At 45.6% G+C, this 144179-nt stretch overlaps 1 protein-coding gene across 3 annotated transcripts; it reads right to left on the bottom strand.

The window, feature by feature from the left end:
* Positions 1-53486: 53486 nt before the first annotated feature.
* EN1 (engrailed homeobox 1) lies at positions 53487-137559 on the bottom strand. 3 transcript variants are annotated; one of them, XR_005237036.2, is made up of 5 exons: positions 136108-137559; positions 132430-133077; positions 56201-56311; positions 55485-55671; positions 53487-53763 (listed from the first exon to the last, which is right to left on the bottom strand). XR_005237036.2 is itself a non-coding variant. In XM_007964738.3 (2 exons), the coding sequence occupies exons 1-2, from the start codon at positions 136976-136978 to the stop codon at positions 132761-132763; spliced, it is 1188 nt and encodes a 395-aa protein (XP_007962929.2). In that variant the 5' UTR covers positions 136979-137559; the 3' UTR covers positions 131977-132760. The 3 variants fall into 3 exon arrangements, 1 of the variants encoding a protein (XP_007962929.2); XR_012094170.1 differs by lacking the exons at positions 53487-53763; positions 55485-55671; positions 56201-56311 and adding an exon at positions 77263-77339; XM_007964738.3 differs by lacking the exons at positions 53487-53763; positions 55485-55671; positions 56201-56311 and having other exon boundaries at positions 131977-133077.
* Between the last annotated feature and the right edge of the window lie 6620 nt (positions 137560-144179).

Below are 144179 nucleotides of genomic sequence, written 5' to 3'. Positions count from 1 at the left end.
GTACAGAAAATAAAATCCGTGGTGAATACACACATGAAGGCTACACCTGCTACTGTCTAGTGGGCCCTGGTGTGGCCTACGCTGCCCAGTTCAGGAATGCCCTCTACCACAACCCTGAGAGGCAGCCCCCACTCTTTTCTCCAACTCCTCCAGTGAGGGACTACTTCCTACTCTGTCTCCCTGTCCAGCCCTGCTCAGAGAAGGGCTGTTCCTACCCACCCTGAGGATATGACATTTCCATGAATGCAGTCCTGCCACCCCCTGCTGCTGCTGCAGTCATAACAAAGATAAGAATGGAAGGGAAGCCCTTCTCTTAAGAAACTCAATGGCATGTGACAAGAAGCTTTCTAAACATCATCTCATGTGGCCAACGCTTCAAAACCCCCAGCCCTCCCCCAAATCACCCTGGCCCTTGATCCAGTTTTAAATGAGCCTTTTGGTGCCAGGAGCTTGTTAGACATCTGGTTCCACTTGACTTTGCAGGGGGGTTGCTAAGGGTGGGAATGCAGCTACCTCAACTCAAACCAAATTCTCCAATTTAGAAGCACACATCAACTCAGATCCCACAGAACTGCATTTCAAAGCAGTAAGGGAAGGCCAGACAATGGAGATAGAGAGAGATAAACACCAAGGCAGACCCACCTCCATAGAGCCTAGCAATGGTGGGCACTTGGCCCTGCTCTCAGCCAGACCAACCCACCCACTGTATCAGGAGGTGCCCAGACCAGAAGCCCTGGAGTCAGCCAAGCCCCCACCCCCCGACCCCACAAACCTCCTCTTCTCCCTGCCAACAATCATCAAGTCTTGGTTCTTCTACAACTTGCCCCTCTGGCATCCATTTATTCTTGACATATCCACCACCCCCAGCCTAGCCCAAGCTGCTTTTGTCTCCCTCTGAACCCCAGCAGAGCCCTCCTGACTGGCCTCTTTGCATCTACACTTGCCCCTTCTACTGTGTTTCCAACAAAACAGCTAGGGAGACTGTTTCACAACACAGATCTGATCAATACCATCCAATGGTCTTAGGATAAAGACCAAAGTCATTAGTGGAGCTTACAGGACCTGCATGTCTGGACACCATCTGCTGCTCCAGCTTCTCATACAAGATGTCTCCTCTGGGCTCTGGGCTGCAGCTCCCAGTCTCTTGCCCACAGTGGCCAGCTCTCTGCTCCTCCTCATGAGGCGCCTTCACCTTGCTCAGTGCTACCCATCCTCTAGTCTTAGCTAAGTTCCCAGAGCTCACTCCTTCATAATCTAGCTCACCCACTCACTCACAAAGCAGATGCCTTTGTTCCAGGCTCTGACAGAGCTGTGGGCCTTCTCTGGTAGCCGTATCCCCCACACTTTTTGGAGATGGTTATGTGTCTAATGCTTGTCTTCCCTACAAGATGGAAAGCTTTGTAAGAGCAAAGAGTGTGGCTGCTATTGTCACTGCCTAACATAGTACTGGGACATGCTAGGCTTTCAACTTGTTGAATGAAAAAAGTGAAAATGAATAACAAATAAATGAAAATTCCTTACAGGTGTCCATGCGGTAAACGGTACATACCCACTGGCACCCTCTGTGTCCCCATTTTGGCTCAGTGATAGATGTGGGCGGTCACAAGATGTTCGTTTTATTCAATATGCAGCCTCTGGTGATTTTACTGTCAGAGGACATAAATATGGGTCTTGTACATTTGGTAGGATCAGTATGCTGCAACTTTTTGTTTTCTGTGATATTCCTAGAACTTTGATGTGGGGGGAAATACCATAGAGATAAGAAAGGAAAACAAGAGAAGAGGAGAGGAGAGGAAAGGAGAGAAGAGAAGAGAAGAGGAGGGGAGGGGAGGGGAGGGCAGGAAGGAGGGATAAAGGGAAGGAGAGAGAGAAAGAAAAAAACACACGTATAATTATGAAGTATTTTTAAATAGTGAAAATGAATACTTTATATCAAAACAGAATCCAAAACAAAGTTGCCCTCAAAGGTTAATGCATTGAATTGAAAAGAACGGAGAAGTCACTTTGGGAAGTTATGAAAACAACAAAATACAACCCTAAGGATAGCGGAAGGAGAAAACTACTATAAGAGGGGAAGGGAGAATTTAATAAATTTTAAAATGGAGATTTGGTCATGAAACAAACTGTGTCTCCACCATGAATGACTGCCAATGGTGCAATACCCTCAGGGAGTTGGAGGTGCTTCCAGCCCCCAGATGCCCACTCCCTTCTCCCCACATCCTCCTGCCATCAACAGGTGCCCCGTATCTTCTGGGTCCGCTGTCTTAGGCCCTTAGAAAGGACTTAATAACACTCATGCCAAGGAATGAGTGACTGGTGGCATTCTACAATGTTACCCAAAAGAAAGGACATTGAGATGGGAGACAAACTAGAGACATGTATTAAGATAAAAAGTCAAACTTCCTGTGCTAAAATGTCAGGCTCCACCAAGCAGGCAGAAGAGATTCTGGAAAAGGACCAAGAACCTGGATGCACAAGGTCACAGCCTCTGTGTTGTGAGTTGTTGGGTAATTCCCAATGGATAAAGGAGTTGGCAAGTGGGTTAGCTGAGTGAGTTCTGCAAAGGGAAAGGGAAAGAGAAGCTAACATTTACTAAGCAGCTGTTCTGTCGAGCACAGTGCTAGGAAGGATGCATACATGTAATTAATCTGCAGCCTAACCCTAAGAAGAAGGAAGGGTTATTACCATTTTACAAGTGAGGAAAACAAGCCTCCTCAAGCTCAGGCAGCTAGTCCAGGATCACACAGTTCTAAGTGCGGGTGACAGACCTGGGACACAAGTCTTTGGGAAAACTGCTATTTTTCTCCTTGACTCCTCACTGAAGATTCAAAGAAGGGATTGAGAGATGGCCAGAGAAAAATAAATTGAGACAGGTAAAGACAGCAAGGTGGCAGAAGGAACTCCAGCACCAGACTCTCTGGTAAGGTTTGGTCTCCAGAATCCACCCCAAGAGGACACTGCTTCCTTTCTCTGTGCCAATATTTACCACGTACCAAACAGAAAAATGCATTTTACTGGCTTTAAGCCCTGCTTTTTTCCCCCACAATGTGATCCGTCTAAAATCAGGATGCATCTTACCTGCCATTCATCTCAGAGTGGCTCAACCGGGCAGCAGTCCTGGCTCAGCCTGAGCATACACTCAAAGGGCCCAGAAGTTCAAGTTGCCGTCGCATCCCCTGTGTTGTGTGCACCCTGGGTTCCTTGCACACGGAGTTTCATTGCTGTTTATAATGTCCTCCTAATATTACACTTTGAATCAACATTGAAACAAAAACTTCACGGTCACACAGAAATGCACGGAAACACAGCTTGGGTAAAATTCTGGCATCAGTGAAGCAAACATGAGTTCTTGAGCAATGACTGGCTCTTGCAAAACAAAGGAGCTCGGGTGCCTGGTGAAACAATTCAAGAGACTACCCACCCCTGGGCTTCTTTTATGTAAGAAATTAATCCCCAAATGAGTCTCTCTTGTCACCAGTACCAAATGCTCCAAACGGGGCTGCAAAGTGGTGGTCTGAGGGTAAGGTCCAGCCCCCTACGCTGGGAGTGGACCTGGACCACGCATTGTAATTCACTATTGTTATTCAATCAGTCGCCAATATTTGAAAACTAAGAGATTGGAAATAACAGTCTTACTCTCTGGCTTCGTTTGGAAAATCAGATGTGCTGACTTGAGCCCCCATTCATGCAGTCTGAGGACCTGGAGAGGTGGCACCCTCCTCAGACAAGGTGGGTGCTCTCCAGATTCTGAAATCCGGAGCAGCACCTCCACACTCCCTTACAACACCTGCCCGATGCCTGGGGACACTTGAGTTTGTGACCCCGCCGTAGATAATCTTTACTATCCCTTCTAACTCCAAAAGACTAGCAAGGAAGGTCTGGAAAAGAGTTTAGAGCAGATTGCAAGATAGTTGGAGTAGAGTGTGTTTCCATTGTTTCCATTGTATCACAATAAGTTGTTTTTATTTGTTTCTTACCTCTCAGTAACCTTATTCAGAGAGCTAATTTTCTCTCTTTCCCCTGCAGCAAGCCCTCCAGTCTCAAATCCCAGGTATGCTAAAGGACTCTAGGTTTCAGAATTTCTGATTTCTCTGCATATATCCTGGTCTTTCCTATACCTGTTCCGTGTCTGATGGAATAAAGATCCTGCATCTCAGGTCATGCATGGAGATACTTGTGTTCATTCACTTAACCATTTCTAAAACACACAGTTTTCATTTCCTGCAGATGCACTAGTTGTTCCACCCCTACTCCATCTCCCATTCTAACATAGCAGCTCCATTTATTTATACCCTAGGCCAGGGCTTCTCAGTCTCAACCCTAGTAACATTATAGGTAGGTAACCTGGCGACGTGGGGGTGAGGGGGTGAGAGGGAGCTGTCCCGTGCATTATATGATGTTTGGCAGCATCCCTCGCCTCTACCCATTAGAAGCTAGTAGTACCTATCCCTGAGTTGTGGTACCCCAAAAATCTCTCCAGACATTGCCAAATGTCCTCTGGGACCAAAACCAGACTAGCTGAGAACATCTGCCCTATGCCACACTTCTCTTCCCATGAAAAATGAATGCACTCTCCCAAGAGGAAGACAGCCCCATTTTATGACAAAGTCGTTTTGGATACTAACAAAAGAGGCTGGGGAAGGGAATGTGGTGGACAAAATTCCAGGATGGCCTCCAAGATTCTCGCCCTCTCCTCAGCGGATACACCCTGCATAATCCTCTCCCCTTGGATGTGAGTGGGACCTGTGAATATGATGGATACCCCTCCCGTGATTATATTCTATTACATGGCAGACAAGGTTTTGCAAAGAAAATAAGACCCCCTAATCAGTTGACTTTGAGGTAATCAAAAGGGATATTATCCTTCATGGGCTTGACCTAATCAGTTGAGCCCTTAAAAGAGAATCAGAGTAATTCCAAGTGGGAGGGATTCTCCTGTTGACCTTAAAGAAATAAACTGCCTCATGGTGGAGAGAGTCATGGCTCAATGGGTGTCAGGCAGCCTCTGAAAGCTAAAAGCAGCCCCTAATTGACCACTAGCAAGAAAGCAGGGGTCTTAGTCCTACAACTTCAAGAAACTAAATTCTGCCAACTACCAGTGGGCTTGGAAGAGACCCCCCAGCCTCAGATGGGGCCACAGACACAGATGACACCTTGATTTCAGCCTGGAAAGATCCTAAGTAGAAAACCTAACTTTGTTGAACCCAGACTACTAACCTAAACAAACTGCGAAATAATAGATCCACTTAGTTTATGGTATACAGCAATAGAATACTAACACAGGAGGAAAAAGTTCCAGGGTCTTGAGTGCTCAGAACATTATTGTTAAATGAAAGAAGGAAGGAAATGAGAAAGGGAAAGAGGGATGCAGGGAGAAAGAAAGGGAAGAGGGAGGGAAGGTAGTAAGGGAGGGAGGGAGCAAGGGACGAATGGAGAAAAAAAGTCATGTAAGTGATTTAGATGATTAGATGACTAAATTAAAGGATAGAGATGTTGAGTAACTTCTTCAATGTGAGCCCCCTTAGTACAAGGTTATGCTTAGCGTCTAGTTTCTTGATATATAGTCTATTATTTTTTATTTTCTCCAGAACTCCTTTCCAATATTTCTTGAACACCTCACATCACTTAATCATATTTAAATACCTACTAGGTACTCAACGATAACAACAACCTGGAAAGAACAACCTGGAAACTACTTAAATTTGTAGCCTCTCTTCATGATCTATTTGCACCTCAGTGTATGAGTCATAATTCTTGAGTGAGTTAAAATCTTTACCCACGATGGTCCCTTAACTGAAAGTCATTGTTGTAGCAGAAAAGCCTGAACCTCATGCCTCTCGACTCTCAGTGGTTACACCACCTCTAGCTGACCCAAAAAGCTTTAGGGTCTCCCCATTCTCCCTCCCTTTCGTCTGTTTCTTCAGAAAGCCCTATTGGATAAAGTAGCTCTACAAAGGGCCCTTCAGAAGAGTTTCCATTTGATAGCCCAATCCAGCTATCTCTGGGCCCCAGCATGTTCTCTGGCCCCAAGGATATTAACTATAACCATGAAGAGGGGTGCTAATTAGCAGTGGGGAGCCCTGCAGCATCCAGCAGCCTCCAGAAAAGTGCTCCTCTGACAACCAATGAAAGGATGACCAGAAAAGTAATGGCGTGGCTCTTCATCCATTCAACAAATGTCAGCATCCAAGTGCCAGACTGTTCTAGGCACTCGGACAGTTGCAGTGTAAGTACAAACATAGACTTAATCACATGGCATTGTTGGATAACTGAGGAAGGCAACATCCCTCAGCTTTAGGGTGACAGAAGCCTTTCTGAGTAATTGATGCTGCAGGTATGGATCCTGTCGTGCAAATGATGTATTCCAGTTCTTAGCCTCTTTGCCTCTCTCTTTCTCTCTCTCTCTCTCTCTCTCTCTTCCCCCACCCCCTGCTTTCCCCCCTTCCCCCACCAATGCTCTGCTCTCCAGTGTATTGGCTTTACTTCAAACATGGTAGAAAAATATCACCATCAATTCAGACTTAAGTGACCCCTAATGCCCCAAATTCTCTCTTCACATATTCATGCAAATTCCCCCCCCCAAAAAATGATTCTGTTTGGTTAACCTGAGTTATTATGGAAGGCCATACAATAGAAAGCCTTCTACCAAGCCAGAGAGGACAGCCTCAAGAGGAAAGAAGAATTCTGCTACTAGAGGAGCAAGCAAGGGGAGCAAGCCAAAACTACAGACAGAGGCCCACAAGTCCCGCTCTGGGCCCCCACAGCCCAATCTATGGAGTCGCCTCTCTGGTTTTCAAAGCATCTCATGGAGCTCTTCTCATTTTGTTTGAGTCATCGTAGTCGCTGTTGATACCCTGCCCCGTAACCCCTCAACCACTACTGGCCGCTGTGGTACTCAGTTGCCCCTTCTCTTGACTCTGCCCCTTTTCTTCTCCCTCCTCCCCTAGGGCTTTCTCTGGCACCATAGAGTTTGCTCAGTTGCCTCAGGCATAACTCAAAAGAACAGGGGCCACACTTCACCTCTAAGGGATGGGGTTGGGGGGATAAATGCCTCGCCTTCCAATGTCCTCTGCATTCCCAGGCAAGATCCCCATGCTGCTAGGGGGTTACCCCATGGACTTGAGCCCCCATCACTAAAACATTGGTTTTCTCTTTTCCCTACTCACTTCTCCCACTTCCTCACTTAAGTTTCCTAAATAGCTACATACAACCAAGACGTTTTCCTTGGGCCTGCTGTTCAGGAAAACTGGTGAGACTAAGAACCTAGACAAATATTAAAATACAATAGGAACGTTCCATTCCAGACCACACTGATGCAGATCCCCTAAATGAAAGAGGGTTTCTTGAGGCATCAGGTGTGTGTCGCATTTCTCTTTAGTTGTTTCCAGTGCCCAAAAAAATAGACATTTAGCAAATATGCACTAAAGAGAATCAACTTGCCCAGTGTATGTGTGTCCAGGAGATGTGTCCTCTGGTCTGTGTAGCTATGCTCTGGGTGACAGGAGATAATTGCTCCTGTCAACAGGGAAAATATTAGAATATTTTTAACCAGGTATCTTAAAACAGAGACCAAGTTAGGAATGCTTCTCACCACAAGAAGAAAGATAAAAGAGTATTTAACAGTGATTCAGAGAACATGAGTGGTGGTACCCCACCCCTGCATTCTCCTGAACAAATTAGTGTGGTACCCTTACCACACCATGGGCCAGGTTCCTGTGGAGGTGGGGAGCCTAAACAATTAAGTGACCACCAATTTGCAAATATCAAATCAGTGCAAATCACACTGATTCTGAGGCCCGTGGGTGATCCATGGCACCATTTATTTAAGCTAAGAATTGTGAGACCATTGAGTTCTCTTGGTTGAGACATTACGAAGCTTAAAGGATTATAGCAAGGAATCTCAGCCTTTTAAGGCTGTGGTTTAGGTACCCCCTTTTCACAGAGGGAAGTGGAATCATATTGTTCTTATAGATTTCTCCATTTCCATCGGGTAAAAATGCCAGAGTACCAGCCAATAAGAGGAGAATGGTTGTTCCTAGACTTGTCACAGTACAGATTGATTATGTGAGGTATTGGGCTTTGGTGAATTCCAGACCCAGAACATTCATGAATCTTCCCTCCCAGTTGGAGGGGTTGTCTTCTCCCCTGAATTCAGAAGGAGAGGACTCCTGTAAGATAAATAGGTGCACGCCTCCACACAATATTTCATACAGGTACATGATTTGGAAAATTAGGTCAGAAGAGGGAGGGAAAATGATGATTCATTACCAGGGCTGGAGAGAGGCAGGATTACCTCATCAGAAATTCAAAGGTAATCAGTTTTTTCCCAATTGTCATGGTAATGAATCACCAATGTTAATAAATTGGGAAGTCAGTTACACCTTTGAGTAGCTGGATAAACCAGAGTTACCTGGCATCTGTCTTCATTAGAAAAGAACCAATGAAATGGAGAAGAAAAGGAGGGCACATATAACCCCGATTCCCTTCTTCCCCCCATGGTGAAGAAATTCAACTTTTTACTTAACATTACCATCATGCCCAAGTCACCACAAAGTTAAACTAACCCAAATAAGACTTTAAACCTCAACTCACCCATTCGAGATCTGTCAAAATCCTCTGATGAAAAATCAAAGCCAGCAGCAATTTATTTATTTAATGGAGAAACAATGGCAGGAAATAATCCCTGAGCATCACTCAGCACAGGAGGAGGTCTTTATTAGAATAGATTTTTTTTCTTTCCCAAGCAAATAGAAACCAGGAACGGAAAAAGAGCCAGTCCCCTCTCCTCCCCCACCTCTCTTAATCTTGAAGATTCAGCTGGTCACATCAGAAAATCCAAGCCCAATGATTCAAAGTGGTCAGGGGCAGAGCTCACTGTGACATTTTACGACTCAATGAGGCATCCATGGGGCCTCCAGCTCCAGGAGATAAATCAGCTCAAACTCCATCTGCCTTCAAGACAGACAAATCTTCAGTCATGGAGTTGTCAGTAATCCAAACATAACTTGGAATGCGGTTACAACTCTTTATTGCTTTTAGCCACCCCCCCCCCCCGCCCAAAAAAAAAAAAAAACTGAGACGAATTCTGATCTATATGATTTGATAATGGCTTTTGACAAGTTCTCATTTATTCGAAGGGTAGGGGCTAAAAAAATTTTTGTCTGATCATTTTGTCAAAATCCTGCAAGTCATTTTCATTTCTCTCTCTTGGGCAAGATTAAAAAGCAAACCCTCATGCGTTCTGTCATATGATCTTGGTGCTGAGAGTTCGAAACATTTCAACAGTAATTTAATATAGGGGATTTAAGGAGTGTGTATGAGAGACAGAGAGAGAGAGAGAGAATGAGCCCTGGGATGACTGAAAGGGTTACCTAATAGGAGATAAGATGAATAGCAAACCTGTTACTGCCAAGCAGCTCATTTCCACGGGGGAGAGGAGCTGTGTTTGACATCTTCCACAGCCTCACAAGAAAAATCTGCAGTAGGAGGCCAGACCTGGAAGAAGGGGCCCGAGCCCCTCCTTGCTCTAGCTATTCTGCTCCCCCTTCCCACAGGCATGCTGCACAGATAGGGCCTCAAGAGGCTCCTCTGTCCTGAGAGGCTCAAGGCAAATTCATCATTCACTCAAGTGCCAGCCCCGGGTTTAAGATCAAGAGGGGAGATACTGACTTCGGGCCTCCGTGGCAACTTTAATTCTAGCCCTCTCTGCTAACCTTTCCTCCAGGACACAGGCACCCATGTACACACACACACACACACACACACACACACACACACACACACACACATCTTCCTGCCGTACCCTTTCTCGCCCCACCATCCCTTCTACTTCTTTCCTGGGCTCTTCTTTTCTTTCTCCTACCCCAGACCCAAACCTGAGGATAGGTGAGAAGATTTGTAGGGTGATGGGCCATTCCAATTCCTTCCCTCCACCCTACAACAGCTCTTGTCAGAGCCCTGAGAGGTCCATGCAGGGTTTGTGGGCTTTGTTTCAGGAAGAAGAAACTGAGGGAAGGAGTAAGTGCCAGGCCATCGGGCAGCAAGAAGTCCAGCCCCAATAAAGATTATACTCTGGACCATGAGAGAAGGCATACACCTTTTTCAATTACCTAAGTCAAAAGAAAAAAAAAAAAAGAACTGATCCATGGCTCCTTTCTCTATCTCTAGGTCAGAAGGCATTCAAGCCAATTGAAAAATGCCTCCACCCTCACCATGTTTCTGAGGGTTAAACACATGGCCAGACACACATCAAGACATGTTTGCACACATCCACACACTCACACACAAGGCTCAGCTACCTGTTTTCTGTTTCTTTTAAGTCTTCACATCTGAAAACTATTCCTGTTGTCCAACCCCTTGCTAAGCATTATACCATTTCCCTTCATTTTGTCTCTAGCAAGAAAACAGTGATTATGCATTATGCAAAAATCTTTTAGCTCATGGGTAAGTATGGCTGGGATATGGGATCTTAGCATAGGAGATACTGATTCCCACTCAGAGAGATAGGGGCTCATGGCATGCCTGGGTCACTCTGCCCTATTGAGACACTAGAATCAACCTTTTCCAACTTATTTGTGAAAATTTCTATGTCTACCAAAATGGTCACCTTATCTTCCTTCGGTTTTCTCTTCTTCATGAGTTTCTCACAGATATTTAACCATTCAACTTACACAATATTTATCTAAAACTTCCAGGTATTGGTTTTGGCCTGCCAACACCTCTCTTCTCCTGCATACTTCTTATGTTTCCCCTCTTTTTCTCAAGGAATCACCCTGCCCAGGCTGGCAGTTTGGAATGTAATACCTACCCCAGTTTCCAGGAAAGGAGCACATGACCCAGACAGAAGCCAATCAGTGGATTCTGTTCCCTGGAGGTGGCAACTCATACAGGGATGGGACCAGTGCCCCTCCTGCTGGTCCCGAAGTTGAGAAGATGTGATGTCTGGGGCCCAGTCAGCTACCTCTGAAGCCGAGGGAGAGCCCAGCCTGGGTGGGAATGGAGTCGACAGGGATGAGAGGGGAACTGAGAGGTGGGGACAAGAAAGCCAGGTTCTGGCGACACTATTTGAGCTCCCATAGGCAGCAACTATAAGTGTTCTTTATACTTCAAGGATATGTGCCAGTACATTCCCTTTTGGCTTACACATCTCTGAGTCAGATCTTCTGTTCCTGACACAAACCCCTAAACCCACCTATTGCACATAGGTAAAAATGAGTCACCCTCACAGAGCCCCAACCTCCTCCCAAAGTTCCACCCTCTCCAGTATCTTTCTGTGAGGCCCCAGGGAAATCACCAATGTTCTGGTGTTTCTACTTTCATCCAGCCCGCTTCCTGGACCTCCACCACCAATCCCTCCAGGATACCAACTTGTACACTCCTGCAGGGCCCAGGCCCTCTGCTGCCCAACAGAGGCTCCCTGAGCTGGTGTCCTGATGTCTTGCTACCCCTTCCACTGCACTCACTTCTGTCCTGCAGGTGGAGAAATGCTTGCCCCTATCTGCCTTCTGTTTTTCTGGAAAAGTCCCTCAACAGAGTTCCATGAACCCCTGGTGCTTCTCAGTTGTACTTATCACCTTGTTCCTCTCACACTCCCTGACTGATATATAAGGTGCCAACTGTGGGTTCATGCCAAAACCACTTCCCAGACCCACAATGTGTCCCAAACGTAGGAAAGTACCAGGATCCCTCGAGGTTGCAGGGCTCTTGGCAAGATCTTGGGAAATACTGGCAGATTAAACGGAAGATAACTAAGTATAATTTTGTAATAACTTCGAAATCATTTGGGGTTAGAGCCTAGTTAGCCCAAATGGTGGTAGAGTCAATGTTTTAATAAACAGTCATGGCAGAAAGTCAAAGTGCTAAAAATTATAGTTATTTATTTAACTTTCTGCAAACTGAACCAAGGACAATTATGACTGGATGTCAACAATTCAGCATCTTGGTTCAACTTAAGAAAACCCAATGTCCTGCACAAGTATAGTTTGGAACTTCTGGCCTAGAATAAAGTGGGGGAGCTGAGGTCCATCAAAATACAAATTATACAACATGAAAAAATATAGTGAAAAAAGCAAGTTGCAAAGTGAAGCAGGGAATAATCCCAGGTCTACAGTGAAAAAAAAAATCTTTGTGTGTTTGCGTATGTATATGAGCTTTGAGAAAGATACAAAAGGATATATGCAAAAAGGTAACATTGCCTGCTTCAAAATAGTTGTTGAATTTTATTTTCATTTACTGTTTCTTTTATATTTACTCAAGTTTCTTTTGTGTGACCACATTCCATCATCATGTATTACTTTAAGTGTTTAGGAGAGCAATAAAATAGAAAAGTACAAAAATAAAGTATATCCTACAGTTTAAAACAACCCATCAAGCCTGTGAGTCAATGTTCCTTAAACAAGCAAACTTCTACAGTAATATGCAATAGCAGCGAGAAGGAGAAAAGGAGGACCCCAGGGAGCCAGGGAGACTACCTGTGCACTGAGGTGGGGTGTGGAGGTGCAGAGGAGACAACTGCAGGTCAGAAGCAACTAAGAGAGGACTACTTGATGTTCCAGAAAGGAGATGCCTTCCAGGGATAGTGGTCCATGAGGACTAGGGCAGCTGCCTGCTTATAGACAGCTAGGCTTAAAGCTGGGGTTGTTGACCTAGGACCAGAACAAAAAGAAGATAAAGAAATCATCCAGGAGAAAGGATGCCACCAAGCCTCTGCAGTGGCCAAGCCAACTCAGGATGGAGGGAGGGAGGCTCTTCGGGCAGCATGCCTGGAATTCATGCCAGCCAAGCCATTCTGTGGCAGGAATTAGAATAAGGAATTTAAGTTTGCCGAAGTCAGTCATTTTGTGCTGCTATGATTTCTTTGTTTGTTTCCTTTTTGTTTCGCTATAGCATCTTAGTAAAGCTTCTTTTGGACAATTCCAGCATTCCTCAGAGCTAAGCTGTGAAGCAATGGATTTATATTCATACAAAGCCGAGTAGCCAGAGATAGAACAAGGGGTCTTATTTGAGACCGCCAGATTTGGAGACTAGCAGCGGTAAGAAAGAACAAAGCATCTAAAATCAAGCCAGGGAAAGCAAGTTCAATGTTCAGAGTCAGAGGGCTAGGACCCAGGTACAGTTGGCATCATGCAGAGGCAGGTTCATCCAGATGGAAAGGGATGGAGCTGGGGGAATGTCTGGGGTTGCCTCTAGTGGCCACCAGGCTTGTGGTTTGTCAGGCGTATAAGAACCTTAAAGAAATATAGTGGGGAAAAATGCCAGAGAAAAGGAAGTAATTTCCCTTACAGACCAGTGCAGGGCCCTCACACACATCCAGCCTGGGTGTCCCCCAGCCCCGCCCTCCTGCTCACACTTCCTTGGATGGCCTAGCATAGTGCCAAGTGCACAGTCCTGTCTGGAGAATGCAGAGTCCTGTGTTCACTATGGCAGTGACTGCAAAGGACTCTGTTGAGGCCTAAAGGTCCGTGAACCTCATCAGGGCCTGCTGTTTGGAAGAGGGCAGAGTAGGAAGGAAGTAGGAACAGGCCACACTCCAGGTCCTCAGCTCACTCCCGCCAGAGTGAACTCTCGTATTTTTCCGTTTCACATGCTGAGCTTTCATGTCAGCTTCCATTTGGATAAAGGTCTCTGGGTAAAATACATTTGAAAACCTCTGACCTTTGGCTGTGATCTGGACTGTTGGCCCTCTGGGGCTGAGAAGGGACATCAGACCTAGGCTTTACCCCAATGTGGAAGTGGCAGTGAAGGAGCCAGGAGGAGGAAAGCAAGATGTCAGGAAGGCATGTCAAGCTGAAAGCAGGACGCTTGAGCTAGGAGAGGGAACAGGAACCTTCATAAATTTGGAGAGGCCCAGAAGAAAGTGAGCAGAGACCAATATAAGGAGCCCATGAATTGAAGGCTGAATGATCAGCAATCGAGCATGGGAATCTAGCCCTGGTTCCTTTTTGCATGCTGTCATGTGCATGGTTGAACCTGCAACATACTCTCTGTGAGATGAGCATCAGGGGACTTAGGTTCAAATCCCGATTCTGCCATGTACTGGCTATGCTACCTTAGACAAGTCACAACCTCTCTGAACCTCTATTACCATCTGTGAAAATAGACACAATAAGAGCAATCATGCAGAGCTATTGTGAAGACAAAACAGTGTACAAGGAACTGCTGAGAGGAGTGCTCCGTCAATAAATGTTAGTTCTCTTTTCTTCCCCTCCCATTTTTATGATGTAGACAAGAAATCAGTCCACCGGGCCGTCTCTGACTTCAGTAGATCATTGAGTTCTTCTGTTCAGAATCTCATCTTGGAAAACCGAGAAGTGTCCTGGCATTATATCAGATTTTATCAGAACAGATCCCAAACACAGGACTGAGGGCTAGAACACAGGATACCGGGGTCTCCAGGAAGCGGGGATCAGGCTAGGGAAAGCCACCCTGGCCCAGCCTCTCCAGCAGTCCCTTCGGAGAGACCTCCCCTTCAAGAGCAGGAAACCCAGAGCTGGGATCTGGACTCAACCCCTGAACCCCAGGGACACCTATACACAACCAGGCAGCTCAGCCCCATCTGAAATCTGCTTGCTTTTCAGTGTCATGCTTCCCATTCATCCTCATAAAAGACTCCAAACAGCTTCCGGTGGCTGGGTCCAAAGCAGCCCAGGTGTTCCATGAACATCTAATCAAGTTCACCATCTTTCCAAGATAACACTGGGACTTTCATGTTGGAGTCTCCATCTGTGATCTTCTCTAGGTGTTGGGATTATGAGCGAGGTTTTGTTTTCTTCTTTAGTTATGTCTGCACGTTGTTGTTGTTGTTGCTGTTGTTAATAAGTGAGTGCCTTTTGAGACTGGTAGCAGGGGTGGCAGGGAGAGTTTAAAAAAATTGGACTTATCCTTAAGATTCTCTTGAGAGGTCTTCATCCTCTGGCTCACCTCTCTCACCTGACTATTTCTCCAGGCTCTAGGTCCTCAATGGCAGTAACTGTGTCTTTTCAGTCACCAATCATTTAGTGAGCAACAACCATGTACCAGGAATTCTGAGTTCAGCTCAAATATGAAGAAACACTGGGCATTCCAATAGCCCACCATGGTTTCCCTGTGGCCAGGCCCTGTAAGCTCCTCGACGTAAGAGTTTGCATCTAATACATCTCTGAGCCCCAGGTAGTACACAGAGCACCTGGTGAACAGTGAACCATCTATAAACTTCACCGAATGAATGGGTGAGTGAGTGGATAAACAAACGGATTACAAATACACTGAAATCCCCCACAATATCAAGGGCGCTTACACAGTGGGGAAAAATTAAGAACTTGAATATTTATTGGGAAAGGGCTTTTTTTTTTTTCTATACATTATCTGGAAAGGATTTTGCATACCGTTCTTCTCTTTTCTTATCCTAGTCATTCACCTCCTGGTGAAACCAAGTAACAGAAGAGCTTGTCCCAGCCACAGAGATTTCCCTAATTCTGAAAAGACTTTGGAATTCCGGGACAGCAGATGAGACCTGTATCCACAGAATATAAGGGCTGATGATGCTCTGATGGCATTGATATCCTTGCTGTGGCTGGTGGGCTGGGTTCACACTGACCCCACAGAGGCACTAAGGAAGCTGGTACTTTGCTTACTTTGACTCATATATGTCCTGAAGATTTTGCTGGTACTATGTCTACAATGAAGTAGACACAAAACCTGGACCAAGTATTATCTCAATAGTTCAACCTGACTTCTGACTCCACAGAGGTTAAAAAAAAAAAAAAGAGGGAAAGAGAGAGAGAAAGAGGGAGAGAGAGGGGAAGGAAAGAAGGAAGGAAATCATAGTCTGATTAATAAGATAATGATGGATGTCACTTCCATCTCCTGTAAGGCTGTTGGTAAGGTCAACAGGAGAAAGTAGAGTGTTGATAATTAGAAACAGGTTTTTCTCCATTTCTCCAGAAACCACAGAGAAAATGGTGTTGTCAGTTGATGCAATACAACAACAATAAAACCAAATGATGGGGGATCACTATGCTTAACCTCCAGATGAACCCCCTGGAATACAAGAAGGATCTTTGAACATGATAGAGAAAACCCAGCTTTCAGATAGTCTGTGATCAAATGAAGGGAATGCAATTTGAAAACGTGACAATCTAGAACACAATAAGTGAAAAAATGAATCCTCATGTCTTAGAAATTGAGCCATCTGGATTTGGGTCCTGGCCCTGACACATGCAAACTATAAAGTCTTGGGTAATTATGAAATCTCTCAAAGCCTCAGTGTTGTCTATGAAACATAGCTGAGGCAGTTCACTTTTCTTCTTATTCTTCCCCCTTGTTATCTCTTCCTTTCTTTTTCTGAATAATTCACTCCAAAAACCCTAAATAAGACTGAACAAGGCCTGTGGTAGGCTGAATAACAACTCCCACAAAGATGTTCACACCCTAATCCTCACACCAGTGAATATGTTACCTTACTACATGTACAATAGACTGTGCAGATGTGATCAAATTAAGGAACATGAAATGGAGAGATTATGGCGGATTATCTGGGTGGGCCCAGTGTAATCACAAAGGTCTTTATAAAAGGGAAGCAGAAGAATCAGATACACAGACAGAAGATGGGAGGACAGAAGTAGTGGTCAGTGGTCACAAAAGAGAGAAAGTGCCACACTACCAGCTCTGAAAATGGAGAAAGGAACCATGAACCAAGGAATGTATACAGCCTCCAGAAGCTAGAAAAGCAAATAAATGGGTTCTCACCTAGAACCTACAGAAGGACTGCAACCCTGCAGGTCCATTCTAGACTTCTGACTTCCAGGCTGTAGGATCATAAATGTGTCTTGTTTTAGCCCACTAAGCTTGTGGTAATTTGTTACAACAACCACAAGAAACTAATTTATTGTCCTTGAAGGAGGGGCCTGAGCTGTGTGAAGAAGACATTCTCATGAAGGGGAGGTGACTTCACTGGACCCATATGAAGTGTTGGAGTCTGAGAGGGTTGAGGATGACATCTATGCAGGGGTAGTGCACAGTGTAGAAGCCAGAGTTCAAGTGTGGTTGAGAGTGTCCATACTATGGGGTGGAAACATGGAAACAGCAATGACAGGAGATAGGTTGCATAGAGAAGGATGTATTTAATACTTTAAGGGTAACTGGAGAGAGATTTCCCACTGTCCAAGAAGGTGTTAAATTGAAATTGGAGGTGAACTCATGGTCTGAAAAAATAAATATACATACATTCTCAAAATTCTGTCCGCTTAGAGACCAGAAGAGCATAGTAATAATGAGCACACATAGGCCCTCAATCTTGGCTTCTAAATGCCATTCTCTGTTGAAAACAAGCAGTGGTCCTTAGAGAAATTATTGACTTCAGTACTGGGGCAGGGGAGAAAAAAGGAGCCTGGAACATCCCTTTCTGCCAGAAACCAAAAAATTGCTCAGAGACTGATGTGGTCTGCTATGATCTGAATGTGTCCCCCCAAAATTTATATGTTAAAACTTAATCCTCACTGTGATGGTATTAAGAGGTGAGGCATCTGGGGGGTGATTTGGGGGCCTTTGGGATCGGTAACCTTATAAAACAGGCCTGATGGAGCTTGTTTTCCCCTTCCACCTTGTGAGGGTACAGATAGAAGGTGCCATCTGAGAAGCCAACAGCAAGCTCTCACCAGACACCAAATCTGCTGGCACCTTGATCTTGGACTTCCCAACCTTTAGAACTGTGAGAAATAAATTTCTATTGTTTATAAACTATCCAGTCTAAAGTATTTTGTTACAGCAACCCTAACAGACCAAGACAGGTCATATCAAAGGACACAGAAGGTAGATTGAAGGTGTTCCCAATAGCCAAATTTAGGATAATTTGAGCATGGGGGAAAAAATGAAAGGAAACTATTCAATAAAATAAAAATGTGTGATTTATACTCTATAAATACATGAATGAATACATTAAAATTTTGATGAGAAATGGAATAAATATACACACTTAAAGAACGTCTCCACAAAATACATATTAACCACAAAAGGCAAAAATTTAAAGTGGAGAAATTTGGCAGATATTGTCTCAATCAAGTGATCAAAGTTAACATCACCAGTGATAGGATTATTTAATATTGTACCTCTCTGATAGGATGTCATGAAAATTATACAAGCAGGATTACTTCTGTGATATTCCTGCCAAAGTAGTATAACTAAAGCAGTATCCAGCAAGTCCAAATTGCAGGTCATTCTACAAAATAATGGACTGCACATTTCAAAAGGATCAAGACCATGAAAGTCAAGGGAAGACTGAGGAACTGTTCCAAATGGAAGGGAGCTAAAAAGACATGACAACTCAATGACACTGTGCTTTGGGGCTGAGTCCTTTTGCCATAAGACAACTGTCAAACTTAAATGGGGTTTGAGGATTCAATCAATGCAATAATGTGAATTCTTTCATTTGGATTGTTGTCTCACTGGACCAGGGCTGCCTTAATACCCCACCATGCACAGTCATTGACTGGGAGCAGCATGGCCTCTACAAAAACAGGATGGGAGATTCCAACGGGTAGCACTTAGGGCCTGTCCTCAATTATGTTCTCAGCAGCAGGAGAGTCAAGGGTACATTTTCAATGCCTTCACACACCAACATGAAAAAATTTTCCCCTTCCTCCCCCAAAACAACTGGAAGTTTAAATGATTATTTTAACATTATAAAATGTATGTTAAAATCTCAAGTCAAAACTACTTTTTAAGTAATGAGAGCTATATATGTCATTATATATGTGTGTGTATATACACACATATATACATATACGAAAGTTGTACAGATATCATCTAACTAGCACAACAATGCTAAGCATTTCTCCCAAAAGTTGGAGCCGTGAGTAAACCCAAGCATACCACCATTTATTGGAAAAATTAGAAAAAAGTTAAAATTTTAACTTCAGAAAATTAACTTTACCCTGTCTTCATCTCTTTTGCCTTTTCCTCTTGCATATTTGGGAAGCGTGATGTCACCTCCAGCTCTCACTGTTTCTGCTGGTGACATCAGATGTCTTTCCAGACTTGTCCTCAGAAGCAGGTTCTTCATCTTGAAAGAGATTTATTTACTCTGCAACCAAGACCATGTCCATTGCTCTGGCTTCTTTCCAAGGAGGCATCTGTACTGTCTGAGGGCTCCACTATCTCTCACCTTGAGTGTTGGTTGCATCAGCTTTCTAACTAGTCCTCTTAGCTCCAGTCTTACTTTCATTCCAATCTGTTCTCTACTTTACAGGTAGGCTAGTGCTCTGAAATGCAAGTCTAATCATGCCATTTTCCTTCTTAACACTTGTCGGTGACTCCCTATTGCCTAAGCAAGTGTTCTTAGCCTGGGCTTCAGAAGATAGGAGAGTCCCATCAGATTACAGTAATAATTTTGTGTGCATAAGGAAACGTAGTTTTCTTAAGAGAAGGTCCATAAATTTCATCAGATTTGAAGAGTCCATTGGGAAAAGGCTGAGAACTCCTGGCCTCTGGATTAAGTCCAAGCTCACCACTTACGTCTTCCTTGGAATTTTTTGCTCTAATAATTCCAAAGTACTTACAATCCCCTACTTCCACCGTGCTATTTCTAAATCTCCATGCCCCACTCTTCTTGTTCTTTCTGTCGGGAATGCCCTTCCCTCATTTCTTTTCCTGGTGATCTCTCAATCATCCTAAAGACTCTGGCAGGTAGCTTCTCCCCCAGAAAGTTCCCAGAACCCCCAGGCTGAGCTAAGTGCCTCTACTATGTTCCTCTCGAATACTCCATGCACGTCTTAGTGATATTAACCACATCTGTTCTAGCTATTCATTCAGGCATGTATCTCCCCACTGGGCCATGGGTCTCTTGAGGGCTGAGGTCACATGCTATTCATGACTGCATTTCCTGGACTTCATACAAGACCAAGCATAGGGTGATCCCTCAAGATACATTTATAAGACTCAGCAGAACAACAGGCAAACCTCTGGTACTGCTGTTTCATTCTCTAGCGTTTTATTTTCCTGGACCAACCATTCCGGGAGGCTTTTCTCTCTACCTGGTGTGAATAAAGGACCAAGGGTTGGTTTTCTCTGGGTCTCTGAAGGAAATAACCTGGTTCCAGTACTGACCTAATCACCTCACTCTTCCTGACCCTTCTTTTCTACTGTGTGAAAGGAAGCGAATAGTCCTGGCCTGCCCTGCCTCATCCTGGCAGTGCAGAAAGACAGGACAGTGGATCTGAAAAGTTTGGGGGAAGGAAAACTATGCCTAGGTGGAATGTGAGAAGAGAGGAGTATGTCTGAGTGAGTCCAAAGCTAGGCATTGCAGGGATAATGTCTCCTGGTTTTGGTGTTCACAGGGAACAAAAAAAGTCAATAAAATCTGAAACCAAAAGGTTCAGCTCTTTGGACCCCACCCTAACTTCCCCCAGTTGTCTTGACTAAGGTGGTGGGAGACAATGCAGGGACCATGTTTTGTCTTCTTGACCTAGCCTGGGGCAAAGAAGACTGAGAAGACTGGGCAGACGGAGGGAGTGCTTCTAATCAGCCTCCAGATCACAGCACAGCTGAATATGAATTTGACTTTCCACTGGCAGATTGCAGCAATGCCATCCTTTGGAATGCCCTTGGAGCTTCCAATTGCTGTCTTTTGGTTTAGATTAAACCTTGAGTTAGCTTGCCAAGTGTGAAACCCACCCGACCCTCACACAGTGTATGTTTTGAGCTCAACTTGAACTTTATGAGGTGCAAGTTAATTTGCATTTGGCAAAATGCAATTTCCTGTTTCTAAGAAAAAGGGACTTTAAAGATTTATTTAAGAGATGCAAATGGCTTCCTGGACATCAAATAGCTCTTACAAAGCAATAATTTAATCAGTTAAGTGTAAATGAATTAAAAACACATGAATCTGATTTCCCTTGAACTGCAGATGGGTTTAACAAATAGAGGAGGGAAATGGCTTGGCCCTGGAACTTGGGGGTTTTCTCCTTCCAAAATGTTTGGAAAAGTAGATCAAGATGTTAGACAAACCCCTTCACACACCAGGGTTCCCCAGCTCAGATTGTGTATCTCCAGAATTCATGCTCCATAAACAAAGGGAAGGTTCCAAATCAGCTCCACTGGGCAAGTTTCTCTTACCCACTCTGCTTTCTGCCTGGGCATTGCCAAATCTTCCCTTCTGCCTCTTTCTCCTCCCTCACTCAGAAATGCTGAGGCTATGGTTTCCTCCCACCCTCCCCAAAGCCTTGTGCTCCATTACTGAGACAACACAGGCACTGGAGTCAGGGGTCCAGCAGTGTGGTCCTCTTCTCCAGTCTCATTCTCTACTTTCTGAAGAACTCCTAGCCCAGGACTTCACTCCAACCTCAGAAACCATAAAAACACTCCCAGTCAACTGCCCTCCACACCACCTGAACAGCTTTTCTCTAGCCCATCGCTCTGGAAAACTGAAGCTTGCCAATCGACTTGAGGCTGACTGCAAGGATACAACTCCTCCGTTTCTACTGGCTGAGCCTACTTCTTAGGGGGTTGGTGGATTCTGTGGGGAAATGCTTATGCCATGCAGGCTGAAAAGACAGCTGCACATCAATGTATGGGAAGTGGTATATATCCTTTGGGTAGGGTTGGTGGAGGGCATTCACGGAATCACAGGAAAAGGCAGTGGTTCTGGGGTAGAAAACCTGGTAATAAAAATGGGCCCTAAGTGAGCAAGATTCAGGATGTAGGAATCAGCCCTTCTGTCTTGGCCTGGATGCCAAGGTGTCTAGGGCCTTGTGTGCGCTCACAGAGAGTGGGCAGAAATTCTAGGATTGATCACAAATTGCAGAACAGTGATATGCTTTGACTCAGAGAAAGAGGATGCGTGGTTCTCTATGTGATTGTTTCCTTGTTGCCATCCTCTAATACTTCGAACAGATTTGTTCAAATGTTCCATTGCGTCTCATCTAGGTTATGAGATACGGAGGGAAGACTGGCTGGCTCTTTCTTTGACCAGAATGACAATGGAGTAACAGTGCTCCCTGAGGTCTTCAGGATGTTGATTCCAAAACAAAACTAGAGCTGCAGGTTAGTTAGAGAGGTCACCTTGAAGGTGGTGAGGCATGATTTTCATAAGGAAGGTGGCACTTCCTCACAAGTAGGGGGAAAAAACAACCATTTTTAAGGATTCTAGAAGAGGCCATTGCCCTGTTTTCTTCAATACAATTTTGCTGGCCTTCAGTCACTATAGGACATCATGCTAGGCCCTGCTGGTGAGGAACTGCTATAGATTCAAGAAAAGAATAGGACCTAACCCCTGCTCTGGTGGACCTTATTTCTGACCAGGCATGTGCAGAATCAGGTCACCTCCAGAGTCATGGGTAGGACCAACAGCAAAGAAATAAACAGGAAAGTCACAAAAGGCTGAGATCAGAAGGCTGCCGCTCCCCAACAGAAGAGGTGCACAACTTTGGCCTTGGAAGAGACTACTTTTAGACTCCTCATTTTTTCTTGCAACCATCTCCTGTAGTCTCATTGGATTCATAAGTAAAGTCCATTACCCAAATCGTCATCTAGCCACGAAGTTATTCAAAAGTGCTGTGTGGTACGGAAGAAAGGGGGTTATTGGCACGCACAGGTCTGGGTTCCAACACCATCTCTCACTTTCTGTGACACACACTAGCTGTGTTATCATGGGGAAGTAAACTCCATGCCTCAGTTTCCTCATCTGGAAAATGGGGCTAGTAATAGACTAAATGAAGCTACTAAACAAAGAAATACATGTAAAGTGCTTCTGCAAAGAACTTGGCAGACAAATGAGATAACTGACCCATAAAATAAAAATAGCCCAATGTGAAATATAACATTAAAGAACTAGCTATGCATAACACACACACGTGTGCACACACACACACACTCTCTCTTTATAAACAAAAATCCTGTACATTCCTGTATTTGTTTCCTATTGTGGATAACAGGTTACCAGAAACTTGATGACATAAAACCTTCCCCATTGTCTAGCTCAGAGTTCTGTGGGTCGGAAGTTCAGCATCAGTGAACTTTCTGCTCAGGCCATCGCCAAGACTGAAATCAAGGTGTCAGCTGGATGAGTTCTCTCTGGAGGTTCTGGGGCTTGTTTCCAAGCTCATTCAAGTTATTCAAGTTCAAGTCATTGTGGTTGTAGGACTGCAGTCTGAATGTCTTTGCTGCCTGTCAACTGGGGGCTGCTGTCAGCTCCTCAAAGCTGTCCACATTCTTTACCACACAGCCTCTCCTTCACCGCATGACCCCTCTTTTGTCTTTAAACCAGCAATGTAGTACTTCCCTTGAGTCAAATTCCCTCTGTGCTTCAGATCTCTGACTGCCGCCATCTCAGACTTCTAGACCCAGATTCAAAGGGTCATATGACTAGGTCAGGCCCACCCAGATGATCTCCCTATTAGGGTAACTGATTTGAGATCTTAATTGTATTTGCAAAAATCTCTCCTCAGTAAGACCTAGATTAGTGTTTGGTTGAATAACTGAAAAATGATTTGCACCCAAAAGTCAGAAATTTTGAGTACTCTGTTAGAGTTCTATCTGCCAGAATCCTCAGAAAGAAGAAAAAAACTAGAAGAACAAAGGAAAGAAGGGAGGAAGGAAGGGAGGGTAGGAGAGGAGAATCTTGTAATTTTACTTAAGAGCTTTAAAAATATTCATACCCTCTGATCCAGTAATTCCACTGGAGAAGCTAAACCAAGGAATTAATATGAAATTCACGGGAAAATGTCTTATAAACAAAGATGTCCATTGTAGAGTTATTTATAGTAGTTAAAAAATAGAAATAACAAACGTTGAACAACAGAATATAGGTGAAAATATATAAGTGTTTTCATTTCTTTATAAATGTTTCACTTCTTTACAAAACGAAGTCATGATGGAATGAAAAGGAACCACTTTAAATTATGTTTACAAAGGTGTTTTTACTGACACTAGTAAATATTAAGCATAACAATGCTTTCTAAATATATAAAGTCATATATATAGTTAGTATGAGTTCAACTACATAAGATTGAAATATATACATAGAGATATATAAACATCTATCTATATAATTATCTAGCTAGATATGCATATAGATAGATGTAGAAAAGATGAGAAGGGAAAATATCACAATGTTGGTAGAGGTCATCTCCAGGTAGCGGAAAAACACAGGGCTTTGTTTGTTTGTTTGTTTGTTTGTTTGTTTTGCTTTTCTTAGAGACAGGGTCTCACTCTGTCATTCTGTTGCCCAGGCTGCAGTGCAGTGGTGTAATCATAGCTCACCGTAACCTCAAACTCCTGGGCTCAAGTGATCTTCCTGCCTCAGCCTCCTGAGTAGCTAGAACTACAGACTTTCACCACCACGCCTTGCTAATTTTTTTATTTGTTGTAGAGATGGGGTCTCACTATGTTGACCAGGCCACCAGTCTTAAACTCCTGGCCTCAAGGGATCCTCCTACCTTGGCCTCCCAAAGTACTGGGACTCCAGGCATGAGCCACTGTGCCTAACCAGGTGATTTTTATTGGCTTTAATTTTTTTTTTTTTGAATTGGGGTAACATATGCAAAACATAGAATGTACCATGTATTAGTCCATTCTTATGCTGCTATGAAGAAATATTCAAGACTGGGTAATTTGTAAAGAAAAGAGGTTTAATTGACTCATAGTTCTGCATGGCTGGGGAGGCCTCAGGAAACTTACAATAATGGAGAAAGGCCATCTTAATTTGCAGCCATCTCCTACATCTTCACAGGGCAGCAGAAGAGAGAATAAATGCAAGCGGGGAAAATGCCAGACTCGCATAAAACCATCAGATCTCTTGAGACTCACTCATTATCACAAGAACAGCAAGGGGGAAATCACTTCCATGATTCAATTACCTCTACCTGGTCCCACCTTTGAAACGTGGGAATTATGGGGATTACTATTCAAGGTGAGATGTGGGTGGGGACACAGAGCCAAAACATATCATACCACTTTGATCATTTTTAAATGTACAGTTCAGTGGCATTAAGTACATTCGCTTTGTACAATCATCACCACCATCCATCTCCAGAAATTTTTCATCTTCCCAAACTGAAACTCTGTACCCATTAAATACTAACGCTCCATTCTTCCCTTTTCCAAACCCTGGCAACCACCACTCTACTTTCTTTCTATAAATTTAACTACACTCCCTACTTCACATAAGTGGAATCATACAGTTTATGTCCTTTTGTGATTGGCTTTACTTCACTTAGCATAATGTTCTCAAAGTTATTCCATGTTGTAACTTGTGTCAAAATAATATTCCATCACGTCTATAACCCCAGCACTTTGGGAGGCCAAGGCAGGTGGATCACTTGAGCCTAGGAGTTCAAGACCAGCCTAGGCAACCGAGTGAGACCACGTCGCTACAGCAAAAACAGAAAAAATTAGCCAGGTGTGGTGGTGCGTTGAGATGGGATGATTGTTTGAGCCTTTGGGTAGGTCAAGCCTGCAGGGAGCCGTGATTACACCACTGCACTCCAGCCTGGGCAACAGAGCGAGGCCCTATCTCAAAAAAAAAAAAAAAATATTCCTATATATACGTATTATATTTTCTTTGTCCATTCTTCTGTTGACAAACATTTGGACTGCCTCCACTTTTTGGTTATTGTAAGTAATGCTACCATGAACATACATATGCAAATATCTCTTGAAGACTCTGCTTTCAGTTCTTTTAGATATGGACCCATAAATGGAATTCCTGGATAAGATGGTAATTCTATCTTTAAATGTCTTGAGGAACTGCCTTATAGTTTCCCACAGCAGCTATACCATTTTACACTCCCACTAGCTGTGCACAAAGGTTCTAATTTCTTCTATCCTCACCAACACTTGTAATTTTTTGCTTTTTGAATAATAGCCATCCTAATGAGTATGAAGCAGTATCTCATTGTGGTTTTATTTGCATTTCCCTAATAATCAGTGATACTGAGCATCTTTTTATGTACTTACTGGCCATTTATCTGTCTTCTTTGAAGAAATGCCTGTTCAGGTCTTCTGCCCATTTTTCTAAATGGATTGTTTTTTGTTGTTGAATTGTAGGAGTTCTTTCATATGTTCTGGATTTTAATCCCTTATTGGATATATGATTTCCAAATATTTTCTTCTATTCTGTGGGCTCTCTATTCACTCTGTTTGTAGTATCCTTTGGTCCATAAAATAATTTTTTTGCATACTTCAAAGTTTCCACAATAAACCTGTAGTACTTTCAAAATAGAGGTAAACATTTTTTAAACTCTGTGATGCTTATGGAGATGTTTTTATGATATGAAGATATACATATGTAATATAGTATTTTTAATTAAAACATGGGAAATTCAGTTATAAATGTAATCAGATAACAATGAAAAAAGATCAGAAAGAAAAACAATTTTGTTGTTTTCTCTTGGTGGTGAGATTATAAGTGAAAATTTTTACTCTGTCTACTTTTCTGTGTTTTCTAACTTCCTATAGTAAATGTGCATTGATTTCAAATGTAGAAGAGGAAAAACAAGATTTAAAGGGAGAAAAAGAAAACATCATGGGCATCTCTCTGTGCTCTCAAGCATCAAATAAATCTTTAAACATGCAAAGAAACACAAAGATATGTTTGGGCCCCTTACCCTGTCCTAAGGGTCTCACTGCCCCTACATTTTGGGAACAGCTCTCACTCAGGCCGGAGTGGGGCGTGGGGACCTTGTCAACACTCATCTCCTCAGAGGCCACCTCCTCAATACACTTTTCCAGCTTATGCATCTGGAAAGGCAGAACAAAGAACAAATTTTCACAAGGGACAAAAGTTTCTAGTTCTATTTCTGAAGACAATTTCAATTGAAAACTGCTACTGCTTTTATTTAAGAAAGAATTTTCAGATGATAAACATTTTCTTTTATTAAGCTTTGCATTCTCTCACTCAAGGTAGGAAACTCAGCAAACACTTTCATATGCTAATTTGCAGAATGAAAGAGCAGAGATAAATGACTCCTCTTATGAAAAGAACTGTAAACAAACAGGGTCTTAACTTATGGTTTCATTACCTCTGTTCAGTCTGTTCTGTGCAGCAGCCAACGTGCACGTGTCTACATATCCGAGGCGTGCATTCATGCATTCATGCACACTTTGCTGTGGGATTCATCACATGCTCTTCCTGGAGTCCTAAGCTGGCTCTAGGCTGTATTTGATGACCCGACTGCAGACTTCCTTGAAGGCAGGGAGCAGTATTTTTAAAACTGGATGGTACAGGTTACCATCTTGAGGCCAGAGCAGTACCACAGCTGGGCAGTCACCTGGTTGTGTGATACTGGGAAAATCATTTCATTTTTCTGTGGTATCGTTTTCAGAGAAAAGTCCAGAGAAGTCCTTTGTCCTCCACTGAAGGACCCAGCCATTCTCGTGCTTTGTTCAGGTCTCTCTGCTCAAAACCACCTTCTGTCTAGCAATATCTCTCTAGCTCCCATCTCCAGCCCAACTTCATTGTTCTTCATGACAACCATCACTTCCTGACATTATGGTACATAATTATGTGTTTCCTTATTTATGTTCTGTCTCTCCCATACATTGTATGGCTTTTGTCTTATTATCAACTTCTCAGCATCTAGCACAGCGCCTGGCACCTTGTAGGTGCTCAGTAAGTATTTTGGATGATGTAATACATGAATCAATCAATCAACAAATCCACTATTCACTGAAGGTAGCTGTTACCTCCCTCATGAGTTGATCTGAGAATAGCATGAGATTATTTTTGTGAACTTTTCAGATATTGTTCATCTTAGTATCTCCAGTGCCTAACTCAGTCCTTGCATATAGTTAGTGATTAGCAAATTTGGTGAATGGATGCATAAAATAATATATAATGTATTTATAGTCAGTCAACTTCCAGTCATCTTTATTAATAAATGGAAAGTGGGCAATGAATAATGTGAAACAGAAGCGAATCTAAAAATAATTTCTGTTGGCGGGAACATATACCATATTATTCATAACTTGATCTCCCAGTAGCCATCAGCCCAGTCTGTGAGCCAGGAGCTGCATACGAGTTCAGCATACCTGATGACTCACTCCAGACGCTTCAAGTCCTTTTGGACCTGTGTTCCAACAAATATATTCATTTCCTGCTGCCTTTTGAATCATGGCCTAGTCTGAGTTTCCTCCATCCCTTCCCTTCAGCTCTGATTTACATGGCCTTCTCTGAGAGCCAGAGGCATCCACAGGCAGCCAGGGTCATGTGCAGGCTCCGAGCACCAAGTCCTCTGGTGGAAAAGGTTGGAGCACCAGATGGGGGGAGACCTGGAGGGTGACTCCAGCACAGTATGTTCTCTTCAGCTTGAATGTGGCTTTACCCCAGGACCTCCAAGTCTCCTGCAGAGCAGAAAACTTCCTAGAACTCTTTGCTTTCTTCTCTTGTGACTTATTACAAGTACTGCCAACAGCCATCATTCATTTCTTGTGCTTGATTTTGCACTGTTCATGGATTATCTCATTTAAGGTTCAATGTGACCCTTTGAGGTCAGTCCATTTATTCTCCTCCTACAGATGAAAAAATGAGGTTCAGAGAGATAACGTTTTTGCCAGGATTGAACAGCCAGACATTGGCCCTGGATTGACCCACTTCACCATTCCTGACCCTCATTTATTCCCTCAAAAAGCAAATATTACCCTTAGGTGGGTGTTTCGCTCAAGTTCACTGGATTCTTACAGGAGGCTTTATTAGCACTTATGAGGATATTTTCAATGTTGTACTGAATAGGATTTAGTACACCAAAATCTGGAAAGAAGTTAAACAACAGACATACCTCTGATTACGTTTTGCTCAGAATAAAATTCATGTAAATTTGTGCATTCAGTCAATAAATATTGATTGATTGCCTGCTCTGTTTTAGGCACTGGGAATACAGCCATGGACAAAACTGATAAATTTCCACTGAAATGTATCTCATGTCCTAGTGGAGAGACACAAAAATAGAGGCAATAGTTAAGGAAGATGTTAGAAAAGATTAGTTGGCAATACAAAAAAGATAAAGCAGGGAGGGAGGATGGGAGCCCTACATTGGTGGGAGATATTCAAAGATGGCCTCACTGAGGCCTTCTCAAAAGTGGGATTTGAGGAAAGATCTGAAAGAAGTGAGGGAGGGAGCCACACAGATGCTGGCAGGAAGAGTAGTTTAGGTAGAGACAAGCACAGACTCAAAGGTCCTGGGGCAGAAACGTGCCTGTATTAATGGAGACATAGCATCAATGGCAGTGTGTCTTGAGGAGACTAGAAGATTAGGTGTAAGAGATAAGAGGGAAGGTTACACCATACTGGGAAGGGTCCCTGGAGAGCATGCAGGGGGCCCATGGACTGAGCTGGGAAAAGAATCACAACTGTATTTTCATATCCAGTATGACATGCATGTTGCCTTGCCCTGAACCACCCCATGGTTGAATGTTTTTGTTCAAACAAACAACTATAACTTTCACCCTAATTGGTCTTTTAAAATATACCTTAACACACTGATTTTTAACTATTTTAGTTGCATACTGCGTTAATAGCAAAATGCATATATTACTATATCCAACTTCTGTTTTTTAATAGCTTGATAACTATGTTCCAATATAATCAGTGCTATGGATGGAATGTTTGTGTCTCCCAAAATTTATATGTTGCAGCCCTAATCCACAGCACGGTGGTTTTTGGAGATGGGGTTTTTGAGAGGTAATTAAGACATGAAGGTGGGGCTCTCTTCCCAGGATTAGTGCCCTTTTAAGAGGAGGGAGAGAGTAGAGGCCATGAAAGAATACAGTAAGGCAGCTGTCTGCAAGCCAGGAAGAAAGCCCAAACCAGAACTTTGCCATACTGGCAGCCTGATCTCAGACTTCTAGCCTCCAGAAATGTGAGAAATAAATCTATTTTGTTTGTCACCCAGTCTGTGATATTTTGTTGAAGTGGTTCAAGCAGACTAAGATGGTTGGTTTCCTTTGAAATTCTGTGTATTTTATTTCGTGCATTTTAAAACATCCTGAGAAGGGAATACGTGGGCTTCATCAGACTTCCAGAGGGCTCCAGGGCACACCAAGTTTAAGAATCCCTCCTTATGGAATATTTTGAGTCATTCCAAGAACATAGACTTTTATTCAGATTGGGAAAGGAAGTGTTGGAGAGGTGAGCAGAGGCATCTTTTGAGCTGACTTAGGCCTGCTGATAGGATCATAGTAACTTCTGAGTTGAGAGTAGATTTTGGTCAAAGACAAGGAGACCTGTTAGCAAGCTACTGCAATAATCCAAGCAAGAGATCACAGTGGCTTTGATTAGGGTGGTATTTTTCTTTCCCCAAATCAAATACACTCTCTGAAGTGAGAGAACAAGACCAAGGATGAGAAATCACCAAGAGATTAATGTCTACAGAGGTAATTGAGAGGTGACTGCAGAGTGTAGCCAGGGAAGGAGACAGTGATTGTAGCTGAGTAGCTAAGTACTTCTTTTTGTAAATGGCAAATCTTTCATCGTAAAAACATGCAAAAAGCCATTTATGAGGTGGTCCAATGCAGACAAACAAGACAGTGGAATTACCAGCAATTAATCCCAATTAAGTTAATTCTGAGTACCTGGGCACACCCCTCTCTCAACTCCCTACTCCTTTCCTCTTCCTCCCTAAACCCCACCTATCAAGTGAGATCTGCCTTTTTCAAGAGTGAACTCCTTCAAAAACAGTTCAACAGGTACAGAATAGTGGCCCACTCAGCAAGGCACAGCTGGAGAATCAAAAATGGGGTCCCTGAGGCATACACTCACAACTGGCTACATAGCTCAAGCAAAGACATATTATGGGGGTAAACACGGAAAGCACTGTTAGGCAATGGGATCTGGGATACCTCACTGCCAGAGCAGGCTTTGCCTGGTTCTTGAGGAATGAACCATCTAGAAGCTTCCTTTAAGTAAGTGGGCATCTTGCTCAGCTTTGTGGCTCAGTGCTTGGCTTGCAGCTGCCACCCAATGCATGGAGCACCTGAAGGTGACATGTAAATGAATGGGCATGGCTATGACCCACATAGATCAAATCCAGCCTACTGCCTTTTGTATAGCCCACAAGCTAAGAAAGGGCCCTAGATTTTTTAAATGATTTTTTAAAAACAAAAGAAAATTTATCTCAACTGCTTCTAATTTAATTTATGAAATTCAAGTTTGATGTCCATAGTTTGTTTTAATGCTGTAGTTGTTTTGAGACAAGGTTTCGCTCTTTTGCTCAGGCTCCGGTGCAATGGCATGATCATGGCTCACTGCAGCCTTGAACTCCTGGGCTCAAGCAACCCTTCCATCCTTACCTTCCAAAATACTGGGATTACAGGCTTGAGTAACTACATCAGCCCCATAAATAAAATTTTATTGGAACATAGCCACACCCGTTTATTTACATAACATTTGCAACTGCTTTGGTGTTACCACAGAATTGAGTAGTTGTGACAGAGATCACCTGATCCACAAAGCCTAGAATATTTACAATCTGGCCCTTTACAAAAAAAAAAATTACTGCCACCTGATCTGTCTGAATGGCTCTCCGTGGGACTATGCAGTGCACAATTTATGCCACCAAACATGGCTGCTTTGGCCCAAGACCTTGGTCCTGGCTCCTGTTTGGTTTCCACATTGAGCACATCTTACCTGGGCTTAAACCATAAGCCCTTTTTTTCATTGGGGACTTTGCACACACTTCTCAGACTGTGAGGAACCCTCCTACTAGGTCTTCAAACAGCAGGGACTTACCCTTCAGCTCTCAGGACAGATACCCTCTCCTAAAAAAAGGTTTTCCTCACCGTTCTCCAGGTGCCATAATTTATTTTCTCCCTACTATTTATCATTATCTGAAATTATCTTGTCTGTGCATTTATAAACTTGCTCACATCTGTCTTCCCCCACTAGAATGCACACTCAGCAGATGAAGCACTTGGTCCCATCTCTGCTGTATCTCCAGCACCTGGAATAGTGCCTACCACATGGCAAGAGCCCAACAAATATTTCTCAAATGCACTGAAAAATTCTGTGCTAATAGAAACCTTTAAAAATACTCAGGGACATGAGATTTTACTATATTATTCTATTTTTATACATGTTCAAAATTTTTCATTAAAAAAATCGGCACACAGCCAGGTGTAAACTACCATTCGGTTATAAAAGCAAAATAAAAATATTTCAAACAGCCAGGCTCATGCCTGTAATCCCAGCACTTTGGGAGGCTGAGGCGGGCAGATCACAAGGTCAAGAGATTGAGACCATCTTGGCCAACATGGTGAAAACCCGTCTCCACTAAAAATACAAAAATTAGCTGGGTGTGGTGGCGCATGCCTGTAGTCCCAGCTACTCAGGAGGCTGAGGCAGGAGAATCACTTGAACCTGGGAGGTGGAGATTGAAGTGAACCGAGATCATGCCTCTGCACTCCAGCTTGGTGATAGAGCAAGACTCCATCTCAAAAAAAAAATTTTTTTTTCAAACAAAAAACAAACAAAAGTCATCCGTAGACTGAGGACAAATTACAGACTCATGCCTACAACTACTCTTCTGTATCTTCTGCCAAAACTTGGAGCTGGATATAAGAAATGAAGAGTGTCTCACAAAACAAACAAACAAACAAACAAAAAAACAGGGGAACAGAGAAGAAGACTCTTTCAACTGCAGGTGTCAAAGACTAAATTCAGACTTATTTAAGCAAAGTAAGACAAAACTGAAAAGTCCAAGGGGCATACTTGCTTCAGGCACAGTGGTACCTATATGTCAAAATGCTGTATTCAGGACTTGGCCTCTCTCAGAGTGCTTAGCTGGCCTGGCTTTTCTCTCAGAAAGGCTCTCTGTGCTGCTGCAACTCTCGTGGTACTAGAGAGAACCATTCTCATTCCTACCAGGACTGTCATAAAGCCCCAGGAGGACTCTGGCCTAGCTTGGGTCATGTGCTCTTTCCAAACCCATCACTAGGCCAAAAAGATGCAGTCCTTGGGCCAGCCTGGGCCATGGTTAGGGAGTGGGAAATAAGGGAGTGGTGGCCAGAGCCTACCCAACCCAAAACCCACCAACAGAACAGGAATATTGTGAAACAGTAGAAGAAGGGTGTATTAGTCTGTTCTCATGCTGCTGCTAATAAAGACATACTCAAGCCTGGGAAATTTATGACGGAAAGAGGTTTAATTGACTCACAGTTCCACATGGCTGGGGAGGCCTAACAATTATGGTGGAAGGTGAATGAGGAGAAAAGTCATGTCTTACATGGTAGAGGGCAAGAGAGTGTGTGCAGGGGAACCACCCCCCATAAAACAATCAGATCTCATGAGACTTAATCACTATCACAAGAATAACATGGGAAAGACCTATCCCCATGATTCAATTACCTCCCACCAGGTCCCTCCCATGACACATGGGAATTATGGGAGCTACCACACAAGATGAGATTTGGGTGGGGACACAGCCAAACCATATCATTCTGCCCTTGGCCCCTCCCAAATCTCATGTCCTCACATTTCAACACCAATCATGCCTGCCCAACAATCCCCCAAAGTCTTAACTCATTTCAACATTAACTCAAAAGTCCACAGACCGAAGTCTCATCTGAGACAAGGCAAGTCTCTTCTGCCTATGAGCCTGTAAAATCAAAAGCAAATCAGTTACTTTCTAGATAGTATGTGGGTAGAGGCATTGGGTAAACACCCCCTTTCCAAATGGGAGAAATTGACCAAAATGAAGTAGCTACAGGCCCCATGCAAGTCTGAAATCCAGTGGGGCAGTCAAATTTTAAAACTCCAAAATGTTCTCCTTTGACTCCATCTCTCACATCCAGGGTACTCTGATGAAAGAGGTGGTCTCCCATAACCTTGGGTGGCTCTGTCTCTGTGGCTTTGCAGGGTATAATGCCCCTCCCAGTTGCTTTCCTGGGCTGGCATTGAGTGTCTTCAGCTTTTCCAGGTGCATGGTCCAAGCTGTCAGTGGATCTACCACTCTGGAGTCTAGAGGACAGTGGCCATTTTCCCACAGCTCCATTAGGTGGTGCCCCAGCAGGAACTCTGTGTGGGATCTTGCACCCAACATTTCCCTTCTGCACTACCTTAGCAGAGGTTCTCCATGAGGGCCCTGTCCCTGCAGCAAACTTCTGCCTGTACATCCAAGCATTTCCATACATCCTCTGAAATCTAGAAGTTTCCAAACCTCAATTTTTTACTTCAGTGCACCTACAGGCTCAATACCATGTGAAAACTACCAAGGTTTGGGGCTTGCACCCTCTGAAACCATGGTCTGAGCTCTACCTTGGCCCCTTTTAGCCACAGCTGGAGCAGCTGGGACATGCAGGGTACCAAGTCCCTAATTTGCACACAGCAGGGGGGCCTAGCCCATGAAACCATTTGTTCCTCCTAGGCCTCCAGGCCTGTGATGGGAGGGGCTACCATGAAGGTCTCTGACAGCCCTGGAGACATTTTTCCCCTTGTCTTGGTGATTAATGTTCTATTCCTTGTTACTTATGCAAATTTCTGCAGCTGGCTTGAATTTCTCCCCAGAAAATGGGTTTTTCTTTTCTACCTCATGGTCAGAATGCAAATTTTCCAAACATTTATGCTCTGCTTGCTATTGAATGCTTTGCTGCTTAGAAATTTCTTCCACCAGATACCCCGAACCATCTCTCTAAAGATCAAAGTTCCACAGATCTCTAGTGCAGGGGCAAAAACCTACCGTGTCTTTGCTAAAGCACAGCAAGAATCACCTTTGCTCCAGTCCCCAAGTTCCTCATCTCCATCTAAGACCACGTCAGCCTAGACTTTATTGTCTATATGACTATCAACATTTTGGTCAAAGCCATTCAACAAGTCTCCAGGAAGTTTCAAACTTTCCTACATTTTCCTATCTTCTTCTGAGCCCTCCAAACTGTTCCAACCTCTGCCTGTTGCCCAGTTCCAACGTCAGTGCCACATTTTTTGGTATCTTAACCACAGCACCTCACTCTGCCAGTACCAATTTACTGTATTAGTCTGTTCTCGTGCTGCTGCTAATAAAGACATACTTGAGACTGGGTAATTTATAAAGGAAAGAGATTTCATTGACTCACAGTTCCACATGACTGGGGAGGCCTCACAATCATGGTGGAAAGTCAATGAGGATCAAAGTCATGTCTTAAATGGCAGAGAGCAAAAGAGTATGTGCAGGGGAACTCCCTTTATAAAACCATCAGATCTCATGAGACATATTCACTATCATGAGAACAACATGGGAAAGACCCACTCCCACGATTCAATTATCTCCCACTGGGTCCCTCTCATGACATGTGGGAATTATGGGAGATACAATTCAAGATGAGATTTGGGTGGGGACACAGCCAAATCATATCAAAGCATTTCCCCAAAGCAAGAGATGCTGGACTGCACACAGGACACAGGGAATGGGTCTTGCTGCAAGGTCTGACCTTCTGACTGTAGACCAGAGGAAGACAAAGTCAGGGAATTTGTTCTAGGGTAGAGACAGGTAGATGGGTTTCCAGTCAAAGAGTGTTTAGCTCAGAAACTGTCCTTGGGTCAATCCTGGATAGTATTAGGTGACTTGGGACAAGGAACAAGGCCACTTTGCCACTCAGAACCACAGTGGAGAGAACAAAGCAAAAAGTCAGTTATAAGAACAAAGTCAGCACCACGGGCATTTGTGGGAGAGGCCAGAACTTTGACTCAGTTTCAGTCCTAGTGCTCAGGAACTGTCTTTTGTGTCTACAGATCCAGGGCTGCATGGACACTAAAGGAAAGAAGAGATGAGGTGACCAATGTGAGTACCTTCTTACCTGTCCAGGTTCAGGACCTGAAAGTCAGCCATTGTGGGGCCTCTGTACATTCTACAATTTGTCCCTGGGGACAACTAAGGCAGGAGTTTGAGACAGATGTGCACAGTCAGAAAGGACATGCTGGAGGCCTTAGAAAACAAAGGAGAAAGAGAGAGAGAAATAGTTTTAAAAGGAAGGAAATTGGGGCTCATCTTGTTTCTCCTCTCCTGATTAGTTTTCTTTACAAGGGAGGAGGAGATGCCTTCCATACAAATAGGCCTGAGGTTTTCTCATCTATAGAAAAGAAAGAGTAACAACATGTGTCTTGTGGGGTTATTGTATGGAATGAAGGAGATAATTCATGTAAAGCAATGAGCACAATGCCTGGCATAGAGTAAGTATTTAATAAATGTTTATTTTTCAGGGGTTAGAGTAGTAGTGATACTAAATATGAACAGAGAATGAATGAATGAATGAGCAGATGAATTCATTCACAGGTAGCTCACGTGGCACCCTTCAAAATGACATATCCCTATTACTTACACAAAGCAGAGTTCCTCTTATTATTTTTCTAGTTAACCCAAAAAAAATCCAATTTGAGCAAACTCTCCATCAGCCTCTTGTTGCATCCTGTGCAAACGGCTTTCTTAATTAAAAGATCTTAATCACAGCACAGCTTTTCCCGCAGAGCCTTCCAGGAGGAGGCAGGATCTGCCTGGGCAGGTCTCGCAAAGCATGCAAGTGAGGGAGTCACCTACCTCTGCAGGCACCTCTGAAAATCCACAGCACAAAGCTCTCTCTTCCCCAAATCTGTTTCCCCCTTCCTTGCTAACATCATCACTCCCCTTCTCTTTCTTACAATCTCCATTCTCTTTGAGACTCACATTCTTTCCTCATCACCCCCCTGGCACCTCTGTCTTAGCCTCTTTCATTCTAACACTTGGACATCCCAACCTCTGTGTTTCCCTCCACCTCTTCCTCTTCCAGTGGTTCTAGGTGTCCAGGCTGGTGGCAGGTGCTGCTTCCACAGGCTTTGGAGTTGGTTTGTACGGAGGCTCCTTCATAAACCAACATGTTGCTTGGTGGGTGATTTCATCCTTGGATAACCCTTGGGCTTCTACCTGGGGGACTTTCTTCTAGTTCTTCATTACACTGTCTTCATACCTACACCTCTTCTGTCTCCTTCAAGACAGAGCATGATGATGCTGATGGTAAGGATGATAAAGATTGCTGGAAACCTCCTGAGCACAGTCACATTGAGCCCTAGCTGGCCCATGACTAGGCAGCAGTTCTCAGAGCCCCAGCACTGTGGATCTATTTGTATCTGCCTCCTCCCCGGAAGCAGGTGGGAAGAGCTGTGTGACCAAAACGGGGTTGGCATTCCATAAGGACATATTTGAACTGAATCTGTAGGGTGGCTTCATTCCACATACACTGGGCCGAAGGAGCGACATGACCACAGTGTATAAAAGGGCAGAGTTTGGTCCAGATGTCCAAGAGAAGGTAGAAGAAGAACAACTAGTTTGGGGAGCCTGAAACGAGGGTCAAGGTTGAAATCAGGGAGCTGATTGTTGAGCTCTGGGATCTGGCAGGTGGTAAGGACCCACAGCCATTTCCAGAAGGCCAGGGATGGGTCTTGAGGACCTTCCCCTGTACTGATATGACTGAGGATAGGCCACTAGGGAGTGTGAGTCAGGTGCAGGGGTGAAGGAGGGGACAATATTTTAAATATAAAAAACCCACGAAGTTGTCCTATTCCAGTGTGTTTCATACATTTTTGAGCCTCAGAACCTTCTTCAAACAAAATATTGTGCAAAAGTCCCAAACAGACGTTCTCTGACTTATTTCATTATTCAGTTCATAGAGGCCTTGCCTAGCTTATATAAATCATCATTTTGTAGGTCAAAAATGGTAGTAGGGTGGCAATTTTATTCTGTTGGACCTAATAGAAGTGCTTCAGAATACATTTCTATCGATTTCATATCAGCAGTAGCAGCCATACCACCACCACTTTTATCTCTTAAATCCAAGGAATCACAAAGTTTGCACGGAATACACTGTCCTTTTCCTTCCGTGAACATCGAACAAACTTCCAGTGCTGGCTTGGATGGTGGTTTACCAGCCATGACCAGAACATGATAAAAGGGTGAAACACAGGGTAGATGGAGGAAACATGAGCAGATCCTCTGAGAATTCACAGTGTCCCAGAGATCAACAGGGGAAAAGTGTGAATTTGTGTAGATGTTATTTCTTTCCTGCATGGAACTATTTTCATAAGGTGGAATTTGTGCAAGTGAATGCTTCATAATCTGGGACTGTCTTGCTATATAGAGAGATGAAAAACGGATGATGGAAAGACGAAAAGACAACAGAAGTGGAATAGGGAGGGTCATAGGAGGCCCTGCCCATTGCTCTAAGCCCAGACATCCCTCAGGCACTAGTGTGGCCCCTGGGGCTCACTGGAAGAAAACTGGGAACGCCAAACTCAGGCAGACAGAGTGAATATATTTTAGAATTTTTTTATTATTAAACATATCTTACATATATTACACAAGTAATAAAAATTTGTTGTATAATAGAGTAGAAAATACAGATTAAAAAGAAAGATACTTCCTGTAAAGAAAATGTGAACATTTAGATAAATAATATGCATATATTTTTAAACAAAATCAGGGTTATACATATTTCTTCACTATAACCCTTTTTTCATTCAATAACGTATTCTGACCATGTATTCATATCAATCAATAGGCCTTTACATCAATACTCTCAATTACTATGTGATGATTCATCATATGGAATAAATGGTCAATTATTTAACCACATGTCCACTGTTGAACGTGTAGGGGTTTTATTTCCTTTTCTATTATAAACACTGTGTTGATAAATATCCTTATATACACATTACTAATCATTTGCTGAATTATTTCCTCATAAAATTAGAATTGTGGGACCAAAATGGCACATACTGGGATGGACACTGTTTTTTAGCTGACCAAGCCACCATCCACAGCCCTATTCCAGGTAACATGGTGTGTTAATCACGTCTCTTATTTTCTGTATTCTGATGCTTTGATATCTGCGGACTTGCTGATCCTGGAGGGACAGCCCTCCAAGGGTTAGTCGATTCCTAGAGAGCATAAACAGTGCTCCTTCAAGTATATGTTTTAGATACACACCAACCAATCCAAAGCCACACCCCAGCAACCTCCTATCAGCTCTCACACCCTGGGTGACCATCCCCTGCCCCAGTCACCCCAGGGCCCAGTACCAGGCATCCAGGATGGCCCCTATGCTCCACAGCTGGTTGAATTATTCAAGCTAACCCATGCCAACCCTGCTTACCCTGTGTTGCCCATTACTTCTTGCAGGAACTACAGTAAAGGCCCTTACCCATGGATCTCACCTGCCCCTCAGCCTCCTGACCAACCCCCACATGGCCCTGTGTAGCATCCCATGCCCACTCCTCTTGGAAACTGTAACAAGCTGTCTTTTGAATGGCAGCAGTCTCCTAATCTGTTGGCTTTATCGCACCTGAACTCTTCTATTAACACACTATATTTTAAAACACATGATGGGGTCAAAACAGGTCTGTCCAACTCCATTTCCTTTGTGACTGGAATGGAGCCTGCAGACAGAAAACCTGTTGCTGTGCAGTGTGTTTGGGGGTGACTTTCCCTGAGGTAACAAGAGGAGGGCCTGAGCTGGAATTGGCAGTAACGGGACAGGCTCATCAATAGTTCTGTGCCCACAACCCTTCCCAGGTTGCATCTCCATCTGCCCCTCCCTCAAGTGGAGACTGTGGGACATCCTCTCCTGCCACATCTTGCCAGCTGGCCTCCCTTATGCAACATGGACTTCTCTCCCAACCCCCTCCAACAGGCAGACTTCTTGAACCTGCACCTTGTAGCAACAAAAGTATGACTTGAATACATGGGTATAAGCAGAAGTCAGAACATAAAGGGAGCAAAAACAATGCATTTGACCAGACAAGTTGGTGGTATTGGAAGTAGTGCAGAAACACGATGAAAACACGAGTGTTAGAGCTAGACAGCCTGAATCTAATCCAGCTCTGCTCCTGATCTTGTGAGCTTTGGAAAATTTCTTAGACTCATTGAGTGTTCCCTCATCTCTGAAATGAAAATGAAATCCTGTCTTATAAGGTTGTTACCAGAATTGAAAGAAATCACGCATGTAAAGCACTCTATTAGTCAAGATTTCTTCAGTTGCACAGGCCCAAATTAAGCCCCAAAGGAAATTTATTATATCACATAATCTGGAAGCCCAGAGTAAATTAGCTTCAGGCCATGCTGGATCCTAGGGATCTAGGGGCTAGAAGATGGGACTAGGATTTGGCCTAGTGGACTTGCCTTGCAGCCCTTTCAGGGAAGTTTTCTGCCAATAAGGCCCAATCTGCCGCTGGAAGCCTCAAACCCACATTTTCCCTATGGCTTGTGATGGTAGAGCAAGGGTGATTAATCTCGCAACGGACCCAGTAAAAGTTGTAGGAAGGTCTCTGACTGCTCTAGCTTAGCTCACATGCCCAGCCCTAAACCAATCATCTCTGTGGTCAGGACTGGCCTCGTGCCCACCTCTGGTGGGAAGGGAGGTGTACACCAACAAGAAGTCTGAGGCAGTTTCCTGAAGGTAGGGATGCTGAGAACAAAACCATTTGTTTGCTACAAGTTTCAGCAGAAACTGGAATAGAATTTACTAACTGGCACCCTTTGGGCAAACTCTGGCCTGCCGCCACTCTGTGTAGCTTACACACAGTGGTCAAAAATGGATACTAACCGTGTCCAGTAGTGCTGTGGGGAGGATAAATGATCACAGCTCTCATGAAGCGCAGTGTGGCAATAGCTATCTAAATTTAAAATGCATGTGCTTTTGACCCAGGAATTCCACTTCTAGGAATCTATCCTAAAACCCACTCACACGCACATAGTTCTGGGAAATAACTGCACAGATTGTTATTTATTGCAGCACGGTTTGCGGGAGCAAAAGACTGGAAACTACCTAAATACCCACCAATAGATGATGGGTTAAAGAAACTATGATACCCCAATTGAAAGGAAGCATAGAAGTGATAAGAAAAATAAAGTTAAAAAAAAAAAAAAACCTTTATGGACTGATATGGAGGGAGCAAAATGCAGTATAGGGCAAACAGCATGGCCCAGCTTGTCTAAAAGCTGGAGCAATCTGTATGTGGTGTGGTGCTGGCTTTCATGTGCCCAGAAGCATTCACAAGAAACTGGTAACCTTGGTTGTCTGTGGGTAAGAGAATGGGAGGGACAGCTCTGGGGTATATGGTGGAAGGTGGACTTCCTGCTGAATATTACCTTTGATTAGTTTATATTTACATTATATTTTGGGACTGTGTGAATATAGTAACCATTTAAAAACAAAATAAAAATTTTATTACCCCAAAAAAGGTAAAATAACAATTCATAGGGCTGAGGCTTTTATTTGGGATTCATACACAGCCTGGAGTCTCAAAGGAAAAATATCTCAAAATGTTGACCTCCTCAGTTCCTCCTTCTTGTGGCTAATTATCTGGTCCTTTAAGAAACACAGAGAAGACTGGGCACTGTGGCTCATGCCTGTAATCCCAGCACTTTGGGAGGCCGAGGGGGGTGGATCACCTGAGGTCAGGAGTTCAAGACCAGCCTGGCCAACATGGTGAAACCTTGTCTCTACCAAAAAATACAAAAATTAGCCAGGCATGGTGGCAGGCATCTGTAGTCCCACCTACTCAGGAGGCTGAGGCAGGAGAATCGCTGGAACCCGGGAGGCAGAGGTTGCAGTGAGCCAGAGATTGCACCACTGCATTCCAGCCTGGGAGACAGAGTGAAACTCTGTTTCAAAAACAAAAACAAAAAAAAACAAAAGAAAGAAAGAAAGAAAAGAAATACAGAGGAATGATTTCCACAGGATGAAGTGAACCGGGGATGCCTTTCTGATAGGAAATTCTGGCTGGTTCTTGAAGGATGAATAAGGGCCCAGCATGTGGAGGAGGAGGAGGAGGAGGAGGAGGAGGAGGAGGAGGAGGAGGAGGAGGAGCGTCCAGCCAAGGGGAACAGCATGTACCTAAAGCCTCAGTATCAGCAGAAGATATGTCAGAGGATGAGGCTAAATTCCAAGTAACTGGGAGTGGGGGCAGGGAGAGACAGGGAGAGTGGGCAAAGCTGGGGAGGTCAGCTGGGATCAGTTGCCAAGAGAAGGTATCTCAGGCTGCAGAGGTCAGGCTAAGAGGAGCTACAGGTAGTTCTGCGCTGGGCAGTGTCCTATGCTGTGCCCAGCAGGGTTTAAGGAAGCCAGGTCTGGCCAAACCACAGCCTGGGGGGCTAATGACAAAGGCCAACACCAGGAACCAAAACCACTCTCTCTTCGGAGGCTTTATCTTCTCCGGCCAGCGTTTGTGGCCTTCCAGTTATAGCCCGCTGCCTTAAAAAGGAAAGCTCCTGAGGAAGAAGCCAATTACCCTGCCCCCTCGGAGCCAGCTGCATTTATCCCTCCTCCTCCAAGCCCTGGTCTGCAGTGGGCGGTGGATGGTGCCACCCAGGGCAGGAGCCAGGCCTTTTCCCTTTTGCGGCCATGACATCTTCTGTTTCTGGAAGACACTAAATTGCGTGGCAAAGTTGGGAAGAAGCCCAGCCGTCCTCATGCCCGCCCCTCAGGCTCTGAGGCACTCTTTGCCCTGCTCTGCCTCCTCACAGACCCTTCTTCTCACATTATCTGTCTGCGCTTCCCATCATATCCTGTCCCAGACATGAATTACCCTGACCACAGGGGTGACTCGGGCAGCCAGATGACCCATAGGCCCTGTGTCCCACCAGGGGTAGTGACTAAAAACAGCAGTGAGAGGTGTTTCTCTCCCTGACAGAGCACCTGCCTGTCAGCCAGGAAAAGCGTGCTGAGCAGAGCATTGGGAAGCAGTGAGCAGTGATTCAGAAAGGGCCTGGGACCCCCAAAATCCCACTTCCCAAGCTAGCCCCAGCTCTGCCAGGAGGCAAGCCTGGCTGCCCTGCCACTGGGAGCTTTGATGTTCTAAAGGTTCAATTTAAAAGGACTTCACACAATAACATTGTATTGCTTTTTAAAAATTACATATGTACTCCATATTGACTATTTTTTAAAATGACAATATAGAAATAAGCAAAAGAGAAACAACCTAAAGCAACCGATAATCTGGCTATACTATAAAAATCGATGTTTATTATTTTGGTATATAGCCCTAAGTCTTTTTTTTTCTAAAATAGAATCATATGGCATATTTTATTTTGTAACCTGATTTTCCACTCACCCTATCATAACCATTTTTCTATGATATGAGATAATCTTCTGTGGCATTGCCTTTGATGAGCTAGACAGAATGCCTAGTTGAGATATACCATGGAGTATCTAGCCAGCAGCCTCCTCTCCCCACTATTATTAGTTCATTCCAATTTTTTTGCTGTTGTAAACAGTGCATCAAGGAACATCCTTATACAGATACTTTTCATGGTTGCCCAGTTACTTCCTGTATGATAAAATTCTAGAAGGAAATTTTCTGATCAAGGGGCATGTGCTATCGTAGGCATTTGAATGATGTAAATGATACAAAATGGATTTTCCTTACAGAACTAAATTCCACCCTAGCAGCTCATCAAAGTGCTATCTTCTCACCCTGAGAAGAGACCACTAACTACAGGTCAACCTTAGTAGCTCCCTCCTTGTCCACTACCTAACATTTCCCCAGGTTACAGGCATTAACACAGGTCACCCACAGCCAAAGAGCAAGATCACACGTAACCTTTCTTAGAACAGCTCTCCGAGAAAAGTTGGCTTGAGGGATTGGAATGCAAATTCAAACCATTCCCCGTGTGCAGCTGGGGTGGCAGAGAGTGCTGATGTTTGGGTCTCCTGAATCACGGGTATCCGTTGTGTGTCCAGAATATGCTGAGACTCTCACCAGAGACTGGAGCAGACAAAGAGAGGACCTGAAAGTCTAAGGCTTCCTTCCAGCAGAGGCCGGAAGACCTAAGCTTTGGGCTGCTCATCTCACCTATTACACGCAAATCAATGTCACATTTGATATAATTGGAACCAACTAAACAAAAATATGTGTCTACAAAGTCCGAGTCAACTTCTTCCTACCCTTCTGGTGCTTTGGAGTACATTAAGAATCTGACCTCCCATGTAGAACATATGTTCTATTGTTGAACAGTCGTTCCACCGGAGATGTAGCTTCCAAGCCAGCTCAGGCGGGAATCCATGTGCATACTTTGCCTAAGAGAAATATTCTTGTCACATAAGAACCCCCTATTAATCAAAAATCACATTATGGCTCCTGGAATGAAGTTTCCTTTACTACTCTTTAATAATAAGCTGAGATAAGATAAAATTGGTAATTGCACGTTCTCTTCTGATGGGAGATAATACAAAAGTGGTATAGAAATTTGACTTAAAAGAGTATATTCACTTGGCTAATAGGCTTTCATTATGCGGTCTTTACTTATTCATTCATTACAATTTTTGCCACATATGGAAAACTTTAATTGGAAGTTACTTATTACATTGTTCCTGAGTGTTAGCTGCAGAGGAAAGTTTTCGATAATCAAAGAAGGATGAATGCAATAGAAGCCCAGAATTTTACAGACAGTGAAGCCTCCTGAAGTAGACTACCTATACCAACCTCAGGAGAGGGCTTTTTCCTCTGTAGATGACCTTCAGATAAGAGATTAAGGGCTAATTTCACATTGACAAAGCTCAGTTTTCTCAGTGGAGGAAAGGGCAGTAAATGGATGCTAAGTAATATATTAATATGTGTATTTTATTTTATTTACAACCCACATTGCAAAAGGCAACTGACTCTGCAATGGGACTGCGCCCAAAGGCCAGGAGAACAACCAGCAGAAGCAAGGCTGTCCCTCCACTTACAGGCTAAATAACAATGTGCTTGTTTTGTGAGTTATTTCCAGCTAACAGGTTATGCCATAATTACTAGTCATTAATGCCTATTAATCAATTAAGTCATATTTACATTGCTGACATCAGCAAGTCAAACCCAAGCAGTACTTTCACAAGGGAATATTCCTGATCAAGATACCAAGGGTAACAAACACCTAACATAACTCATGTAATTGAAGTTGAAACTTATAGGATTCATTACACAGCTTCAGCGGTTCCGTGGTTCACCATATCCCTGGCTGGGGCTTGGTTCTTACCAGGGACATAACTCAGAAAGTATGAACTCGGCACCAAGGGGTGTCTGTGATCTAGAAAGAACAATGAGCAGCTTTGTGAATTGTGTTTCCACTGGCCCTTTCTTATATTGCAAAACAGAAGCATGTGAAACAAAATGATTTGCCCAAGTTCGTTCTTCAGCTTCCATTTTAACCACTAAAGTGAGAATGTGTTCATTTACACTTGAAAACTAAGTGTGAGCCTCACTCAATCTGTAGCAACTCTACAGGGAAGGCTGGCAGGGACCTCTCACCATTGCCATCCTAGAGATGCTGAAGCCCAGGGACTGGCTCAGCTAGTAAGTGGCAGCATGTGGCAGGTGTCCTGCCTTCCAACTCCTCCCACCCTGCTCCAGCGTGCCAACTTCACTCACTGCAGGAGAAACTCCACCCTAAACCAGCAAATGGCCCACTTTGAGCTGAACAGAAATGATTTGTTAATCAACTGTTCACTGCAGATTTGACTATCCTTATTCATAGAGCTCGAACCCTTCTTCAGAGAAGATATCTTGTGTAAAAGACTTTCCCTAGATAAGCTTGAATCTAAACTCTCCTTGCCCATAAAGTCCCTTTAATGAAACCTCAGGAGACTGATAAAATGAGATGCAGCCATGGCTGTGCAAACTACAGTGGTTCCTCTGTCTCTCTTTTCTCCTATATCACTACCTTTAATGAGGAGCACACTGAGAGTAGCACCTAGTCTTAGCACTGACTGGTAAAAACTGCACCAAAATAGAGAAACCATCCCACTGAGTCCACAGGAATGGTTCACAGGAGTGTGTGCTGGAAAATCCACTGCAGCTGAGGAGGGCCTACCACACTCAGCTAAAGCCGGGTCTTGAACGATGGGGAGAGGCTACCCAAATGGTCAAATGACAGAAAGGCATTACAGCAGTGGGCATAGCATGTGCAAATACACAGAGGTTGGAGAAACGTTCAGCAGTTATCAGGGAAGTGGAAGGGAACATTTAAAAACCCGCCTGCATTCTTCAAGAACAACTCGGTGAACCCACCTCCTGGTGGTGGACCACGCCAGGGCCCCATGCATGTTTACTGAATGCAACTAACCATCATCAGAGCGGTGGGCACCCAGTGCCTTTGCAGCTGTACCCTGGTCCAGGCTTAGATACCAGAGGAAGTCACTGTGAAACCCAGATCGGCCATTTTACACCAGAGGTCCCTGGAGAACTTTTTTAACTTCTTTCTTCCTCAGTTTTCTCATCTTGAAAATGAGATTAATATCACCTACTCTGAAAGGTTGTTCAGTTCTAAGCATTTAAAATGTCTATGAAATATCTGAAGCAAAGGCATCAGGAACTCCATAAGTGGCAGCTTCATTGCTGTTGCTGTTACTGGGGATTTGCTGGGTCTGGAATACCCTAGAGCTGCACAGACAACACCATCCATTGCACCCTTGCCTGTTGACTTTGAGTGCATGGCAGGGTCTGTTTGGTGGCAGCACAGTTAATGAAACTGGGAGTTATTAGTCACAAATAAAAAACATAATTTTTAGACTTCAAAGACTGCTGAAGCTGGGCTCTGCTCAACTTGAGGCATCACTCTCTTTCACTGTCCAGAGAATCTGGACCCATCTTTTCTCTTCTCTGCTCTTCTGTATGCATGGTTCCCTGTGCTTGAAGAATGCACTCTCCATTTATTACTAGTTGGAGCCAAAAGAGAATTACAGAGGTAAGTCTGTCAGAGGGAAGAATGATGTCACATTCCAAAGACAAATGGGAATATTGTTGAAGTGTTTGCTTTTTGGATTGACTATGCCACCCTTTTGCTGCTGTACAGAATGATTGAGAGTCTATAGTTCCTGTTCTCCTTCTCTCTATCTCTCTCGTGGACTTCCACTCTTACCAATCTCTTTCAATGGGTCTTTTGAAGTAGGAAAATGAACTTTCTTTACTGCAAGGATGACTATTGATGCCCACTTTCATTAACTCTCTACTGCCACTCAATAGACCCTGCCATGAACTCAAACTCAGCAGTGAAAGATCTGTATCCTGGGAAACCTCTGAGTCTCGGGCAAATCCAAACAGTTGGGCGGCCTTGCTTTGGTCCCAAGCAGAACTTACGAATCCCAACTCTACCACATACTGTGACCTTGGACAAGTTGCTTACACTTTCACAGCCCCCATTTCTTAGCTGTAAAATCATGAACATAATACCCATCACACTATTGTGAATGCTTGTTACATAGTAAGCACTCCATAAATAAATGACAGCTGTTTTCTGTGTTTAGCATCATTTTTCTCTCCCTTTCTGACTGCAGTGATGTCTTGCTGGTAAAATCTTTCACCATACCCCATGAAGAGTTCATGCGGATGCTGACTTCCAAGCATTTGTTGACTCCAGTCTCCCAGACAAGAACACCAGCCTTCTATGTTATGTCTCCACCAAACTATTGCAGTCCTCCTTCAAAACCTTGGGCAAGAGACACTGTCCTTCGGGAAGTCTCCCTCGATTCACTCTACCTGCTTTCACTCATACCCCTCATTCAGTCTCCTAGCAGGAAAAAGAAAGCACACTCAGATGGGATTCCAAAGAGACTTTAATAAAGAGACAATTCACAGAAGTGTGGCTAGGGCTCAAGGAACCACCACAGGAAATTGAGGCCCTAGGGATTAGCAATGGCAGGAAGCTAATCTTGGCCATTCTTGGCCTGAAGGGCGTAGTGTTCTCAGAACCTCATGAGGGTTGGAGGGCTGGATCCAGGCTGGAATTGGCCAAACCCAGACAGAAGCAAGAGAGCAAGAAAGCAGGGAGAGGCAGTGTATGTGTTAGCATACACTGTGTCCCTGGGATGATGGGCAGAAAAGGGCAGCGGATGCATCTAGGGGTGGATACATGAATGAAGAATAACAAGCACACCTCTGTTACCCAAGATCCAACATTAGGTTCTGTGAATGGGGTAACTGGGGAGAAATACGCTCTTTGAGATACATTCATTTGCCATTTGAGGATCTGTTGTGGTTGTTACGGTGCAGCACTCCACTATACTCACATGTTCCTCACGAATCTTAATCCATATCTTTTCCTTCCTCTGGATTTCCTTCTAGATTGCAGGACATTTATAATCATATTTTTTGAGGACCAATTATGTGCCATGCACTGTACCTGTGCACTCTCTCTCCCTCCTCATTTGATCCTCACAACAATCCTGCGAGGTCTCACAGTCTTCACTTGAAGATGAGGAAACTGAGGCTCAGAGAAGATAAGAATCTTGCCCAAGATTACTCAGCCAGGATCTGATTCTACCTCTGACTGTAAAGCCAACAATGTGGTGTCACAAGACAAAGTATTGCTGACTTTGCTCAGGTTTTTATTATCTGGTCTGTCTACAAGTTCATTATTGGGAAAACTACTCAGCATCCACCCACCCACAAACCTGAACCCAATATTAATGCAACAGAACACACTGACACTCTGGTATTATCTGTCCTATCATCACCTTCCCAAATCATGTGATTGGACCAAACCGCACAATACACATCCTTCACCTGAACTCTCCTTCTGTGGACCTGACACCAGAATAAAGTAGAGACAAACTTTGGCTACGGCATGAGGGCTCAGGGTCCTGCCCGCACAGGGAGGATGGATGGTGGAAAGGCAAGAACCAGACTTTCAGTCTCAGCCACGAGAGAAATTTTCTACCCCCAACTCTAATTTACAGGATGGCAAACTCTCACACAAAGGAAAGAGATTAAGAGATAGAGAAGTCAAATACATACAGCCTACCAAGACTGAACCATGAAGAAATCCAAAACCTGAAGAGACCAATCACATATAATGAGACTGAAGCCATAATAAAAAAAAATCTCTCAGCAAAGAAAAGCCTGGTACTCAATAGCCTCACTGCTGAATTTTACCAAACATTTAAAGAAGAACTAATACCAATTCTACTCAAACTATTCTGAAAAATAGAGGGGGATGAAATACTTCTAAACTCATTCTATGAGGCCAGTATTACCCTGATACCAAAACCAGACAAACACACATCAAAAAAAGAAAACAACAGGTCAATAGCCCTGATAAACATTGATGCACAAACTCTCAACAAAATACTAGCAAACTGAATTCAACAACACATTAACAAGATTATTCATCATGACTAAGTAGGATTTATCCCAGGGAAGCAAGGATGGTTCAACATACACAAATCAATTGATATGCTCCATCCTATCAACAGAACGAAGGACAAAAATCATATAATCATTTCAATTGATGCTAAAAAAAGCATTTAATAAACTTCAACATCCCGTCATGATAAAAACCCTCAAAAAACTTGGTGTAGAGGAAACATACTTCAATGCAATAAAAGCCATATATGACACACCCACAATTAGTATACTGAATGGGGAAAATGTAATGCCTTTCCACTAAGATCTGGAACAAGACAAGGATGCTCACTTTCACCACTGCTATTCAACATTGTACTGGGAGAGCAATCTGATTGCTAGAGCAATCAGAAAATAGAAAGAAAAAAAGCGCATCCACGTTAGGAAGGAAGAAGTCAAATTATCCTTGTTTATAGATGATATATCATCTTATATTTGGAAAAACCTAAAAACTCCACCAAAAAATCTATTAGAACTGATAAATTCAGTAAAGTTGCAGGATACAAAATCAACATACAAAAATCAGTATCATTACTATATGCCGACAGTGAACAACCTGAAAAAGAAAACAAGAAAGTAATATAATTTACAATAGCTACAAATAAAATAAAACACCTAGGAATTAATCAAATAAGTGAAAAATCCCTGCAATGAAAACTATTAAAAATTGATGCAAGAAATTGAAGAGGACACCAAAAAGGTGGAAAGATGTTCAAGGATTGGAAGAATCAATATTGCTAAAATGTTCATACTACTGAAAGCAATCTACAGATTCCATGCAATCCCTCTCAAAATACCAATGACATTCTTCCAAAAAAAAAAAAAAAAAGAAAGCAATCCTAAAATTTATATGAAACCACAAAAGACTAAGAATAGCCAAAGCCATCCTGAGCAAAAAGGACTAAACTGGAGAAATCAAACTACCTGATTTCAAGTTGTACTACAGAGGCATAGTAACCAAAGCAGCATGATACTGGCATAAAAATAATAATAACAACACGAATGGAACTATAGGACATTATGTTAAGTGAAATAAGCCAGGGACAGAAAGATAAACTTCACATGTTCTCATTCACTTGTGGGAGCTAGAAATTAAAACAATTGAACTCATGGAGATAGAAAGTAGAATGATGGTTACCAGAAGCTGTGGAGGGGAGTCGGAAGTGGAAAGTCAGGGGGAAGCAGAGATGGTTAAAGTGTGCAAAAATATAATTAGATAGAATGAATAAGATCCAGTATTTTATAGCACAACAGGGTAATTACAGTCAACAATAACGTACTGTACATTTTTAAATAACGAAAAGGTATGACTGGAATGTTTGTCACACAATGAAATTACAAATGCTTGAGGTGATGGATACCCCATTTGCCCTGATGTGATTATTATGCATTGTATGTCTGTACCAAAATATCTCATGTACCCCATAATTACACCTACTATTTATTCATAATTTTTTTTTCTTTTTTTTAAGGAATAGAGGCTGGGCACAGTGGCTCACGCCTATAATCCCAGCACTTTGGGAGGCTGAGGTGGGCAGATCACGAGGTCAGGAGATCAAGACCATCCTGGCCAACATGGTGAAACTCCATGTCTACTATAAATACAAAAATTAGCTGGGTGTGGTGGCACGTGCCTGTAATCCCAGTTACTCGGGAGGCTAAGGCAGGAGAATCACTTGAACCAGGGAATCGGAGATTTCAGTGAGCAGAGATCGTGCCACTGCACTCCAGCCTGACAACAGAGCAAGACTCTGTCTCAAGAAAAATTAAATTAAATTAAATTAAATTATAAAGGGATAGAGAAGCTTAAAAAAAAAAAATGTCCACTACCAGGTAATTCAAAGTATTTAAAAATAAGCAAGATTCTTGTGTCCATGGAAACTTTTGGGTATGGTTCTGTGTGAAGCTGGGAAGGAAGAGAAAATGAGTTACAAGGGTCCTCTCTGGCTTTAATTCTGTGAGTTCTGCAAATTTACCTCTTGCCAGCAGGCCCAGTGGCTGGGGGAAGAGGCAATGGCTTGCTATTTTCGACATGCCAACAAAAGAGAAAGTTTTGGGACACTTTCTGGGAAAGTAATATTGTCCATCTTCCCGCCTCTGAACGCAGCACATCGGTTTTGAAAGCCACTCACTGTCTTCCTGGCTTTCTCTGGAGGGCCTTGCCTGTCTCGCCATGCTTCTTTCTGTCTAACTGATGGCTCTCATGCTGTAGTGCAGGCGGCCCATTTTCTCTCTTCACAACCTCGTGGAGATGGAACACAGCTGGTCCCTGCTCCTCTGGGGAATAACTAAAACTTATTTAAGTAGAAACACCGGGGTCCTAAAGAATTTTCCCCTTTGTTTGAAGATGAATGACTTCCTCTTAGGGCTACTCTGAAGGGCTTCCACCTGAATTGTGGCAACTTCAAAGGCTCCCCACATTTCTGCTCCAGAGGCCAGAGGATGGCTGGGGCCTTCTCCCGTTGCTTCTGCCCAAGACTCAGCAGCCTCTGCCTTAAACTCACCCCTTGAGCATCTAGGGAAGGGCAGTGTGCTCATGTGCTATGCTGATGGGCATAGGTGTCTGCCTCTGCACAGATGCATACATTGGCTTGCATTCTGGAGTAGGTGTGTGTGTCCAAAACACATCACGCTCTTTACATTGTTAAGAATCAGCTTTGGAAAGCAAAGAAATGAGAGGGGGAAACAGCATTCAGCTAAGGTCTTATATCCTCAGTTTCAGTTTGTAATAAATATTTATGACCAAGTTACAACAAGTCCTGAAAAAAGAAGCATTTAATAGAAACACAGATACTTAACCCTTGTGTTAATTACAGGCTTCTGCTGGCTTATTCGAGATAGGCTTTATGTTCATTTTTAAACTCTTTGCAGTGATTCTTTTCTTCCTTTTCAAAAAACAGCCTTAGCAAGCAGCTGTTTTCTATATGCAGCTGGATCCTGCAACAGACAACTGTTTCTCTTTTAGCAACTTTGTCAAGCTTGATTTGAGACTAATCTGACTGCAGGTGTCAGGTAAGAATAGGACATTGGCAAGGACCAAGAACTCTATGAAAGAGGAGGGAAAGAGGCCCAGGAGCAAAGGGACATATTGTTCAGAATGCAAGGCAATCGAGGACCCATGGGCTGAACTGTGGATGGCATAGATACACGCCTGGTTGCTGGCTGGCACACGGTTTCCATCACGGACTCCCCACCTGGGTCCACAGAAAAAGATGCTTGCAGGCAGAATGGCAGAGTGTTTTCATTGCCATGTCCCCAGTAACATAAAATCTCACAAACAACCTCCATAAATCACACCATGACATCTACTGGGCTTGTCCAACGCTAAACATAAGTGGACTCTTAAGTCAAGTCTTAAGTTGTAGACAGCACCGTCACCCTTCAGCAAACATCTGTAGTTCATCTTATCGTTTGAAGAAATATATGAGTTTCACTGTCTTTTTTTTTTTAAGCCTTTTGCAGCTTCTGCTCCTTGATTTGTTTGAAGGCCATCTGCTATGTATAAAATTGGGGGTGGGGGCATGCTGTGGAAAAGGAACCATTTGGGAGATGTAGAGGCTGGGACAAAATGCAAACACAGTGAATGTTTTTGTCAGCTTTGGTGAACAGGCCACTTCCCTTTCTGAGCCCCCAGCCCCTCGGTGAGAGTTGGACTTGGGGCATCGCCATTGGCTGTGGCTGAAGCCTGTGCTGGTTTTGTCTTGTGGTTATTACTCTACCACTCAATATGTTAATCATTGTTCACCCCCAGTGAATACAAGAGTCCTAGCACTGGTGATTCTGAGATCTTTCAAAAGCTGAGAATACACATTTGAGTTGGCCTCCAAAGCTCTTCCAAAGATGCCCCTGGAACTGGGGGATTAAAGGGGGCAACCAGGAGCCGTGGGGGTGTTTCTCACAAGGATGGGAAGAACGTCCCAGTAGAGGGAGTGTATGTCATGGCATAAAGTTACCACAGGGTGGTAGAAGTTGTGCAGTTGCATGTTCTCATTCGGGCATTCTTCCCCAGGAAGCAGAGGGAAAACAAACAGAGGGCTCAGAGGCAAAGATCCGCAGCCCCGACTCCCTGCTTCTGCCTGAGCAGAGGTGTCCGAGCCAAAGCTGGCTTCAGGGAGGCACCAGATGTTTAAACACTTGACCCCTGAAATAACTGCCACTCGCTTCCACCCCTGACCATGCCCGCCAGTTTTCTTGGCCCTGATGTGGGTCAGGCAGTCCACATTGCTCAAGATCCAGGGAGCAGCACTTCACCGACTGGGAGATTAATTGAAAGGATGTGTTTAACAACCAGGGTGAGTGTTGATTTGCCATTAAAGCAGAGCTAAAACAGTGATGATGATGGAAATTTTATTATCACACCAGCTTCTCCTCTTCACCCTGGAAGACTCTGCCTTCCTTATAATGTTAACCAAGGAGTTTCTTATAAATCTCAAGGTTCCAACAACAAGCTTTATTCTCCCATCTGTCCCACAAGATTTAAAGTGCTTTAGTAAAACTGATTAAAGCATTTATCATTATCATCAGTATCAGCAGTATTTGTTTTATCACCATAATTTATAGAACAGTTGTGTTAAGTTCTAACATGGTCCTTTGTGGCATTCCTCCCATTTTTATTTCTCCCACAGCACTCCAGCCCGCAGATGCATAAAAATTTTCAAGCGATGCATCGGGCCACAGGTTTCTAAAGTACATTTGAGCCTCTGCCTCTGAAATGACAAATCAAAATATCATCAGTTTTGTTCTGAGTTGTAATGGAAGGCTGAGTACTCAGGGTTCCGGTTCTACAGGGCACCCCAGCCAGGTCTGACTTTGCCACGTGGCTTTACCCATCACAGGAAGGCAATTTGGGGACACACTGGCCCCCTTCATGTAACAAATGGCTATCGCTTCCCCCTCACCTGAACAACCAAACCAAGCATGGAGATTACTTTGAGCAACATCACAAATTTACCCAACCAAGTAAAGGCTACAGATTTGTGGGATAAAAAAAATTTTTACCCCAAAGGCGAAAAAAAGACCTTCTTGTCCATCATCTCCTGATTACAAGCCAAGAAAATAAACTTGCTTGCAATTGTTAGCCTCTTGGTGGAGAACTGTGGAAAAGTTGCTTAGAGGAGTGATTCAGCAATAAAAGTGGAGGGGGTTGGGGGTTACAGTAAGTTTTCCTCCCTGCCAGAGCACCGTTTTCTCCATAGATGCCTGTGAAACACTCGTGTTGTTCTGCAATTACAGCCATGATTTGTTGGTGCACTTTTATGTAGAAGTGTCTGCATCTGTTGAGGTCTGCAGCGCTACCTCTTTGACAGTTCCAGATGTTGCGAAGATGAAATACCTCCTGCTTGAGGAACTGTGCAACTAGGAGTTCCAAAAGGTGTTCTGAATACAGTTTTAAAAGGCATCTGTCTTAAAATAATTTCAACATCTCGCTCATCTATTTATAAGCTCTGTTGGGTGGGTTTTTGGGCCCTCCCAGACTATTTTGAGGGGCTCATTTTCACATCAAGATATTTTAACCATTGAAGTGACAAACCTCTGCCCTGTTTCTTTCTTTGCCCTGGGTTACCCATTCAACCTGCCTTCTAACACCTTGCAATCTTTTTGTATCAAGCATGAGACAGAAGGGCCTTTTCTTGGGACATGAAGTGGGGAGGAGGCTAAAACACATATGCATGTGTACCACTGGCCTGGGACAACTTAAGATTCACTGGAGAGGAATCAACAAAAGGCTTCTGGGCCAGACTCCACTCTTCCCTAAGACCTCGCAACTCACCACACTGTAAGTCTCTTAAAATAGGAATGCTGCTTGACCCTTACCAGGGCTTTGGAGGGGTGTCTGGGCTTGAGTTTCTACAGGTGAAAACCCATGCCCAAGACCACCCTTAAGAAGACCATTCTCGCGAGGCCTGGTGCAGACTAATGCTATTCTTGGGTCATTTAACTTCACTCTCAGAGAGGAGACAAGGATGGTGCTAAGTTGTAAATCACTCCCCTCTGGAATGGATTTGAGCCAGAACCGATTGGCCTGAGCATTCCTGCCTTGCTTGACCATGGTAAAGAGATTATGGTATGTAAAATTCGGCTAAACATAGCTTGTTTCGATTTCCTACTTTCCTGGTTGTCTGTCTCGCTATGAAAGGTTAAGACCTAGGAGGGGGAGAGACACCCACTCTGTGGAATCCCTCTTACTCCAGGGCAACATTTCCTACTCAGATGCTGTCCATACATAGCCACTGTGCGAGGTTCACACCAAGGGAAGTTGGTCCCATCAGAGAAATATTCATAAACGTGGCCTTTGGGTTGTTTTAATTGGTCAGTCTCACAAAGCAATAAAAACAGAAGGCGTCAAACACTGAAGCCTGCCTGTGGTGTGGTCTGAGCTTACAAATCCCTGCTCACATGTTTGCCATTTCACACAAAGGAAACTTACCTTCCCTTTTCCCTGATGTCATTTCCCTGGGTCCAGAAACAGCAGTGACATCCTCTTAGCAGATCTGGTTGCCCTACTTGGGACTCTTCCTGAAATCCTTCAACCCATGTGGAAATGGTGCCTCAAGTCAAAGTCTCTTGAGATTTTCTCTTGTGGTCCAAGTATCCAAGTTTTAAAAGGAAATTATCTAAGTTAAAAAAAAAAAAAAAAAAAAAAAGATTTCCTTACATCTTCTTGCCTGTTTGACCACATAGACCACATGTGCCCACCAGCCTGCTGAAAAAAGTGGGAGGTCCTAGAGATGAGAACGGTAATAATGCACACTGTCAGCATCACTGTCTTCAAATCATTGGAAGCCCTTTTGCTTTCTGGAATGTAAATTTGAAGCATGTGAAACAGTAACTTCCGGCAATGAATGAGGTTAATGGTGCTCGGGCTACGGAGGCAGGTCTGCAGATGAAAAGGCCATGGTGCCAGGACAGATGGGCCCATGCCCCACCCAGGTGCACAGAGTTGGGCGGGGGTGGCTGCCAATGTGGTCAGACAGATGTAAGCAAAGACATCTGCAAATTAAAGCAAATCCCTGCCTCTGGGGCCTTGTCATCCGAATTTGTCTTGCTGAGTAAGGTAGAACCAGAAAGTGATTTTGATTAGCATTTGTCCAAGCTATTTATCATAGGAAATTACACCACTGCGTTTAAGCCTGGGACTTTTACCAACTATTCCTGGTTGCATTGTTGTGATTTCACAGAAGGAGGCAGACGTGGCAGGCAGCAAGTCCCCTTTGCTTGACTTCTACTTCGTTGACAGTTCACGTAGAAGGGCTCCTGTAAGAAGATATTTTAAAATTATAAGCTCAAGAAAACAAATCAGAAGGGAGAGGGTCCTTCTTCTGTTTTTCACTCCATATTAAAGGTGTCAGCAGCAAAGTCTTCTCCTCTAACAGGGGAACAAATATACCAGCAAGTCCTAACTAAGAAAAAAAATCTCCTCTCGTGCAAGAAACGAAAGAAATACTTAAATCGAAAGGTTTACTAAGGTTGATGGAATTTTTATTAAGAATTATTTTCCATAAAAGGAAATAGCTCTGCATTAAGATGAATATTCTAAATGTGGCATTTTTATGAACTTATAAATCTGTGCATAAGCATCTTCATAGAAACCCATTCTTTTTTTTTTTTGCAGACAATTCATTTCTTCCTCTATTTGTTCTGCCACAGATATACTACTTGTCCAGTTATCTGGGGCAGTGATATTTGCAGCTTTGTGAATTTGCTGGAATATATAGGGGGGATAAGAAATGCCCAAAAGTTCTGTTGGAAGCAGGGAATGTACTTTTCAAAATAAGTGGTACCAAACCAACAAATTACTGGCAACTTCACCTCTTATCTGCCAACCTCAGAAGAAGAGTGCCCAGTGTTTAGCACTTCTACTTAAAACACTCAGAAATTGTCGTTTCTTTTCCTCTTCAGAACCTTCCCTTCACCTCTTTCCAGTGGAGGATAATGAGGGCAGGATGAAAACCAGAACTGGAAGAGCTGGTCAGACTCCTCATTCTCCAAAGAACTAGGCTCCCAGGACGCAGTGAGGACAGACAGCTTGATGCAACTAATGTAGCCAAAACACCGGCAGTTAAGCAAGTCAAAAAAAAATGTGTTTTGTATCATTTCAGCAATCCCAATTGGCTGCCTAAAGAGAAGATCCTACTCTAGGTTTTCAGAATACCTGTGCAGATAAGAGCTAAATCGGAGGTCTCAAAACCCTGCCATCTAGCTAAAATCTGAAAAATTCAGTTTGTAAGCTGCATGATTTCCCAATACTTCCAAATAATTCTTCTATTTGAAAATATCTAAGGATCCCACCATTTGCATGTAGATGTTTGACGTCATTCAGATGAAAAATCCAATTTTACTACACCTTAATATTGATTGGATAGATTACAAACTTGTGAAGAACAACATAATCTCCTTTGTCCACAGTCACCCTGGATATCTTTATGGCTGCAGCAACCTGGCCATCTTTGGAAACCTCTGAAAGCATGAAGCATTTGCCCTGCTTCTCCCAATATCTGGTGCAATAGATGCAGTGTCCAGCTACTCCTGCAGAAAGAAGACTCAGAATTCATTCCATACCTATGTTAGTATAAGAAAAAGAGTGCCCCGTAGGGCCTAGTCAGCACTGGGCCCACAATGAGCATTCAATAAATCCTTAGTGATTGAGTATTTACGGAAAATCTGTGTTTGCACATAGATAGTGGCTTCCCAAGGCCTGTGCTTAGGGCTTGATGTGCCCTGTTTGGTGGAAGCAGAGCAGCTGTCTCCTGCGTCTGGGGATTTCTCACTTGGGGGAGCAAATCCTCTAAGTATTTACAATCATTTAACAACTGCTGCCTATATCCTGACACTTACCTCCCAAATTTCTCTCCAATCCACCCACACCCCTGACCCATGCACTGCATTAGTCTCCCTTCCCTGCTTCCACCCTGGCCCTGTGGAGGTCCCTCCCCTACACACAGCCAGAATCATCTTTTTACAATGCTGATCTGCTTAAAAATCTGCAGTGGTTCCCAATGCATTCAGGGTCAAAATCAAAAACCCTACTGAGGCAGGGCACAGTGGCTCAAGTCTGTAATTCCAGTATTTTGGGAAGCCAAAGTGGGTGGATCACCTGAGGTCAGGAGTTTGAGACCAGCCTAGCCAACACTGTGAAATCCCATCTCTACTAATAATGCAAGAACATTTAGCTGGGCATGGTGGTACATGCCTGCAGCCCCAGCTACTTGGGAGGTTGAGACACAAGAATCGCTTGAACCCTGTAGGTGGAAGTTGCAGTGAGCTGAGATCGTGCCAGTGTACTCCAAAAAAAAAAAAAAAGGAAAAAGAAGCACTTGCCTCATTTCAGCCCCTGTCTCTGGGGCCCAGCTGCTTTCATGCATTTACTCAGGGACTTTGCATATCCTGTTCCCTTGTTTTAGGCATGTCCCCCTCCACCTGGACCTTACCCTGTGAGCTCCTGCTTGTCCTTCAGCTGTCAGCACCAATGCCATGTCCTCAGGAAGAACCTTCTTGACAGCCCCTGACTATCCCCCAACCCCTGCCACACACCTACATCCCTACAGCAACCCTATGGTGCCCTTCAAAACATTGATGAATTAATGAGATTATGTGATTATTAGGAGTTTCCTTTGCTAGATCGTAAGCTCCAGGAAGGACTAGCCAAGATGGGTTTGATCAACTTTTTTATCCCCAGGGTCTAGCACAGTGCCTGAGAACCTGATGTATAGTAGATACCTAATAAAAACAGGTTGAATCAAAGAATGACTGACAGATTGATAAGAGGAAGAAGGAACGGAAAGAAGGTTGGGGAGAAGACAAGAGGGAGAGAGGAAAAAAGAAAGGGAGAGAGAGAGGAAAGGAAGAAGCAGAGGGAAGGAGAGAAGAGAGGGAAAGAGGGAGGAAGGAAGAGAAAGAAGTAGGAAGAAAATGGAGGAAGGGAGGAAAGTTTCCTGGAGAGACAATAATAATAAACTCCAATACTATGTAAATTCTTCACCATTTCTAAATCCAAAAATCCCTGAATCTTATATACATGACCCCCTTGTCTCCCTGTGTTTTAAATGAATCAAGGGTGTAATGTTAACAACAATGAAGAAGAAATGAAAGGAACAGCTGGTTCTTCCATGATTACTGGTTCATTCATTCATTCTACAAATATTCCATGTGCCAGGCCATGCGGTCACTGCTAGGGAGAAGCATGTGACCTAGCAGATGTGCACATGGTGGATTTCAGCTGACTAGACCTTACCACGCAACCTTGGGCAAGTTGCCCACCTGGTCTGAGCCTGTTTCCTTCTCTGTAAGGTGTGGAGGTTGAATGATCCCTAATAACCATTCCAAAGCTAATCTTCTATTGCCTCCAAACTGGATAATAATAATAATAAACATTACTAACTGAGTATTTAGTCTGTACAAGGTCCTATGGTGTTTCTCTATATTATCTCAGTTGAGAATCAGGGCTTGATATGCCCTGTTTGGTAGAAGGTATATTTCTCTATATTATCTCAGTTGATTCTCAACTGAGATTTTCAACTGAGATAATATAGATACTATCAATAAATGTAATTGGAGGCAGGGAGTAGAAGTGTAGGAGTAATATAGTATCTATATTATCCATACTATTATCAACTGAGATAATAGATTCAGAATCAAATGTAATCAAATGAGGTATCATTTGATATCTCAGTTGGGATAGGTAGAATTACTAACAGCTATTTTATAAACAAAGAAAACTGAAGCAAAAGAGATTAGCTAACTTGTCAATGGTCAACAAGCTAGAAAATGATGACATTGAAATTTAAACAAATATTCCTCTGACCTCACTTTGCTACATAACCTCAGATTGTATCATGCCCTGTAACAATGCTGGAGGTGGCCAGGACATGGTGCCAAGTCTCAGGGGCATGACAGAAGAGGCAGAAGCACATTTGGTTCTTGTGTTTAAAGCAGGTGGTTTTCTCCAAGCTTCTCTGGACTTCAGGTGAACACCTTCCCTTGGTCCTCAGAACACCTCTTCCCCAGATGTATGACTGCTTAAGAAGACTTTGAGGTCACAGGTAGAAAAGCATGGCATCCAGAAACACAGCTTCTCCTGACCAAGGCTGTCAACAGTCACGAACATTGTCCATGAGCTGGTTTCCTTCAGGAGACAATTTCCTGGCCCAAACCTTCACTGGTTGTTTTCTGCCTCAGTCTACGTCATAACTGGGTGCTCTCAAGCCAGACATGGATGCAAATAAGTTATGTTTGACATGATAGCTTCTAAAAATTGGAATATATCACATAAAATCCCAGATATGGGACTTTGCTTCAGAAATTAGAAGGTCTGGCTACAGATGACCTACAATCCAATGACCACCTGAAGCTGAATAGGAACTGACCTTTCAAATACACATGACTAGCCATAGGCTCCACTGCTCCTTATTGCCACATATTGACCCCATAGGCATTTGAATTTGGAAAGCCCAGACCTCAGAACCAAATCCAAGGCCTGGCACTCAAAGTCCTTTGCTACCTGGACCCCAATCTCTTGTTCCAGTCAACCTAAAACCCTTGCTGTCCAGCCTTCTGGAGTGGGCCCACCTGAAGGGCTCCTTTTCATTATACCTCATCCAAGCGTCCTTCTTGTCTTCCTACACTTCTACTCCCTGCCTCCAGTTGCATTGGATTCTGCATCTTTTGGCTTCCTTTTCCTTCCCTGCCCAGCTGGGATCCACACAAAAGTGTGGAAACCCTGACTTTTTGAGATCTATGCATGGAAGAACTACTGAAGAAGAACCCATTGCCTGATTCCTTGCTGCTACTCAAAGTGTGGTCCAAGAACTAACTACCTTAGCAATGCCCGGGAGCTTGTCAGAAAGGCAAGATTCCAGACCTCCACTCTACACTATTAAAACCGAAGCTGAACTTTAATAAGATCTTCCAGGTGAATTGGATCACATTAAAGTTTTGGCAACCCTGACCTACTGCAAGAATTGCAAGTCAAAGCCAGGCTCAGCTACAGGCTCAGGTACTCCCTAGTTCTTCTAATCCCACTCCCTAGTTCTTCTCCAGGCCACTCAGCTTCTCCCACAGCACCAAGGTAGATCACAAAAGGCTCAGTAACAAATCCAGCAGGGTGGCCACTTTCTAATGAGGGCAGAATTAGGCAGATCAGGGTCCCAGGACTGAAGGCATACACCCACCTTTCACATGATGAGTGCCAGTCCCTGTGTGCCACATCAGATCAGCCTTCTGACCCCAAGCCATCCAAATATCCCTGCTCTACTGCAGAGGGAAGGAACTGAGCTAGACAAAATAGGAAATGTTCTGAAACTAAATGTGGTCATGAGCTCTGACCAACGTGCAGGAACAGTTGTAGATGCTGGAGATGGTCCAACACAAAGGATAGTGTGCATTACAGAGATGAAGTGGAAAGGCAAATGGGAATATAGGACCGCTGTTGCAATCATGAGATCATATGATTCCAATACTGCTTCTCCCAGTGGAGGTACAGGTTAGCTCCATTGTTCAATTTAGTACCTATTGATCAGAGAAAATGCTATGTGCCAGGCACTGTTTCTACGTGTGAGACAACAGACAAAAATCCATACCACCGGAAGCTTACAAACTAGTGCAGGGAGACAGACAGGAAATAAGAGAAAGAAGGACAGAAAGATGGGCAGTGTCTGTGTGTGCACATGTACCTGTGTGTTTTGAGGTGGAGGAAGCATTCTAATCATCTGAGCAGCTCAATGTGGTGATAAGAGCCTTGAAGTGGAAATGAGGAGAAACTGTTCTCCTTTTGCACGTGAACTCATTTGACCCTTGTGATAATCTATGAGCTACAGTGACAGACATCTAGGTGTCCCTGAGACCTGCTTAACGGTGTTCACACCCCTGTGCGTTCCCCTCCCCTTCAGTGCAAGCTGTACCTGGTGACTCGGTCTAACAAATAGAAAATGGCAGAAGTGATATGATGTCACATCTGAAATTAGACAGTAAAAAACTGACTCCTAAATCTCTCTCTCTCTCTCTCTCTCTCTCTCTCTCTCTCTCTCTCTCTCACTCTGGAAGAAGTCAGCTGTCAGTTGTGAGCGGCCCTAGAGGCCTATGTGGTGAGCATCTGATATCTCTGGCCAATAGCCAGCAAGGACCTGAGGCTACCAATGGCCTCATGAGTGAGCTTGAAAGCAGGTCCTTCCCCAGTCCAGCCCAGAGATGACCACAATTCCAGCACTTTAATTGCATCTTCCTGAGAGATCACCCATAAGCCACACCCATATCCTTGACCCATGGACACTGCAACTTTAGGAATGTTTGTTATTCTCAGCTACTAAGTTTGGGGTAATTTTTTATACAACAGGCAATACAGGTCAGGCACCGTGGCTCCTGCCTGTTATCCCAGTACTTTGCGAGGCCAAGGTGGGAATATCGCTTGAGCCCAGGAGTTTGAGGCTACATAGTGAGACCCCATTTCTACAAGAAATAAAAGTAAATTAGCTAGGTGTGGAGGCATATGCCAGTAGTCCCAGCTACTTGGGAGGCTGAGGCAGCAGGATTGCTTGGGCCCAGGAGGTCAAGGCTGCAGTGAGCTGTGATCACACTGCGGCACTCCAGCCTGGGCAACAGAGACAGACTCTGTCTCAAAAAAAAAAAAAAAAAAAAAAAAAAAAAAAAAAAAAAAAAAAAAAAGGGTGGGGTGAGCAATACAGTATATAGGCAGGTACTTTTATTACCTCCATTTTATAGAGGATAAAACAAGACACAAAGGAGTAAATTAACTTGTCCAGGACATAGAGCGAGTAATGCCAGGGCTGAGATTTGAACCCTAACAGTCGGACTTCTAGAGCCCATACAATTGAGCACCGCAGTTGCTGACATGTTCAAGTACGGGTTTGTGCATCTGCTCCTCTAATCAGACTGTGCTCTCCTTTTCAGGTCTGTGCACCTGACACTTGGTAATTGCCCAGCACTTAGGAAGTGCTCAGCAAGTGCTGGCTGAGGGAAGCCAGGAGGGTGGAAGTGAGCAGAGCTGTCCTCTTGACTCTAGCCCACCTTGCACCAGAGAAGGGAAAACAGAAGGGGTGCGGAGAAATGTCCTCCACGTCCCCATCAGCCCCTAGTCTCCTGCATGGAGCTGGAAGCTGCGTTTTTGTTTTGTTTTGCTGAGACATACACTATCCAAGGAAAGCATGTTAGACTTGGCCCCACGTTTAATATCCTCGATATGATCTCCTAATCTTTTTCAGGTGCATCTCACATTAGGAATCTTTATTTGGCTTCCAAACAGCAAGTTGTCTCTTGAACTAAAAAAATGTGACTTGTATCTGTTTATCTTTAGTAAACTCTGAAAGATATGTTTATAACTTTATAGGAATGTCCTACAAGCCTGTTAAACAACATCTGTTCTTGTTGCTTGTACACTTCTGGAGGTGGGACTTTGGGATTTTTTTTTTTTCCACCAAACATCTAGAAAGAATTTTTTTATTATGTTTTCATTGTTCTGGCGCAAAGTACACGTAAACTCACAGGTCCCAGCCACTCTGCTTTGCGGAGGGTACTGAAAAGCTTCAGTAGCAGACAGGGCCGGGAAAGGCGGGGCCGACAGCTGCCGCGGGGCGGGGCTTCCAGGGCCGGGAGGTGAAAGGCGGGGAGCTTCGAGAGCTCAGGCTTCGCACCCAGCGGAGCGCGCAGAGTGAAAAGTGGAACGCCGGCTTAGCGCCGGGCTGAATCCTCGCTCTGACTCCTATTGCGGTGGGACGTGGTCTCCGAGTCTCCGTTTACTGCTCTACGGAATGGAACTTACAGTGAACACCTAGGCAACACAAGCAGAGGTCTGCCTTGAGTAACTTCTCTGAAGGTGGCACCTTTTACCACTTTTTAGGTAACAAATTGACCTGACGGTGACTAAGCCCGAGATGAAAAGATGTTAAAGGGACCTGCATGGAAGAAAACCGGTGTGTGCGGCGCCGAGCATGGGGTGCTGGGGGCGTCTTTTTTTCTGTACTGGCGTCCCCCACCCTTGGCTTGCTGTCCTAGAGAAACCTGGCTCCTTCACTGCAGCTGGGTTGGGAAGCCCTTCCTGGAAGCCTGCAAGGTCCTTGATTCTGTGAAAGGAAGGCAAGAAAGGGAAACCGGCCCTGCCTGCGGTGCTGAGTCCATGCCCTCGTGTCTTGCAGTTCCAGGAGCACCGTCACATGCATCTTATTTTTTATCTAATTAATGTAATTTTTTGAGCAGTTTTAGGTTTACCAAAAAAAAAAAAAAATTGAGTGGAAAATACAAAGAGTTCTCATATACTCCTTTTCTCTTCTGACATCTTGTATTAGTGTAGTTGATTTGTTACGATTGATGAGCCAACGTTGATATATTATTATTAGCTAAAATCCATACTTTACATTAGCATTCACTCTTTGTGTTGTACAATCTATGGGTTTTGACAAATGCATAATGTCATGTGTCCATCATCACAGTAACTATACAGAACAGTTTCACTGTCCTAAAAATCCGCACTGCTCCACCTAGTCCTCCCTCCTTCCCCTCAAGCCCCTGGCAACCACTGTTCTTTGTACTGTCTCCATAGTTTTACCTTTCCCAGAATGTCATATACTGTAGCTGGAATCATACAGTAAGTAGCTTTTTCACATTGGCTTCTTGCAGTTAGCAATATGCATTTTATTAATAAGTTCCTCCATATCTATTTGTGGTCTGATAGCTCATTTCTTTTTATGACTGAATAATACTCTGTTATTGCAGGTAGCACATTTGTTTATCCACTCACCTGTTGAAGGACATCTTAGTAGCTTCTAGGTTTTGGCAATTATGAACAAAATTGATCTAAACATTCATGTGCAGATTTTTCTGTAGATGCAACCTTTCAACTCACTTGGGAAAATACCAAAGAGTGCAATTGCTGGGTCATATGGCAAGAGTATGTTTAGTTTTGTTTAAAAAAGAAAAAAAAAAAAAAGCTAGACTGTCTTTCAAAGAGGCTATACCATTTTGCAGCCATTTCCGCTAGTAATGAATGAGAATTCCTATAGAATTCCTATTGTTCTACATTCTTGTCAGCATTTGGTGTTGTCAGTGTTTTGGATTCTAGTCATTCAAATAGGTGTATAATGGTATCCCATTGTTGTTTGAATTTGCAATTCCCTAATGACATGTAATATTGAATATCACATGCATCATTTAAATAATGAAATAAAAAGAAATAAGCGAAAATGGAATTTGCCTACTCTAAAATGTATGCTATGCAATCATTGCTGTGTTTAGTGGACAAATATCACTGGGGATTATAGGAGATATAAGGTTTGCGCCTCTTGGCCAAGAAAGTGGGCTTCGCTTAAGGAACAACCTGCTCATTTTCATAATCAATCACTTGTTTTGGTTGCTTTTTGCTTTAGCTACCAGGAAGCTCAAAGAGGATCTCTAAAAATGACACGGGATTTATAGTAGATATTTCTGCACACCAATTTTACCCCTTACAATCCTACCCCTATTTTCCCTTCACTCTAATTTCCTCATTTATTGGAATCTGAGGAATAAGGGAGAGATGCTAGTAATATTTAGTTAATTTAGTATTAGTAATATACAGTTTTTGTTGTGTTGGACCGCATGTTGCACTGGCTTGGGCTGCAAGCCCCCTCCCTCAACCCAACCCAAAAGAGAGAGGTAGAAGATCCCAGAATCCATCACAGAAACGGTGGGAACTCCATGAAGAGACAGAAAGTGGTTGAGTCCCATTCTAAAAACAGAAAGATTGCCTATAGTGTCAGAAGTCTCTGTAGCCACTAATAGGTGATAGAAAATGAGAAATGATCATAAAAGAAATGAAGCAAATACATAAAATGAGACGAAATCTGGAAAAAAACTACGTTTGCCATGGCTTGCCATGAGTCACTCAACCCAATTTTGTGCACCTGAGTGCCAAATAAAAAAACAATTACAAAACTTACCAGGAAAAGATGCAATTGTGGTTAAGTAGAAAGCATTTTATGAGCATCAGGTGCTACTATGGAGTACTTATTTGATCCTTATTTGAAGCCTTGTAAGATAAGCAGGATAAGCATCATTATTGCCATTTTACTAATAAAAAAAATGAGACCCAGGATGTCTAATTTGAAGAGGTCACTTAAATCTACCTGAGGATTCAGGCTCGACTGCCTGACCCAGGGTCCAGCAGAACAAAGGAGGAAACTTCTGAGAGATCACCTCTTAATAGGGAGTCAGCCTCTAGGGGCCAAAGGTCAGCTGCTGTAAGAGTACGAGAGGATATGGCATGACTTTGAGACTTTCTCTGCAAGTTTTGCTTGTATTAATTGGTGTCATCAGTTGAACAGTGTCCCCCAGCAAAGATATTGGAGTCCCCAGTACCTCAGAATGTAATCTTATTTATTTCTCTCTTTTTTTTTTGTAAGTATATATTGAGAATATTTTATTAAAACATGTTTCTTTTTCCATTGAGGCCCGTGCAGCCAAATAGAGAAATGCAGCAATAAAAGGTGAATATCAGCATATATATATTGTTTGTCTGTTTGCTTGTTTTTGAGACAGAGTCTTGCTGTGTCGCCCAGCCTGGAGTGCAATGGCACAATCTCGGCTCACTGCAACCTCCACCTCCCAGGTTCAAGTGATTCTCCTGCCTCAGCTTTCTGAGTACCTGGGATTATAGGTGCACGCCACTATGCCTGGCTAATTTTTGTATTTTTAGTAGAGACAGGATTTCACCATGTTGGTCAGGCTGGTCTTGAACTCCTGAGCTCGTGATACACCCGCCTCGGCCTCCCAAAGTGCTAGGATTACAGGCATGAGCCACCATGCCCGGCCATCAGCATATATTCTTTTGTTTGTTTGTTTGTTTTGTTGTTTTTGAGATGGAGTCCCACTCTGTCGCCCAGACTGGAGTGCAGTGGCGTGATCTTGGCTCACTGCAAGCTCCGCCTCCTGGGTTCACACCATTCTCCTGCCTCAGCCTCCTGAGTAGCTGGGACTACAGGCACCCACCACCATGCCCGGCTAATGTTTTATATTTTTAGTGGAGACGTGTTTTCACTGTGTTAGCCAGAATGGTCTCAAACTCCTGACCTCGTGATCCACGTGCCTCAGCCTCCCAAAGTGCTGGGACTACAGGCATGAGTCACAGCGCCCGGCCCATCAGCATATATTCTTTAAGGTGTATCATAAACTGTTTTTTCAGTGAATTGAAGACTTTGACAGAAAAAAATCTTTGTACGTGCACACTGAGAATATGTTTTTAAAACATGTTCCTTTCTTCATTGGGCCTTATGAGGCCAGAATGTGACCTTATTTCAAAATAAGGTCACTGCAGATGTAATTAGTTAAATTAAGATTAGGTCATACTGGAGTAGGGCTGGCCCTTAATCCAATAGAATTGGTGTCCTTATAGAAAGGAGAAATTTGAACACAGAGACAGGCACGCAGGGAGAACACCACGTGACAGTGAAGGCAGAGATCGGGGTGATGTGTCTAGGAGCCAAGGAATGCCAAACATGGTCAGCAACTACCAGACTCTACAGGAGAGGCATGCAACAGACTGCCCTTACAACCTCAGAAGGAACAAACCCTACCAACATCTTGATTTTGGACTTCTCACCTTCAGAACTGTGACAGAACAAATTATTGTTATTTTAAGCCATTCAGTTTGTCATCTTTTGTTACAGCAGCCCTAGGAAACTAATACAGTCAGTGTATGCTGAACAGCTATAACCAACACACCCAAGATGTGTCATGGCTCCGACACAACCAAAGTTTACAGTAATAGTCCAAGGCCAAGTTCCATTGGTGGGCACTTCTACTGCACACAGTCATTTAGAGATCCAAGCTAACAGAGGGTTTGCCATCTTTAACAGTGGTTTCCCAAGACTGCCTTTGTCCTACCATTCCAGTCCATGGGAACAGAAAACACAAGATGTTTGATAAGCTGGCCAAAAATGGCTATATCCCTTCCGGTCACATTTTCTTGAAGAGAACTTAGTCATATGGCTCTATTCAGTTGCAATGGGGACATATGCAATATGGTGCAGCTGGAGGAGAGCTAGTGATTCTTCTGCAATGATGAAAGCTGCTATTTGAAAAGGGGGCAATGAGAGAGCTTATTTCCAGGAATGCAAAGCCAAGGAGTTAGAGAAACAGTGTCCAACTCTTCCACCAGTCTTGAGGATAATGCAATTTAAGAGATGGATCAGGTCAAGGCTTTTGCAAAAAAGAATAGAAAACTAGGGCAAAGCAAGGGCCCTAGGAAGATGGCAAGCATCCTGCAAGGTTTAGCTATTAGGAAATTCATGGGAATGCCCTATTATTATTATATCCAGATGTTCTAAGGAAATTTCAACCCAACTCTGCCCCAAGGCATGGGCTCCAGAAAGAATCATCCTGCTTATAGCACAAGGCCTCTGATTCAAAGAACTTGAGAGAGAATAAAATTAGCACAGAGTAGCCAGAACTGAAGTCCTATAAGGACCCCCATAAAGTAGACATCAGGACCCAAAAGATTTGTCAAAGGAGGCCCAGCTTGTTAACTGACTTACTTGCTTGTTTACTTGAATCTTTGGTTTCCTGGTAAACAGTCAAGAACCTGGGTTTGGTGGGTTCAAGAATCCGATAGAGCTGGGAATAAATCCTCCTTTATGGCTTTGAGCAACTTATGCATGTGTTAGGAATGAATGTGTCCCCCTAAAATTCGTATGTCAAAATCCTACCCCCCAGTGTGACGGTAGGAGGTAAAACTTTTGAGAAGTAATTAGTTAATAAGGATAGACACCTCAGGAATGGAATTCACACCTTTATAAGAAGAAAAATGAGAGATTATTTCTCTGGGTCACGTAAGGATACAACAAAAAGATAGCCATCTACAAATCTAGAAGAGTTCCTTCACTAGTTACTGGATCTGTTGGTGCCTTGATCTTGGACTTTCCAGCCTCCAGAACTGTAGAAAATAAAAAATGTGTTCTTTAAACTACTCAGTATTGTATTATGTTTTAGCAACCCAAACTAACTAGACAGCATCCTCTCAGAGCAATAGTTTTCTCCAGGGCATAAAAGTGACAATAACCAACTTGCAGGGTCACTGTGCAGGGTAAATGAAACAAAATCCATCTCAGTAGCTGTTCATTATCTTGTTTGTTCACGTCCCCTTCAATTTTGGGACAAGTGTAGTAGATCCCAGTATAGCTTTCTTATAACAAAGTGTATCTAAAAGTAGACAATAGAATCTGCAGTGAGATCAGGTTTGACAGCACATTTCAGACTTTCATGTGATAGAAATGTATGTCATTTCTCTACCCACACCCTGCACCCATTACAGCCTCTGTCCTCACTCTTTTCCACCCAACAAAATTCCTTCCATTCTCCAAGGCCAAAGTTACATCTACCTCTACTGTGAACGCTACTCAAATTTTCAAATAGAATTTGATGCTTCCAACCTTAATAAAAACTCCCTGAGGACAGGGATTTTGTCTTTTGTGTTCACTGCTATATCCTCACCAGCTGGGAAACTACCTGGTACATAGTAGGTGTGAATTTATATCTGTTAAATGAATTTATTAGTTAATTAGTTAAACTTTCTCCTCTCTGAGACCTATTCACACCACCACTATTCATTCATTCTCTCCCTCGATAACTATCATGTTCCCATTGTGCAAGGCATTGTGGCAATGTGAGAAAGGCCATGAAAACAGATCTGCCCCCAAGGAGTTTACAGTCAATGAGAGGACACCAGACACAAACTATAAGTATACATGTAATAAAAATAATGCCAGATAGGAGCACCAATATTGCACAGGTGTTGTTCAGATGAAGGAAAAGTTACCTTCACCTGGAGAAATGGGATGGCGGAAACATTACCAAATATGGGGCCCTGATATATATATATATACACATAGATATATATATATATATTTTTAGATAGGGTCTCACACTCTGTCACCCAGGTTGGAGTCCGTTGGCATGATCATAGCTTACTGCAGCCTCCATGTCCTGGGCCCTGGGTTCAAGAGATCCTCCTACCTCAGACTCCTGAGTAGTTGGGACTGTAGGTGTGCATCACTACATCTGACTAATTTTTAAAATTTTTAGTAGAAAGGGGATCTGGCTATGTTGCCCAGGCTGGTCTTGAACTCCTGAGCTCAAGCAGGCCTCCAGCCTCAACCTCCCAAAGTTCTGGGATTACTGGCACGAGCCACCTCGTTATGCCACGGGGCTCTGATTTTAACACATCTGTGCTGCACATCTTGTCATGTACTTTCTTGGAGACTCCTACACTGGACCACAACTCATTGGAAACAGCATCACCCCTTCATCTTTGGGGTCCTTCACCCGACTTCCTGTGCCTACCACAGAAAAGTTACTTGAACATAGGATGATTTAAAAATAAGGTTCTTGTGCCAGGCACGGTGGCTCATGCCTGTAATCCCAGCACTTTTGGAGGCTGAGGCAGGTGGATCACTTGAGGTCAGGAGTTCAAGACTAGCCTGGCCAACATGGTGAAACTCCATCTACCAAAAATGCAAAAATTAGCCAGGCACGGTGGCGCATGCCTGTAAGTCCCACTATTCGAGAGGCTGAGACAGGAGAATCGCTTGAACCTGGGACGTAGAGGTTGCAGTGAGCTGAGATCCGGCCACTGCACTCCAGCCTGGCCAACAGAGTGAGACTCCATCTCAAAAAAAAAAAAAAAAAAAAAGGAAAAATAAAGAAATAAATAAGGTTCTTGCTTGGCAGCACTGCTCTGTTAGAGCATGTCTGGGTTGCAGAAGGAAATGCATCAGAATGTGTCTCCCTTTTAGAAGGTGAGTAACTTGGGGAACAACACCAGCTCAGTGCAAGTCTTCATTTCCCGTTGAGTTTGGTTTGAGGGTTTTTGCTCCAGTTCTGCTCCAAGAGCCAAAGGCTGAATCTGGAGGCCTGATATTTGATTACTACAGGTATCATTTTCTAAGTTGCAGTAGAAATACAGATATTCTCACTTGTAACTTGGCTGGGAGTACATGTGTGGATGGGCATGGAAGTGAGTATGTGGAGTCTGGAGAGAACAGGCATTTATCCACAACCACTTGACTGTTACCTTCTTGTCAGGGGCAAATCATTTTGTAACATCTGGCCCATACCCTTGTTAAACCATCCCTTGCCCAAAATTCATCAGTGTTAATTGGGCCCTAATGAAGACAAAGGTCTCAGTTAAATAACATACCGTTATAGTAGGAATAAGACTTCACAACCAAAGAATCTCCAACAATTTTCTTGTCTCAAAAAACGCTAGCCTTCATAAACCCAGCAAGCACTGGTGCATATAAAAAAAGTAATGGACTAGAAGCTAGGAAACCTGAGCCAGGTCCAGGCCCAACTCAACTCCTGCTCAACCCCTACCTCTTCCATAATGTTGTTCTGACTTCTGTATCCTGCAACCATCTATCCTTTCTTGGAATTTTTATTTTGCTGACAACCTGTTTCAAATGATTTTCATAATGTGTTTAGCACATGCTTTGATACACAGTTGGCCCCAGTGGGTGTTTACTCCTACTATCATCATTATTACCACATAGCTCTCTATATATTCCTTCCTTAATTATGCAAATGTCATGTGTTACCATCTTACATTACCAAAAAAAATTCTCCATTGTTGAAAGAACTTAGATCTGTACCCCCGAGTATAGACCAAATGCTTCATGTTATTATGTTCTAATTTTGCTTTTAATTTTAATTCTAATTTTGCATACTAGCATATGCATGCGAGTATCTATGAGTATAAGAAGAAAATGTAGGAAAATCCTTTGTAACATCTAACATCAGTGGACCATATGGCAGACATGTCTGTAATCTTCAAAATTCTGTCCAACAAAGAAATGTGTTAAGCAGGATTCTTTAAATAAATAAAAGTAGCCAAGCTCAGAATAAAGGAATAATAGGTAAAGAAAATATGCAAACTAAGGACAAAAAAAAGGCAAAGGATCATAGTGGACCACAAGTATTTACAAGTATAATACAAAGGCTGTGGTTGATGATTTGTGTGACTTTTTTTAATGAAAGAAGTGACAGGGAAGTGGAGAGAAAGGTACATAGTACGCATGATCTGAGATAAAACAGACTCACATAATCAGAACTGCTTTGAACTATCGTAAGTCAATAATAATGTGGGAATGTGGAAAGGATTTGGAAGAAATTTGCAAACAGGATTTATGATGAAAGGTAAAACCCTCATGTGTATTGTTAGCCCAGAACTGGAGAAAAGAATAAAGGGTGATGTGGCAATTTTCATCTGTGGGCAGGTAGACAGAGAATGGTGGGCAGCTGTTCTCCCACTCCATTGAGTACCAAAATGAAGTAAATGGTCCACAGGAAGAATTTTGGTTCAATGTCAGGATTAATTTCCCGATCATGACAGTTGTTAAATGCTAAAGTGGTTGACCCACAGACAGTAGGCACTTTCCTTCATTGACACTCTTTAAAAGGGAAAAAGAATGAAAAAGACACTCCTGTCTGAAATAACTTAGGTGAAGTCTGCCTTGAAGCACAGGGATGCTCCATGTGACCACTGAAACCTCATATCCTCATCTATAAGTTACTAGACACACATACTTCTGTAAGTGAGACTATTCAAGAGATAACTACCACGCACTTGCAAATTATACTATGTCTTGGTGCATGCTACTCCCTGCAATTATCCTAGAAGGTAAACATGTGTCTGGCATCACCAATAACCATCACCACCAAAATATAAGCATCTTTAGGAACAAACTCCAGATTAACCAAGCCCAACAATCACCACAATGGTGTTCTGTAGTTGTCCATAGAGCTGGCAATAGCCTATTCAATTTAGCAAGTAGTGCAGGAAAAAGCTGAAACTGTCCCACCTAGGCTCAATCTGCCATGCCTGGCGACGTGGGCACAGTCTTCGGTGGTGAGTACACATTGAGTGCTTGCAGGTAGGAGACTCAGATCTTTGTTTTGTCTGATTCCAGTTTGCGATGAAGCATCGGAGATGCCTCTTTGCTCCTCTGACACGGTGTTGCCACTCATGAAATGCACTGTAAAAAAGGGACTGTTGTAAATTAGGAACAGATAGGATTCTGAAAAATAATAAAGCTCAAGACAATGTGTGGGATCATCACTGTTAAAAGTGGGTTTCACCAAGGGAGCACTCTGTTAGATAAGAAGGCACTGATTGAACTTGCTGGCAGTCACTGAAAGCAGTGTTAGGCCCGGCTAAAGGGAAGGCCAGGGTGAGTCCTCCATTTCACAAATGCAATTAGCTCCTTGTGGATGAGCCAAGAGCATGCTCTCTTTCAACTTTAGTAGCACACATTTTTTAGACAACAGGTCCACTTAAAGATCCTGCCCTGGTTAGCAATTGGCTGATCACTTTTCAAAGAAAATGATACCTGCATGGAAACTGAACAGAGAAAATAATGAGGAGAAGCATTAATGACCTGATTTTCCAGCAACTCAAAAAAAAATCTTTTCCTCACGAGAATGTGCAGCTGTGCTGGAGACCATGTGATGCTTTGCTTGATTTGTATTATGATGATAGTTTATGAAAACGCCCCCCCTCAGGGTCTTTTTGAGTCTTAGATCAGTAATACGTGGAAGTAGTCCTAGAGAAATACCCTTCTCCTTCTCCCTCAATCTTGCCTAAGTACACTATGCAGCCTTTCTGGTCCCCCAGACTTGGTAGCAGGAAGTCATAAGGGTGAAAATCAATTTGCCAAAATTGGACTTAAAAGGGTTTGGGGGGCCATCAGGGAAATACACTGTCGTTGAGGTGGAACCAGAACCATCACATGGGCAGAAATACAAGGCTGGTGCTCACTGCCAGGTGACAGCTGGCAGGTGGTGAGCAATTATTGCATCTTTTTACACTTCTTTTTTCAAACTGATGTAGATACAGCAGGATGGTTTGGTGCACAAAGCAAAGGATTTGGAGATAGGAAAACTGGGGTCTGCCACAAACAGACTGGGAGACCTCTTGGCAAGCTTTCCTTTCAGTTTCCCCAACTACAAATAAGAGAGATTAGACTAGATCAGTGAGGGCAAAGAGAGCTCCCCTCCCATGTCCGTCCGGTTGATGGACAGTGGCTGCTCAGGCATTACATTGAAAGGGATCCTGAGGCTGCATCCAGCTCACTAGGAAAGAGTGCCATGATCGATTCATGATACCTGCCATGGGTGCAGATAACAGTGGTAGACACGACGCTGTGGATTTACTATCTTTGAAGTGGACCAGTCCAGGGCCTCCCAGCATTGCATTCCAGTGGCGTGAGTCTGTGAAACCTTTGTAGCGTTCATCAGAGCTCAAAAACAAATAATCAACCCCCTTCCTTATGTAGATCTACCTGTAGGTTCTGCTAGTTTTAACTGCCCCCACCTCCAAATTGCTTGCTCTGAAATGCCTTCACAGGCCATGTCCTGATTGGTTCCCATTCCCTGCACACACTTCACTCAGTCATAACCTCACCCTGTCATTTCACGCGGTCTGAGTGACACCCACCAAAGAGATGAACAGGGGTTAATTTTTTTCATGAAACACTGAGTAACAAAGCTACATCACATGACTAAAGGTACTTAATGTGTTATAAACAGACATGAGTTCTGGAATCAGGAGTCCTGGACTGTAGCCCCAAACTTGCCATAAACTTGAAGCCTCTCTCTATCCTCCACTGGACCTTGGGCAATTTCCTCACTCTAGATAGTGGCTTCCTCATCTGAAAAGTGACAGAGAGCTAAGGTCACTGGTCTCAGAAGCCTCTGGAAGGTTATGTTTGAGACGTCTCCCTAAGTCCTGAGAGTGGCATTGGGAAAGCCCATACCCAGCCCCACTAACTCTTGGGGTCCTAATGGAATAGGAATTCAAGGCTAAAGGACCACAGACCCAAGCCTGAATCCACACAGGAAGCACATGATGTCATGCCACAGCCCATCTGAAGGACTCCAAATCCTCACTTTTCCAACCCTAGTGGGTAACCTCCCAAACCTCTCCCGTGAGGGACATGCTTGGCTTCCCTGCTTTCTCCCCACCCCCAGCCCAGACTTCCTCCTTACTCAGCATGCCCCAAGGGGACTGAGTGGGGTTCTTCTCTAGCCTGCCTTTGGCCTTCACAGCCCAAGGTGCTGCCTCTCAGCTCTCCTTTCTGTCGTGCTGTCTCCACAGAGGAGGCTCCCTGAAAGCCTGAGTAAGCATGTTTCCAGTCAAAAGGAGCAAGTTCAGGGAGACATGACCCCCAGGAGAAACACAGGCTTCAGTTCGCAGATGCTTGGAAAGGATGTAGACAATCCCAGGGCTGGTTGTGTTGCGGTGAGGGGTCAAGGCTGGCAGTGCCATAGGCCTCCCACAGCTCCCCACCTGCCACAGTTTCCCTAGCCAGAGCAGCTCCTGAAAGAGCACTCTGTCATCCTTACAGAAGAGGAAAAGGCGGGCCAGGTGCGGTGGCTCACACCTGTAATCCCAGCACTTTGGGAGGCCAAGGCAGGTGGATCATGAGGTCAGGAGATCAAGACCACGGTGAAATCCCGTTTCATACAAAAAATTAGCCAGGCGTGGTGGCAGGCACCTGTAGTCCCGGCTACTCGGGAGACTGACACAGGAGAATGGCTTGAACCCGGGAGGCGGAGCTCACAGTGAGCTGAGATCATGCCACTGCACTCCAGCCTGGGCAACAGAGCGAGACGCCGTCTCAAAAAAAAAAAAAAAAAAAAAAAAAAACAGAAGAGGAAAAGGCAAGGAAGAGTGAGTGACATGCAGGTGGCTGCTGCATGCCAGGTGCTGAAGTTCATGTGCATCATCAAAATCATGATAATCCAGCCAAATGGATACTGCCAGCCCCATTTCACAGATGAGAAGACTGGGGCTCAGAGGTAAAGTGACTTCCCCGAGCATCTCCCCAGAGGACAAAGGAATCCTAGCGCAATACACTATGTTCAACTATGTCCAAGGATGGGAATGATATGGGCGGGAGGAAATGGTCAAGCAATTTGGCATGACAGAATGATGCCCTTTCCAAATGGGCAGAGGGAGCCGTCCCTGCTGGGCTTCTCTCTCCCTGCCCTCCACATCAGCATTGCCCTGGCTGGAGATGCAGACGCAATTGAGAAGATTATCTTAGCAAAGGATGCTCTGAAGAGAGCTTCTGATCCCAGGGCCTCATGACAAGAGAAATAAATGGGCTGCAGCAACCGACCCTTTTAAAGGAGGGGCAGCCAAAAGGCCAGCCAGGACAGGGAGGAGGTGAACTCAGACCCTATGCTGTGGCCAGGAGCTGTGTGCAGCCGCCCCGGGGCTAACTGCCGCGTGCCTAAGCGAAGTTAATAAAGTTGCATCCTAATAGTTTCCGAGGTCTCCTGGGTTTCCATTCCCAAAGGGGCCAGGCATCAGGAATGTACTTTGTTCATTTATTTTGGCAAGTTTAGCTCTGTATGCTCCTCACTGTGCTTCCTAGTCTGTTTTGCAAGCTTAATAAAGTCTTCGTAATGAGGCTCCCCTTCAGTGAGGCTGTGCAGAAGCCACTGAGAAATGGGGCAAAAGTGACAGATCTTTTCTTTTTTTTTAATTTAAAGAATTGTTGTGTTTGCAAGAGAGAGAAGGACTAATGAGCCTCTATTCCATTTAGAGGCTATATTTCTCATTTCCTTAGTGCATATCTCCCAGGGGCAGCCTATTTCTATTTGATGATTTCCAAGTTGAGTTTTTACCTGGCCACTCTCAGGAAATGAGGTTCAGGGAGAAAAGAGACATTTCCAAAGGCTGGCAAAGGCTCATCCACTCAGGGGTGGCCACATCTCCACGTGGCTCCTTCTGTGTGGCTAGCTCTGTGCTAGGTGCTGAGGGAAGCCACAAAAGGAAGTGACAAGCAGACAGAGGTGGAGGCACTACCACGGCCTTCCCAGGGATGGGATGGGGTAGGTGAGGTTTATGCATACAAAACAATTAGGCAACAGCACACGCAGTCTAAACCCAAGGGCTGGATTGAGTAGTACATTCGGGAAAAGCAGCTGCAACTCACTGCAGAGAAGTGACTGTGGGACTAAAGTTCCTCAGAGAAAGCTCCCTGGAAGAGGGTCTTGACTCTGGTCTTGAAGGAAAAACGAAAGGAATGAGAATGACTATTTGCTGAACATCATGTTAGATACATTATGTAATCCACCCACCCTATGCTGTGAGTATTGAAATTATCCCTATTTTTATAGATAGGGAAATTAAGACCCAGAGAGGTTAAGCAACTTACCCACAGTCCCATAGCAGAGTCAGGATTTAAACCCCAAGTGTCCAGCTCCAAAGCCCATGGGTTTCCACGCTTCCTTAAGATTTCTGGAAAGTATAGGGCTTGGATTAGCAGGAGAGATTTAGGAAGTTCTCAGACAGAGGAGAAAAATAAAATAAAATAAAAAATGATGAATGCTCAATCTCTAAAGATCAAGGTCGAGGTGTCTGCAAACCAACTGTAAATTTTAGAAGGACCCAATTGAAGCTTGAAGAAATGTTGTCCATCAAGGAGAGCTCTATTTTACCTGTTGTATTATTTTCCTTGAGCTGCCATGACAAATGACCACAACTGGATGGTTAAAACTATAGAAATGTATCTCCTCACAGCTTTGGAGGCCAGAGGCTGAAATCAAGGTGTGACAGGACCATCCTCCCTCTGAAGACACTAAAGGAGAACCCTTCCTTGTCTTTCCCAGCTCTTGGTCCCTCCTGTTGTTCCAGAGTTTTTGGCAGCATCACTCCCGTCTCTGCCCAGTCCCCACATGATCTTCTTCCCAGTGTCACTCTGTGTGTTTTTCTCTTTTGTCTCCTTTTTCTTTTTTTTTTTTTTTTTTTTTTTTTTTTTTTTTTTTTTTTTTGAGACGGAGTCTCGCTGTGTGGCCAGGCTGGAGTGCAGTGGCGCAATCTCGGCTCACTGCAACCTCTGCCTCCCGGGTTCGAGCGATTCTCCTGCCTCAGCCTCCCAAGTAGCTGGGATTACAGGCATGTGCCACCACGCCCAGCTAATCTTTGTATTTTTAGTAAAGACAGGGTTTTACCGTGTTGGCCACGATGGTCTCAATCTCTTGACCTCATAATCCACCCACCTCAGCCTCCCAAACTGCTGGGATTACAGGCATGAGCCGCCGCGCCCGCCCTCTTTTGTCTCTTATAAGAGCACTGGTCATTGGATTTAACTCTCCCACCTCCAACCCAGAATGATCTCATCTTGAGATCTTTACCTTGATTATGCCTACAAAGACCCTGTTTACAAATAAGGTCACATTCACAAGCACTGGCAGTTAATACTTGGACACATCAGGCCTGTAATCCCAGCACTTTGGGAGGCCAAGGCAGGTGGATCACTTCAGGCCAGGAGTTTGAGACCAGCCTGGCCAACATGGCAAAAACCCTGTCTCTACTAAAAATTAAAAAATTAGCTGGGTGTGGTGGCACACACCTGTAATTCCTGCTACTTGGAAGGCTGAGGCAGGCAGAGGTTGCAGTGAGCTGAGGTTGTGCCACTGCACTCCAGCCTGGGCAACAGAGTGAGAGTGTCAAAAAAAAAAAAAAAAAAAAGACTTGGACACGTCTTTTTGTGGGGGTACAATTCAACCCACTACACACGCCATGTTGAAAAGGTCACTGAATCCATTTTGAATCCCAAGTGACTGTACAGCAACCAGACATATGAAGCAGTTTAAGAAGAGATCAGGGACCTCCCAGTGGAGGGCAGGACATGCGGGGCAACTCCTGTGGTCTCTCCCCTGCAGCCCTCGGGGTGCTGTGACTGGTCTCACTCATGGGTGCTGCACGTTCTTTGCCTTCCGTCTTTCGTGATGTGTCTTGGACGCGTATTTTCAAGGCAGCATCGTAGAAGAGAAAGGAAGGAGCTTCGGAGTCAGGCGACCTGAATTCAAATCTGTGACTTTCAAAGAGTCATTTACCTGCCCTAGCCTCAGTTTCTCCAACTATAACATGGGGAAATCATAGTCCTTCTCTCATCAGGGTGTCACAAGGATTGAGAAGATGACTCATGCAAACTCAGCAGAGGGCCCGGTGTATAGTGAGTGCTTATTAAATGTGAGATCTTTATTTTATGTATCCCTGTGGCTCTAGCACCTAGACCTGCATTCAGCCTGCCTTGAGCATTAGCAGATGACGGCTGAATGACTGTACATATAAATAGAAGCAGCTGGAGCTCTAGAATCATGGAAGGTGGTGGATGCCATGGATTGGTTTGCTCAACCACCTTTGCTCTCTACTTCTCAGGTAACTTCCTATACTGCAGAGGACAGAAAGCCAGAAACATCACATGGGCCAGAGTCCTTTTCAGCTGGTGTATTGGATACAGTTTTGTGTTCTGGCAATAAGACTTAGAAGGCAGAAATGAAATGAAGGCCCTTTAGGTGTTTTTATTTTCTTCCTTCCCTCCTTCTCCCCTTTTCATCCCAACCGCCTCCAACCCTGGTTAACAAAGAAAATCATGGAAATTAAGAAATGTCTACAGCAGCATTTTTGAGTCCCTATTTCAGCTTCTTGGGTATCCAGGGACAGATAAAGCAGTGGAGGCAGCTTATTGATTCCAGTTTCCTGATACCTGAACTATGGCAGGTTCATGGTAGCCCCAGAGGCAGACGCTTCCCTGTCGAGGGTGTTTTATAGTGCTGCACTCAGGACCCATTCCTGGAGGCCCAGTCTGGAGCCTATTCCTCCAGCCCTTCCAGTGTTTGTATAAACATCTGTCATGGACTGAATATGTGTGTCTCCCTGACAGAATTCTTATGTTAAAGTTCTAACTTCCAATGTGATGGAGTTCAGAGGTGAGACCTTTGGAAGGTGGTTAGGTCATGAAGGTAGAGCCCTCACAAAGGAGATTAGTGTCCTTCTAAGCTGGCCTCAGAGAGCTGTCTTGCCCCTTCGTCCACACCAGGACACAGTGAGAAGGCAGCCTCTATGACCCTCATCAGACACGGAATCTGCTGGCACTTCGATCTCAGACTTTCCAGCCTCCAGAACTGCGAGAAACAGATGTGTATTATTTACAAGCCACCCAGTCTATGGTATTTGTTGCAGCACCCCAAAAGCATTGAGATAGACTCAAATTCTCTCTATTTAGATTTCCTTCTGCTCAAATCATTGATATATCTATCTTTGGGCTGATGATACACTGTCTCCATCACTATAACACTATAGTAAATCTTGAAATAAGGTTCTGTTGAGTCTGCTTTGTTCTTATTTTACAAAATTGTTTTAGCTAGCATAGATCCTTTGCTATTCCACATAAATTTCAGGATCAGTATGTCGAGTTCTACAAAAAGCTTGCTGGAATTTTGATTGGGGTTTTGTTGCATGTTGCTGAAAATATCCTGAGTGGTTTTTATTTCATGCCCTCCCCTACTGACTAACTAACTTGCCCCTTACTTCCGGGCTGTCCTCTCAGTTAAGTTAGTCTATGGGTCACAAGTCAAACTAACAACGAAGATAAGAGCTGGTGTAACCTCTTTCCAAGTCCTGAGCCATTGGGTCCAATGGACAGCTACTGAAATACACTTCCCAGCTTATTCTTGGTGATTCATGCCTCATTCCCCATTCCCCTCTCCCTTTGCCTGACACTCCATTTTTCTTCGCTCACCTGGCATCCCCACCTCCCCATAGCCCCTTCAGCCACCCACCACCTCAGCTTAAAGCTAAAGGACCTTTAAATCCACATGGAGAATTTTTTTTTTTTTCCCACAAGAAAGTCAGCTCTAAACATTTTCCTCTCCCTGCAAAACTCCCTGCCCACCCACTGCACCACCCCAACTCCCCGTCCCAATCCACAAAGCCACAAACACTCGCCCCCAGCCCTAGAAAAAGAGATGGCCAAATCCTTCCTATTCCCGGCCTCTGAATTGCCAGCTTCTCCAGATGGGGAAATATAAGGTGTGAGACTCCAGAAAGTTCATAAACTTTTATGCAGATTGGTTTTAGTCTGGTTTAAATTAGGCAACAAAATAGAATTTCCAGATGTTCTATTTGGAATTAACTTGGCTACAGAGAAAAGGCTACTAGGAGGAAGAGTTGGTAATAGGGTTATTTTTACATTCCAGAAAGAGAGTCACAGAAAGCATATGGAATTGATTAGAAGAGAGGAACCTGCTGGTGGGCACATTAAGAATGCTGTTCTCATTTATTCTGGTTGAGGACATGCAAAGGTGCAATGCAACAGTCTCAAGCCACTGGGGGAAGAAAAAGGCCCACTGTAGTGGTGGTTTGTCCCAACAGTCAGCTCAAAGCAGCAAAGGTTTTTGTCTGACATAAGAAACTCTTTGAATATTAGGCCAGTGTTTCTCAAACTTTAATGTGTGTGTGAATCCCCAGGGTATTTGTTAAAATGCAGTTTCTGCTGAGAGGGTGATACCAGTGCTGCTGGGCCACAAGATACACCTGTGGAGCAAGGCACTGGGATGCTCAAACAAACAGAGCTGGGTAAGAAGGTTCATTCAGACCTACCATGGGCCAGGCACATCTCCAAGGGCTTCAGGGGCCCAAAGAGTCAAAGAAGCAAAACAGGAGAGTTAGGCATCAGCTCACACTTTAGGAGTAAAGTATAGACAGACAACTGAAGCAAAAGGCGATAAACAAAGGATTGTAAAAATATGACTAAAAGTTCTATGGAAACCCTAGGAGTGAGGGGCTAATTCCAAGAGGTATCAAGTAAGCCAGCTCTTGAGGACAATGACTTGTCAGAGAGGAAGGGGAAAGGCATACCTTGTAAAAGGAACAGCACGAACAAAATCACAGGAGGCGTGAAGGAGCCACAGCATATTTGGGAAACAGATGTGAGTGGAGCACATGGTGGATGAGAGAAGGGGTTAGAAAGGAAGCCAGACAGGAAAACTCCTGGGAGGCATGTTAGGGAGCGTGAGGTAAGAGCAAAAGAATCATTGGGCATGTTAGCAAAAAAGAGCAAGGATGGTTTGGATTTAGGTTGAGGGTGATTATTGCAGGGGAGCGAAGGGGATGCCTTCTTCCTTGCTGAAGATAAGATGAGAGGACTACAGCCTAGGTGGCAGGGACACTAGCCAACATGAAGACAAGGAGTTAGACCTAGTCCACTGCCTCTGCCTCCTCCTTTCCTGCTGAGTTTAGGCCACTCAGTCTGATTGGTTCATGGGTAGACTCAGGGCTTCAGAAATACAACAGATAGGCAGGTGTCTGGGATCCAGAAAGATGACCGAGAAGGGAAAAAAAGAAGGGATTTCAGGGTCAGGGGAAAGGGCTGGACACTTTCATTCGTTCAACTGTGCTGGTCACTTGGATGGGGTTCATGGTCTACTCTGGGAAGTTGTTCATGTAAGGATGAGTACAGTGTAGCAAAATTAGTGCCTCTGGAGATGTAGCCCATGTGTTGGGAAGCTGCAAGGGTAGTGCCTATGCCAGCTGGGGTGGACAGGAAGAGAAGGGAGTTAGGAGAAAGGCCTAACGGAAGTGAAGTCCTGGTTGAAGTTTGAAGGGCAGGTAGGAGTTAGCCAGGGCAGGAGAAGGAAGAACACTTTAGGCAACTAGAACAGGTAGAAAAATAGGAAGCACAGGACCCTGGAGCCCCATTCAGCATGAGCAACAGGGCTGGGTATGGGTTGGGCTTGGTGGATAATGAACGTCAGACAGAGGCTAGATCTTCAAGGGTCTGGGGTCAGAGCATTAACACTGGAGACTAGCCTACAGTCCCAGCAGGTAGAAATTGGGCATAACAGCAGTAATTCCAAAAAGAGGAGCCAGAAGCTTGTGCCAAGGCCACCTGAACCAATCTGCACAAACACGGCCAGGGTTACAGTGGCCTCATGAGACAGGGCCAGGATCCCTCCAAGAGCACTCTTTGGTGAATGCTTTTGGTAGGGGAGTGATGTCAGGGCCTGGTCACAGGGGTCCATGGTATCATGCTTCGAGAATCATGCCTGCTTCCACTGGAACTCCAAGATCATCAAGGGAGTACAAACAGAGGTGATGGGTTCTGGTGAGGATCCTTGAGCCTAAATCTGTTTCAATCAGACAGATATCACCAGTATCATCAGTTGATGAAGAGGTTTAAGATTTCTGAAACTTCAGCTTGGTTGAACATCAACAGGCAGGTGGACCATCCTGATGCATTACCAGTCTGAAGGGACCAGGAAGAGTGAAAATGACTAGGAATTACCACAGTGAAATGGAGGTTGGAGCAACCTAGCATGAAGATCCCATGAAGAACAGAGTGAGGTAGAGCACAGGGCAACTTGGAAGGAAGCAGTCACAGCTAGCAAAGGGAGACTGTGTTTTTGTTAGGGGAGGGAGGGGCCTCTGGAGGCCTCAACCTGGTGAAGACAGTGAGAACTAGAGGAGCAAAGGGAGAAATGGACCCTGGTGGTAGAAGAAAAAAGCTGCCAACTGCTGACGATCCCAGCCGGAAGGAAACCCAGAGTGGATGCTGGAAGAGTGAGCCTGAAGTTTGCTCCCTGTGCCTGCACAACTGTAGGGAAGCTTCGTCAGATGAGATGGTTCCATAGCTGAAGGAGGATCTGCCCGACACAACATGTGTCCAGTCCACGGGTCCCTGGAGTCAGGGGTCCTTCAGAGGGAGACAAAGGCTGCCTGGAACATGAGGTGTCCTCACTCTAGGAAGGAACATGACGGGGGAGTCAGTGCTTGAAAAGTATGCAGGTCATGCAATCACATGGGACATGCTAACAGAGTGTGTGGGCAACTTGGTCCATTCTGCATGGAGTACCAATGCCTCCAGCAGTCCTGTCCAGCCTCAGACAAACCAGCCCAGCCAACGTAACCTCTTCTCAAATCTTCCCCACGCCTCAGATGCACTGAACTCCCGAGGGAACCAGAATCAGCACCCCAGGCTCTCCCTTTAGTTTTCTGCCACTGCATACATGGTGTCCACTCTGCAATGGCAGGTATCAAACACAAGATAAGTAAAGGATCTGAATCCTAGCAGTCTGATGTGGAAATGCACCAAAAGTGTCCTTGGAACTCTGATAATCCAACCTCGTCATGTTAAACTGAGGCATTAGTGGCGAAGAATGGGACAGTGACCTGTCCCGCCAGTGAGAGACAAAGGCAAGCTAGAATTAGGGTGTGCTGATGAGCCCAGGCTTGCTGAAAGCTCCCACTTACTGAGCATCCACTCCATGCCAGGCACCTCCACTAGGCACTTTAATAAAAATAATAACAATAGCAACTACCATGGACTGAACATTTACTCTGTGCCCAGCACTTGGCAAACCTTATCACATTGGATCCCTACAATGACCTTAAGAGACAATGATTTCTACCACTGTCACACAACTGGGATTCGCTCCCAGGTCTGCCCAACTGTACACTCTCAGCCCCTTTTATAAATATCGTAAACTTCAGCTCTCACAACAGCTCTACAAGTTAGTATTTTTATCCCCACTTTTTCCTGATGACAAAACAGAGGCTCATTGAGATAAAATAGCCAGCCCAAATTTACAAAGCTAACGTATGACAGAACAAGACTGTGCTCTTCCTCCTGCATGGGTGTGGCTGGTGCCCTGAGTCCTCTGCCTCCCTGGGAACAAAAAGGAGGGGACACTCAGAAACAGACATTAGGGAAGGGCTCTAAGTCATTGCACACCATCTTGGCGGTCCAAGATACCAGCAGGCAGGCCCAGCACCACCTTCTGGAGGTCCCAAGTCTGTGACTCAGAAGGAATCCTCACTCAAGGCCAGAAGTGCACCTTTTGAATTTGGCATTTGTATAGTGTTGACCGAAGCCACCAAGGTATGCCTAGCCATTTTATGTGTGCCAGGGTCATTAACGGAGGTCAGAATGGCATTGAGAAGGGCTCGACAGAACATCCCTAGCAATTGTGAGATACTAGAGTGCAGACAGGGATGCAGAAGCCAAATGGCATCATTGAACTCTATCCCTGAGTAAGGTCCACTCTCTGTCTATACCACTGCCCTCCTAGGGCACTGCTCAGAACCTCCTCTGCTTCCCATCTGCCTGCAAACAACATCAAAATGCTTTGCCACAACACTCCTGCCGCCCAACACATGCACACACACAGGCACATATGCACACACACATACACATACACATATGTACACACACACGCATATATGTACACACACACACGCGCACACATCTGATGCTCCACCATCTATTTGGTTGAACACTATTGACACTTCACTTCCCAGTTTTCCACTGGGACCTGGCATTCAGTTTTCTCGTGAACAGGTTCATCTTTCCCAGTTTAAGGAGAAAAGGTGGGGCAAAGTTCATCTCTGTGGCCCCCCGTGCCTCCCACAGTCCCCAGAAAACAGTGGCAGCTTGTTACTGTTTGTTGAATGTAAGCTGCATTGTATTCAGAATGGGCACTCACTGCCAACCCAGGTGCATCCCAGGCTGATGGCAGTGCAAAGAACAATTTGCTGCTAATGGAGCTGAGAGGTTGTCTAGCCAGTAGTTTCCCAGCCATAGCATTGCACCCCTGGGAGACAGCGCTTAGACACGTGTTGGTAAAATGAGGTTATGTGCAAGCCATGGTGTGCTGGTAAGTGTTTAACAACTGACTCTCCAAAAAAAAAAAAAAAAGAAAGTCCTGGTTTTTTAGCACTTGCTAATTTCTGTGGTGTAGATACCACCTTGGCTGGTTTCAACACGTCAAATAACATCACCGAGTGCTGAGTTGAGAACAAACTAACAATAGGCTCTTGCGAGTAAGTAAGAGCCAGTTCCTACACACAGCTACATGTCAGGCATTGGACCCCTGTCACTGTCTGTGTGTGGGTATTTCAAATAATGATATTGGCTTCCTGGATCTTATTGTTGCATGTCTCTTCCTCCCATCTCTACCTGCACCATCTTATTCTCAGCCACCATCATCAATGGCATAAACTCTTTCACTAGCCCTATCTGCTCTTACGCTTTCTTCTCTTGTCCCCTTCAACCAACTCACCACACACCAGCCATGATACCTTCTTAACACACAATCTGATCATGCCACTCCCTGGTTTAAAGTTTTCAATGGTTTGCAACCTCTTTTAGGATAAAGTCCAAACTCATGACCACTCTCCGCTGTGATCTAGCCCCTTCCCTGCCCTGTAGCTTCCCAGGCACCCACTCCTTGCTCAGACATACTGGCCAATTCTGACTCTGCGACTGGACCAAACTCCTTTTGGACTTCAGTCCCTGTGCACAGCAGCAGCTCTACCTCTGCCTACCATGCTCTTCCTTCTCCATTGTCTCCTTTAGTAACGACTACCCTTCTTCAGGCCTCAGCTCAAAGGTTTCTTCCTCAGAGATACCCTCACTCCACAACCATGATTATTGTCCACCATAGAACCCAGACTGTTGATTTGTAGCACTTACCCTATTTGTATCATACATGTAACTGTGTGATCGTTGGTTTAACATAAGCTTTCCACACTGGGACTGGAAGCTCATGGAGACCATATCTATCCTGCTCAACATTATGTAGTCAGATTTAGCATGGAGCCAGGCACATGGTGGAAAGTAAATATTCATTAATCAAATTAATTAGTTAATGATCCACAAGCTCAAGCAGATAAGCAAGATCTTCCAAGATGGCCATTCCCAGCATTGATCTTTCAAGAAAGAGGAAGAACCCCAGAGAGAAAACTGGAACCAAGATGGGAAAGGTGCCTTTCTCTTCATCATGGCTTTGTTGTCTTGAACTTGGACTTTGAGAAATCAAGGAGTCTAGACATATATTCTGGGTGGTGGGTGCTAAGGAGGGGCCCACCCATGAAGATGGTTCTACTAGAATCCAGCTCCTCTAACATGCCCAGTCTATTCTCCAGACTTGGAAAGAGGACAGATTTGAGTTGATTAAGTGGAAGTTAGAGAGCCTTGACCCTTGAACCTTATAGCCTTGCTTGGATCTGGAAAGGAAGGTTTAGGCCAAAGAATAAAGAAAAGAGCAGCAGCACCTTTTAAGGCCAGAGTGGAGGTAGTGGGGATGGAATCTGCAGGAGAACTTAGGAGAATGCTGACAGCTGGAGCCCGTCAGCCCACTACAGCCACCCACCGGAGAGGCCTCTCCAGTGGCCAACCTTGAAGGATCTGGCCTGGGTTTTTATGAAGCATGGCAGGAAATGTCTTCATGGTCCCATGGCCCACCGTTTCTGTTCCTGACAGTGGTTCCCTCAAAACTCTGATGGTTTCCACATACTGTGACATGTACAGTTAATGTAGGAGTTATGGTTTGCATTATCTTAAATAGTAGAATGCTTGCAATACTTTATATGATGAGATGTGAAGTGACTGTGAAATTATCTTGCACCTTAACAAGACTTCTCTGTGACTAACTGGCTATCATAATATAACAGCTGGCATTTTTTAAAATCTGTCCCTTTCAGGTAATTTTTTTGTATCACTCATTGATATTTTAACAGTGAGTGATAAATAACTGTTTTGCCAAAGGGATATGGGCCATAGTGAAAATATTTGGAAAACAGATTTTCAGAAGTGTTTCCATCATTGTGTGATTTCGTTCTCTGAAGTGAATATATGCAATACTTTTTTTAAAAAGTTCTAATATTTGCACACTTTAAAAACTTGCAAATAGTTTTCTAACTTATTTAAAAATTTTCCAAAAGAAGATCATCAGTGAATCTTGAACTCGTTTGTTAAAAATATAACTTTTGATTAGTTTACAAGAATTGACATTAAGAAAGATAGAAACTGACTGGCTGACTAGATGAATTTCAATTTAAAAAAAAAAAAACCTTTCATTAATTGGTGGATGAGATTTAAAAAACAAAACAAAAAAAAAGCATCTTGATTTAGTAAGCACAGTCAGCACTGTATTTTTTCCATTTGGTGCCTTTGCAGAGATTTTTCTTTCAGCTCTGACAACCATTAAAACCAAGTATCAAAAAAAAAAAAAAAAGAATATAGAATCAGAACTTCGAATCCAACATTAAAACATATTCAAATGCATTTCTCTAAAATTAGTAATTTTGAGTGAGAACAAAATGTCAAAATACTATTAACAAATAATATTTAATTAAAAATATTCCTTAATTCACCTTTACGACATCTTCTTTAGTTTTCACTGTAGTTTCCTTTGTGTTCCATTGCTTTTTATATTTAGTTTCTTTTGTCTCATTCATACATTTAAAAACCCTATTTACTCTACCTTTATCTCACCTTCCTTCATTTCTACTTTTGTGTATATTTTATCCCGGAAATCTCACTAGTATAGAAATAGATGCATATAACTTATACTAAGTAATTATAGATGGGGGACTGAAGGAGATGCAAGGTCCAAAGTGTGTAGCGATCACTCCTGATGCAGGCAAGCATCTTGCTTCACTAATAGAGTAAAGCTCCTTGGAGGCAGGAAGAATGGCATAATTCTTTCACAACTTCTCTACTCCACCCAACACCTGGCCATTGCTGCAGAGGAAGCACATGTTGAGTGGGGGAGATGACACAGAAGTGAAAGGTGGGAAAGGCTAAACACAGTTGTTGGGGAGGCTGGGAAGATGCTGTCCCCTTCCTGGGATGCCCCCAGCTCATGCTCAAGGCTAGCTTTGCCACCAGTTTGTTCAGTGGTGTTGGTAAGGATCTCATTGACTCCTTTTGTTTTTGTATGTTTGTTTGTTTTTGTTTTTGCTACATTATTAAGTTTCCCAAACTTCAGGCATTTATGCACCAACAGGATTTTTTTTTTTTGGGGGGCATTTTCTCATAACCTCTATCCTCTAATTAACCTAATACTTCTTTCTTATATAACTCAGTTCTTTTACAAGCCTTATCCTAAGCAATAACCACCTGAAATCACACACTGATGAGATAGCTATTTTTGTCTACTACATATTAAAATGAATATGTAACTATGAAAATATAAAATGTTCATATTCTTGTTACCAGGAGTGTATGTACCATTCTTTGGGAAACCTGGGTCCAGGTGGTATTTTTAAGATCCAATTAAACTAAGTTCCACCAGTCCATACTTCTATAAATGGAGTGATTGCTCTGACCTTGGAGCTTTCCAAGTCTCAGTGCCAGGTTAGGATTGAGGCTCTCTCCTCATTTCCCAAAGTCACAGAACAATTCTTGCTCTCCTTTGGAGCGTGACCTCACAGTTGTAGGGAAAGAAATGGGATTATTTTTATTGCAACATGACAAGCTCTCAATTGGTGATAATCACCCCCAAACTAAAGCCATGTGATACTCTACCTGTGATTCTTTAATTTTTTTTAATTGCAAATTTTTAGCTCAAAGCTTCATTTCCACCCACAAGCACTGAAGCTACATCAGAGTTGTAGTGTCAAGACTATTGAATGTATATGTGAAGTGAAGAGGGGAATATACTTTGTGCTTAGAATCAAGGGACTAGTTTCTAGGTCTAGTCTGCCAGTAATTTCTTAGTCATCTCACCGTGGGCAAGTTACTTGACTGGTCCTTTCCATCCCATGAGTGAAGGATGGAGACAAGCATGACTATTCTTGCATGGACATACATCACTACTGTTATTTATGCAGTAAACATTGTGGCCCTTACATTCTACTGGGAGGAGACAGACAGTGAAAATAATACATTATCAAACAATGTAAGACATTAGTTGGCAGAAAAAAAAGCAGGGATGGGGAGAGAGTTTCCAAGAGTCAGAGATTCCTTCTCGCAACCATAGCTGCCTTAAGCCTGCATCTTACCAGCCCACTCTCTTCCCCTCCCCTCTTGTCCTCAATTTCTAATCTCACCTACATGTCAGGATCTATCACTCAAGTAACAATTAGCATAAGCCACCCACCTGTCCCTTGTCCCAGACAATGCAAGACCAGACATCTGCTCCTTGTCAAAGGAGCTCTTAGCCTGACCTTGGGCTAAGCAAGGACAGAGCTGGGACCTCAAATTCATCCACAACTAAACCAGAAATTCAGGCAGCCTAGTTGTAGGACCCTGAATCAGTGACTCAACTTCTATGGAATGTAAAGCCTTTTTTTCTATGAAACATAGAGATGAGATGTGGTTATTTCTTAAGGCCCTTCTGGTACCAAAATTCCCCAAGTGTAATTATATCAACAACACATAACAATGTAAAAATTATTGAGAGAAGTGGACTATGCCTAAAACCATAATGATACTAACATGAACCCTGAAACAGTGACCGAAAATGGGGTTGATGTGGCCCCCAAAGCTGTCACTCATCTAAGTGATCTTGGGAGAATAACCATTCTAGAACATGTAACATCAATAACATTGACTGAAATTCTGTTGCCTGCCAGACACTGTGCTAAACATCATCCCATTGTTTCCATATTCCAGTGAGGCCTGGCATGGACCCTCATAGCACCTGATGCAAGATGCAATGCCTGGTAGATTCTGCCAGGCTCCTGCATTTCCCAGCTCCACTCTGCCTCACTCCTATCCAGAAGAAGGCAGGGTTTCTGGGCCAGAGGTCACACAGTAGAGGGCTGCATCTGGCCCACAGATATGTTTGGGTTGGCCCATATGGAGTTGGCCTGTACCAATTGTTCAAAAGATTTTCATCAGTTACCAACTAATTTCACATTTAAAGGAAAAAATGGTCTGGCTTCTTTTGAAAACTTGGAGACTACGGCCCACACTTATAGCTACCATTGGCTGGAGGTGAGTCACAATCACCCCGTGAGAAAAGGCATGCGCACACTAGTTTGCCACAGACCCCAGCACTCTCTGTTGCCTTCTGACCAAGCCCCTTCCTTCACTGAAAATACCTGTCTGGCCTTGTTCTCCTGACTCCTGCTCCAGACCTTCATCATGACCCCAGAGGAGGATGTCAGGATCCAATGAGTAATCAGACACTGAAATGTTCCTGGCCCAGCAGGCTATAATTAATCCACATTAGATTTATGTGGGGACCAGAAATAAAAAATAATAATATGTACCCTTTATGGAGTACCCATTCCATCCCAAGCTCTACAAAAATTGTTTCATTTTGCCCTCAGAGAAAAAAAAAAACAAACCCTATCAACCTTCATTTCCAAAAAATGAAAGAAAAACAAAATTCAAGAGAGGTTAAATGATTTGTCCAGGGTCACACCTTTGGGATGGATTTTGAGCCCAGCCCAGCCCGGCTCTTTCCTAAGGTGCACTTCCCGTTGCCCCCATCTTGCATTTGTTTGGTACTTTTGACTTTTCCAAGATGTGAGCTCCACTGTTAAAATCAGGGTTTTGTGCCGGGCATGGTGGCTCACGCCCATAATCCCAGCACTTTGGGAGGCTGAGGTGGGCGGATCACGAGGTAAGGAGACTGAGAGGATCCTGGCCAACATGGTGAAACCCCGGCTCTACTAAAAATACAAAAATTAGCTGGACATGGTGGCGTATGCCTGTAATCCCAGCTACTCGGGAGGCTGAGGCAGGAGAATCACTTGAACCGGGAGTTAGAGGTTGCAGTGAGCCAGGATGGCACCACTACACTCCAGCCTGGTAACAGAGAGAGACTCCGTCTAAAAAAAAAAAAAAAAAAAAAAAAAATCGGGGTTTTGTTCTAAATTAAATGATATATAAAAGGCTCGAATAGATATATTTGGTCTCCTATGCTGGTGGCAAGGAGGGAGGGAGCTGGGCCATGAGCAGAGTTGGTACTGGAAGCAGACAGAGATCACTATGCAACTGTTGAGCCTTGTCAAATTTGAGAGTGTATGCGAGACCCCCAACAAACATCCCTGTGCCTTTTGCAAGACTTCAGACATTCCAGGCCACCAGGCTGATCAAACCAATTTAACGGGGCTAGGGGTGAGGGTGAGCTCAGATTTGTTCAACATTAGGCTGTGTCTAGGCATGCAAAGCAGTGCATTGCTCACTGACTGGTCAACACTGCTGCAGTAAAGAAAGAATTAAGGAAACATGTGAACTGAAAAGTGCTGTTGCCTGTGCTAGATTACCCTGCACTCCGTGGTCTGCTCCTGCAATGGAGGGCCCTCTAGTTTCTGCTGCCCTAGCCCCAATCACAACAGGAGAGCCATTTGCTGAGTCCTGAAAGAGGGAGCGGGGTCACTCAAGCACTGGCTATGTAATTTTGGCAGCTTAGCAATCACTCTGGGCCTCGCTTTTTCTCTTTCTGAAATGGTAATATTATACCTCCTTTGAAGACTCATTGTGAGAAAAACCTCATGAGGCACCGACAAACTTTAGTTTGTATCTCCTCAATCAAAAGAAAAGACTTTAAAGGCAGACACTCCCCTTGTTACCCCCATTCCACACCAAGGAAGCCTAGCCCCTTGGCAGACCCCAAGAGCATTCAGAAGGACTCATGGATTGACATAGACTGCAACCCTGAAGGGTAGGGAAGAAAGGTTGATGCCCAAGATCTGAGCATCATGAAGGAAAAACTCTAAAATCTTCAGACCAAAAGGGGAAGACACTAAACACAGCGAGGGAGAAAAAGGAGTGAGGGGATCTTACGGCTTTTTGCAAAGGACACCCAGAAGGGTGGACATAGCTTGAATTCAGTTACATACTGAGTTTTTGACAGAGTACCTCCCACGCAGTCAGGGTGGAAGTGATAAAGATGTCTCACACCCTGGCCCCTCTCTCAAAGTACTTTATTCCATGTTGGTGAGATCTCTGATTACCCCCACGTCAGTTATCCTTGTGCCTTGCTTACCGTGCAGATGCCCAATAAGGACTTGATAAAGGTGTGACTCAGCTCCTAGGTACCCTAACATAGAGCATTCCCTATATTCTTCAAAGCCCACTCACCGTTCCATCCTTGCTCCATTCCCACCCAATCCCCCCCGCCCTGAAGCCACCCCTCCAGTCCCCTCAGACCTCCTACGATCGTAACCTATTCACTGGCATGTAAGAACAAATTATATGCTGCCCGAATTGTACACCGTCCTTTGCTCAGCACATAGTAGGAGCACTATGAAAATTAATGAATTAAAGCTCTGTGAGGGCAAGGACCATGATTTTCTCAAGGAGCCAGCCCATTTTATATGTTAATACATTTTTCTGGCTGGCTTTTGTGGTTGCCACTAAGAACGTGGGAACTGCCTGAAAGAAGGAGGTTTAATATTGGAAAGTAAGCATCCGAGGCCAGAAGCAGCATTGGCCATCTGCCCCAGGACAGATCCAGGTACCCACACACAATCTCTGAGCAGCCTGAGTGCCTGTTAATACCCACAGCAGGTCCTCCCGCTGCTCCTTCCCCAGCTCAGAACCCTGGGCTGTGCCGCCCCACCTGCCCAAACACTGTCCCACCAAGGCGGGTGCAGAGGCTGAAACCTGAACCAAGTATGTGTAAAAATCCCCAAAGAGGGAAAAATGGTTGTTTGACAAGTAAGGTTTTACAAGTTTAGAAAAGGTGGATTGGCCTTTGCCTTCTTTAGATCGGGGCAAATGTGACTGAAGGGCATCACTGGTATTTTCCCAAAGTTAGTGGCGTTAATCTATTTAATTAATTAGACGACTAGACCGACATCTTTCTGGTTTGCACATTTACGGAAAAAAAATTCCTTGAGCTTGGCACACTGATTATTTTGTGGTGGAACAAAAAGATTTGTAGCTTCAAAACCAAATTCAAGCAATTTAATAAATTGCAAGCCAAGCCCTTTAGGGCTGGGTTTGGTCTCAGATGATTTTTCTGCTCGTGCCTGGGTCTAAGCAGGGAAACAGTGCAGGAAAAACAAGAGGCCACTGGCTTGTTAAGGCTGGATGTTCTTCCCACCCAGAAATTCTCTTCTGAGCTGTAAGTACCCGAAAACCAACCTACATTCTTAAATTCCACCGAAAAAAGATCTCACCCTAGTTTCGATAAATTTGATACTTCTGTGCTCTGTGCAATATGTGTGATATATAATCCATATCAGGGTTTCTAATCCTAAATGTAATATGCATCCTGGAAAGAGAGTAATTCTTTGCTAATCTTTTTGAGTTTATTGCATCTGCTGTCTGGGAGTACTCAATTCTAACAAATCCAGTTCAGGCCTTAAAATCACTTGTGTACATTGTTTGTCTATCTCATAATGGTATCCATAGAGTCCAGTTATTTATTTGATGAAGAGCAAGGATTGTCCTATGAGACGTCGTTTCTCTGATTCTTTAACAATGCAATAACTAAGTCATTATTCAGGAAACTAAACTCCTATTCAAAATGAATTTTAGATTTTGTTCCTATGCTTTCTGCACATTGAATTGAAGTTCATGAGTTTTATGGCCCAATTGTGAGGGTACATGTGAGCGCTGGGGAGGGTGGGGGATCTGAAACCTACTGGATTGTCATACAGAGAAATAACTGTATAAAATTTTAATTATCTATCTTGAAGTAATAATAAATGTTTGATGAGATAATAATGAGACATGCAGAGAAATGTTAATGAATGTGTGGAACATAAAGAGTTTAAATAAAGGAAGAAGAGGAATCCCCCAGTAATCGGCTGTTAATATTCATATATTTGCTACAGGGTTTTGGAAGTCAACTGAAGGATGTTTCACGGGTCACACTGTAGTCGGGATAATATTATGTTTGTTTATGGTGGAAACAAAGATCTTTGAATATTTTTCCCCTGGCAAAATTGTTACCAAAATAACTCTGGGGTTTCAGTTGGAATCTGGAGTCCCATACTGAAGTTGCATTTTACGTTTTTCTTGCATCTCTCTGGCCTGGTTCCTATTTCCTCGTTGCTACCGCTAAGGGAAAACATATACCAGAGCAAGGACGGTATCAGAAGCCTCATTTGCCGGCCTCGTCAGCAGTCATGGTGTTGAGATTGTTCCCAACTTAATTCGACAAAAATTAAATGTTTTCTCTTTCAGTCTGGTTGTTTACTTGGAAAAACACCATATAATTAAAACCATTTTATGAGTTGTCACAAAGAACAAAAAAGATGACTCAGTCCCCAAGACTCTTTGGTTGGGAGGCTTTCTACTCAAGCGAGAAATAGAAAGTATTGGTGGTCAATGGGACATTTACAAACAGATTTTTACTTTCCCCTTAGAGTTAGCAAGGTCTTGTCCCAGGACTTGAGGAAGATATTTTAAAGGAAAAGCAGAACCAGACATGAGGAGAATGTGAGAGGCTTAGATTGCCTTCAGGACTGGGAAACTTAGCAACAATACTGAAGCCAGGTTTTACAAGCCAATGCCCTCGCCTTTGGTAGGAAAAAATGATGGGGGAGTAGGATCCCTCAGAACAGGCTTCAGACAGATAGTTGCATTTTATTTCTTGCTGAAATAAATAAGTATTAAAACTATAAAAAGGGACTTTTCATCTGCTAAGATAAAAGTAACAACCATCTGAGTAGTTCTAAGTCCAATAGTAGTAAGAGGTTACTCTCAGTAGGTACTTCCCAGGCTGACATGAGTGCCATGTCAAAAACTTCCCAGGTATCATCCCATCTGATCCTTACGACTCTAAGAGACAGTCTTGCCTTCATTTTGCAGATTTTAAATAACTCACATTTGAAATGCAAAAGTTAAGAATTTGCCCCCAAACACAATGCCAGTAAGTGGTAGAGCCAGAATTAAATGCTAGAGTCTCTTCCGTTGCAGCCTGTGGGTTCTCTTTCTCCCGCAAAGGTACCTTCTCTGCACTACTGGTGTGACAGATTCCACACATCAACACTGGGCACGAATTGGGCCACCTGCTATGTTGCCCATGTGATCCATGTGGATGCCTCACGTGGACGCCTGTTTGCAGATATTTGCTGGACAGACAGCCACCTGTACTGTCAGAGGTCTCAGATGGGAGCATAGGGACGACCTTACATAACCCTTTCACTTTACAGACCGGGAAACCGAGGTTCAGTTAGCAGGGAGCAGGTAGAGATAGAAAAGATCTCTTTGCTCAATGCTGGGTTTTCAGGAGCTAATTGTTTTATTGAGCTAATTGTTTATACACTTTCTGGCCAACTCTATAAGATCAATAACCCACAAATACAATGTCAGAGGATTCTACTGCTTGTAGCCTTCAAGTGGGGGTTGATGGGATACAGGGAGGAAGGAAGAGAGGAAGAGGAACTCAGAATAAAAAAGAGAAAGGGAAAAAATAAAAAATAAAAGGAAGCTGTGCCCGAATTCAAACACAACATATTCTGTCAGGATTGAATTCCCTTTTGTTTGCCTGTGTCACCGTCTCAGCATTTTGGAGGGTACATGGATGTTCTCATGAAACCAGTCAGACTCAAAATACACCATTACAACTTTATATATCCAGTATGTAATTTGTACTTAACGGAGAAATATTTGGGGCCATTCGCCTCATCCCCCACTCCACCCCTCAGACTTGGAGACGCACGGTGGGAGGTAGGCCTCAGTGCGACCTTTGTTTTTAATCTTCTGACACTAGCGGCAGTTGGCTGGCTGTAAAATTTCATCAGTCTCCTCTTCCGTCGCTGGAGCCTAGACACTAGCCCAGAAAGGAGAATCCACGCAGAACCGCTTCCCTGACGTTCTGGAATCTCCCAGAGCCCTCAAGGCCTGGAGCCCAGAGAGAAATGGGGGGCAGAGGACCTCCGCCCTTACTGCAATAAGAGTCAGGGAACCAATGCAGGTTCCCTCTCTCCTCTCTAAAACTAGACGGAGAGCTAGCCTGCTGAGAGTCGTGTCTCTGAAGCTGGGCAGAGAGGCTTGCTTGCTTTCCTTCCCAGGCCTGCTCAGTTCCGCCCAAAATATATCTGTTGGCTCATGTAGCTCCTCACCAGGCTAGACCAGGCCTGGCTGTGCCCAGGCCCCCGCAGGATCTGCACAGCGAGCTGGGTGGTGGTGAGGACATAATTTAAAACTGTTGCCTAGTGTCTTCCTAAGCCATGCCCGACATAAAAAAAAAAAAAAAAAAAAAAAAAAAAAAAAAAAAAAAAAAAAAATCCCTCATCATTCAGGCAACAGCTGGAAGGCTTGGCTGAATGGTGTGTGCTTCAATGTGGAAGGTCACAGGATACTGATCTAAGGGCTGAGAAGTCTTGCTCACCCAACTGTTGACACTCAGTAAACGGGGCAGGCGGGGCTGGGGTGAGCATCTGAGGAAGAAGGCCCCCACCCCACCCCCAGCCAGAGAAAGAATAGGAAGCTACTTCTATTCAGGGTTCACAGGGGTCCCTAGCCCCCCTCTGCCCCCTGCTAAAGCCACCAAGCCCTTTCCTTGCCTCTAAGTTACCTTGTATTATAACAGGATTAAAGTATATTTAGCTCCTCTATTAGCATACTTTAGCCCCCATTTTGGCCTACTTAAGGCTTCCGGCTGGCTTTGATCAGTTTTGCGTTCTACTGGTCAACAGGAGAGCCCAGCGGGCCCGGGGGGAGGGAAAAGGGGGAAAAAGAGGGAGGAGAGAGAAGGAGTTGGACTGTGAAATTATCCTGATGCTTCTTCTCTTATTCCCAATATTCTGTGTTTTTTCTTAAATGGCCCAGTTTACACCCAGAGTGGGCAGGAGGAGAGGGGGGAGGTGGCAGGAACCAATAATAATTAGGTCTTAGTTGGAAGAGGAGAGAAAGGGTTTGAGCATCTCCTAAGAAAAGGAGGGGGGGTACCCTATAATTTCTACAGTGTCTGCCTTTTTATTGCTTGCATTTGCATATAAATTAAATCCATATTGTAGCTTTAAGGCAAGCCTGGGCTTAGAATTCCACACCGCTCGGGGTCCCATTGTCTTAGAGCCAGTTCTAGGCGGCAGCGAAATGAAAAGGGAGGGGAGAGCAGAGGAAGGAGAAAGTCAGCTTTGTAGCGTTTTTAATTGCCTGTTTGTTTTCTCCGCCAATTACAGGCAAATTAATATTTAAACTTTGGGAGGCTGGGAGGAAATGCTTACAAAATAGGTTTCAGATTCCAGGGTGTGCGGCCTTCGGCTTTCGGCCATTCTAGGGTTGAAATTTCATGGTGGTGAAATAAAAAAATAATCATCGTAATTAAGTCTCAGCTTGGATCTAGATCCTGTTTCGATTTCTTCTCTCATTGTGCCAGAGGCGATAAGGTTCAGTTGTGCTTCTGGAAGGATCCAGGGTTGAGGGGTCTCCAATCCCAGCAAAGGCCCCGGTGGACCATGCTTCTCCAGAGGTCTAGCCCAGTGTCGCTCTGTTCTGCACAAAGTGGCTCTACGCCGATCTCGAATGCACCAGGGAGCCTCCAGATTCTGGGTGAAGCCGATTTTGGAAATCCATATGCTGCCCTAGCAAACACATCAGGATTGAGGCTACCGCATAAGAACAGCCTGCAGAGGTGAGGAACATGCAGGAAAAGCCCTCCATGCTTTTGTCTTTAAAACATTCAAAAGTGAGGACAGGCCTGGGAAGGGGCAGCTTTCTCCCTTCAGTCTTAGCCTAGTCCAGCCACAGAACAGAATCACGTTTTAGGAAAACTCCAAATCAGAAAGCAATCAATGACCTCAAGTTCTGATAAAATGTCACAGGGGCAGGAGGCTCGGGTGAAGCCTGGGCATCTTTTGTTCTTTTCGGAATGTGTTGTTTTTGCTTATTTTTTTAAATTGACATAGGTACCCCGTGATGATTATCACCTGCCACCCCCCTCACCTCCTAAAACATTTCTTCTCCTCATTACCAGTGTGGTAGAGGTGTATCCTCTAATTTGGGAGGATAGGCTGGGTTCGTTATTGTTATGAAATTCCTCTAGCAAATCTCCATCCTGACATTATTTCAATCATGGGTTCCATGGTGGTCTTATCGCCTTTTTTTTTTTTTTTTTTAAAGACAGTCTTGCACTGTCCCCCAGGGTTGGAGTTAAATGGCGCCATCTCTGCTGACTGCATCCTCCACCTCCCCGGTTCAAGCAATTCTCCTGCCTCAGCCTCCCAAGTAACTGGGATTACAAGTGCCCGCCACCATGCCCTGCTATTTATTTTTTATTTTTTATTTTTTTATTTTTTTATTTTTATTTTTTGGTAGAGATGGGGTTTCACTATGTTGGTCAGGCTGTTCTCAAACTGCTGACCTCAGGTGGTCCACCCACCTCAGCCTCCCAAAGTGCTGAGATTACAGGCGTGAGCCACCGCACCTGGCCTTTGAATTCTTTTGCCTCAGCTAAGCCCCCTCAGACCCAGTTTCTGTAACCTCTGCAATCGTCTACACCCTTCAAGTTGCTCCGTCTAGACGTTTTCTGCCCCCACCCTTTTTTAATTTTAATTTTTCCTCTTTCCATAATGTTTATTTCCTGGAAAGAGGACCAAAATGATGCGGTTTCCCAGGTACAGCCTCCTCTTTCCTTTGTACTCAGAATCTCTGGAAAATATGTTTCCCCCAAGATACATACACTGCCTTTACCCTCCATGGAAGTCTCTGCATTTCATGTTTCCTTTCTTCTAAGACCACTTCAAATGCTCTGTGTTCCTCACTGAATTGTACAGAATTTTTTATTTCTTTGAAATAAGCCCTTCCTGACTCCTCCCCAACCTGGTTTCACATGGGCACTGCCAGATGGGCCGCAGTTTCCTGGGAGACAGTGATGAGTCTAATTGGGTGTGTTTTGCCCATTTGCCTGATCTGTGTCTCCAGAAAGTGTAGGCTACCCACACTGGAAATGCCACACAGTAATTGAGTAGCTAAACATGTCCAGTTATTTCAAAATAATAACAATGATAAGAATGATAACTAATATTATTGATTATTTACTCCACGTCAGGCTCAATACTAAGTGCTTTACAGCATATATCTCATTTTTATCCTCACAACAGCCCTAGATGAGCCAGGAACTATTATTAACCCAATTTTACAGATGACATAACACAGAGAGGTTAAGTAAATTACTCTAAATCCCACAGCCTATAATTTTCTCGGTTGGGATTAAAATCCAGGCTGCCTGCCTAGAGCCCAATAATTAATTTACTCATCTGCTGTAGTCCAACCATGTCACCTTGGTGCACCAGGCAGCAAGGGCGGGAAGGAGGGGCTGAGAACCCTCACACTTTGGCCTCATCAGGCCTAGGGACAGCCCTGCAAGGTAGATATAATGGTCCCCACTGTGCTGATCAGAAACTGACACACTGCGCCTCGTATGTGTAGAGCCCACACTCACACCCAGGATGCTATGACGCCAGATGCTAAACCACCTGCTCCCAGTATATATGAGCTCAGAGAGCACCATGATGTTGGTAATGCCCACTGAATCAACCCCAAAGCCAGCCAGCTGACTCCACCCCACCACCATAAGTATCTGCAGACACTCACACAGCACAGCGTGGACAGGTCAGCCCAGATTTGGCAAAAGGCTGCAAGCCTGATCCTGTCCTCACAGACCTTACATTAGCAGTGGGGAGCAGGAAAGTCAGACACACAGATACTTGGGATGGGCTTGTGGTTTCCAGAGTCGTTGGTGCTTCAAGTGCTCTGTTTTACTTCCAGTGTACTTGGGGGTCCCCAGGCCTTCTAAGTGGCCTGACTCACACCTGCCCCCAGGCATTCTCTGGTCCACAGCTGAGCCTGCCTCACACACAGCCTCATTCTCAGGCCTCTGCCTCATCCTGGCCACTGCCACCAGGAACCAAGGCCAACATTACTTCTCAAGGGTGAGATTGGCTGGGAGACCCTGCTTGCTGAATCTCAGATAGCTTTATTAAATTTAATCATTTTTAACCAACAATATATGCACATGATACAAAATTCAAAAGGGGCAAAAGAGCATACAGTGAAGTCTCCTCCACCCACTCTCCCTCACCCACCCAGTTCTCCTTCCCAGAGGCAACCATTGCTACTAAGTTTTGTTATATCCTTTCAAGGATAACCAGTGCACATATAGCAATTTCATATATAAATATACATGCACATATATATGTACACACATACATGCATGTATATTTGTTGTTTATACAAATGGCATCATGTGTTCTGTACTTTTATCACTTAATATATATTAGTGAGTATTCCGTATATATACATATAGCTGTGTCATTCTTCTAATGGCTAGGTAATATTTTATTATAAATACAGCATAATTTATGTAACAAGTCTTCTATTTAAGTAGTTCCTTAGTTACTTGACTCTTCATTCCTTTGCTGTTCCCAATGCTTTAGTGAATATCTTCATATGCGGTCATTCTGGCTGATGGGTGTCAGGGGTCTTTGCAAAACATAACCTCCACATCCTCAGAAATGTCTGGGCTGACATTTCTACCTCCAGACTCACTCCTTTGGATTAGAAATGGATTTGTCTATGACATCCAAATGCTCTACTAAAACTGCAACTATTTGTGCTAACACACTTATCAGAAAAATGTCTAGTGGTAAAATACCTGGTCAAAGGGAATATGTGGTTTTCATTTTGATAGTTATTACCAAATTACTCTCCATCAAATCATACTTCTGCTAATATTTTGTAAAAGTGCCTGTATCCCCACACCTTGGGCAACACATGATGATACGGAACGTTTTGATTTTTCCAATTGGATTAGTAAAAAACATTATCTCATCTTCTAAATTTGTATTTCTCTGATTATCAGTGAGGTCAAGCAACTTTGCAAATGCTTGCGAGTCATTTGAATTTCCTACCCAGTGAATAACACACAGCCTTTGTCAATTTTTCTGTTCAGTTATTGGACCTTTTCTTATTAATTCATGATGGCTCTTCAGATATTAAAGAATCTAGCTTTTTCCTGGTATAATAAGTTGCAAACATTTTTTCCAGTTTGCCATTTCATTTAGTTTATCATTTTTGTTTTTCCCGGGGTGTCCTCTCTTACAGCCTGTCAATCCTGTCCCATGCCATCAGCTACTTAATAAACAATTGTGTGTGGGGATGCCAATACTGTTCTAAAGAAACAGAGGTGTTTAATAGGACTACTGAAATTAAAATTACCAAGAATTCAACAGCTTTGTGTCTTGGATTCCTGGCCCATGGGATGAACCAGTTCAACCGGATGCTGTGTGAGCTCCCGGTCAGCTCTTTCATCCACTCCTTCTTTGAATCCTTCCTGCAGTTCCCGGATGCCACTGAGCCCAGGGTCTTGCTGCTCACTCTGCTACTGGGCACTGCTGCTGGAAGCAGGTATGAGAGGCTTCCCCCTTGCACAAGGGCTGTGCCTCCCCTGAGCCACAGGCTCTCATCTCTGCCTTTTGTGCAAGCCTCCACCACCACCTCCACTGTGTGAGCATACAGAGTTCAAACCCAACACTCTCTGGCCTTTGGAGCAAGAGGCTTCAGGCAGGAAGCAGACAGGAATCTGGGTCACTGCATACAGCACTTAACTTCAGCCTTGCCTGCCCCAGTCTTCAAAACTCCCCCATACCCATACATCATCAATGGACCCCTGCTCTGCCTCTGCAGTTGCTGTTTATATCTACGCTGTGTATTTTGGAAGATGAACCAGGCAAAATACTTATAATCATGTAGAAAGACACCCACTCTTGTTTTCAAATAACTAGGTAATATAAGCAATGCAGATTTGGGAGCCCACGGGGAGGTAACAGGCTCCAAAGGACCTGGCCAATGGCGGACAACCATGCTGAACTTAAGCATCGCCCTCATGGTCTTTGGACAAATGCTGATTTCCTCAGCCAGTCCGTATCCTCCCCTGGGAAATTTCTGTTTCTTCCTGGCTTCCAGCCTACTACCACGGAGACAAAGAACTCCTTCCCTGGCCTTAAGAATGGCTTGTTTTAGTCAAAGAATTCCTCTCTAGCCTCTCAAAGAAGGTCCTGGTTTGGGCATAGGAAGCCCCTTTCCCTTCCCACCCCTACCCACAGCATAAAATGACATTTTCTGACATCAAAAACCCTGTCCCCATCAAAACAGCAAAACCTTTCCTCTGGCCTCAAGCCCACAGTGGCTGACGAATGTCAGGGGTCTTTGCAAAACCTAACCGCCACTCCCCCTCTGAGCTGACATTTCTACCTTCAGAATCACTCCTTTGGATTAGAAATCGATTTGTTTATGACATCCAAATGCTCCATTAAAATTGCAACTATTTTAAATGCCCTGGGCTGGCTGGGGCTGGGTGCCAGGGACAGAGAGGTGAGCAGGTCAGAGTGTCAGCCAGTTAGAGGGAATGCCCCATGCAGGGCCGACCGAGGGCCTGGCAGGTCTCTGGTGGACAGTGTAATGTGTGCTGGCACTGCCTGGGTGAAGAGCTCAGCAGGTCTCTGGTGGACAGTGCAATGTGTGCTGGCGCTGCCTGGGTGAAGAGCTCAGCAACAGACTTGTTGATTTTTACCTTGGGAGCCCCAAAGTGTGTCTGAGCTTGAAAAGAGGAGCTATGGGGTAAGAGATTTCATGGCAGTATGGCTCTGTTTGCCCATGAAGGGGGCAAGTTGGATGGAAGAGGTGTCAAAAGAGGAACAGGGAGGAGAGGGACAGGCCAAAGGAAGGAGATACCTAGAACACCCTGACTTAGTTCACCTGCCATTTCACCAGAAGTAAAGCCTGGGTCCAGCTTTGCTGCAACATGCATGCCAGAGCTGGCTGGCCCCACATACCCCTTACAGAGCTGAGCTAAAAACAAGCATAATTGCTGCATGCCGGCAATGTGTCAAAAACTAGGCTAAGGACTCTGCAGGCATTATTTTACTTAAATCCAATTTCCCTAACAGGGAAAGAAAACAGGCTTGCTGCTTGGGACAAGACCGGAAGGATGCAAATGACTTCCCCCTTCCACTCTGCCTCCAGTTTCTCTATTACCCAAAACATCAGCCACTGTGGGCCTGGACCCCACAGGCATGGGCCCTCTAGGTGCTCAAGCTTCTCTACAGGGCAAGTGCCCCTCTGATGGGCACCAAATCACACAATGCTGGGGCCACACATGACCTCCAAGAGCATCTTGTTTCCAAGGGAGTTCAAACATGCTCCAAGGGACCCAAGGGGCCTGAGGTGTGGCTAGCACAGTGCCCTGGCAAGGCCGACAGCCAGGCTGCAGGGGGCTCTCCATCCTCAGCCAGATCAGGGCCCCTGCTGTTTTGTTGAGCTTTTGAATAGGATGCTATTTAAACAAAGGTCTGAAAGGTTTCAAAACCACTGATGAAGTCTTAGCCCCTCAAAGGACCTGGCAAGAGGATGTTGGAGGGTAGAGTCACTTCAGGGTTGGAGTCCTGTGCTGTGCTGACTGCAGACCCCATATTTCTTCATCCTCAGCTTCGGAGTACTTCTGAGGTTGCTGAATGGCTGGGGAAAACTGCTCCCGGCAGGCAGAGCTTGCCCCAGGTTGCCAGCCCTCAGGGCCCAAAGGGTCTGGGGGATCTAGGGTCCTCAGGCAATAAGAACCAGAAGAAAATGCCTGTGCTTCAGGGTGAAAGACTGGAAGTCCACACAGGATGAATACAGTCAAGAGCCTACCCTTGATGTCCCCAGACCTGAATGTAACCCACATACTGATCAGCAAGGTGTGAATTTCTGCATCTATACAAGTAATGGTGGTTACCTTGGCCTCAGTAAATTTCATTTTCCTCGGCTGTAAATGGGGCTCATAGTACCCTTCCTGTGGGATTTGCACTAGTAATGGGACCTTAAGCACAGGATTTGACTTCCTCATGCCTCAGTTTCCTTGTTAGTAAAACAGAGTTAATAATTCCGCTTACATCACATTTGCATGTGAGTTAAATGACCTCGACCAGTGTCTTGCACATTCTAAACGCTCACAAATGCTGGCTTCGGCTCTCTGTTATCAATCATGTTGGCTGTGTGCGCTCTCGTTCTCTGGTGGTTGCAGCCCTCATCTATGTTGCTTGGTGTCCCCCATGACACCTGCAATGTTCCTCAGCCACAGTGGATGGTCAGTGACTCCGACTTCTCATTTCTTCAGTATTCATTCACTGAGCACCTCCTATGGGTCAGCAGGTACTGAGGATATACAGATCTCCAGAGGGTCTGGCAGGAAACCCTTACTATTTTGAATTGGCTGAGTGAAAATCATCATTGTGGCCACACAGCCCAGACTGGATGACTTGGGCCAAATTTAGAAGCCCTCTGTCTTTCACAGTGGGTTAAAATGACATTTTTCTGGATAACCCCAAAACTGTCCACCTGAGTCAACGGACATGAGAGAAGCAGACAGCTGTTTCCTTGTTTATCCCGCAGCATCAAGGAACCCTTACCAGAAGAGGCTTCCCAACCCAGCCAGCACCCAGACCTGCCCCAGACCTACAGCCCCCTCCCACCTCCAGCAGGCCCAGAGGTGTGTGGTCTCCACGGTGGCAGGCCATGGTCTCAGCATGGAACCTTGCTCATGGGTGCTGGCACTGTTTCTTCCAGCTCTTTGTCTCCTGGCTTCCAGGAACAGGCTGCCAGCGAGTTGCACCCCTGCCCCAACACAAACACCCCACCTGCCTTGGTCAGGCTCATTTCCATGGCACTTCTCAGCCTCCCAGGCTCAGCCCCCAGCCACATCCTGGCAGTCTCCCTTGCATCGTGCACGGTGCCTGCCCCTACACACAGGCCTTTAGAAATCCCATCAAAGCAGCTTTACAGCTGAGTACTTGTGGAGAATTTTCCACTTCTGGAGTTTTATCTTGCTCTCCTGTCTGCCGCTAGAGCAGGTAACCCTTGACCACTGCCCTCCCCACAACAGCCCAGTTTGTTTTTCCAGCCATAGTGTCCCTTATAGCCTTATAAGCCAGTTTGCCCTTCTGACAGGGGCTGACATCATCCCAGACAAGAGAGGAAAACCAATATCTGGCACCTGCCTTGGCCACAGGGCTTAGCAAACTGGGTACTCAGGAAGGTCAAAGGGATAATGCCCCTTCCTCCAGGCAGTTCATCTCAGGACATCAGCTAGTGTTTCCAGAAATCAAGACTCAAAATCCATTCCAAAATTTCAGAGTCGAGTGGTCAGTCCTGACACAATCAAATCAGAGCCCCTCGTACCTATTACCTGTGGGTGGCGTGGGCTGGGGAGTGACCATGACTTCCAATCACAGCAGTGGCCTTCTTACTACCACTAAGTGGCACTCACTACATCCAGGTACTGCTCACTGAGACCTCAAAACAACCCTACCAAAAGGCTCTATCAGCCTCGCCTCTTTAAAGATGAGGAAACTGAGGCACAAAGCATCTAAGGAATTTGCCCAAGATCATTGAAAAATATGGATCAGGCATTCAACAACCATACTTGTAGACACTGTTGTGCCTGGGGAGACTTACACTCAAGACTTAGCTCTGTGGCTTATTTGCTGTGTGACCTTAAGCAAGTCACTATACCTGCCTGAGCTGCTGAATAAAATGGAGGAAATTGTACCTGCTTCGCAACAATGCAGGTGTAGGCCTGCCCATAATGAGGGCTTGATAAATGACTACTGCCTTTATTAATCGATTCATTATTGCCTGATCCTTGTGAAGTCTGAGAAAAACACACTCCCAGCCTGATACTATTTAGGGTGGTTGCCTCTCTTGTTTGCATGACTCCATTATTAACTGGAACTTGTTTTCCACCTAATATATTCAGCATCATGATGACACCCAGTCCAAATTCTTGTCAAAAGAGAGGGGCATCCAGTAGGACTTCCTCACGGTCATACCCCCACCCCAGACTGTGCACATTAAATGCAGATAACTTTAAGGTTGCACATGACCATTCGTTGAAAGCCTCCCTGCCTTTGCACATACTGTTCCCTTTTCCTGCATCCTTCAAAACTCAGTGCGAGCAGCACTCCCTCCAGGAAGTCTTCTCTGACTGTGCCTATGCTCACACCATCCTGGAGTCTTAGGTGCTCCTGCTCTAGGTTTCCTTTAGCTCTGTCCAAGTTTTTACCTTCCACTTTCTTCCAATGCTTACCACTCTATTTTAAGAGACTGCTTCTCTATTCCCATTCAGTGGTTCTTACTTTTCCACATGCAACAAAATCTTCTAGCAGCTTTTTAAGCAGACTTTTGGAGATTTGAGTTTGGCGGGCCTAGCCAAACTCAAATTTGGATCTGGAATTTGGATTTTTCAAGGGGTAGTTCTGCTGTGCTTCAGCAGCCAGGAGCCCTCAGGGCCAGTCCTGCATCCTGGTCTCCATGGTAACCCCTGCATCGCATGGAACAGAAACCCTGCACCCAGTCAGGGCCCAACAATTAGTCAGTCAATTAATGAGATTTGCTTCTCTGTTCTTCCTATCACCCAATTTTTACCAACTCCCAACCACCATTTTGAGAATAGAGTGAGGAAGGGGTCAGGAAGTAGGGGAAGGAAAAGGTAGTTCCAGAAAGAAAACGGGGAATTCAGCAATTCCCTGGCTAGCTCAGGCCACTGAGGGCCCTTTTAAATCTAATTATTAACAACTAGAGTGGTAAAACCCTTGTTTTGGGTGGTTCTTGATGGTTTGAGGAGGGATCCTCCTTTGACAGAAGCAGGGCAAGAATGGTTAACCCCATCTCACAGATGACCTCAACGAGTTTTAGAGAAAGCCTAGGTCTAAGAGCTTATTCTAGTGCTATCCTTTTCATTTTAAGATCAGGAAATGAGGCATGTGGAGGGTGAAGGGAGCTCCTGATCACCAGAATTAGGCTCGGGCTCTAGATGCCTTAGTAGTGTAGTTCCAACTCCAAACAGAATCCCATCTCACCCTGCCCCAACCTCACTTTCTTTCTTTACGGCTCTTGATGGTTTCAGAGGCACATTGAGGAAAGTGCTGCATCAGGGAGAAAGGAGAGAGGTGTCTGATGCCCCAGGCAGCTTCCAGTCCACAGCTCAGCATTCCTGCCAGTCATCCAGGCTTCCCCCAAACTCCTCCCCACTTCCTTTCTTTCTCTGATGGTCACAGAAATGTCATGATTATAGCAGCTCTTCTTTCTTCTTAATCATGTCTCCAAGTCTCTCATTGGTCCTAACATGGTGCCATGCTCTATCAGGCGTTCATCTTCTCTCAATTCAACACTGCCTATTGCAACCAACAAAACACAGGCTACACAACATTCTCTGATATGCCTGACCACAACAAGCTCTGCTGCACAAACTTGTTACTTCTTCCAGTTTTACAAGTTTCTTCCTAGGAGTTTCAACTACAATGTGTAACTATTCAAACCACAAATCAATCAAATCTCAGCCCTGCTTCATTTCCTCCAGTGACTCCCCTGCACTGAAAATTGAATCCTAACAGCCTGTGCCCTAGCCCACAGGCCCACAGGCCTGGCCTGTCTGACCACATGCTGCCCACTACCCCTCAAGGGGGCAACAGTCTGGCCCTTGGGTACCAACTTTTCCCTAAGAACCTCACTTGCCTCTCCCTTCTCATCTTGCAAAACTTGGCTCGTACTTCGTCCCCTGAACAGCGCTGGCACCAGGGGATGGGCTTTGGAGGACTGCACCTTAGCTTCTGCTCTCCATAAAAATCCATAGCTCACCCCCAAAGCCACTTCCAAATAAACTGCCAACTTAAGCAAAAATCTCTTTAAGACAAATCCTCTGGCCCCACTTTCTAACTAAATGCCCCTCCAGGCCCTTCCACGTAAAATTCAGCCATCATCACTGACTCCCCAGCTTAAATATCTGTTGTCCCTTTATAGCACTTATTATTATGAGATATTTTTTCCTTGTGTTTACCTGTTTATTGGTTGGCTCCAGACCAGGCTGTAAGTTCTGTGACACCGGGGGTCTTGCCTATCTCATGCAGGCCTATATTTTGGAACAGAGGTGGTGTTCCCTAAGTATCTGTTGAATGAATGGATGGGTCACCATATTGCTCAGCCCATAGCCACGACCTCCTTATAAAGAGATGATTCTATTCATCATCAGCCTCTCCAAGGAGCTCAAAACCATCTGAAAGGAGAAGGTGGAAGAGGGAACTAATGTTTATTGAATGCCAGAGTTTCAATAAATAAATATCATGTCCACAGTGGAGGTCTACAGAAAACACAAAAGGAAAAAAGAAAATAAAAATTTTAAAAATAGCAGGGCGCGGTGGCTCATGCCTGTAATCCCAGCAGGCATGGGAGACCGAGGCAGGTGAATCACTAGGTCAGGAGATTGAGACCATCGTGGCAAACACAGTGAAATCCCGTCTCTACTAAAATTACAAAAAAAAAAAAAAAAATAGCTGGGCATAGTGGCGGGCACCAGTAGTCCCAGCTACTCGGGAGGCTGAGGCAGGAGAATGGCATGAACCTGGGGGGCAGAGCTTGCAGTAAGCGGACATCGCGCCACTGCACTCCAGCCTGGGCGACAAAGTGAGACTCCATCTCAAAAAAAAAAAAAAAAAAAAACAAAAACAAGAAATTAATTAAAAAATAAATATTAGTGTCTCAATTTTATAGATGAGAAATCTAAGGTTTGGAGAGGTTAAGAAACTTTCCCAAGGTCAGCAGCAGGGCTTTGATCTAAACCCTACATCTCCAGGCCGCCCCATCCCACCTTCACGGTCTCCACTGACTCTCACAGCCAGATATGCCCTCAGAGGCTCCCTGCCACCCCATCAGTCAGCTTATCTCTGACTTAGACCCTAGCCTTCCACCCAAGGCAGCTCAAACTTTTTGGTATTCTGTTGCCACAGTCCCCAGGCCCTGCCTACCTCCCATATCTCTCAGGAACAACATCAGCTATAAAGGACCACCTCCCAAACACACACACACACACACACACACACACACACACACACACAGAAGCAACTAGGAAAGAAATGCATCTGTGGTGGAGGACATCTGCCCATCAGAGCACCCCAGCCCAGTGGGATATAGGCCATTATTTATGGTTTTGTGATCTCAAAGGCAATTCAGAAAAGAAATATCCTGATATCAAGGTCCAAGGAAACAAAAAAGACCTAAGATTCTATGTACCTGAGGTTTACAACTGTGTAAACATGTGTCCAAATTTGCAAGAGCTGGCAGGGGCCATGGAAAAGTGAAAACAGATGGTTCCACGGTAGAGCTACACTGTGAGTGAGTTTTTAAATTTTAATTATTGCTTAAATGCTAGTTCGAAATGCAAACATTAAGAGAGAGGAAGAAAGGGAGGAAGGGGGGAAAGAGAAACAAAAGGCAGACAAAAGTGAGGGTGGGAGGGAAGCGATCCCTTTGCTGGTGCCTCCTGGGGTCTGACTGCTGTCCGTGGAGTAGGGGTGCTGCAGCAGCCCCTGCCCACTGGTGGGCAGAGAGGTCTCTGGTAGCCAATGGGATGGGTAGCACCAAAAGTGTAAAAAAAAAAAAAAAAAAAAAAAAAAAAAAAAAACCAGATGTGGTGGCTCCCGCCTGTAATCCCAGCACTTTGGTAGGCCGAAGCAGGTGGATCACCTGAGGTCAGGAGTTCGAGACCAGCCTGGCCAACATGGTGAAACCCCGTCTCTATTAAAAGTGCAAAAATTAGTGACAGAGTAAGACCTTGTCTCAAGAAAAAAAAAGAAAAAAAAGGTGTCCACATCTGTTGCCTGTCCGCAGAGCAGTGACCATGGTGACATCACTCCCAGCCTGACCTCTCTCAAGGGCACAGCCTTTCACCATCACCCCAGACTACCACCTCAACTCCCCCCTCTCTCCTTTACACATGTCACCCCGGCTCCATCCACACCTTCCATCCTCTTCTCAGGGCCTCTTTTCTCCTTCAAGAGCCAACTCAAAACTCCCTTCTTTGTGGAAGCCTATCTGGATTACCATTCACTCTATAGATCTTCAGGAGTTTTCTAATGTTTGCCATCTTCATACTGTAGGATATTTCATCATATGGAAGCAAATTGGCAATATTTAGAAAGAGAATGGGCTTTAAATTCCAGCTCTGCCACTCTCTACCTATGTGATCCTGTGAAAGTTACTTAGCCTCCCTGAGCATCAGTGTTTGAAATAAAAAATGGAAATACTGATGCATCCTAAAAGACTGTTATAAGGAGTCAATGAGATAATATATGCAAATAGCCAAGGAGAGTGTTGGGCAAATATGTAATCAATGCATCAATGAATGGTAGTTTTTACTATGATGTACAGCATAAAATTCTAGAAAAGCAATTGGGCGATGGTATTCTGAACCACATCACCTCTCCATGAACTAGATTTGAAACTCACTGGAGAAGACAACTGTCCCTTCTAAGATTTGGGTCTCTCCCTAACCCCATCCCTGTCCCCCTCAAAGTAGGCAACCCACAGTCAGTGAACAGGCAAGTAGCTGGACCCCTAAGCTTTTCAGGGGTAGTCACAGAACCCTGCCCACCAGAGTGGGTGGCCAGCCCATCTTCAGCCTGAGTCAGCTCTGAGCTAAGAAGGAGCCAAGGAGCGGGACTGGCTCTCAGTGCTTCCTCAGGTACAGTGCTTGGGAATTGCCAATAATCGCCACACCCACTCTGTCTACCAGCACTAGGAACCTGCAGCCAAAGAAGTCTAATACCACATTACTGCATGGAGGGGCTTGCAAACCAGCCCCACTGCAGCTCCCAAATATTTCCCCATCAAAGACAGAATGTTCCTGCTACTACCCACATTTTGAAAGCTTTGACCAACCAGATTGGCTGTAATAATATTAATGATAATAACTACTATTTAGTAGGAGCCAACAATATGCCAGGTATCTTATAAATGTTACTTTTTAAAATATGTATTAAATAATAATTCATTAATTTTCCCATTTTTATTCATCAAATACACATGTAACTGCCAGTCAGACCTTCTGGGCAACATGCAGTAGCATTGGCAAGTGCAGTGAGCTGCTCTGTCTTCAGTCCAAAACAAGACAGTGTCCAGTCATGTTGGCCAGGGCATCCTATGCAAGCAGAGCATAGATAGATATACTTCCAGCAATCACCTTAAAACATTGAGACTTATCAGAGGACCCTCCTCCCCCAATACTCCTGACAAGAACCCCAAGTAGGGAATTGCAGAGCTAATCCAATGATCACATTTTGCAAATGATAGGCTGGCATCCAGAGATGGCAGGAGTCCTGCCCAAGGTCACACAGCTGACAGCAGGACCAGACATTCCAATGCCGGCACAGTGCCCTCTGCTGAAGAGAGCAGCCTGGTCTCGCAGAGGTGGTGGTCAGGCCTTGCCAGGAGAGGTGGCTCCCACACCGCACCCCTCCCTGCAGCCTCACCTCAGCTGGCCCAATCCACACACACCCCTCTTCACACACCTCACCCAGTGGGACGGGCTCCCTTCCACTCCAGGAACCTCCTCCCTTACACACTGAGGATTCAGGCCAAGCCCTTCCCTGGGGCACTGTGTACTCCCTCCATAAAGAAAATCCACCTACAGCAGGGCTCGATTAAGCACTGGAAAGGTTAGAAGCCTGCAAAAATAACTCAAAATAAAACAGGGCTAACTAGCAATTTATGTCTAAGAAAATCCCAGTGAGCTTGGATTTTTCCAGTCACGACTCCTTTGATGCTATCTTTCAAATGTCAAATATCAGATTCTCTCCCCCCGAAATTGTACGGGGAACCCTTGATTTACTGATGCCACGTGTTCAGGCCTATCAGGGAGTATTCCACTCTCCCTCCTGCTCTGTTCCAATATACTTGCTTCTAGAAGAAAGGGTGGGGCATCCTGGGGCTCATATATATATATATATATATATATATATATATATATATATGGAAACAAAGAAGCATGTTCCATACAGATTAGGTCTTTCTGTCACCAGAAATGTATTTATATTATCAGAACATGGTTCATGGCTAATTCATTTTTATTCATCATTGTTGTCTATACATCTGTATTATGGGAGACAAGTTTTAAAGATGCAAGTAGAAAGAGTTTGGTAAAAGACGGAACCATTGCAAGGTTCTCTCACCCCAGGCATTTCAACATGCCCTTAAAAACAGGCCATTTGATTTGCATCTGAGGAGCCTGCACTACCTTCCTTGAAATTGGAACAAATATTCACTTGAAAATGCTCATAGTTCACCAGCACCCAGAGGAACAAGGTTCAGGCTGTGTAGTGGGGGTAGGAGGGGTGCTGCAGGTTTGGTGGCAATAATGTTTCACAACTGGAATTTCCACCAACCCAGAACTTTCACATCCAAATGTGTTCTGTCCCCTTCCAAAGACACACCCTGGAAATTCATACATTTATTCCGATTACACTGCCATGCTTAAAACCTCTTAAGAATTCCTCTTCTGAAAGTGCCGTGGGAGCCTCTGGCACATTCTTTTGAAAATCCTTGGTGGTAGAGAAATTTCCTTCTTAAGGAAGGATCTAAGTTTGGGAAAGAGTCTAAAGGAGTTCTGAGCCAAGTCTGATGAATAAGGTGAGTGATCAAACTGGGAAATGCTATTTTGAGCAAGAGTGAGGTTCGGGTATAAAATAACAAGACTCCTTTTATGTGTCTATGACCGGGTGCGTGTGTGAATATGCGATTTGTAAACTAACTCTTAAAGGTAATTTCAAAAGAGACGCTCTTAAAAGACTTTGAGCAGTTGCAATACTATTAAAATAAGAACATATCCGTTCAAAGTCATTACTTCCAAGAGGTCAACTGTTATTTGGAATGGCAAGCCCAGGTGTGAGACGGTTGCCTGGAGCCTCACTTGGTAAAGGAACGCAGCCAGGTTCCACAGGAACCTGGAGTTGAGTCCACTCTGTGGCCAGGTCCTGGGCTGCACACGTGTTGAAGGAGTCCCTTCTGGTCGACAGGCTTTGGGGGCAGCTGGAAGGATGCCGGTCGGCCCCTCCTCCCAGGCCTGCAGCTTGTTGGCCATGTTCTGAATGACACAGCTAATTAAGGCAGGTCCTGTTGCAGCTCTGAGCTTGAACTGCCGAAATGGGGAAGCCAGAGCTCCCAGATGAATCTGTGTTTCAAGGGTTAACAGCTCATCTGTAAATAAAATAAAATGTCCTCTGGGCTGCAGCCAGGTAGCCGTTCCTGCCTTTGGCCTGAATGTGATTAGCACATAGGGGTGGAGGCAGGCAGGGAACGGAGGGACTGCAGGAAGGGGCCGTCAATTCCATCTTTTTAAGACCTCTGAGAAGTGATTTTGGTTATTGATTTCCAAAAGGGTTTTTTTCCTACCACTCTTACCTCCCTAGCCTCCAACTCTTCAAAAAATAAGCCCATTTTGAAATGAAACCCAATGCAGGAAACTAGCAATTTGGGGCTCAAGGCTACAGAACAGAATTACTATGGCACAGGCACATAGCACCAGGCTGGCCTTAGCGGTAAGCAAGTCTTCCTTGGACCTGGAAGTGAAGACAACTAGGTGGGGATGGAGGCCGGGCCTCAGGTTTTTCCCCCAGTTTTTGTCCAAATCTCAAAGGTGACACCAAGAAAGACACAGCAAGATAACACTGACTGTGTCTACAGAAACAAACAGGCCAGGGGAGGAAGAAGTGATGAAACCACAAGGTTACCTATACAAAAACAGTCCTTGCAAAGCTGATCTTTGGACGAAACCTAGCTATTGTTTTTTATATAAAATCTGCCATTTGAATACATTTAACTGTTATTTTACTTTACCTGATTTGCGTGTGAGGTCTCTGCCCCTTCTTCCAGGGGGACAGAAACCCGGCTAACACTAAGCAAACTGTGTCATATCCACACCTCCTCAGAAGGAAGCCTCTGCCTCTCAAGAATACTCTCAGGAAGAGGTCAACTTGGAAATTACACTCACAATAGTAATGCCTGTAATAAAAATAAGGCGACAGGCTTCACAACTTATTTGTAAATCGAAAACTCCTTGAAAATAAAAAGTTGATTTAAAAAATAAGGCAACATCACTTACGTATAACATCTGCCTACATAGCAAACAGACATCCGTGGTACTGCATTGTGTTTTGTCTTAGTTTTCCAAAATACTCTAGGTATGTATCCTGGTGGTGTTCTTATGTCTACTTGAGATGTCTCTCTATTTAGTCTCTTTAAGAATCTTAGAATGATAATGCACGTGGGTTACATTAGGGGCTTGAAAAGTTTTTTTCATATCCAGCAACCCAATAAATTACTCCTAGTATATCTAACTTCTCTGCTCCATTGTTAACATTCCCAGCAACCTTTCCTTTCTTCCCCTGAATGTCAGCATGTGGTGAAGGCATTAGTGAGGGCCGCAACACAGTATTTCCCAGTTCCAGTTAGGTGAGGAGGAGTACAGTTGACCGTACTTTTTAAAGTGCTGTCGGCTTTAGAAAGTGTGGTATTTTTTAACAAACTGCCCAGCTGTAAGAAGCCTGTCATTTTTCAGCCTGTTGTAGAAGTCCTAAAAGCCAACAGTTTTCCTACACATCAGCAAAAAACAAAAACAAAAACAGAAACAAACAAAAACCCCACATACAACTCAGCTTGGACATTTCTGATATCATCCTCCAAAATATTCTCTTAACAAATCTATCCTACACTGAAAGTTCCATAGGAAAAGTTACATAGGGAAGGGGGATTTCTAAAATCTGACTCTTCACCGTAGCTTTCCATTTCCCTGAAAAGATTTCTAAGATATTCACAGAAAATGAACTTCCAATAATTGTCTCTACAGTATTAATGTGTATCTTCTGTCGGGAGAAAATCTGTAACCTCATCAACGGATAGCATTCAGATAAATTTTCATTGTCCCACTGCACAAAGCTAAGCTTAGGCGAATCCTAATTTGTTATTCATTCTTCTTGTTTAATTCATAATTTGATGCTAAATGTGGTGACACAGCAGTGCCCTACAAATTCGATTGCATCTGTCCTCAGAAACGTTTCTTGCAACTACCCAGACTTACATTTTATACTAAAAACTGTCTTTAAGCTTACAGATGGGCAATATAAATAGAGAGAGAGAAAGTGACGTTTTTCTATGTATAGTGAGCCAACATTAATCTCTCTCCAAATTCAGGGTCTCTTTTTATTACATCCATTCTGGCTAACTGTACTTCTCTGTATTTTCCAAACTCTTATATGAAGCAAAAACTCCTCCGGACAAATGCTTTTGGTTTAAAACTAATGTTTGCTTCAACTGGTTAAGTGCCATAGAAATAAAAAGGCTTTTGCAAAACATTCCACAACCTGATTTTTAATTTACTGCATCATCAGCTACTTTTATAATAATATTTAATCTACTGAAACAAAGCCAGCCTTAGAGGGGGAAAAAAAAAACCAAACAACAACAAAGAGAAAGAGAGTTTATTTTTAGCAGCTCCATTCTCGTGTAAGGTAGCTGGTGAAAACGAAACTTTACCTAAGGACACTAGTCCTAGTTTCTCCTCTCTCTCTCTCTCTCTCTCTCTCTCTCTCTCTCTCTCTCTCTCTCCCCCCCCTTCCTTCTTTCTATTTATTTTTTTATTTCTCCTTTTTTCTCAGTGGCTGAGAGAATCAAGTTAAAGGTTAGATCTCATTAAGTATGGTCAACAAGTTTCAATAAGCAGGAGGCACCAAGAAATAAGCTATCCCCTACCCAAAGGAAAAATATATAGAGTGATGGAAAATGTAAATATTCAACTGTGGCCCAGATGAGAAAAACCCTAAAATGAAAAGAAGTTTACACCACTGCATGAGGTCAAGTCTGGAAAGTTTGGCTCAGATGTCCCAAGTGCCAGACCGTGATGGTAAAAATGTCATCATTTTACATCAGGAAAGTAGAGAAGAGAGACAATAAAATGTGTCGAAATTCAGTGGGTTCCTTCAACTGAGGCACTTGAAAATGTCTGACTCCAGAACTCATCATTTTAGGGACAACTCAAATGGGAACAAACCCAAGTATTCTCGTGTTTTTTGCTTGTTTGTTTGTTTGTTGTTGGTGTCTATATTCTATTTCTGTTCAAACGCATATCCTGAGAATGAAGACTCTGGTGTGAGACAGCAAAGGCTATCACTGTGCTGATAAAAACACTCCTGAGAAACTATGCCCTAAGGATGCAAACTGTAACGGAAACTGAGCCAGGCAAAAGGACCCCTCCCTGAAAGGAACTGCTTCCAACCAAAAGGTGGGCCCCACTAATGCCTCCAAATTCTTAAGCACTGCTCTGGCTTAGGCAGCTCAAAACCATTGGGATGGGCCCTTCCTGAGTAGAAAGACGTTACTGCAAGTTTTGCCGTTGTCTCTGGGTAGAAAATGGTCCTTCCCCAGGAGCACTGTGCTGGTAGCTCTGTGTTCAGCAAAGTAGAAAATGTCACTGGAGCATGAGCTGTGACAGCAGCGTGTACATACTTGCACATCCCTTTCCTCTGCAGAGCAACTGCTATAGCTGAAAATTGCAAGGCAAGCTCCGTAGGATGAAAGAGACCAACAAACTCAACTCTACAGTGGCTAAAAGCCATGGGATGCTTCAGAGAAACTTCAGGTTTATCTTTTGCCTTACATTAGAATGTTTCCCCTGGAAATGAAGGGGAAGTTGTAATTAGCTTGTTTGAAAGCTCTCTGATTCACCTCCCCACCCCAATTCTTACTATCATGAATTTTGCATTATTCTATGCACAATAATGCACATAAAATTAAATAAACAATTTAATTAATTTAATTAAAATTAAATATTAAACATATTGTGTATAAGGAACCTGTGCCTTTGATTTAATTGGGCAGGAGTACCCAAAGCAGTTTGGGTAACAGCAGAAAATAATTAAAAACAACAAGTACGTTAGCCTCTGGGTACAAGAAATAGTTGGGAGCCTCCTCTTGAGAAAGGTTTATTTAATTAAAATTAAACTAATCTTTGGAAAACATTTGATAAGCATTTCATAATACAAATCATAATCCAAAAAATGAGACTCAGCCTGCCTCTCCACAATATAGGAAAATCATGTTAAATAATTTATCTCTAGCAGTAGCTACTCTCTTCTTTACACATACGTACAAATACACACACAGCAATTCAATAGACAACATGTTCAGTGAGTTTGAATTTTAGGTAATACTTGATTCACCTACAATCTACATAAATATTAATAAAGTACATCAAACATATTATGTTCATAGCAAGAATTTAGAAGATTTACTGTTTGATTTTGAACTAGGTGTGGATTTTCAGAGCTAACAAGTCCCTATCAAAAAACATCCTTTCTGCGAATTTATCTACAAGGAAAATTCAAATGTTTTGGCAAGTCAATATCTTGGTTGGTCACTACTAATATAACCCAAAAATATAGAAAAAGCTGGGTCCCCAGGTCATCCACAGATACATTTAATTCGCAAGGTAGCATTTAGTGCTTCATGTTAGGAGGGGAAGACCTTTTACATTCTTATTGCTTTCCTCTGGTTTGTGTGACAGGATCTGATATTCAGTTGCAGAGCATTAGATAAGATTAGACAAAGACCACAAAAGAAAGACAGCAACAAGCCCATGTATGTGTTTCCCCAATAACTGTTCCTAGGGCCTGATACACCAGAATCTCCAGACATCTATAGTCTTTATCAAAGTAGGGGCCATTTAGACACCTATGGCCTGAGCAGGAATATTACCAAAACCAGCTGCTTTAAGCTCCAATTCCAAAGTTACTAAATGCAAGCCTCCTGGTTGACAAGTGCCCACAGATATAACTCAGAGCCTAAATTGTCCACCAAATTCCAATTGTCCACCTCTTAAACATCTGCACCCATAAAGGAACATCAAAGTTAGAACATTCATTAGCACAAATGATTCTCATCACTTTTATTTCAGCATATATAGTAACTTAGTCTATCAGCAAGGTTAAAATATTTTCTTATATCCTAATGATTCATTATAGATAAAGCAACTATATTCACCCCAAAGATGAGCTGGGAACATATAATAATGCATTTTATTTTGTCTTTATAAACAGAAGATTTTCCATGTATATCCTGACACCAAATCATATTTTTCAGTGGTCATATGCATATTAAAAACTATTGTTATGAAATATACATACCCACAGGTGTCATGCATATAGAAAAATCTGAGTCAAAGCTTGGTGTTGCTATAGCAAGGTTATTTCATAGTGCCTTTGCTCTGTAAAGAAAGCCACAATAATATACATCACGCTATTTTATAAGCAATAATTCATAATGGCAACTAACAATCCTGCAATATCGAGCATTCCTCCAAAAATTCATCTAAGCTTTTAACCATTTCTCTGATTGGTTCAACTTTTCTTTGATGGAAAGAACAAAGTACCTTTGGAGGCTTCCAGTTGGGCCGAGAGACAGGGCGATCCAAAGGGTGGCCTGCTTAATACCAGACTTAAAATAGGAAGAAAAAAAATCTGGAGACCTGGCAGAGCTAAGAAGCATGCAAAGCAAAAGATCCTAAAGCCATCTCTAGCCCAATTAACTCTTTCACATATTTATTGGAAAAGGGCATTTAACCCTTCAGAAAACACCAAGCAAAGATCCTCGTGCAGCCCCGGCTTCTTCAGCCAGGACCACAGCTGCAGCAGGGTTCCCCTCTGCCATCCAGGGCTTGTCAATGATGCCCTTCATTTGCATGTCAATCCTTTTACATGATTAATATGTATTTATTGACCAGGAAGCCTTCCCAACCTAGGACAAAGGCAGACAGGCAGTCCTCTTTTATAGGGCAGCCATAACTTTCCTGGCAGGACTGACAATTGTGCACAGGAATAATTCCTTTCCAGATAAAAAGTTCCCACCATTCAGACACATAGTAATGGAAGGAAAACAGGCTAAACTGAACACTGAAATCTGAAGGGCACCTCTCTACTCCTTTTCCCATAAGGTGATCTGTGTTCATTTCCTACCACTTCAGTTGAGGAGTGTGGACAGGCACCTAGAAGACCAGAAAAAAATGACCCCCAGTCTGAGAATTTGGATCTCTTCTGCTGCTCATGAAGGTCTCTAAGGCTGAGGACTTCCCACAAAGCTAGGCCCTAGCTTGAACCCTGGGTTACCTGAGGGAAGGCACCTGCCTCCTTCCAAATGTGAATCTAGAAATGGAAGGAAACTGCACCCAACACACCACATGATGCCACTCTTCATGAATCTTTTATCCACTCAAATAAACATCACATTTCCCAGATTGACATGTGGAGTTTTATTTATTAAACAGCGAACTCCAGTTTTAAAAAAAGATCAGCCTTATGTCTACCATTAAAGATTCCCAGAAATTCTCTCCTCTTCCACCTCTTCTCTCCTCCCACATAAGAAAATAGAAAAATAAAAGCCAAAATGGCCAAACCGTGGCATAAACTTCCATTTTCGCTCTGACATCTGCCTCTCAGAAAGTCAGAGATGAGATTCTAGATAATGTTTAGAAAAACTGTAAGGGATTAGTATGACTCTTGTTTGTCCTGGTGCCAAGGATATTGAGTCAGATAATCCAAGAGGGTTTTTTTTTTTTTTTTTTTTTTTTTTTTTTTTTTTTTTTTTTTTGAGACAGAGTCTCGCTCTGTCGCTCAGGCTGGAGTGCAGTGGCGTGATCTTGGCTCACTGCAAGCTCCGCCTCCCAGGTTCATGCCATTCTCCTGCCTCAGCCTCCCCAGTAGCTGGGACTACAGGCGCCCACCACCTCGCCTGGCTAGTTTTTCGTATTTTTTAGTAGAGACGGGGTTTCACCATGTTAGCCGGGATGGTCTCAATCTCCTGACCTCATGATCCTCCCGTCTCGGCCTCCCAAAGTGTTGGGATTACAGGCTTGAGCCACCATGTCCGGCCTTTTTTTTTTTTTCATCTTTATCCTGGGTGGTTCTGGGACTCACTCCAGTTGATCGTGGCTTCCCACCTCTATGCATATGAAATCCTTGACCCCACAGAGAGGCTGCCAGCTCAATGACTAGGGTTCCCAAGGAAAAGTACAAGGAGCAATCTCCTTTATAAGGTCCTTCACTATAAAAAATAATATCATAAAAGAGACTTTCTCTTAGGTTGAAGAAATTCAAGACCAGCCTCTGTGTTTTCTCTGACCTATACCCTATTAAACTAAGAGGTTAGGCACATGGTACACTTTATAGGAAGACCAGCCACTAGCCTGCTCTCCACCAAAATCGGGCCTAGGAAAGGTGAAGGAAAGCAGTTTAAACAACCACATCACTGTTTCTTTGACTTCAGCCAACTCTTATTTCACTGTCATTTTTACTGAAACTGGTCTACATGTATAGACTATGCCTAAAAGAATCCCAGAAAGAGTCCTAGAATTCCAAGAATGTAAGCTTCAAGGACAAGGCTTGCAATGGTGAATTTATCAAAAGCAATTAAACATAAAATGGGCCCAGAAGGGTATTTCAAATTTCTGCCCAAGTTTTGCCCATGCAGAAATGTGATGCTTATGATGAAGTTATTTTCCTTAGTAATAACTCTGAAGAATGTCCCAAAAATAGACCAGGGAGTCATTTCAGCAGGGTGCCCCTCTGGCTTTATCCACTTTATATGACACCCAGAAGGCAGAAAGTCACTCTGTATCATGTCCTTACACGCTCCATTCCAAATTCAAGGCCATACTTCTGAAAGCTATCTGGGACTGCTCCACACAACCACATTTCAAGAGAATGTGGCCATCAAAAATGCAGGCACATCAAAAGCACCTGAGAAGAAACACAAGGATGAGGAGGGAAAGTATCAAGGAAAAGCAACTATCCTCTCTAAATTCTACAAACCTGTGGGTTCATTTTGCTGTGTAAACAGATGGCATACGGTGGAAGCAAGGAAGAAAGGTTTTTTTTTTCCTGAAGCTTTGACATAATAAACTAAGTCGTGTGCACGTAAACCTGACTTTGTTTTTTATTTCACAGATTATAAATTCAACCGAGTTAACCAATCAAACTTGTCCCACAGGAATTGCCTTGACATTATGGAAGTTAAGAGATGGGTTCTGACATATTCCAAAACACCCAGGCGTAGCCTTCAGAAATTCATTCGGTTCAAATGATATCTGGGGGCACGGCCTCCTGTAACATCAGGTGTCCATCCCACAGGGGCCCACCCCAGTACCAAGAACATCACAGGCACTTGGTTTAAGCCAGGTTGCATGATTGAATAATTAATGAGAACCCAAGGAAGGTTTCATTCTGATGTTTGTCATCATTAGAATCCAACCTCTGTTCACTAAGGAATAGCTTTTGCTTTAGGTTTTCAATTCACTGACCACCACCTCAGGCATTTGGTGGGGGCACTTTTTAGGTGTGAAAGAAGGGTTGAACACTCCTCTGAACACCTCAACTCATCCTTTGGCCCCCTCCTCATCTAATTTTGCAGGCCATTAATTCAGAATGGGCATGAAAGCATTTTGGTATTTGCTTTCACATTAAAATGACTGAGTAATTAATGAAAGTTGGCAATTGTTCAGTCAAACAGCAAGCCCTCTCTCCGCCCTTCCCAACTTAGTGCTGTGTGTTCAAACAGACTTCATGTTGCACCCCCTCAACTCGGCTAGCCTCGCCTTCCCTTATAGCACCAGTGGGACCTCCCCAGGCTCTGTGGGGTGATCTTGCTGTCAAAAAACCATTTGTCCTATCCCTCTTAGTCACTGAGGACTTTTATGGTGAAACTGTCCTTACCCATTAAGGGCAGACAGGGCAACCAAAAGGGCCCTACTTCCTTGCATACTAGAGACAAGCCATTGGCTATATAATAAGGGAGACTGTATTATCACTTTTAGCCTGGTCCATGTTGACACCCCAGGCAAACTCCCATACTTGTGTCTGTAAGATGTTGTCTCAGAGCAAGTCCCTCTAAACAAAAGCAGCGCTGGCACTCTCCCTGCAACCTGTGCGTTGGGTAAGGTGGAGGAAGGGGGGCTGGTGGCCCCTCCTGGCTACCTCCACCCCCAAAAAATAGCTTTTGTGTTACAGGGGCTCCCAGAGTGGGATGGCCGGAATGTGGAGACGCCACTGCGTTGGAGTTAATAACACAGTGTCACAAAGGAATTTAAGCCTGAACTCTGGAAATTCTCTTTTAGGAGCTTATACTTTTCCTTCTTCAAACTTCTCTGTTCTGTCTAAAAAGAATAAAAACCCTCTGTTGTGTTTCCTGCCGGAGGCTATATCACTTCCTTCCAACTGCCCCTTGTGAAATGGTCAAAGCATCCCTGATCGAGGAGGGGACAACCGCCATATCACACCCAGAAGGCAGAAAGTCACAGTTTTGTTTTCCAGAGGTTCAAAGGCTCTGGATCTGTTTCCAACACTCTTTCCAGGGGGGTGCTGCCTGCTCTTACGGGCTGTATTTGGCAGACGTGGAAATATAAAACAGCCTCACCAAAGTGCTTACTATGGACACAGATTCTTGGCCAAGCACGGAAAAGGTTACAGGGGTTGGTGTAAGGTTGGAATGGGAACGTGAATGAGATCCAGGATGTGGTACATGGGACTCCTGGCTCTCCCAGTGTAATGCGCCCCAAGTTCCCCTGGATTCCACTGAAAATAAGGAGTGGAAAGGTGGGTTTGGAGTGAGGATAACCAGGATCGTCACACTCACGTAAGCACAGAACCTCAGGGATCTTCAGGGCTGACACCCTGGACGCCCACCACTTTCCCTAGCCCCAAATGTCTCAGCTCTCAAGGCGGGGCCTCTGAGGCTAGACCGCTGTCCCACCCAGGGATGCTTGCGGACTGCCACACTAGCGAACGCGCAATTCCCTTCCCCAGGGAAGCAACGGCAGGGGCTTTCCCCGACGGCGTCTCACAGCCAAGTGAGCTTGTGAACACGGAGACGGCTGAGGATCCGAGACAAGGAGCTCGCTCGCTCGGTTTTTCCCGGGCTGTGTTTGCCATTCGCGGGAATAAATGAAGCATCGGTAATCTCCATAAAAGAGCTTTCACGCTTCATTCTCTGAAACTAAGTTGAGGCTTAGACGGAAAGGAGAAAAGAGACTTTTAATTTAAAGTAATGATCACCAACACTCGGGTGCTAGAGGGTCTCTAGGGGAAAGGGGGTCCCTACCCCACCCAGGGTAGCGGGAGGGAGGCCGCCTCGCTGCGCCTCGCCGGGCGGGCCATGACTTGCTAGGATTGGTGGGCCAAACCCCAACTCCAGGAAGCCCTCAAATAACTCTCCCATGGGGAACCGAGGAGGTGGGGGAGCCTAGGGCGGAAAAAGCTGAAGAGCCGTGGTCCCGTGGTCCCGGAGAAAAGGAAGTGAGCAGTCTCAATGGAGGCCCCAGCCTCTCCAAGCCCACTCTGCAGGCAGCAGCGACTTCTTCCTGGGGCAAGAGTCGCGCACTACCTGCGGGAACGTCCGCTGTCAGGGCGCCTCTCCTGGCCCCAGCGCATACCTGGTTCCCTTCCTTGTGGCCGGTCCTGTCTGGGGCCAAAATTTGCACGCGATGGGCACAAAGAACTCTGCGCCTCCTTTGCCTACCGCCAAGCCCTGCGCTGTCAGAGAACCCAAAATAGTTCAACTCCGAAAAAGAAACTTTGTTAACTTCTGGCTGAACTTGGCACGGGGTAGGGGAGAGTGGGCAATAAGCTCTCCATTCTCCCCTCCACCAACACCCAGGGTCCCTCACTTACATCGCAGTCCCCAAGCCAACACTCGACTTGTCACTTAGCACCACAACACAGTCAGCCCTGTGAGGACGCGAAGAATGGATATGAAACTCGAGGCCCGATGAGAGTGGAACTAGGTTCAGCCATCCTCCCTAGGCTACCTACGGCCCTACTCCCTACAGAGCTGTGAGCCTCCGCCTGCTGAGAGGAGGGCACTTGGGCGGACCTGAAGTTAGGAGGCCCGGGGTGAAGGCCAGAGCTCGATCTGCAGGGATAGAAGGCGCGGGAAATCCAGCAAAGGATGGAAGAACAGTCCCTGCCAGGCCGCGGCCTCCTCGCCCCCGCCTGCCCAGTCTCACCCGTCTGGAAGTTCCTCCAGGCCTGGGTGGGGGCCGCCCAGGGAAGGCGCAGAGCGAGGGTGAGTTGGCGCCGCTAGTTTTAAAGAAATCCTAAGGAAACAGTGAACCCGAGCAGAAAACCTCAGCTTTGTCTGGGGAAGAGAACTGGCCACACAGCTCCAAGAAAGGAGAGGAGGAGAAGGACAAATCTCTGCGCCCTGAGGATGGTGGCCTTATTGGGGAAAGAGGTGGTGGGGCCAGAGCTGTTCTGCAACTTCCTCTCGCCCCCCGCCCCCTCAAAAAAAGTATCCTGCAGCGAGGATTTCAGAAGGGGCTCACCTAGTGCAGGAAAGTTCAGTTGGCAGCCCTTCGCCAGCAGGTCCCACCCAGCCGGCACCGAGAAGGCAGGCGCCCGAGCCCTCTGACTCCAGTGGCTCAGAGTCGGCTAAGGACTGGCAGGGCGAGGAGCTGGTGGGCCGAGCCAGCGAAGGTTTGGGCTGCCCGCGGTGTGTATGTGTGCAAGAGCGCGCGCCTCGTGTAACCATTCAGGACAAGTTAAAGCAACACAAATAAAGTCAGGTCTCTTTAGCCTTGCTGTCCACCCCTCCCCCCCTTCCTGGTTTGACCCCGGCCCGGCGGCTCCGAGGCCCAGTTTGCGCAGCCGACATTGCGTGGCGACTCTCAATACAAGGGGAAGGGCGCTCCCCTTTCCCCTGGTAATACTCCGGGAGTCCCTATTCGGAAGCCTGAGAGTCAAAGGGATATAGGGGTGAGTGGAGAGCAGCAGGGGACAGCGTGGCTGCACCCAAGGTCAGCGCTGGTCCCCATGTGTCGGCCGGGGGAGGGGAGGGGAGCGGACAGTCGGAGCGTTCGGATATCCAGTTGAGCCGCAGCGCGGGGCAGCCAGGGGCGCAAACTCGGAGGCAGGACTGGGCGACGAGGAGACAGGGAGGGCCGGGAGCCGAAGGGACGCCCGGGTGTATCCCGCGGCAGAGGCCGAGTCCCAGCGGCCGGAGAAGGCTGGTCGCAGAAGGTCGGCCTCCGGTGCAAAAACGGAAACCTTGGAGCAGAGGATGAGCAGGAATACAGAGGCGGGAAGCCCATAGAAAAAGATGGTGAGGAAAGAAGAGGAGACTCCGGCCTAGACAAATCGAAACTGTGCAATGAACAGTGGCCCAGGAGAACCGGGGGTGGGGGCGATGACTGGAGCCTGCGGCCCAAGCGCAGCTTTCAGACACTTGCCCCAACACTGGCGCGGGGAGGCGGCCGGGACTGCCTTTCTGCGCGCGTCCCTGGAGAGCGGGTGGGCAGGGCCCACGCCCTGCTCTGAGCAAGAAGATTTGGGGTTTCGCGGTTCCTGGAGTGGGGGGGGCGAAGTGCCCTCAGAGACCTCGACGGAGCCCCAGTTGCGCCCCCATCTCCTGCCCCCACTGGAGAGAGGGGGTCCAGGACGGTACCCTCCTGCGGTCTGGGCTGTGCTGACCGGAAGTGCCTGGAAGAAGCGCCCTCCGCGGACCGCGCCGGCCGCAGGCAGCTCCAGTCGCGTTGGAGCAAGGTCAAGATGCTCGGATCGGGCGGGCCGTTTCGGCGAACCCAGTCTGGATGCAGGTGCCGGAAGAGAGTGTGAGGGGGCAAACTGCTGATTGTGCGGGGAGAGGGGCATCTTAATCTGGGAAAAGACCGGAATCTCTTGGGACGCTAATCTGAGACCTGGGTGGGAGGTGTAGAGTAGGGGAGTGTGAGCAGGAACTCGGACCTGAGTTACAGAATGAGAGGGAAGAGGGCTGGAGAGATGCTGAGGCTACTCCTAGTTAAGACTGAAGGAGAGGAGGAATAGCCCTTCCCTCAAATCAGTGCTCCCCCTTGTTCCCCCAGGTGCCAAAGTCCAGGACTAACGTGGAGACTTGACTCTGTGCTATGCGACTGCGAATCATTCTTCCATTTATGATAAGTAACTACAGTATAGACTTCAACGTGATTTGGTGCGAACTTAGCAGGACGACCCTGGACCTCAATTTTCTTATCTGTAAAGTGGGAATTATAATAGGCAATACACATAAATGTATGTGGTTGAAGGAAATAAATTGTGTTAAATGGCTAGCAATGTGCACGGAAGGCCCTCGGTGAGTAATGATTATGCTAATTTTGAATTTCTGGGAATGGCATCCTCTGAATTGCCTGCACTCTGTCAAATGGACAAGTCCTGTACCTGGAGGTGAAGGGGCGGGGGAAGGGCAAGGAGAGACCTGCTGTGGTCGTTACTGGGACTCGCTTTTGTTTTCTTCAGGATTCAGTATTGAAATTGGGAGTGTGGAGGCGGCTTCTCCCCAGCTCTCTCCGTCTAGTTTTCCACTGTGTTCTCTTTATCAGATGGCAGAGCCGTGGGTCTCGCTGCAGGAAATGGTTGCTGTCAGGACCCGGTTGCTGCTGTTAGGGCCCAAACCCACTCTTGCAGTAGCTGTGGCTGAATCAGAAATTCTCCTGGGTCCTTTCTGTCTTTGGACTCTCATCTCTCTCACAGGAGGCTCCTGCCCCTCTGCCCTGGTCCTGGAGGCCTGCAGACCAGGTCTTCAGGAGGAAGGGAGGATGCTGGCACCCCAGATGGAGCTTTCTCCATATGCTTGTTTGGTGGCAGGGGGCAGAGAGGAATCTGTTGCTGGCTAACAGTGTCTAACTTGTGTCTGGCTTTATACACCACTACTCAGCAGAATTGAGGAGGGGGAAGCGAGTACTCACTAGTCTCCTCTACAATCCCCTACCCCCTTCTAGCACTCCCACCCACATGCCTGCCCAAAGCAGAGTCACAAGCTGTTGATAAGAATACTCTCTTCAGGATGTGTGTGCCTGCACACACACAATATATTTCTGCTTTTCTATTGGGTCACACATACCTAGAGTTTTCCACTACTATAGCCCGAAATCTTCCCAAGTGTCCTCAAAACACCCCACCCCCATACCTGTGGGGAGAATTCTCGAGTGCAGGGGCCCACTCCATCTCCAGAGTGGCATCCAGCTGGAAAAGGCTGTATCTGAAGCAAACTCAAGGAGTAAATTGTAATGGCCCATGACTTACCAAGCCTCTGAGAAATCTGTTTGGGATATTTGCCTCCTCTCGCCCTGGGCCTGCTCTAGCCCCAAGAGCTAGAGCTGGGAGGGCACTGGATGCACCTGCTGGTGGGAGAGGGTTGTAGCATTGGGTCTGTGTCTGAGCACAGGCACCTGGACTGGACCAGCTGCCTCCAGGGGAGAGGGAAGGCGCTGCCTCTCCTTTTGGTGGCTTCCACGGGAAGGAGAGGGCACACAGGTCTGTCCTGATCACTGGAAAAAAAAAATGTCCTTTCCCTCCCCTGGCTAGGAGTGAAGCCCACCAGCTGGGGCATGCAGATGTGTCTTGGACACCAGTATGTGTATTCCTGGCTCATCTATAGTTGTGTGCCAGAAACTTCTACACAGGCAATGTCCATGTGCTTGCTGTGAATGCACTATATATTGGTCCATTGGCATTTGTATACATGCCTATGTTTTGCATGTGTGCCTACGTATGCACATGGGTGTGTGCATGCTTATGCATTTGTATGTGTGGAAGTGTGTATATGTGTGCATTGTGCCTGCATGCATGTTGACATTACCCACTTGATGGCACAGTGAGAAGAGGCCTGAACTGACAGGAAATCTGAGGACTTTGCCTCTCATTTGCCTTGTGCTTTCTCTTGGGGCACTTTCTGTCTCATGATTTTGTAATTCAGGAATCCCTGAGGAAACTTCCAACACTGACACTGCATTAAAAGACTGGCCTAAAGCATTTGGGGAGGGGTGGAGGCTGGCAGAGTCCCTAGCCCTTCTCCTTTGCACAGGTTGCCAAAGAAGAGAAACCCCCTCCCCAGAGTTCAAAGTGAGAGAGGACAGTGGAGGTTTCTGGTGGGAGTGAGGAGGGATGAAGATACTCTGCCACCTCCCACAGATGGGGATGAGCATATTCTTCCATTTGAACCCAGTGTGACATCCAGACTAAAAGGGTCCAGGCTCTGAGGTGAAGCTGGAGAGGACATCTGAATGCCTCCCTGCCCTTGTCTGCCTCACTGCCCTGTATGGTGGAAGCAGAGGATAGTGGGTTGGCTAGATTGCCAGAAGAATGGCCTCTCTCATTCGCACAAAGGAAAAACCAGGCTGACCATGGAAGGAATTGATGGCCACCCCCGACAGAAGCTGCGGTAGACACTTTCATCCAGGGTGCAGAGTCTGGCCCTAGCCTGCATCTCCTGGACCTCTGGGAGTCAGCCAAAGCTCACCTGCCTTGCAACTTGCCCTTTTGGGGCCTTTTTTCTACTGAATGTGTATGTTGGGGTTGGGGGTGTCCTGGGGCACAGTGGCCTCCTCCATGGTATTATCTCTGGAAACCCTGCCACAGGTGACAGATGGGTGTGGGGCCCTGGGAGAGTGCAGGCTAACAGGCCACTCCTCTATTCCCTGGGCAGCCCCATCTAGGGAGCTTAAGAACTGGGTACACATACACACACCCACAGACATCAAACAATCACTGCTAGAGGCCATATACCCAAAGCACACACTTCCACCTCCCAAACCTAAATAAATATACTCAGTACCATCCCTACACAAATGCCCACACACAGTACAACCCACGCATACATAAGCCCACGCAATCACACCAAGCAACCCCACACTCCCAAATACCACAACACCCTCTCCTTCCACTTTCCTCATGCCTTCCCTCAGCCCCATCCATGGCCTTCTCCCTAACCTTACTGAAGAAAAGAGAGTTTCCAGCAAGAAAACAGAGACCTTTGCCCTCAGAAAGAAGCAGGGATCAATACTGTTTAGACTCAGCTAGCATGTATTTCTTTTTAGACTGAGGAAGATTTAAGTTTATGGTTCAATTCAATCTTTAAAAAACAAAAAAAAAAAAAAAAGGAAAAACAGAAAATGAGGAAGTTGGGATGGTGTGCTCAAGTATTTATTTCGCTGCAACCCCAGACCTTAATACACAGGCAGCTCACTAAGCCAGCCTCATAAATCAGAGAAATCAATGCCCGTTTATGATCATTATTAGTTTCTTTTTTTAAAGGGCGTGTAAAAAAAAGTCCCACCAGAATCCTCCTCCACTTCTCTACGCCAATCAGAAAGAAGGAAAAATGGAGAGAAGATGGGAAAGTCATCCTGGATGATGGCTTCAGGGCCTTGGCCAGATCCTTGAGGTAGATGCGACTTAGACACCCATAGTCAAGGAGGAGGCACAAACAAAATGTTTAAGTTCTCAGAGCTTCATGTTCTTTCACTGAACAATGAAGAAAAATCCACTTGCCCATAGTGATTGGAAGATTAAAGGAGATAATGGGCAAGAAACCAAATTACATAATAATGACACTCTCGTCTGTACACTTTACTGATGCAATCACGGGGATGAGTGACCACCTTCTCCCCCTCTCACTGGGTTAAAGGGAAGAGCTCTTGGCTTTGATCTCTTGGATAGAGGAAGGGGAGCATAAGGAATGGGGTGGTTCCTGGAGTCGCTGCTCACACTGGCCTCTGTCCCAGCCTCTGGACCTGGCGGTCTTGGGGGACTTGGATATCCTAAGGGGCCACAATAGGGAGGGGAGAAGGGAGTGTAGCCAATTCCCAGACATTCAAAAATAATAAGGTTCTCCAATATATAGAGTTGAGCATCCTTAACATCACATCTGGATGTTCTGGGAGGGTGAAATGGAATGGGACTCTTCCTGAAATTCCGAGACGGCTGTATGAAGGGAAGGGTGCTCCAAGACCCAGGCATCAGACTGTTTAACAGGAAAGCCTGCAAGGCTTGAAAATTCCAAGCCCAGTCTGCAAGGAAAGCAAAGCACAGGCTTTTGACTACCAGAAAACAACTCCCCTGGACCAACCCCAGGGAAGGGTCCAGCTTGCTGCTTCTAACTCTGCCCACAAAGATTGGTTGAGCACCTATTATATGCAAGAGTTACTCAACACTCCTCCAGAAAACAATGGGCAGATGGAAGGAAGGAAATTAATTGCAATAAAGTTGGGAACCCACAGCAGTGTCAAATGCACTCTCCAATTCCACTCCAGGCCACTGAGCCCCCAAACTCTTATGTAGGGATTTAGAGGAGACCTAGGCTTCCTGGGATTGAGATCTAGCCCTGTTAGTTCCCTGGCCAGGAGCAAACAGTACATTGGGCCAAATCAGGGGAAATTTTTCAATAAAAAAGGTGGAATAACTAGCCATTATCATTTCACACAAAACCAATCCTGCAAAAACAATTAAGAAACTCAAGCGAAGAGCACAGAGAACAGGGTTCTCACATGTGCACAAACCCAGCAAACACACCTGCAGACATTCCAGTGTGCAAACACAAATTCATGCATGTACACACAGTAAACTCACAAACATCCAATTGTGCATCTCATTAGAGAAGAAAATCAGTTGCACAGTCCTCATGGGTACAGGAACACACAAAAAACTGGTAGGAACTTAGGTGCACCAATATCTGCACATTATCATATATGCACACAAGTATGTGTGGACACCTGCCCGTCTAGCTGCACACGTATGGGTATATACATACATATTGCAGAAGAGAGAAAATACTGTGGGAGTGGAATTTACAATTTTTAAAAATCCTGGACAAAGGAGAGAGAATACGTCCTGAGAAGGAACCTTCCCTTCCTCCCCTTAACTTCTTAAGGTCTGAGAGCAGCTCCTGCCTTGGAAGGATGGGTCCCAGTGTTAGCAGCAAGAGGCCAGACATTTCCTTCTGGGAACCCAGGGTGTCCTGAGGGCCCTGGGGGCTTCTACGTGCGCCCCTCCCTTGGTGAAGAAGAAAGTTAGGCTTTGTTGGGATGCTTAAGGGAACCCTCTTAGGTTTAGGGCCCAGACACAGCAGACCCGCGCCCACCTCGGGTTCAAGGCACTCCGAACAGCTTTCCCAGCATCTGGGCCTTCTCTCCTCCCGTATTGTGGGACCAGGAGATCCGAGCCCCGCGAGACTCCGCTGGCTGTCCCCGGACCTGCTGCTTCGCCAACAGAAGCCCTCCCCAAAACGAAGTGCAGTGAGTCCAGGCGGCCGAGAGGCCATGCCAAAGTGCCCCTCGCCCAAGCGGGCTGTTGGGTAGGGAGGAAGGCAGGCCCCCTTCTAGCTCTGGATGAAAAAAATCTGCAGCAAAACCTGCACCAGAGGGAATAAAAGAAAAAAAGAAAAAGAAAAGTGCAGGTTGGAGTGAAGAGCAGGCTGTACAGGAGGAGGCCGCTGCTGGGCTGGGCCTGGACCGGTGCGGGGAGCTGCCCGGCAACCCGGGCAGCATTTCCGAAGCCAGGACTGGGTTTGCCGGCCTTTGAGTTCCCTTGAACGCAATCGGAAACCAGGCGTGTCCCGCCAGACCCTTCAGACCCAGGCCAAATCCGAATCTGGGCCGTGCTTCCCCTTCACCCCTGCATTCGTTGTGCGGTGATCGCAAGGCCCCGCCGGCTCCCGGCCCGGCGTGCGCAGGGGCGCTGGGACGCTGTGTGCTCGGACCCACGCCCTTCCCGAGCCCGCAAACAGGAGGGCCGCCAGCGCTCGTGAGCACAGTGTACACTTTATTTCAGACTACAGGTTTCTGAACATAATAAAATCTTTGGCTTGTAGCGGCGGTTCAGTCTCGCAGTCTGTGGGGTCGTATTTCTCAACAAGTCTTCGGAAAACGAAAGGGGGGCAGAACAGACAGACCGACAGAAGGGGCCCAGGAGGTGGGGGAGAGGAGGTGGGCAGACACGCAAGGAAACACACTCACGCACACAAAGAAAAGTCCCAGAGAAACCAGGGCCAGCGATGCGGGTCGGGAGGCACCGGAGAAGCAATGACATTCAAATGAAAGAGGCAACGGAAACGAAACTGGGCCGGGGGCAGCGAGGCAGAGGGGGAGGGGATAAAATAATTATAATAATTATAATAATTATAACAATAATAATAAAGGAGATTAATAAAAATGTCCAGCAAATAGAGATCGCTACACGTATGTGTTTTCCTTACCTGAAATTAAATATATACAAGGTCGTAAGCGGTTTGGCTAGATAGAGCTTTAAGGAGTTCGCAGTTTCGTCCCTTATACTGTGAATAGAGAATAGATCTTATTTTTCGATAGCACCTGTCCAAGTCTTTCTCCCTTTTCAAAAATGCTGCGTTTCAACGTCATTGTCCATTCTGAGGCTCTCTTTCTGTCTCGCTCTCTCTTTTCCCTTCGCTCCCTCCCTCCTTTGAGCAGATGCTTTCTCCCCCAGCGAGGGGCCGGGAGGCGACGGCGGCGGTGCCGGGAGGGGGCGCGGGCACGGCGGCCTGACCGCGCGGCCCCGGCCGGTGGCGTCTACTCGCTCTCGTCTTTGTCCTGGACCGTGGTGGTGGAGTGGTTGTACAGTCCCTGGGCCATGAGGTGCAGCGCCAAGCCGTTCTTAATGCCTGTGGCTTTCTTGATCTTGGCGCGCTTGTTCTGGAACCAGATCTTGATCTGGGACTCGTTGAGGCTGAGCTCCTGGGCCAGGGTCTGCCGCCGCTGCTCCGTGATGTAGCGGTTTGCCTGGAACTCCGCCTTGAGTCTCTGCAGCTGCTCGGCGGTGAACGCCGTCCGCGGCCGCTTGTCCTCCTTCTCGTTCTTCTTCTTCTTCAGCTTCCTGGTGCGCGGACCTGCAGCGGCGGAGAGGGCCGGAGTGGGGGTGGGGGTGGGGACGGAGGGCAGAAGGGAGGGGGGAGAGGGCATAGGAAGCGGTGAGAATTGCATTGCCGAGCTGGGCCGCGAGCCCCGCGCTTCCGGGGCCATCTCGGAGGCCCTGCTGAACCCCTGGCTCCCTCCCGCCGGCCAATCCCTCGATCAAAGTGCCCCTCGTCAGACCACTGGGGTCTCCGGGTTCCCTTTGGGAGGGCAAAGGGTGAAGGAAAGCTGGTTGAGGTTGTAGGTGCACCCCACACCCCAATTCTCACAGGACAGTCAGGGACAGACAGAAATCACAGCATTTTCCGGTCAAGAAGGAAGGAATCCAAGATGACCAGATATTTGGAGCTCATCTGGCCCAGCCCAGAGTTGGGGATCAGGGACCTGCTGTCCTTACAGCCCTGGAATAGATAGGACTAGGGCAGTGAGGGCAGGCCCTGGGGGAGTCACCAGCCTACAGACTAATCCTCCTCTCCTCCACAAGAATCGTACCTACAGGAGAACCTACAATAAGACACCATCTGCTTGTAGCTATTGACCCCAGAAAACAACGGGATAGTGAGCGGGCTGGGAGAAGGCTGCTCAGCTCCAAAGTATTTGGTGTCTACCTGTGCAACACTCCCCAACCCCCCCCCCCCTCCACAAACACCTCCTTGCCTTCTTTCTCTTTGGCCTAAAGGAAGCCTTTTCTAGTGTCTCAGGGATACAGGGACCACCCCTTCTCTGAAAGAGAAGAAAAGGCCCTCATCCATCCTCATGACCCTGGCCCCTGGGTTTTCAGCCTTGCCCCTTGGATCCTCTAACCGGCCGCGTGGGGCAGGGTCTCCCTTATCTGAGTCTTCCTTATCTCCCCTTTGAGCTGCTGCAATTTCAGGATTAAAAACTCCTGAATAACAAAAACAAGCCAGATTGGCTTTCTCTGCCTACTGATGACATCTGCAAGGAGACTGCAGCCCCTTCCCCCATCCATGAGCAAAAAGAAGCAGAGGAAGGGAGACAAGGACAATCCAGAAAAAAAAAAGTGCTTTGACCACCAGATAGGAATGGGAAGGGGCCACAGGAAACCTCCTTAGGAAGGTGAAGTTCCCTTCAAATACTAGTCTGGGAGGAGGGCCCACTGAGAAAGGAAGGAGGGAAAGCGGGAAAACCAGGAGAGGATTGAACTGTTGGTGTGTGCCTCAAAAGCCTGCACCTCTGCCCACCCGCTTCCACACCCAAGTCTTCTGGCATTTACTTGCTGGGTCCTGCCTTGGATAAGGTAGCTTGCTGAACCAAGCTAAGTCCCTGTCAGGCCTGTTCACCTCTAAAACTGTCTGGAAAGAAGGATCTTTGCCGGCATATCCAAACCTAGCTACAGAGAGGCAAGCTGGGCAGCCTACTCCTGGGGCAGGCAAGAGCCTAGGGTAACCAGTTGTCCTATGACAAAGAGTCCGGGCCTAGCATACTGCAGCGACTCAGATCTGGGTCGAGTCTCATCCTCTCCTCCCCAACTGCCCAAGCAGGAGAAGGAGCTGGTCCCCTACCTACCCAGGCCCATAAGAAGGAAAGTGGCCAAGAACAAAGCCAAGGCCCTCTCCAGAGCAGAACTGGGGTTTAGATTCGTAATTAGCTGAGTGGGGAGAAATAGCCCAGGAAATGCGCACAACTCCAAAAAGGCACCACTGCGCGTTGTGCATCCGGGACATGTTGAAGTGTTGTTGTATGCGTGTGCGGAGGCACGGACTCTTGTAATAAAATCGTAGTCTCCCGGCCAGCCCGAGCCGTGCAGCCTGACAGCTCAATCACTCTATCCATCAGGCGAGTCAATCAAAGCAGCTTTTCGGAGGTTCAGGGAGCCCGACGTGTCAATAACGGGGCTCGAGATGGCGGGAGCTGATAGTGCGCATCGATCCGCACCCGGCCGGCAGCGGTGGGGCGGCGAGAGACCAGCCAGAGGAAAGCGGCGCGTGGCTACGTTGTTCCCGGTCCCCTGCCGGACTGGGCGCCTGGAGTGCTGATCTTGGGCCAAAGCTTCTGCTGCTCTCCCAGACACTGCGGGCCTGGGCGTCGGGCAGGCCTTGGCCTCCTGTTCCGGAGCCCAGCTCAGGTCTCCTCCTCGGGTTCGCCAAGCGCGAGGGGCACACGGAAATGCAGTGGAAGGAAAGCCGAGAAAAACAGGCCTACGGATGCCAGAAATCTGCTAACTGCTGGATGTGCTGGTGAAAAACGGAAAGTGCCAGGCGGGGAGGATGTGGGAGCCGTTCTGCGGAGAAGCTACGGAGGAAACTGGCTCTCATACCCTTGGCCCAGCTTTCTGACCTGAGCCTGACCTGTTTTCTCTCCTCTCCCACTGTTTGTCAGTTCCAGAAATCCAGAGGCTGCCAGCACCCACCTTTTTGGCAACTGCCTTTCCCTGGATTCTACCCACCCGGGTCAAACTCTTCGCTACCCGACCAGGGGAGAGGGACGGCTTTCAGACGCTTTCCTCCCTGTCTTCCTGTGTGTCCCCATATTTATCAGTGTAAACGGTCACTCCGCAGAAAATATCAAGATGGTGTTTGTGTTTGTAAGGACACACTGTGAATATAATTTTTCTGAACAAGGCCTTCTCTGGTCCAATCTGGCCCCCCGGACGATCCGTCTGGTGGGATTTCAGACACACATCACTAGGCCTACCTTCCTGCCATATCTAAACACCCTGGAAACAAAATCATTGACTGTGTACTTTTCCTAAGAATAATAAAGATAAAAGACAAAGAAGGCCCCAGGGATTCAGAGTTCAAAACCAAAGAATCGAGACTCGAGCCTCCTGTGCCACGAGCTGTAGCTTCTCGGGTGGTGGCCGCAGAGGCCAGGATCGCATAGCTGGGTGAACATTCGGTTGTGGCTGGAACTGGGGTGAGGAAGCAGGCGTGAGAGACTGGAGTACCCGAGGCCGGGTTTGCTCTCCCTAGCGCCGCAGCTTGGCGTTCTGGGGCGGTCCGCGAGGCCAGAAAGCATGGCGCAGCCCGGAGTTGGGTACTCACCAGAGGATGGACGATCCGAGTAACGTGTGCAGTAGACCCAGGCGGGCCATACGAGAGGCTGCTGCGAGTCAGTTTTGACCACGGGCCCGCCGTTGGCTGAGCCCATAAGTAGGATGGCGGGGTTGCCGTGCTCCGGGTATTTTGTGCCCTGCGCTCCTGGGCTCCCTGCGCCGCCTCCACTGCCGCCGCCGCCGCTGTCCGAGGGCTTGGCTGCTGCGGCCGCCGCCGCCGCCGCTGCCACTGCTGCCGCGGCCGCTGCCGCCGCCGCCGCCGCCGCAGCCGGGTTCCCAGCTTTAGACGCGCCCGCGCCGGCGGCGGCTGGCTGGGAGCCGTCGGGTGGGCCACAGTTCGCGTCCGGGGCGCACAGGAGCGAGGCAGCGCCTGGCGCCCGGGTGCCCAACGGGTGGACAGGGTCTCTACCTGCGCCAGTCTGGCCTCTGTCACGCTCGACCCGGCCTCCTCCTCCTGCGCCTCTTCTAGCCGCCGCAGCCACCAGAAGCTGCGGTGGCGGCTGCTCCTTTTTGCAGCCGAAGTCCGGCCTCAGGATGTTGTCGATGAAAAAGTTGGTGGTGCGGTGCAGCTGGGCCGCTGGCTGCGGCTGGTGAGCAGGCGCCGCGAGATGCTGAGGCGGCGGGGGCGGGGGGTGTGGGGGGAGGTGCGGGTGGTGGGCCAGGGGCGGCAGGCAAGGCGCCGCGGGCGGCGAGGGGGGCGCGGGCTGCGGGGACACGGGCACGCTGTCTCCATCGCTGCCGCTGCTGCCGCTGGCGCCCGGACTGAGGCTCAGGCTGAGGCCGCCCGGGGTCGCCGCCGCCGCCGCCGCGCCGAGGCCCGAGTCTCGCTGACTTTTAGGTTCCGGCTGCTGTTCTTCCATGCTCTGCCGCCCCGCCGCCCCGGCCGCCGCGCCGGCCCCCGCCCCCACCGCCTCGCTCCCCACCCCACTTTGCCAGCGGCCCGTGGGGGTGCGCAGAGGAAGGAGGCAGGCGAAGCCCCAGCGAAGGCACGGGCGGGTGCAGGAAAAAATCTCAGGCGTCTGGCCTGGATCGCTCGCTCTTATCTAGCAGATAGATCTCGCTGTCTCTCCCTCTCTAATTTGTAGACATCCAGATATGGAGACACTTGGCTATTTCTTTTTTCTTTCTGCAACCAGATTCAATGATTTGATTTAAATGGGGAGTAAGCCACGGCCAAAAAAAAAAAAAATGAAGGAAAAAAAGAAAAAAGGAAAAAGAAAGCAAGAAAAAAAGAAAAAAGCTCCAATAATTTTTTTTCTTAAAGGGAAAAAAATAGTATTTAAAGTCTAGCCATCTTCCTAGGCAGTAGTGAGGGATTTGACTTCCCCGAGTGTCACGCTCAGCTGTGCCCAGAGCGTGAGGCTGGCAGCGCCTTTAATCGCCTTTGCTTTTTTTGCAGGGAGAGCGCGTCTCCGCCAGCGCCGGGCTGGGTTTTTTTTTTTTTTTTTTCTTTTTTTTTTTTTTTCAAATCTCTGACAGCTCGGATCTTTGCACAAACTCTCTCGCTTAAAAAAAAAAAAATTCACCCAGGCACACTTTTTGCCTTCAAACCGGAAGCACGTGAGTCAGGGCCGCACGTGTGCGGAGCCAATGGCGAGCCGGGACTCGCGCTGACACTCGGGCCTCGGCCCAATGGGTGCGCGCGGGACTTTGCGGATAAATAATCCGGGGGCGTCAGCCGCGGGCGGAGAGGGGGCGCCGCGGCGCTGGCCCTGTGCGTCGGGTCCGCCCTCCCCCACCCGCGCCCCTCCCCCTCCTTCAGGCCGGGACCGAGGAGGGGGCAGAAGAAACCCGGGAGGGGTGGATTTTGGGATGTAGGCAAATGGAGAAGCAACTCCATAAACAACTTGTTGGAGAAACGCAGGATTATGGGTCTGTGCGCGCCGGGAGCAGGGGCAGTAGGCAGGAGCCTGGCTGTTTTACACCCTCACGCCTAAGAACCTCAGCTTTTTATTTTCTCCTCTCTCTCTGGTTGCTGTTATGAAGGATGAGTGGTTGTTGTCACTGCCGGTTTGTGTGTTTGTGGGTAGGTGTGGGTTTGGGTGTGTGTAGTGGAGGGAGGGGGAGTGAGACAAGGAGGTCGGTGATGTGAAATAGACCTAGAGTTGGTTTCTTTCAGAGGCGCAATTTATTTTTCACAAATAGCAAAATCTGAAAGGCCCGCTGCGCCTAGCTAGCGTCGCAGGTTTACGTTTGTACGTCTCCTGCCGGCCCGCTGCATTGCTTTCCCTTTGTGGGGAATCCGCACCCTTGCCCTTCCCGGTCCAGACTTTCGACAACACCCTGGAGCTGTCCTGGCGCCATAGCGCCAAGCCCAGAGGGCTCGGAATAGCCCCAGCGCCAGCCGCCTGGACCTTCCCTGGCAGTAGGAGTCCGGGCAACGCAGAGTAATCTCAGGAGGGCCCCCGGGCCGGCGAGTCAGAACGCGGATGCACGCTAGGCCCTAGCTTTAGAGTTCAGGGTAACCTCTATGTTAGATTTCCCTGCAAAGCAAAATCAAATAAATAAAAGCGCTGCACCCCAAGTGTTTGCCCTGGCCAGCTGACGTTGTGAACAAGGAGTTTCCCTCAATTGCGGGGTAACTGAATTTCCTGGGATTGCTCCCAACTCCCTGGGTGCCTCCGGCTCCAGCCCTGTGCGTTCTTCCCTAGTTTGAGGGGAATGCGGTTCCTCTAGCTGCTATCACTCTCCCGTCTGCCGGGCTCTTTTTCGCTGTTTCCTGGTCGAGGCACCCCCAAAGTTTTCTCATAACCGGGAATGTGAGGGACGGGAGTGGCTTGTGGACTGAAGCTCTAGGCACCTGCGGGACTTGTCTCTGGAGTCGTTTTGGAGGACCAGTGTCCGACTCTGCTGAAGCTTGCGGTGGCCGAGAAAGGCAAACGAGGCCTTCGGGGGTGTCATCTTAGAGCTCCAGCGGACCTCCTCGCCCTGAACTCCCTCCCCAACTGGGACAGTAGAGAAAGTACCTCTTTGGAAATATTGTCTATTTGTGACATGCGAAATAATCCCCCTACCTCCAGTTTTCCAGAAAAGTCACAGGGGGTTAGGCTAGGAGGAACATGCAACTAAACCCACAATAAGTCAAACCAACACCGCAGTAGCTGAAGTTTCTCAAAAGGGCTGGTGGAGAGCAGGAATTCGTATTGCTCACCGCATCTTGGGAGCAGGCGAGGGTCCCCCGATTTCTGGGGCTGAGTTCCCGGCTAGACTTGCGCTGCAGCCTAGGGGAGAAAACCTCTCTCCCTAACGCTGCGCTACAGTCTTCTCAACCTTCCCAAGTCGCCTCCAACCCCACTTTGGAGTCTCCCGAGTCCTCTTCTGTCGCACACCCAAGGGCTCCCCGAAATCTCCAGGCCCCCCCACCCCTTCTCCCCGAAATGAGGGTGGGATTTTATTTATATTTAAGTTCGCAAAATTGAAATCTTTATCCCGAAAGCAAGCGTGGGTACTTAATTAAATTCTAATTAGGACACTATCAATATCCTATTTAGCCGCGTAGCTTTTGTGCACCGCGGTCCCTTTCAGCGCGGTAAATAGGGTCTCGACGCCTTATCTCGCCTGCAGGAGACGCCTCGAGAAGGGCTGCGGAAGATAATTTATAGGTTTTAATTACTCTTCATTCCGCCTGATCAGCTTGGCGTTCATCACAGGCCTGTGAATAAAACCCTGGTCAAAAGCTCTGTCACATCGCGCTGGCAAGACGCTTAATCAAAGTGAGCGGCCCCGCGCGCCGCGCGGCCCGGCTCCTCCACGTAATTTCCAGCCAGCTGATAAAGCCAGCTGAATAATGCGGCGGCCCTTTGGAGACACCATTTACAGAAATGACTTTATTGACGGCTTAACGTCGGTAATTCATTTTACCTTTCATGTAGTGGAGCCCGGATTTGTTACAGTAATGGGATGATAAATGCACCCGCGGCCCACGAGCTCGAGCTGGATTAGGCGGCACTCTGCGCGCTGGCTCGTCCCCCCACCTCCCCCAGGCCCGGCCTGGCCCGGACGCTCGGTACCCCGCGCCGCCCTGCGCTCCATGACCTCCACCCAGACCCTACGCCCTCCTCTCCCTCCTGCAAATGAACATGCTATTGAGAACTCTGTGTGAGCGCATTGGCGTCTTGGCAAGCATGCAAGTGAAGTGTGTGAGGGCTGAGTGAACAAATGTTGGCCGAGACGGATGGGTGAGGGGTTCACAGAACTCTGAGTGAGCCCGGGGCTGGGCGTGTGAGTGAGGAACTACGGGCAGGGTGAGTTGTGTGTACAAGTATGTGGGTAAAGGGGTTAGGGTGTGTGTGAAGGATTGTATCTGCACGAGTGGTTATATTTTGTGGCGGTCCTTTTGGGGGCACTCGTTTCTGCCTTTGGGAGCTAAGGAATAACTTTCAACTTGATGCCCAGGCCGGGGTGGCAGAGAGGTGGGCCTGTGGGTAGCAGGTGGGGAAGCCTTACTCAAATGGAATGGAGCCCCTTTCTCCAAATGCCGTCTGCTCTTGGGCCAAAGATATGAAAGTGTGGGGGCACCCCGTGCGCCTTTCTATGGCCTTGCAGTTCTGAGCTACGCAGTCACCTGGGCTAGAGGCCCGCAGAAGGCTACAGACTGGGCTGTGTCTCTGCAGTAAGTTGATTGTCCCCAAGTCCCCTTTCCTCGGGGATAGCCCAGATAAAAGTGGAGAATGACAAGGAAGATATAGAGTGTTTTGTCTCAAATGCCAAAGTTGGGGGAGGGGTGCTACTTTTTTTCACTTGAAGGAAGGAGGTCCCAAAGAGGCCTTCAGTGATGGGGAGTTGGGTAAATAGGACAGAGAGAGACCCCAACCGTCCTTCCCTTCTCCCTTCCTTAGATTTCCTGCATTTTCTGAGGATAGTCAGGGGCTCCCACTGAGCCAAAGACACTTGGCCAAACAGAGGAGAATGATGCATACATGTTTGGGGAGCTGCTAGCTAGTGGGGTTTGGGAATCATGTAGTCGGAAGACTAGCATGTGTTTATTAGAGTGAAGACTGAGAAATTTTACCTTTCTTTCTCCCCTTTTCTAATTTTGGGGAAAACCCTCAGCGGTCTTGAAGAGTGGCCCGTGGCTGTGGGGACAAGAGTGTATATGTGTGTTTATTTGCTTGGTCTGTGAGAGCCACCCAGAGAGAAAATTAGTCTATAAAAGTAGTGTGTGTGTGTATAGTTGTGTGTGGCGAGAGACCCCTGTGTGTATGTGAACGTTAATGCGTACACCCAAGTTAGCTCCACTAGTCAGGCATGAAGAAATGTATTTGCTGAGGGTTTTGGTGTATGCTGTTCGGAAAAGAGGACCAGCCTGTGTGTCCATAGAATTTTGGATTTTGTGTAGGCAGAGACAAATACCAGGGTCCTGCATGTTTCCACCTCTCTTTCAAGGATGAGGACCAGAAGGAGAATTATGAAAGAAATTCTTGCAGCCTGGCAAGGGGGTGTGCGCCATGGACTGGGAGTAGGAGCGTGTTGCATGCACAGGGTGGTAATCGCATTTCGAGTGTAGATCAGATGGCAGTGGGGCCTCGTGGTGCGGGACATGAATGAGTTGTCGCAACACAATAGCGTGCAGCCTTCCTACGGGGACTGGATGACCAGCGGTTTTGTTGGGAGTGAATGCGAGGAGATTTCTGCTACAAGTGCCGCGTTATTATGAGCTAGAAGGTCAGACTATACATCGCAGGTCCCCAAAGCCTATAGACCTTGGGAAATGTGGGGCCTCGAGTCACGTCATTGTACCTGACAGTCTTTTTCAATAGACTAATTCAATTAGCACTCGGGGTCTTGGTCTTCATTTGGAGCCCGTAATAATGTGGGGGTGGGTGGGTGCTGGGGGATTCGTTGGGTATTGGTTAGGGATCCTAAGCAATTCTGTCCAAAGTGGAGTGGGACTAGGGGAGGCAGCAAAGGAAAAAAGCCGGTGGGTGGGGGGTGCGTGGGAGGTAAACCATGGAATATAAAATGCTCCGCTGACAAAATAAAATGCTCCGTTGACTCCTGAAATTGGGGCAGCAGCTTTGTTTGTAGAGCACCCAGAGCATTTCATGAAGGGGGTGAGGGACAGGGAGGATTTCTTTTTCTCTGTATATATGAAATAAGACAAAAATATCTAGGTATCTAGAAAGCCCGAGAAAAAGCCCACTGTTGGATGTTGTCACCTTCGTGGATTTCAGTATTTGGATTTATGTCCCCACCATCCAGTCTTCCTCCAGAGTTTTCTCCTTCTTATCTGAGGCAGTTCATAGCATGTACAGTTTTGTTCTATAAATAGTCTCTCTCTTTCTCTCTCTCTCTCTCTCTCTCTCTCAAGTCAGACAAACTGAGACTTTTCTCCTCTTGACTCCCCGTGGGAAACGGTGGAAAGATACCGATGATGATTTCTGTAAATTGCACCCGGTGGCCAGGAATCAGAAAGCGCTCCTGGGGCCCTGGTTTCCTCTCTGAGCCCCGTGGGCTGTCCACAGGCCCGCGCCAAGCGCAGAGGGCGCCAGGGTGCAAACACCCGAACTGTCGTTGCTCGCGGGTTTGCAGGCAGCGTTCGGGCTGCGCGGGGATGATCCGGGAGCTGGACGCAGGGCCCCTTGGCTCGGATTACGGGAAGAGTAGCCTTCACTGCCCCGCCCCCCCGGAATTTCAAACCTCGCTGGGACTCTATCACACAGGCAGACAGGCCTCTGGAGCTGAGAATTTTAGACTTCGCTGCTCCGGGAAGCAAGAGGACTACACACAATTCCCTATTTATTTTTCTTCACTTTAATCTGACATCCCGCTTTTTATGCTTACACTGAATCCCACCCAAACCCCAGAACCCAGACCCGAGTTCGGGTTTAATCTCTTTCCCTTTCCCCGAAAGAAAGAAAAAATCCGGAGTTAATTGAATGTCTATGCCTGAATTTTCTTCTATTTTTTATTTTGCTTTTATCCCTGTATGGCTCCCTCCCACTCCCCAAAAGATTCCCCGAGGTCGGTGTCCTCAGGCCTAGGGTACCCTCTCCCACCCCTGATCCCCACCTGTCCGAGTGGCCGCTCCCGCCTGGATCCGGCTTGGCGCGGTTCGGGGTCCACACCGACTGGCCTTGGGCGTGTGAGAGTGTGAAAGCGATTGAGGAGGGGCCAGCGCGGCTTCCGGGTTCTGCTGCCCCCCACCCCTCCGCTCAGTCCATGGTCTCCAGGAGGTCTGAACCCGACTTCAAAGTTGGGAACGAAAAACACCAGAAAAGAAGAAAAAAACCCACAACATCCAAGTCCTTTGTGCAGGAAAGCTCCCGTGACTCCAAAACAGTTCTTTTTGCTTGTCCCAGAATTAACTGTCTTCCTTCCCTTCCCTTTGACTCCTGTAGGGGAGGGGTTGGTTGTCCCTGGGCTCTTTTCCCACTGACCCTGGAAAAGGAGACAAAAGTTGGCGCACCCGGCTCTCGGCGCCTAGGTTTTCTGCCTCTGCCGGCTCCAGAGCCTGATCCAGGCCGCGCCTCCGTGTTGCCCTTGGGGCGTGCATCTTTGGGACCCTCTTCCCGGGGAGGTGCAAGAAAAGCTCTGGGTTCCAGCAGAGGTCGGCGCTGCAGGGCCCAGGCGGGAAGATGTGGAAGGAAAAAGTTTAGTACAGAAGGTGGGACGGCAAGGGAACGGAAAGTCTCATGAGCCTAGGACTGGGGGAGAGGGGCCAGAACCCGTCTGTCTACCCCACTCCGCCCCACCTCCTTCCTCATATTGAATCGGATGTGGGGGGCGGGAGGGGGTCACTGCAATGCCAAGGCCTTCTCGGGCCATCTTCCCTGGTCCCCCGCTCCAGCAGAAAGCTGGGAGGGGGACGAGTGTGTAGCCCCGCGCGTGCGTGTTTGTTCGTGACTCTGAGAGGCTCTGGTTGGGTGCGTGTGTGAGTCCCAGTGTGTGCCCGAGTGTGCACCCAAGAATTGTGTGCGTTTTGTCTCTCTAATCCGCGTGTGGTTGCGTTGTGCTGTGTCAGTGTGAAAGTGTGTGTGCGTGTCCACGTGCATAGTCTCCATGTGTGCGTGTCCGTGAGTGAATTTGTGTGAGAGCTGGGGAGTGACCGAGGTTTTGGAA

The sequence above is a fragment of the Chlorocebus sabaeus genome, chromosome 10 (genome assembly GCF_047675955.1).
Source record: "Chlorocebus sabaeus isolate Y175 chromosome 10, mChlSab1.0.hap1, whole genome shotgun sequence".
NCBI lineage: Eukaryota > Metazoa > Chordata > Mammalia > Primates > Cercopithecidae > Chlorocebus > Chlorocebus sabaeus.
Note: the sequence above shows the minus strand (reverse complement) of the source record. Positions and strands in the feature narration are given on the sequence as shown.

Excerpts from the sequence above, each read along its gene's own strand:
- EN1 (XM_007964738.3), bottom strand. The coding sequence starts at position 136,978 with ATGGAAGAACAGCAGCCGGAACCTAAAAGTCAGCGAGACTCGGGCCTC. Across the intron at positions 133,078-136,107 it reads CTCGGATCGTCCATCCTCTG|GTCCGCGCACCAGGAAGCTG; the intron begins GTGAGTACCCAA and ends CCGCCGCTGCAG.